We start from the raw sequence: 142,852 nt of genomic DNA, 5'->3' as shown, positions 1-142,852 counted from the left end.
CCCACCCCATCCTCCTGGCCCTGGCAACCACTCATGAACTCCTGGTCTCTATGGATTTGCCTGTTCTGGACATTTTGCATACATGAGATCACGCAGCATAGAAGCTTTCGTGTCTGACTTAAACTTAGCCCGGTGTTTTCGAGGGCCCACCCGTGTGTCATGTGCTGCTCCTTCATTCTTTGTTACGGCTGATGAGATTCCATTGTGTGAATAGACCACATTCTGTTTGTCCGGTTATCTGTTGATGGACATCTGAGCTGTTTCCACTGTTTGACTATCATGAATAATGCTCCTAGGAACCTGAGGGCACAAGTTCTTATTTGAACATATGCTCTCAGTTCTCTTTATACACCTAGGAGTGGAATTGCTGGGTCATAAGGTAACTCTCTGCTTGACCTTTTGAGGATCTGCCAAGCTGTTGTCCAAAGTGCCTGCTTAATTGTATGATTACACCAGCCTTGTAGGAGGATTCCATGATTTTTCATTGCAGCTACCATGACAGTCTCTAAGAGCTGGGCAGTCATAGGCCAACTGGCCCAATGGCTCCCCAGTTCACAGCCCCACAGTGCCGAGGACGTTCTCAATCAGCTGTGATCCCCTTATCTTTCTGCAAGACAAGCGGACAGGTATATTGGGTCTTCATGTCTCATGTTTGCATATGTTGTTTAGACAGTCGTTCCTAGTGACTCATGGTTTTCCTACTGATACCTGACTTCAGCGTGGAGGCTCTGTCACACTTTTACCTAGAATCCCATGCTTAGGACCAAAAACCACACTCTCTTTGTACGGTTCTTTGCAGTTTACAAAGCACCGCACTCCTCCCCTTTCCTTTGCGACCTTGTGCTCTGCTTTTAAAGGTGTCGGCCTTATGAGAGCAAAGTAATCCCTGCTAAGGTGTGTTCAGGCAATGAGGTGTTGGCCTTTCATGAGGGAACTCGCTGCGTCCCAGTATTTGCCTAGCGTGAACACGTCTGTGATGTGTCTGTAGTTATAGACCCACAGCCGAGTAGACTAGTTTTTGAGGCCCTCTCAAATCTGGCCCTAGGGGATCCCTCTCTCTGCACAGGCCATAATCTCGGCACTGTTGTAGGAACACAGTGCCATGTTCAAGCCACAAGATTTTTCTAGATCTTTGATCTTATACAAAAATCATTTATGAAAAAGCTAAGATGGGTGGCAGGATTTCAAGGGATTTTTCTTTTTACTTCTTTTCATTTTCCTAAACATTGAAGATGTCATCACTGAAGATGTTCAAAAGAAGCAAAAGAGTGGTCCAAAGCCCGGAATCCAGAAACCTCCAGGATTTAGAGTTCTTCTCCAACAGCAGCTCTTGGTCACGAGTATTCCTTCCTGCCTGCCCCTTTGCCAGTTCTCTGTGCCTGAGAGAACATTCCTCACAACCATGGCTTCTTTAAAAAGACACCCTTTGCCAAAGACTCTTGTCAAATGTTTTTTCATCATCTGTAATTTAGATACAACTGCTTTCCCCCAACATTAGCGTCAGTGTATGTGCTGATTTCCTCTGAAAATGGTCATTCCTCAGAGAAGCTATGTTCCTCTCTGTCTGTCTCACCAAAGTTTAGTATTCCCAAGCATTCTTTGCATGAGCTTTTTATTATATCAACTCGCCCTGGGGAAAAAGATACCAGATTCTGTAGATAAACCCCCTTTAAAACCCAGCTCCTAGGGGTGATGTGTGTTTCCCAAGCCTGAGCAGTCCAGAATCCTAGTGAGAAGGCCCTGTGGCCAATCCAAGGGCTGGATATTCCTTGTTTAAATTCAGATTTATTTTCTAGCTCTAATGCAAATACGATTTGCAGTACTACCCTACACCTCTTACTGGTATAGCCCATCTGTACATTTCCAGTCGTTCGGAGATAGTTCTAATATTCCAATAAGCTACCCCCCTGGAAATAAAGCAATTCAAATTCCCAGCAACAGTGAGCTGTCCTATTTCCATAGCCCTGTGTCCCTGTGATACTTACGCATCAGAGACACACCGATTCTTCGTGATTTCAGAGCCATCTCACTCGGTTCCTGCTTCTAGACAGGACGGTCTAGAGTAACCATCACATTCTGTCTGCCCATTGTAGTCTTCGGATTGCATGGGTGTGGGAAATGACACTTCAGCAAATGCTGACTTCCAGTGCCCCATTTGTAGGAATTTAGGAAGTTGTATTTGAGCACGAGCTGCATATTTCTTCGCCGCATCGCAGGCCATCGTCTCAGAGTGGATCTGGTAACTGCAAACAGGAACCGTGATGCGTTGAGTACATATTACACGCCTCACAGTTACTATTACAGTGCTTTACAAATGGTACCTCGTTTGATTCCTCGAATAGCCCTGGGAGGCATGTATTATCGGCAGTGCTTTCCAGAGAAGGGAGAAGAGGCCTCGGGACACGAAGTAACTCAGCGAGATGTCAGATTTCTGGTGAAGTGGCAGGTTGAACTCACTCACTTATCACTGCTCCTTCTTGGAACCCAACTAAAATAGCACTCAGCTCCTTTAAGGCCATAAAACAACAACAGTAAAAGAGAAGAGGACAGTAAGCAACAGCAATAAAATCGGGGAAACTGAAAAGAGATGGACAAGTGTCACTTTGATAGACCAGAGAATGGTGGAACCCAGGGCAGAATGTGGATAGAGAGTGAGGGGAGCTTGAAGTGTGCTGTATCCTCTGAAAATGGGAGGCGGGTGGGACTACAAGTAGCATTTGTGCATGATGCAGTCCTAGATCCTTTCCCCAACCTCGCAGAAGACTAGACATTGGTCTCCTGAGCTGCGGGCTTTGGGCAGTAGCACGGCTGAGGACGGGGCATTGTGCGACCCTGGGGACCAAATGGTAGTTGGTACCCTGACCAGTGAGACCACTGACCACTCCCCTACCCAGCTCCAGGAGCACTGGCAGCCAGCTTGCTGTCTGCCAGACGGGAGCCTGGAGGATTCCTTCCTGGCGAAGATGGCTGGCTCAGGGCATAGAACGTAATGCTGAGGACTGGACGTCCCCCAGGGAAAGTGGTCAGTCATGGACGCTGGTGAAGCCCACGGTGCATGGATCTGTCCGCACCCAGACGGCTGCCATCCGGTACTCAGTACTCAACGTTCAAAAAGGAGTCATCAGGCATTTGAGAGAAAGCACTAATATCAAAGAGACAAACAAAGAAAGAACTAAGAGGAACTTGGGAATTAACAGGCAGTTTAGGCGGAGGAAGGGAACGGCCAACATAGCATCGGCAAGGTCTTGTGATTGATCCCCAGGGGCTTTATACTCAAGCACAGGAGACTGTCATAAGAGAACAGAGAACAGAAATAGCCTTTGGAACTTCAAAGTTGGAGAGTAGAAGGAAAAATTAAGTAAAACAGAAAGCAAAGCTAAGGAAATCATTCAGAACGTAGAATAGTAACATAAATGAGATGGAAAATAAGAGAGAAAACATAATAAAATTACGAGATCTGTCCAGGTGGCCTAATATTCAAATAGCAGGAGTTCCGTAGAGGTAGAGAATATGGAAGGAAGAAGAGTATCAAAGACACAATTCTAGAAATGTCCCCATATCTGAAGGACATGGATGTATACATGGAGAAGGTCCACAGAGCGCCAAGCACAATGCATGAAAATAGATCCACAACAAAGAATGTAATCACGACACTTCAAACCATTGGGGGTGAAGAGGAGACCCTAAAAGCTTCTTCTGGGAGAAAGAAGGGGCTCTCAGGAGTCAGCATGGCATCAGACTTCCCCCCACAAAAAAAACAACACTAAATGCTAGAAAATCATGGAGCAAGTCTTCAAATCCTGAGAAGGATGATTTCTCTGTACCAGAATTCTGCTGACACCCAAATCATCAATCAAGGCAGTTTCAAAACCGCAAAGTCTTGAAACCTTCAATTCCTCGGTATCTTTAGGTGTATTCCTCCCAAATGAGGGCATTCTCCAAAAAAGAGGAAGACACAAGAAAAAGCCCTGTGATCCATCCCAGGAGATACATTCTAAGAATCCCCAGGATGGAAAGGGACACCCCGGGGCGGGGGGGCTGTGGCTGGCCTGGAGGGCAACCAGTCCCGGCTGGAGCAGGAGAGTTTGGAGGGCTCTGCCAGGACGTGGGGCTGGGTCTGTCTCCAGAAAAAGATGCCGAAGGACCCAATGTGTTTTGTTGTACTGAGAGATTGCTACTTTTGCAGGAAAGTTAGCGATGAGTTAGGAATAAGTATATAGTAGTTATGTAAATGAAGAAAAAGCAATAATTGTTAAGTCCAGGAAAATGAAAGTATTTTGTAAGACAGAAAATATTACTATATAGTGCACTTCATGGCCTAAGAATCACACGGCACTGAAGATTGATTTAACCAGAATTATGACGTATTTCTATCTGGAGAATGGAAGAGTGGAGGTGGGCAGGGAGATTTAAGAGAGCAAAACCTCAGCTTCCATGTGGGAAGTCGATAGATTAGAACTAAAACCCAAATAAAATCTAGGTATAGCCATATAAATGAGTTGTTTGAATATATATAGAGAAATACCGTGGAAGAAATAGCTGAAAGAGTTCAAAGTGGTTGTGTCTAGAAAGTGGGAATCAGGAGGTAGAGAACGGAGCAGGAGAAGGCTCATTTCTGTATAAAGCTGGGAGAAACTTTGGACTTTCAAAATCATAAAATGTGAAACTTTGATTTCTTTTCAATAAAGCCAATAGCTAGTAGTTGCAGAATCAGTATTTGAACTCGATTCGCTCTGAAGTCAAACCTCTGTTATCTCAATTTTGTCTCTCAAAATAAATGCTAATAGTTACTTGCCCTAAGACTTGGATTTTCTTTCGAGTCTGGTTCATGCAATTCACCCAACAATCTTCAGATAACACAAGCCTACGGTCTGTGCTTGTTTCGCGGCCCACCTGGCATCACTAGGCTCTCACAAAACACCATCTGGGCCTTACATCTAGTCCCCCATCTCTACGAAGTCTGCATCCCTCTTTAAGGCTGTTTCTGTCCTGCCTACAGACATGAGCATCGCAGTAAGATGGGTGTGCAGAAAAGAATTGGAATTGCATGACCCCCCAGGAAACCCGGGGTCTGAAGGAGGGGCCTCGCTGCTCAAATACCCATGGCTTTCCGGGAAAAGACGCCATTCCTGCCTCACCTTGGCCGGGGAGGTCCTGCTGGAGCCAAGTCTGGCCCAGAATTTAATGGGATGAGATCTCACCTTGTACTTGAAAGGACTGGCTAACAGATGCTTCTTGTCCCTGCCCTTCCCTTTCTTGGTCCTGTCCCTCCTGCCCTCGGTGAATGTGTATGGAAGCACCTAGTACTCACTGGGCACAGGGAGGGAGGTGGGCGGGGAGAAATCGGAGAAGATGGGAGTAAAACATGAATGCTGTCCTCATCATCAAAGAGCTCACAACCAAGTGAGGGTGTTGGGCGTGCGGCCAGCTTCCCAAGTAGAGCGACGCAGAAGGCAGCTAAGAGCTAAGCTCGGACCCGTGAGGGGTGTGGCAATGCAGAGCAAGGAGCATCCGACACCAGCCGGGGATCCGGGGACGCTTGGAGGGCAGCGTGGGGCTTGCAGGAGACACAAGGCTCCGGGTGGACAGGACACAGGCCCGCAGAGGCCTCAAGTCAGCGCAGAGGAGAGAGAGCACAGAGCCCAGCGTGTCCCACAGACCATCCAGAGGGGGCTCCAGCTCTCTGCCCTTCAGCTTCCTGGCCTGTGGCTTCTAGCAGCCCAGCCAGCAAGGGTGGTGGTCTCAGCGGCTCAGAAGCTCTAACTGGCAACTGTAAATCTTTCTGGTTAAGGGAAACGTTGAAAACGAATTACTCATGAAGGTGTGATCGGATAGTCAAAGTCTTTCCAGATGTGCTGTTCTTAGAGGATATTCCTGAAAGCTGCCCTTGGTGATGGCGGGTCTGGGGGCCACTGGCAAAGGGGACTGGATCCTTCAGGGTCCTGGGCCTCGCATGTTTGGTCTCCACATTTGGCTGGTAAGTGACAGAGTTCCCCTCAACTTTCCCCCAGGGATATGTCCTTGGTATGTACACCCCTCGAAAATTTATAGAATTTCAAGATTTGGAAAACTTCAGTCATTTCACCATCTGGGATGGTGAGCAGCCTGTCATCACCGTCCAGGCCCCACGACCAGTCCCCACGCTCTCTGCTCAGCCTCACGGACTCCGCGCCTGGGAATGTGGCAAGCTTTACGCTATGCCGTCTCCAAGAGCTAAGTCAGAGCTGTAACCACAACTTCCTAAGTTTATGCTGCAGCCCTGCACGCCACTGTCGCACTCACAGCACCGGTTCTAATCCCTTGTGGAGACCACAGGCACCTGGGCCCTCCCAGTGCGCTGCCGTCCCACTGTCCTTGACCTCCACCGGCGCCTCCGGCCCTCACCCTGCGGGAAGGCCGCCTCCACCAGAGTTAAGGGCATGTGCTCAGGGGCCGGCTGCCTGGGCCCCGTCCCCCCGCCTTCCCTGCTGCGGCCTGCGAGAACGTAGGCAGGTTACTTCCTCTTTCTGGAATGCAATTTCCTTATCTGTAAACTGGGCTTTATGAGAGCACCTACCTCACAGGGAAGGACGGGATGAATAATTATGTATGTGTGTACGTACCTGTAATGAGATAATGTGGGTAAAGCTTTCTATGGCGCCTGGGTCGTAGATGCTGTCCGCAAGTGCTAGCTATCCTTAGTCGTTGCTGTCTTTCCGCCTGCTTTCTTCCCCCAGCCGTTGCGGCTGCTCAGAGAAAGCTGGAGAATCAGACTGCTTGTCTCTGTTGCAGTCACCATACTCCCACACTGGACCTGCCCACGGCCCGGCCCTCGGTGTGTGTGTGTGTGTGTGTGTGTGTGTGTGTGTGCGTACACGTGCGTGTGTGTAAACATTTTATCCATAAATATGTGGTCAGTGTGTCTTTTTTTTAAGATTTTATTTCTTTATTTGAGAGAGAGTATAAGCAGGGGGAGGGGCAGAGGGAGTGGGAGAAGCAGACTCCCCGCTGAGCAGGGAGCCCAGGCAGGGCTTGATCCCAGGACCCTGGGATCCTGACCTGAGCCAAAGGCAGATGCTTAACTGACTGAGGCACCCAGGCGCCCTGATGTGTCTTTTCTTGGTAACGGTTTTATTAAAATGTATTTCACATGCCATACAGTTCACTCATTTAAAGTGTACAACTCAGCGGATTTCAGTATATTCAGAGTTTTACAACCACAACCACAACCAACTTTAGAACATTTTCATGACTCTCAGAACAAAGCCCATACCTTTTGCGGTCTATCTCCATTTTTCCCCAAGCCCCTCCAGCCCCAGGCCACCACTAATATGCTTTTTTTCTCTTTAGATCTGCCTATTCCAGACATTTCACGTAAATGGGACCATGAAATATGTGGTCTTTCGTGACTGTTCTGTTTCACTTAGCGTAATATTTTCAAGGTTCACCCATGGTGTAGCATGGATTAGCACGTCGTTCCTGTTTATGGCCAAACAATATTTCATCGTATGTCTCTTGGGTTCTGCACTCAGCTCTGATGTAGGGGGACAATTTCCCCCACACCAACAAGCAATGCTTTGACACGAGCCAGATATCCTACAGCTCAACTCCGTTCTGACAGTGTTTACCTGGAGACAACATCAGATCCCACAGATTAAGGGTTTAGTCTGAAAGAGGACTTTAACTACTTCCATTTTGACCTCAGTCTGTACTTTCTAATTGATTAAGTTTTTTCCAGCTTATCTCAACTCAGACAAAAAAACTCTGTGGGCAAAGCATCCCTGTGAGGGGACCTGAAACCATCCCCTTGAGCAATAAGGAGTGCTCTGAGCCAGCCTGCGATGGACCCCAAGACAATTATCGACCTGACCTTCTCTGCCCACCTGCAAGTACCCACTGACATTTAACCTTTGTCCCCATTTTCTTTTTATTTATTTATTTATTTATTTATTTATTAAGAATTTATTTATTTATTTGTCAGAGAGAGCAGGGATAGGGGCAGAGGCAGAGGGAAAAGCAGACTTCCCACTGAGCAAGGAGCCTGACTCAGGGGCTGGATCCCAGGACCTGGAGGTCAAGACTTGAGCTTAAGGCAGGTGCTTAACCTACTGAGCCACCCAGGCGCCCCTGTATTTCTTATTATAAGTCACAATATCGCGGTATGAATATAATACATGTTGTGTATTCGTTTATCAGCTGATGGACATTTGCGTGGTTTCTCCTTTTTGGCTATTATGAATAATGCTGCTATGAGCATTTGTACCTAAATTCGTGAGTGGACACGTGTTTTCATTTCTATTGGGTGGAGTGGAAACGCTGGGTCCAAGATTAAGTCTAACCTTTTGAGGACCTGCCAAACCCTTTGCCAAAGTGGCTGAGCCATTTTACATTCCCACCAGCGCTGCAGGAGGGTTCCCGCTTCTCCGTGTCCTTGCCAACCCTTGGTATCCGTCGTCTGTTTCATTATAGCCGTTCCAGTGTATTCGAAGTGGTATCTTGTTACGGTTTTGATGTGCATTTCCCCGATGGCTAATGATGTCCAACCTCCCGGCCATCGTTTTAGCCATCATTTGCTTATTAACTCCTGGATTCCCACGATGGTACTCTAGACATGTTCCAAACCTCCTGGGGTCCCAGTTCCTGTCATCTCCAGAGATCCCATCTCTTCTGCTGTTGTGAAACCTCTCCATGCACTCATTCATTCTTTGACAAATAGCTATCGCGCCTCTTTTGTGTGGCATGGGCTGGTCGCTAGGGATACGTGACTCTACGCCCTGCGCTTTGCCTTCAGCCCCCATTTGTTCCCAGTCGCTCTGTGCCCCTTGCAGGCGGCTGGAAACATGGCACCATGAGACACCTCTGCTTAAAATGTTTCAGTGGCTCTGCAGTGCCTTTGGGACAAAATTTAGTGGCAAACTTCATGGCCACACAAGGGTCTGTGTACGACCACCCTCCCGGCCGTTCTCCCTGCCATACGTACTTCGCTACCATCTTAGGCTGCAAAAGAATAATTCTTTCATGCAGCCCAGCCCTTGTGCTCCACAGCCCACCTCTCTTCTGAGAGCTTCTCCAGGGCTGGGGGTGATTCCTGCACGTCCTCGCCTTTCCTACAGCCCTAAGACAATCCTCAACACATAGAAAGGACTGGGTGCCATACAGCCCACGCGGTACATTTACTGTTCAATTCGTAGATGAATGGAGGCGAAATATGTGAACACAGATACACCATTCTGCCAAGCAGACAGATTTACTTTGGGTTTTAGTTGGCTGAAGGTGGCCTGTATTCTGATCCTCGTTTCACACGGTCCAGCCAGTGATATGCCAGGCCACCTGAACTTACGAAGCTTTCTTTTACTTTTTTTTTTTTTATGATTTTATTTATTTATTTGAGAGTGAGAGAGAGAGGCACAAGAAGGGTGGAGGGGCTGAGGAAGAGGGAGGACAGGTTCCCCACTGAGCAGGGAGCCCGATGTGGGGCTCCATCCCAGGACCCTGAGATCATGACCTGAGCCAAAGGCAGATGCTTAACTGACTGAGCCACCCAGGCGTCCCTTGAGGCTTTCTTTTATTCAAGTGTTTGTAACGGATAGTGATGCCTAAGGGGTCTTAAGGGTTAAGAACCCAAGTTCAGATTTGTTTGTACGCCGTGGGGTTTTCAGCAAAATGAAATAGAATGATAGCACCTAAAACCCCTATAATCTGAATGTAAGCACGTTGAACAGAGCCAGCTGGGGTGGCTGTGCACACGTGTGGAAGGAACACTGGAGGGTTGCTGTACTTTCCCCTTTCGTCCTCATCTAGGCGGGACAAAGGTCTCTCTCCACCCAAGATGGGGGGGGGAAATGTTTTCCTCCTGGATGGTTTTGTTGAGGGAGGGGATGGTGAGGACGGAAGTGGGCTTCTCGTGGAGTATCCGGCTGGGCCCGGCCCCGTGGGAGACAGGATGCAGGCGAGCCGGTCCCCCCAGCCCCCTCGCATCAGGCTGTTTCCTATTTTCAGAGGTATATGTGGCGGCCGGTGTGATGCAACAGTCATAAATGCATTGTCCTCAAATCTAAACTGGGGTGGGAGGAAACGCCTGGAATTTATGATATGTCTGTCTTCTTATTCGCTGAGACTGTTGTTTGGGGGAGATAAAAAAACACGGTGGAGATGACTGACAGTCTCAACTTGCCCCTGGCTCTTCCCCTCTGCTTCCCTCCTTTCCTCTCAAGGTCCTCCCAGTTGTCCATGGCTCCCTGGGGTTGCCCTTGACTCTCCCCAGGGGACTGATCAATAGGTGGGGGCAAAGGCCCCCCAGCCTTGTCTCAGTGGGCACGGCTCTGAAGGGCCATCGCAGCTCTAGGGCGCCCCAGGGGACCAGCCAGAGCCTCTGGTGTGCCTGCCCCACAAGGCCGCCCCTCCTCTTGTCTGCCCTGCTTCCCCCACTTCAGGACATGTAGGTCCCTTCAGGGCACCTCTGAAACCGCCCTGCACACATGCCTGCCTCAGAGTGTGGGTCCCCGGGAGCCCAAGACACGTGGAGGCACGGAGGGGTAAAGGTACAGAACGTGTTCCAGAACTCTGAGACACAAACTGAGGGTTTCAGAGGGGAGGGGGGTGGGGGAATGGGATAGACCGGTGATGGGTAGTAAGGAGGGTACGTATTGCATGGAGCCCTGGGTGTTATACGCAACTAATGAATCATCAAACTTTACATCGGAAACCGGGGATGTACTGTATGGTGACTAACATAATACAATTAAAAAATATTATAAAAAATAAAAATTAAAAAAAAAAACAAACGTGTTCCAGAAAGTCAAAGTAGTCCCAGGCTGGCAGGCTGGCGGATACGGGGCTGCAGGACACACTGCGCGGGCAGCTCCTCCAGCAGTTGGAACTGAAAGTCCAGAGAAGGACCTGTGCCTGGTTTTCTGCAGAACCTAGCCTGCAGGGCCGCCCCCCGGGCCTCAGGGGCCTCGCCTATTATAAGGATAAACTGCTTATGACTTAGAGAAAATGGCCGTTTGTAACCTGAGTAAATAACAACCTGGAAACGTTGGGGAATCATTCTGTTTATCAAGGCTTTGGAATGTCAAAGCTACAAAGCAGCCCGAGAGCACACCCCGTCCAAAGGCCCTCAGTTACCACGTGGAGGTGTGAAGCCCCCGAGAGGAAACATGACTTCAGGTCAACACGGGTGGTGTCAGAGCCGCCACGGGAAGCCAGTGCATTAGTCTGCCCACCACTCCTCGGGTCAGTCTATACCTCATAGCCAGTGAGAACCTGGACATCAGCCCTTTGTCCCCAACTTCGTACTGTGACAGTGACTTGTCCAAAGGAGTGCAAAATGCCCTTGGAGAAGACTGCCCTCCAGCTTCCCCCAAGGCCATGGTCAGGACAAATATGGAAGCCAAGAAACCAGAACTGGGGGGACCTCTACCTACGTGCTTTTCTTTAGAAGGGACCTCACGTGCTATAGTCACTACATTTATATTCCTTACTCTCATTCAAGCCTCACAAAGACTCTAAGAGGTGGTAGGGTGACTTCCCATTTCACAGGTGAGAAGACTGAAGTGTTTAGTGCCAGCTCTGGCTATGGGATAGTGGCTTCTCTTCACCACACTCCTCAGGTTGGACCCCTCTTCTGGGGGAAAGGGTTATCAGGAAGCTGACCTTTAGCAGGGGCACGTGTCATGACCAATAATTATACCCAGCTGCAGCAGCTCAACCTCTGATAAATGGACGACTCCAGACTCGCCAGTGTGGGAAACAGCGGTGCTCAGTTTTGGGTGTCCTTTCTAGAACTGAGGCTTGGTCTCTTGATCGGCCTCTTTGAGCTGGACAATACTTAACCCACACAACCAGGTTCTTGTGAACTTCTCTTCTCAGACTAGGCACAGTCCCCAGCTGTCTGTTCTGCTAGCTTCTTAGGAGCCAATGTATTACTTATTCCGTGGATGGGGAGGGTTCTGTGGTTGGTAAAGTTGGAGAAACACTGCATAGCTATACATCTTTGGAAGATGTTCCATCTACTTTAAGGCAGTAAGTCGTATTTTAAATTTGCCTACTTGTTTCACTTAGAGTTTTCTAATTTTTTTGACTATGGATACTTTTTTTTTTTTTAAATGGGACACCTTTTAACCTTCTTGGAGGGCCTTTCCTCACCTTTCTGATCCAAATTTCTCTCATCTGCCCTGGTTCTTACAACAGGGCTTTCTGTCTCGGTCACTCTTTTGGAGTCACTGTTTTGTGTCTTCCCTGTGTCCCCTCTACATGCCAGTGTCTGGCCTTGCTCTTGGGGTTTTGCTGCCTGCTTCCAGTCTTGGTTCGCCTGGGACTGATGGAGTTTCCTAGGACAAGGGACTTCCAGTGCCAAAGCCGAGAGAGTCCAAGGCAAACCAGGACATGTTGGTCATCTATGCCGAGCCTTGCTCCATGCCTGCAGCTCCCTGGTGGCCGTCCTGGTGCCTCCCTGGCCACTCCAGGGATTCTTGTTGCTGGTTTCAACCTACCTGGTAGAACGGGCAGCTGTTTAACCTTCAACTCCCTGCTCCTGGTCTGGGGCCATGACTGCAGGTTGCTCGCTGTCTGTGAGCTAAGCTCAACGTCCTCAGCCCCCTGCAGCAGGGCAGACTTGAAGTTCCCTTGCTACCCCTGTGAGCGGAGCCCGTTCCGGTCCCATCCCATCCATCTCAAGTGGACTCAAGGAACCCCACCCCCTGCTGCCAGCTCTGACAGGCACAAGGGGGGCTAAGCGGCTCTCACTGATGTGACCTTGGCTGAGAGGGAGCTGATGGGACACGGGCTGCCCCGACATGTTTGTGTGGAGGCAGAGAGAGAGCCAGTGTGCCCAGAGAGCAGAAGCTGCGGCCTCCCAGACCCTTCCCCACATCTGTCCTGTCACCACCGTTAAGCAGGGCTTGGAGGATTGGCACCTGGGCCTGGTGGCTGTGTCTGTGTCTGGGCCGCACAGATGTCTGCTCATGAAGGCCTAGTCTCTCACGTCAAAGGCCCGCTCACAGTTGAGGAGGGTGATGGAGATGTGGGGAGGAATGAGCTCAGTCAAGTGCACAACTGATGGAGTGATCAATTGGCCCCTCGTTTTTGCTGCTGTGGATACCTTTCCTTGCCCCCCTGACTTTCCTAAGCCTTTCTACTTCGTCGCCTCATGGCTCTGTGTGTAGGTTCAGATCACGAGTTCCTTTTGTTCTCTAAAGCTCTGACATTGAGAGATCCGTGACATTTGTTCCCGAAGGGGAGGGCTTGAGCTGACATGCTGCAGGGCAGGAGGCCGACACAGCCAGATCAGAGGGAGCTTTGGACCAGAAGTAGATGTTTCTCCAGATCCAGGGAGGACTGGAGTCCGACACCACTCCCATCCAGAGGTGCTGGGACCTCGCATGGACTGTGGACCGTGGAAAGACCTCATGCTCATTCAAGAACGCTCTACTGGGTGCCTACGTGGTACCAGGCGCTGTTGCAGACTCTGGGTTGGAGGAATGAACAAAACAGACTAAAACCCGTGCCCTTATAGACCCTGGATCTTAGTTAGGGGGTCAGACATAAACCAAAGGCACAGGACTCGGGGCTTTGTCTGAGGGGCTGTGAAGCCATGGCAAGGGTCTGCCCAGAGGACTGTGGGTTTACAAGGACCACGGCGGCCTCTGGGGTGCAGGGGCAGAAGCAGAAAGGCCAGCTAGGAGGCTATATTTCAAGGATCCACGGGAGAGGTGATGGTGTTGTAAAAGGCTTCAGATGTTGGACCTGTTTTGAAGGTAAAGCTAGATAGATAAAAGGTAAGGTATGAGGTTAAAGGGAGAAGTCAAGGGTGACTCCAGGATTGTGGAATGAGTCTCCAGCAGCTGAACTGTGGAAGGCTATGGCAGGAATGGTTTTTTGGTGGGGAGGGGATCTGGACAACGATAGCTGGGTCCGCGCGTCTCCCATTCTAGGCAGGGCCACACTAGCCCATATGGCCGTGTGTGGATTAGAAATGGCATCCTTTCCTCTAGTGGGCACAGCCCCACGCGGGGGGCACAGCTTACCGAGAGGAACGTTAGCTCATCCAACCCGAAGCCCTGCCGCTGTGAACAACCTTCACAACCACATACAAAGGCCCTGCCTCACGGGACTATGGGCATAAGAGAAAGACCCCCCTGCAGGCAGGATGGGGCCAGATGTGTACTGGGAGTGGAGCCAACTGAATTTAGAGAATTGTTCATGTCCCCATGTCATGTTCTATAGTAAACTTGATACTTGCCTCAGCAGCCGTAGTGGAAGCCTGCTTGCACGGATTCATTAGAGGTATAAAGGCAGAAAAATAATGTTAGTGAGTATTGTTGGTCTTCTTAGGATTGAAAACTAACGAATGCTGTTTTGTTTTGAAGTTCTAGGATCCTCTTTCATAACACGCTAAGAGCAGGTCAGTTCTCCATATTAACGCTTCTTATTAGAGCAAACCAAATATAGGGAAATTACAGCATATATTCTTTTCTAAATGTCTTACATCAGCACTGGGATGGAACATTCCATATCCTCGCTTTGAAGAATTTGTTCCAAATCTAAGGAGTGTTCCATTCTCTTTCACACTCATCATTACTCCAAAAATGACCAGGCGATTCCTGCTTTTCTTTAGAAGGGACCTCACGTGCTATAGTCACAAAGACTCTAAGCGGTGGTAGGTGATCTCCCATTTCACAGGTGAGAAGACTGAGGTTTGGAAAGTAGAAATGACTTGCCCAGGACCTCCCAGCTAATACATGGCAGAGCCTGAATGTAAACTCAGGCTCGTTTTGCTCCAAAGCCTGTGTTTTCTATTAAATAGTGTTCCTCAGACTGACTTCTCTGATGTAAACCCTAGTATCCCACAGTCCCAGGGCCACAGATGTCTAGGATTTGAAGGGAATACATACATCTTCTCTGTGCCTCTTTTCCCCAGGATACCTGGGCTCCTTCTAGTCATCCTTAATGAGATGTATCCATCAGGAGTCCCAGACCCTGGTCCTAGCACCAATGCTGGGAAAAGTTTGGAAAGCTTATTAGAATATGCATTTCCGGTTGTCATCCCAGAAAGGTATTATTAGAAAGTCCCCACGTAGCTTCAGTGCAGAGTGGGCCTGAGGACGGTTCATGGAGCCCCACGCCCATGATGGGGAATGCGCCGCTTACCTCTGGAGTGGGCCTTATCCATCGCCCCCCCCCCCGTTCTGCCCTGTATTCTCTCTCCTCAGCTAGCTCTGGCCCTTGGAATATCCCTTAGATTACATTGAACCCCAACTCCCTGTTGCTTTTACCTACTGGGCCCCATTCTACAATTGGGTCACACAGAACACATCAACTGCTCTGTCGCAGGGACAGAATTCAAGGCACCCAACATGTCTCCGGGTCTTTCCTTCTCTACAGGCAACATTCCCAGTTTTGGAGCCTGCATCTCCCATGATTCGATACCAAGTTCATAGACCATCAGTGTCATGTTTTTCTGAAATCCTTTGGGTGGTCCACGTTCTTTAAATTGTGGCACCCAGAAACAAAGGCCACGCTCCAGGCGTGGTGGGGCTCGCGCCACCCAGCAGGGCCTCTTGCCTCTCTGGTCCAGACCCCGCCTTCCTGTGAATGCACCGGATGTTCTGGGTCATGGAAAGGTTGGCTTCTGTGGAGTTATTGGTCAAACTGAGTTCCACAGGTATCTTTAGTGAGTGACGCTGCCGAGTGGGGGTCCAGTACCGCTACAGGTGCCATTGTTGGCTTTGGGCCCAAGGTGAGGACCATAGATTTATTCCTATCACATTCCCTCTTGTCAGATTCTCCAGCCTCTTGGTTGTTTGGACCCCGCCTGTTCCCTCAGTAGATTGAATGTTCCTTTCTCTGAACCTTTCAGACTGTCTGTGTTCACACTGGTTCATACCAGACTCCCCAGGCCCCACAGTGGTTTGTGGTTACTGCTGTACCGGAGATCGTTACTCTGAGCCGTGCCATATTCCATGCCCATTGGTGTCTGTACGTACACCCAGATTGTATAGCAACACGACACATGGATGTCGTGGACGCAGCTGGTGCCCACCTCAGTCTCCTTGGCCCTCTTTTGCCAGCTCCGCGTGTCTCTTTCCCAGCTGTCTAACATGTGCTTTGATGCCAATAGTTTGTACCTGTGACCTTCAGAGGATTTCCTGTGGACATGGAGGTTCTTGCCCCTACAGAGCCCACGGTGCTTGGGAGTCACATACCTCCCCTCCCCTCCCGTCCCACACCAGGGGATGACTGGCCCGTGTAGGAGTATGAACGCCCTTTTGTCTTAGAGCACAAATGCCTCTGAGGTGCTCTTTATACTCCATAGCTGTCTGTGGAATCAGGCTGGTTCTGGAACTTTCCCTAAAATGGTGCCCTTGCTTGCTTCTTCCTCTTCCTGTGTCTCCATTCCTTCCTGGTCTCCCCTCAGAGTACCTCCTCAGTAATTGTATGGATCCTTGGCTCAGAGTCTGTTTCTGGGAGGAGATGGTGGTCATGGCATAAATAGATGGATCCGATATTCTGGCTGAATGCACATTGATAAACATCTCAAGGCTTGTTTATTTATTTACTAATTTTTAAAAAGATTTTATTTATTTATTTGACAGAGAGACAGCCAGTGAGAGAGGGAACACAAGCAGGGGGAGTGGGAGAGGAAGAAGCAGGCTCCCAGCAGAGGAGCCCGATGTGGGGCTCGATTCCAGAACTCTGGGATCACGCCCTGAGCCAAAGGCAGACACTTAACGACTGAGCCACCCAGGCGCCGCAAGGCTTTTTTATTTTTTAAAAAGCAAAAAAAATCACTTCCCATTTTATTTTATTTTATTTTATTTTATTTTAAAGATTTTATTTATTTATTCGACAGAGATAGAGACAGCCAGCGAGAGAGGGAACACAAGCAGGGGGAGTGGGAGAGGAAGAAGCAGGCTCATAGCGGAGGAGCCTGATGTGGGGGCTCGATCCCAGAACGCCGGGATCACGCCCTGAGCTGAAGGCAGACGCTTAACTGCTGTGCCACCCAGGTGCCCTGTGCCACCCAGGAGCCCCACACTTCCCATTTTAAATGAGCTATTTCATTTTTGGTATAGATGCAAATCCAGCTATTACTCATATTTTGATCAGCCCAAATGGGATTTACTGAGAAGTCACCAATCCCGAAGCTTTCGGGCAAATCTAAATTACTCACGGAAGGAAGCGCTTGGTTACAAAAGGGGATGTTCCTCGTGCCCTCTACTCTGGAAGCCCCCTAATTCCTTTAACATTTCTCATCGGACTTACTCCTTTCCTTCTGTGAAGATTTTTTTTTGACGTTGGGTGGAGCCTGCTTCCTCTTAAAGACAGTCACCAGGATGTCTTCCTGAAAAAATACACACATAAGATTTCCACCTTTGCACCTGCAACTTTTCTACTACAAGCCCATTTAGCTCTTTGGAAAAGTCAGAAGGCCACCTGTTTTTAGATTTGCCCTCTGGTGTTTAATGCAACGCCCCAGGGCCTGAGAAAGGAACCACCTGTCCTTTACTGATGACCCTTCCCTCAGGATCTGTACAAGGTTGGCTGACTTCTCAGTAGGGTGACCTACGGTTCACAAAAGTCCTCCAGCTTGTGCTTGGTCACTCAGTTCTGTTGATGGTCTGTTGGTTGAGTTCCTCCCCTCCTTTCCTTTCCTGGCCCTAGTACAGAGCCTCTTTGTCTCGCATCCATCCCATTTCAGCAGACGCCAAAACACTGGCTCTGCAGTCTCTGCCTTCCATCCAGAGCCTGGTCTCTGCTGCCTGAGCACATCACTACCCTGCTCACAAACCTTTTATAGCTCCCTATCACCTCTAGACTGATTCTCAACCTTATTCGAGGCCCGTGGCAACCTGGCCTCTACTGGCCAGTCCCTTCCGCTCTGAAGTTGAAGCTAAACTGGCTGACGTGTGTTTCCCAGACTCTCTGACCCCATGGTTTCCTCTGACCTCTAAGCCCTGAATGCCTTGACCTTTCCTTCTCATCCTTCAGGCCCAGGCCCGGGCTGCCTTCCTGGGGAAGCCTTTTTGCTCTCTGCCGCCACAGCAGCTTGGCCCCCCTCTCCTCTGCCCACCACAGTGCTTCGGACCTGCTTCGCGTCTGCTCCCACCCCAGTATCGGAGGTAAGCTGGCAAGTGTCAGGACTCTGGAGCCACGTTGCGTGGACCGAAGCTTACTTAGCCCCACCCCTTACTAGCACTGGCACCCTGGACAAGTCACATCAGCTCCCTGTGCTGTGATTTCCTCCTCTGCAAAATAGGAGACAGAATGGCACCTTCCTCGCTGAGATGCCAGAAGGTAAATGAGTCGATGTATCTGACAACTTTTGAATGCGGTGTGTGCCGTCGAAGTGGTGGATATCATTTTACTTTACTAATACCCGTCTCTCTTCCCAAATTGATTGTAAACTCCTAGAAAACGGAGCGGTCTTCTTCATGTCTGTGTCCCCAGCCCCTGACACACAGTAGGCACCTGCTCCCTATTCGTTCAATGACTGGCTTTATTATTACTCTGCCAGTGGTTCCTCTGTTCACGGGTTAACTGGTGAGTGCAGGATTATTTTCAATGAGCTTGTGTTCCCCAGAGGGGGCCAGCAGCGCCTTCCAGCCCCGTGTCTAGACAGGTTTATAAATGGGGTGTGTCTGGGTGGCTTGGCCAGGGTGTTGGGATCCTCTCAGTCTGCTTATCTCTGGAGCCTGCTCTCTTCTTCTCCGACGCCCCGTGAATATAGGGTGTTTCCTGTTCTACTTCATCCAAGAGGACTCTATAATTCAACACCCTTGTCCTTGGGTTGGAATTGTGTCCGTCTTTTATTGCGAAAGTTTACTCTCTGTTTAGCACTCAGAACAGGACTGGGACGGCTGAATGGCAGAGGGAGAAAAGGGAAGCTCAGAGACGTAAGAGTGAAGAGGGCACAAAGTATCAGGAAGCCTGGCTTTGCTTGGGCTCACCTACACTGTGTCCTTGTCCAGCGATTCAATTTCTCATTGTCCCGGCCAAGAAATAACAACAGTCTCTGCGGCTCAGGGCTTTGCTGGAGAAATGGGTCCTCTCATAAGCCCCTCAACTACAGATGCCAATAGGGAGTTTCGGGAGGGTTCAGCGGAGAGCAACAAGGACAATTCTGAAAGCAGAGGCTGGGAAGGTAGGAGAGAATTCTAGAAGTAGGGTGAAAGAAGGAAGTTCAGTTCAGTGATTGATTTCAAGAGAACAGAGTGTCTATACAGATATCTGGAATTTTCAGCAGGGAAACTCAGGACAGCTCTTAGGAATACGTGACTACTACTGTGATGGGCAGGATGGCCACTAAAGCAGTCCTGTCATAGCTCCTGTTCCCTTCAGCAGGAACAGCTGTGGTCCTCGGTCACCGAAGCTCATGGTGGGGCTGGAGTAGACCAAAGCAATGTTGAGAGGGAATCAGGTGACCTTCCACCCCAGAACCCTACCCCTGTCCCTCTCCCATCTGCCCATCCAACCCTTCAGTTCTGTAGGCTGTGGAGGACATCTGGCTGGAGCAGAAGTGCTCACCTTTGATTCCCCTTTTGAAAGGAGTCCATCTTTCCATCTTCTCCTCCCAGAACAGTTCATGGAAACTTGTGACTATGACTTCGTTTTTGACTTCTTCCTTCCACTTTAGATCCACTTTCCATATATTTCTCAGTCCCAAATTGCCTTTCCGCTCCCTGTCCTTCTCCTTTCCCACATCCTGGGGGCTCCCCACTCTCCTCTCTGTTGCAGTTGGCCTGTCGGGAGGGGCTGTGGCACCTGTCCAATCGCAGCCCTTAGTGCCAGCCAGTGTGGGGAACTTTCCCAGCTGGGATAATCCTGGGGCTCTGACTGCTTCAGCTGGCCAACTGCTTGGAGACCTTAGCCCGCCCTAGAAGCTGGCTTGGCAAGGGTCTTGGTTTCTGTTTTGCTTGCCCTTGAGTGAGTTGCAGTATTGCTCTCTAACATCATTTCTTCATCCGTTCAACATTTAACGTGCACTTGCAACATGCCGGTTACTGTTCTAGGCAGAGAGGTAAACACGATCCAGTCACAACAAAGAGCTCACAAGCTGCTGTGCAGTCTGCTGCTTTTGTAATAAACTGTAATACAGCGTGAAAAGTATTGTATTAACGATATGAAAAAGACTTGGGTGGACGGAGGGAAAATTAATCTGTGGACCTCACCTCCTCTCAGATGCTGACTCCATCTTGGGTGGTCACTTGCGTGGTTGCCATAATGTAAATAAACATCGATGATGCCAGGCTATTTGACTCTGTCTGAATGGCAGCCCATTTCCTTTCTCCTCAGGGCAACATAACAAAACAACAATAATCATTAGCTTCTTTCTACTGAGATAAACCTGCAGCTATTTCTAACCCATGTTGGCTTGCCACGGCCACATTTTGACCACTATCACTATTCATTGAAAGGCAGACCCAGCTTTTAGTTTTTCAAAACCCTCTGAAAAAGAGTGGGCTGCATGGAAGTAGGATATGACCAGACCCCTTGTGAAGGGTGGGGGGATGGGAGGGGGGTACAAAGGCAGTCGTACACCTGAAGGTAGAACACTGCAGGTCTAGTTCCTGTCTATTCACCAATTAACCTAATGTCCCTGCGTCTCATTTGCAAAATGGGGACAATAACAGTATCCACCTTTTGGGGTCCTGGTGAGAACTGGAGGAGAAAATCCATACAAAGCATGTAGAACGCAGGCACAGCGGTGGCGGTGGTGATGACGACAGGCGGGGTGACTTTGGGACAGTCACTTAGAACCTCTGGCCTGTTTCCTCATCTACAGAATGACTGAGACCCACAGGAGCCTTCGGAATTCTGCGCAGCCACAATTTTTGAGCATCTTTCATGTTGCTGCCACACTGGGGATTCAGAGAAGGGCAAGGCCGGCCCTCACCCTCCAGAAGCTCACCACTGGGGAAGGGGACCCACACACGACTGTAACGGAATACAAGAGCTGCTGGGTTCATGAGTGTGAGTGCTCGGGCCAAGAGGGTCCTGGAGAGCTTGATGGGGAGGCGGATTGGATGGGCTTTGAAGCGTGAGTAGAAAGAGATTGTCTTTCCCTGCTGAAAGACACTTCATATTCAGGAGAAGAGCCAAACCCTTTAGCTAAGTACACCGGGCTCTTCAAGGTCAGGCTCGCCGCCCTTCAGCGGCTTCTCTACGTGTCCCACCAGCGCCCCTCGCACTGCGATAGTTTCAGTACCTAAAAAGCACACCACTTCTGATTACCCTCCCTTTCTTTATCCCTTTCTTCCTGAGAGACTATGGACTATGAGAAACAAACTGAGGGCTACAGAGGGGAGGGGGGTAGGGGAATGGGATAGACCGGTGATGGGTAGTAAGGAGGGCACATATTGCATGGTGCACTGGGTGTTATACACAACTAATGAATCATCGAGCCTTACATCGAAAACCGGGGATGTACTGTATGGTGACTAACATAATATAATAAAAAATCATTATTAAAAAAAAATAAAAAAAAAATAAAAAGCACACCACGCCTTCTCTTGCCTTGTGCCCATCTTCGCACAGGCCGGTTCTTTGAGTCTGTAAGTCGCCCCTCCCTCTGCTGGGGGAGGGGAACAGCAGAGCGGACAAGCAAGGCGCTGGGGACAGACGGTGGGGTCCAGCCCAGCTTTGCCCCTGCCAGCTGGTGGGGCTTCTGCTGTGTTACTCAATCTCTGGGTGGGTCAGTGTCCTCATCCGCGAAATGGGGACACAGGATAATCACAGTGCCAGCCTCAAAGGGTGGTTGCGGGGACTCAGTGAGGTAATACATGCGAAGTGCTTGCCAGCTGGGCCCACGGTAATCACCGAATAAGTAGGAGCGGTTGTGATAAACGCTGTACGCCTGCCCGGCTCCCGCTTGTGTTTCAGGTGCTCGCTTCGTCATCTCCTCCCCTCGAGGCTTTTCCGGCACGGGCTAGCTCCTAGGGCTCTGTCGTGTGCTCCCGGTTGGTATCTCCTCTTCTACCAAAGCACCGACACCTGTCACCTCTAGGTATCCCGACCAGATTGCAAACATAACGAGGACAGCGCCAGTAGATTGCGTTGGCTGCTGGGAGGGGCACATGTAGGCACTCAATACATAATCAATGCCAAGGGTGATGGGGAGGGAAGCCTCCTGGGGGGCTGGCGGGTTGGCGGTGGGCCGCTGAGTACGGTGAGGATGACCTTGACGCCGCAGGCAGGAGAGAGAGCCTGGGCGGCCAGGGGGTCTAAAGTTCCCGCCCGCCCCCGGAGGCACCCCTGGGCGGGCGCTGCGCCGCGGGCCTTAGACGGCGCGACACTGGGCCGGGTCTGCGCCCTGGGGAGAAAATGCAGCCGGACGGGTCTGGCGAGCGCGCTGGGGCCCCGCCCCCGCCCCCGGCCCCGCCCCCGGTCCGCACCGCCCCCTCGCGCCCGCCCCCTCGCGCCCGCCTCGCCTCAGCTGGAGCAGCCACCCGCCGCGCCGCCCCCGCGCAGGGCGGGCTCCGCGCGCTTATTCGGCCGGGAGCCGCGCTACTGCGGACCAGCCGCCGGCCGCCGCTGCGGGATGCTGCGCTCCACGTCCACCATCACCCTGCTCTCGGGCGGCGGCGCCCGGGCGCCCGGGGCGCCCAGCAGGAGGGTGAGTAGCCGGGGGCGGGAGCCTTCGCCCTCCCGCCTCCCCGTGCGGTCCGCCTGGCCGTAGCGGGGTCTGGCGTTGGCGACGCGCGGGAGCCGGTTTCCCGGCCTTGAACCCCCCCTCCTCCGCCCCCCAGGCTCAACTCTCCCGTCCCGCCCCAGCTCCGGCCGTGATACTTCTCGACGCCCCTCCACCGGCTCCTAGGGCTTAGGGGACTTTCTGGAATTCCCAGAAATTTCCTCTCCTTCCTGCCTCTGTCAGGCCACGTTTATTGGTGGCAGGAGTTTAAAAAGCAGGGGGGAAACGTTCCTGCAGTGTCCCTATTGAGATTCAAAGGCCATGCATGTCTTTAACACCCAAACTTGCCTCCTTTCAGCGGTGAAAAGAAAAGGTCACTTGTCCGCCCTGGTGACAGAATAACACTGATTCTGGAGTGAGCTTAGCCAAGGTAGAGGCTTCACCTTACAACAGCGAGATCAGCAGCTCTTTCCCCAGGAGCCCAGTGGTATGGGACTTGGGTTTCTGCAAACCACTTTCTTCGTTCTGGTTTAAATACCAGCACAGTGGCAGCAGGCGTAGCCCTGGGAGCCCTGGGCACCATCTCCAGGGCGGCTGCCCTTCAGAAGCGCTCTGTTTCTCTGTCACCTTAGTTCCACTTTCCCTCCCCTCTCCAGATGCTCTGTGCAAGATGCTGGGCGCCGGCAGGCTGCATCTGTCCAGTTCTTATCTCTTCGGAGATCGGCGCCCCAGAGCCCATTGCCAGGGGCTGGCCCCGTGGCTGTTTAGTTCAGCCACTCCTCGGAGTATTTATGATATTTATCATTTGGTGCCTCTTTTCTGTGGTTGAGAATTCTCTAATCACCTTCCCCAAGTTTTAGCTAAACAGATGCTTAAGTCCAAGTCAGGACCCCCGTTGGCGCTCCGACTTCCAGTCTTGTGCACAGGTCTGTTTGCGTTTCCATACCTCAAACAGGTGACTGGCGGCCACCTTCTGTGCTTTCTCTAGCTAGGAGAAAGGCATTGTGTGACTCCTGGGTGTGGGCCAAGTGATGGCTTCTGGGGGGTGGGTGCCGGTGTGTGCGTCTGCGCAAGCATCCGCGTGTGCGTGTCTGTACACCAGCCACGGAGGGTGCGCAGAACTCGGGTGGTCCGGTTATTAGTTCGTAAAGCAAATGGATGGATCCCCGTCAGGTCCAAGTGGGTTTCCAACCCCAGTCCCAGCCTTACTCTAAACAGACATTGGCCTTTTTTCTATGGAAAGCCTGCTCAGTTGGAACACAGTTGTGATTGAGAAAGAATGAAGTCACTGAGAGGCCAGCCCGAACCTGGACCGAGTCCTACGTGGGACCAGATTGCATGGAAGTGTCAAGTGCCCCTCGAGAGATGGGCGGCTGGAGTGGGTGGGTGCAGATGTGACCAGTACACAGATAAGCTTTCTGAAGATGGTTTTTCTCAAATGTTTACTTTCAACTCTTTCTTCAGTTGTAAGTGGCACAGTGGACAGACTATGGAGAAGGCTTTGCCTTTTGAATAAGACAACCAAAATGCTTTGGGCTGGAAGGGTCAGGGACCCGAGTCAGACCATGTAGGCTGTTCTGAGCACACGGGAAAGAAGATATCTAAAGGTTCTAGGGTTCCCTTTATGTTTTCTTCTGCTCATGATTTGCAAATGCCCCAGGTCCTGTCTATGTGTATGTGTGTGGTGGGGGACATGGTGGGAAGATGTGATCCATTGATTTTTTTATTTATTTATATTTATTTATTTTAAAGATTTTATTTATTTGACAGAGAGAGACAACCAGTGAGAGAGGGAACACAAACAGGGGAAGTGGGAGAGGAAGAAGCAGGCTTCCAGTGGAACATGGAGCCTGATGCGGGCGGGGCTCGATCCCAGGGAGCTGGGATCACGCCCTGAGCCGAAGGCAGACGCTTAATGACTGAGCCACCCAGGCGCCCCTGATTTTTTTTCTTTTTAAACAACATTTATAGATATCCTTTCTGGATGATACAGGGCTAGGCATTGGGGTCCACTCTACCCGTGGAGGAAGTCCTTGTCACAAACTATCATCGTGAGGGTCGTACAGTGTCAACAAAGTTGGGTGAAGCTAAAAGGAGGGGTTCTTTCCAAAGCAAATGAGGAAGACCCCCCTCTTCAGGAGACATTTGAGTTTGGTCTTGCAGGGCGAGTAGGAGTTTGTGGGGCGATTGACATTGGGATACGGAAGGGAGGAACTGCTACTCATTTTAACGTAAGTCTTGGCATATACTGTATATCATAAGGGCATATTGAATTTGCAAACGCTTATTTTTTTGGAAAAACAAGAATGGGATGTCTTGAAAATAAAGTTGTAGACCAAGTAATCATGAAGAGGGTTCCTGAAGTCAAAAGTAGTTTGTCAGCAAACTCTGTTTCATCCTCTCTTTCCTCTTGAGTGTTAGACAAGGGATTGTCTTGAACAAGAACGTGCTAGCCATCAAGATAGCGTTTCTGCTTTATCCAAAGAGCTTACCAAATTAGGGGCTGCGGGAGAACTAGGCTGTGTTGGTCCAGATATTCAAGCCGACTAGAAATGGTGGTGACAGCTGACACTGAGCAGGGAGTGTTCTGAGTCAGCCATCCAGGGTGGTGTAGCCAGACCGGACTGTCACCGGTTATCCCCTGTCCCGTGGCTGCCACCTACCATTTGTACTTCCTTCTTATCTGAAATCATCTCTCAAAGGAAGAAAAAAAAAACAAACTGTGGGAAAGTAATTTCTGTCAGCTGATAAGCAAAGAGGCATTTATGGATGCCAAGCAGCAGGGGTTGTGAAATTAAAAAAAAAAAAATCTACCTTCAAACCAGTTGCGCACTAAAAATAGTTTTATCTATGGCAACAACAGGAAGATAGATTGGCTGGAGAATAACCACAGACAGCACGATGCCCTTAGAGAGTAAGGGAAAACATTTACAAAAATACTGACCTTGCCTCACGATTGTGAAGGCAGTTTTGCAAGTGAAGTTAATCCCACTAAATGAGCCTTTGAAATGGAAGGTCAGCTGTGTGGCCAGGTTGTGTGCATGGAGGGGGAAGGCACGTGTTGCTTCGTGCAGCCAAATACTTTTGGTGAGGCTGTTCTGCTGGGGCGGTGAGAGACCGAGATCTGTCAAGGGTTTCCTCCAGCACCGCGCTGTCTTGATAATAAGATTATTGGCTGGTGTTGCTGGTGTCATGGCCCCTCAGTGGCTCATAAAAAGAAAAACAAAACAGAAGCAAACCCAAAAAGGCCACAGGATAGGACTGTTTCCTACCCTGCTCTTGCTGATATTTCGATTTGGCAAAGGCTTCCTGTCGAAACCCAATTGGCCTGCCAGTCCTCACTCCCTAGCTAACGCAAACTCTCCTAGGTCCCATTTCTGTCTGATTGGCTCAAAATAAAGAATTTTCTTTAGCTGGCCAGTGAAGGGGTCAGACAGGTATTTACTTCCTTTTCACAGAAACATCTGAGTGCGTAACTTCTGTATCTGGGGGCTCCGAGGAAGGGACCTGGCGTTGTGGGACCTCCGTGTCTGGTAGAAGGAAGCTAGCAGTGGCATCCGCCAGGGATGGGTGGGCAGGGGGCCCACTGCACCCAGAAAAGAGGCTGGCTCCTCACCAGGGCTCCCTGGACCTGGCCCTTGACTGGCCAAGTTGCAAAGTTTTGGAACCCTGGCATCCTCAGGCCTTAGCCAAAAAGCCTCTGTCACTAAAGTGTGACAGTTGTAGGTTCGGAAAAAATGTCCCAGCCTCTGTGCTTTGGTTCACCCAATTTGCTGTGTCAGAGGTAGGACGAACAGACCTGAGTCTTGGGGACTCTTACGGAAACTTGACTTCCTCAAGATGGCGAGCCCGTGGTAGTTCTGCAGAGGGTGTGGAGTGGGATTCTGGACCTTTCCGTGTCTTCAGTGTCCTGTGAGAGGGCTGCATACGTGGTCTGCGTCACAGTTCATCTGTGCTGAGCACCCATACCCGAACGAGAAACCTGGACGCCCGAGCTTCTGATCACTTGGAAAACCCTTTCAAGTCAGTCAGCCTCAAAACTGGTCTAGTTGTGCTCATGGAGCTGTGCATCCAGGGCTCACTAACCAGAGACCATGTTGAAAAGCTTCCATCTGAAATACTTTCAGCTGTTAACTGCGTCATGGTCTTAGAGCTTCCTGTGGCCGGCTGGCCCAGCCTAAAACAGTTCCAGTGTTTTCCAGCACACAGAAGAGGGACACAGGGGTATTTCCCTCTGTCCCGCTTTAGGTGAGTGATTAGTTCCTAAATTTCAGTCCTACTGCTGACTCTTTAAGGCCAGAGTGCCCTTTCTAAAATACAAAACCCAGTGAGCTGGTGACCCTGCTGCGGGAGCCCCCTTGGAAGTACCAGCACCAAGTACAAATTCTATACTTTAGCATCTAGGCCTTTCTGATCTGGCCTTTGCCTTCCTTGTCTCCCTCCCACACTTTTTCCAGATATTCCAAATTACTCGCCATTCCCCAGGAATTCCATGCTGTTCCTCCCCTCTTCCCTGCTTCTTTGAGGAAGGGTCTGCTCCTCCAGGGAGCCTGTCTGAACTCGCCTTTCTGCGTTTCCCTAGAGGCCTGTGCCCCCGGTCATTGCTTGCGTCATCTATGATTAACTGCTTGAGGAGAGGGTTTAGGGACCCTCTCTCTCCAGGCCTGGTGTAATGGGTGCTTGAAAAGAGGAGGGGGTCACTGGGGTCCCAAAGGGGCCACACTTTACACTGAACTGGCAAACAGGAAACGAGGAAGAGAAGCTTGGGGTAAAGCCAGCCCATCACCTCTGGCCCACCTGGGCAGGAAGCAGGTGACACAGATGGGAGTGCTGGTCCCAGTGAAGAGTTTGACAGTCCTGGGAAGGCCTCCAAACAGTCCAGTTGCCTCCTCCTGTTGCACAAGTTGGAGTTTCATTTCTTTGGTGAAGTCAGTGGTTCTCAACCCTAGTTGTATGTACAATCACTGAGAAGCTTAAAATATCTATGCCCAGGCCCCACCCCAGACCGTGTAAACGTGAACCTCTGAAAGTGGGATAAAAACACCAGTGTTGCTCCGGAAGCTCCCCCCCCAGGTGATTCTCCCAGAATGGAAGCTACTTCTTTTATCCTTGCTGTCTTCTTACAGCTTCCTTGGGAATGCAGACCCTCCTGGGACAGTGCCCTGGAAGGTCCCATTGGCTTCGTGAAAGGTCAGGGTGGTGGTGGGGGCAGGGTGGGGAGGGGAGTTCCCAACACTCCAGCTCACACTGGTATTTGGGTGCGTTCATTGACCTGCGTTTTCTCTGCGTGTTGGCATTCCGGGGCACGTTGTGTCCTTGTACAGGAGTGAGGCAGTGAGGACAGGCAGGAGCGGTCACTGTCCTTATATTTATGAGTTTTGTCTGGAGTCCGTCCTGACACAGAAAAGAGGGGCTCGAGAACACTTTCCACCACCTACAAAGAGTCCGGGTGTGCAGGTCAGCTCCTGCCCCCTCGGCCACATTTGGCCCTCTTGGCTTGTTTCGTATGCGTCTGAAATGAGAATGGATCTTATAGTGGCCTGCAGAACCTCTGTATTTACTATTTGGCCCTTTACTTCTGAAAAGGTTCGCCCCACTCTGATGTAGAAAACCAGGCCTGTAAGTTCAGGGCCACAGCAGAGCTAAGAGGCCAACTCCAGGCGGGGCATGCCTTGTTCCACGCAGCCTGACCCACATATTTATGTCCTCCGAGCCACAACACAGGACCCACACCTCCTGTTGTTAGGTGGAACTGGGCAGGAACCCACAGTCACAAAGTTGACCAGGCCTTAGAGAACTGGAAATGCGTTTGGCTAATTTCCTTAGGGAAATGCGTCTTTGTAAACTGACAAGCAGCCCCGCCCCCTCCCTGGGTCATCTTCTCCACCCCTTTTTATTTGATGATAGTTTTTTCTTGGGTGAGCCCATGTGCTGAAGCTGAGAGCGTGATGGTATGTGGATCCCCAGTTTCCCCCGTGGGTGGAGACCCAGCCTTCTGCCTCCACATGAGGGGGTCAGACCCAAGGACCCAGAGGACCTGCCTGGCTCCCAGGTGCCCTGAGTTGCAGACAAGGGCTTGGCTGTGTGTTTTCTTGTGGAGGAGGCTTGAATACTATCTGCCGCTCCCTTGATGTCCCTCCCAGGGGGGTTGGTTTGAAAAAAGTGGAAGGCTCTCTGGGGAGTTTCACGTGTATTTGCCCAACTGTGTTTTAGTTCAATCTAAAAAGAAACTCCTGCTGACATTTAATTTACTGAACAAGCGCCTATTATGTGTTGATACTATGCTAAGCCCTGTAAGGGCAACAAAAGCAGTTAAAGCACAAAGCTTGCTTGATATCTCCCTCTATTCCCCCCCCCTCCATCCGTGTTGTAATGCATAGAATATAATAGAAGGTACTCAATAATTGCCGTTGAATCACTGAACTCAGATCTGAGTGTTCGTCCCTTCCTCCAAAGAGGTGAATGACTCCCAGTTGCCTTCCACTAGGGATCTTGCTTCTCCATCAGGCCTTTGTGGCTTGCTAGAGTTTGGGCCCCACCTGTCTGTGTTCCTCTCCCACTCTAGTGTAGGCTGCAGGCCCACTTAATGTTCTCAGAACATTCTCACATCCGTGCCTTTGGCCATCCTGGAGCAAATGCCTTGCCTGATGGTTGTTTGTGGTTATTGTGACGTTGGATTCTCCAAACCTCAGTGAACCACAAAGTGCTTTCTGTCTTTCTATACCCAGCTCACATGTCATCTCTAGGAGCCTTGGATATATTCCCACCTCCAGATGAGACTGTTGTTCCTTTTATATCCCTTCTCCTTTATAAGGAAGTGCAATCCCACCGCGCCTTAACCACCAAGATACCCTGCCTCTCGGGACCTTGTCCCGGTTATGCTAAGTGTTCTTATTCGCCTTGTTCGGGTGTGTTTTTGGATGCTGAGCTCTTGGGAACATGGCTGTTTCTTTTTCATCTTGGTACCCTCGTCGCCCTTAAAAGTATTTTGTAAGTAGCAGGTGCTCTGTAACCTAATGATGAAATACACCGAGTCCACCTTCCTGCTTTTGATCCACTGGAAGGGACCCTTGCATGTAAGGACCGCTAATCCAATAGCTGTGGTGTTCAGGGGACGTAGATTGAGTTCTTCTCAACGTTCAGAGCATAAGGCTGAGCCAGCTACTGCGGAAGTCCCTGGGAATAACGTGCCCTGCCTTCCTCAGGGACTGCCTAACCTGGGCTGCTCTGGGTATCATGTATCGGAGTTTAAGGAAACCATGGAGCTCAGCATCATAAAATGCTCAGAGAGATAAGCAATCCTGTCTTGATGATACTCCGTGGGAAGTTTTCCCGCAGGGGTGTTTCCTGAAAGTGAATGAATTCAAGGAGGTAAACTATACCAGGTCAACCTAGTAGGACCTTCAGGGCTTACTCAGTGCTTCTGTTGAGGAATTCAGGGTATTTTCTAGCCCTCTGGTTCTCTTTGCTGCTCTTGGGGCTGTCCTAAGGGACTAGGAAAGCTTGATCTGTCGTTCTCTTGGATACATTCTTTCTCAATCTTTATTATTGCTATTACTGCTATTATTTTTAATTAAAAAAACGTATACCTACTTGGAACAGCTGGAAACCTGGTGGGAATCGTGCTTTACGGAGATAACCATCACAACCATCAGCTGGTTGTGTTTCCTTCCAGACCTTTTTCCCATAAATCTATAAGAATTATTAGAGTGTTTTTAAAAGCCAAAAATGGGGGGTGCCTGGGTGGCACAGCGGTTAAGCGTCTGCCTTCGGCTCAGGGCGTGATCCCAGCGTTATGGGATCGAGCCCCACATCAGGCTCCTCTGCTGTGAGCCTGCTTCTTCCTCTCCCACTCCCCCTGCTTGTGTTCCCTCTCTCGCTGGGTGTCTCTATCTCTGTCAAATAAATAAATAAAATCTTAAAAAAAAAAAGCCAAAAATGGGATTATTCGCATTTTTTCCTGCCATTTTCTCTTTTTCACGTGACCACACATTTGGTCATCTTATCAGGAAGGCGTCTGATCCTCTTCCAAGCTGGGTTGACACTGTCCGCAGTTGGTCAGCGGGTCAGCACTGATGAGAGAATGCTGGCCCCATGTGTAGCCCAGGCCTTCAAGCACCTCTAAGGCCAAGACTCAGCATTTCACGTAGGGGCCTGGGTGGGGCCTCAAGAACCTGCTGCGTTGCCAGATAGCTCTGAAGACAAATGTGTCATCTTACAGGTTCATCTTGTGTTAACTCATTCTCTAGCACCAGGGAAAACCGATAGTTTAGGGGAGATACATTCTTTATCCTGGGGCTTTGTCCTAGCCCCGGTCCACTCGAGTGCTGCAGGAAGTATGCTGAGGAGCGTCAAAGCTCTGGGTGGACAGATCAAGAAGTGTCTCAAGCAGGGGAAGAGAACAGTGCACTTTTGGGCGACTGGACTGGTGGGGTCCCTTCTGGGCCTCACGTCCTCTTCAGTCTTTAGTTTATTCTGAAAATTACTGCCGTTGGGGACCAATCGCCCTACCCGAAGATATCACCTAGAGTAGATGCGTTGACCAAATTGTTGTTAGCATGGAAAGCAGAACCATAAAGCCAAGTGGGCCTGTTTCATTTTGGAGCTTGTGGAATGATGATCGCATCTAGATAATAACACAAATATCTCCTGCTGATAGAGGCTTACTGTGTGCCAAACTTCCTTTTATCTGCATTTACACTTGAGATTCAGAGAGATTGAATAGCTTGCCCATAGTCAACACAGCCAGTAGGCGTTGATACCTGTATGTGTGTGCACTTGTGCAAGTGTGTGCGCCCACGTGTATATGTGGTACAGGGATGGGGGGCAGGACAAAAGCACTTCCTTTTCTCTGCAAAATGATGCTGTGGATTAGATCAGCCCATCACAGAAGATTATGGACCATCACAGACTTGGGTTGCCTATCTGGTGTGAGTTACACTTTGATGTTTGTGCAAATGCCCGCTGGTTTCGATCAGTCCAGGTGGTCCCAAGTCAGAGGTTTGCCTTTCTCTGGAGGAACTGGGATGCGCATCCGTGCTCTTGCCTCTCAGCTAAGAGCGCTACCTCCGAGCTGGAATGGGTGGTTTGTCTTTGGCCAGCATGACTAGCAGCGAGCTTTGAAGCTTTGGTGCAAAGTTGGCCACATCAGGGCCAGTGAGAGCCCTGGAGTCCCCGGGGGATGATGCTTGTCCACAGGAGAGTGAGGATGGAGAATGACTGTGACACCAACTCATTTAGCTGAAAGAGCTGGGGTTGTTAAATCCAGAGGAGAAGAGGTTCAGAGGGAAGGAGGCCAGTGTAGAGAACGGGGAATTCTGTTGCCGTCCCTGAGGGCAACCTCGGGTCCCTTAGGTAGGCGTTCTGAGGGAACACGTAAGTTCATCATCAGGAAGGTGGAGGTATCAGGGAGCAAAATGGGGTGTCTCGAAGGGAGGTGACAGTGTATATGGTGGTGCTAACACAGGTCCCAGTGGGCTCTCTTACGTGTGCGTGGAAAATGCTGTCCTCATTCTGAGCGGCCACCTGCCAGGTACACGGGTGCGTGTGGGAGTTCCTTCCTAGACCGGCAGGTTGGACTTCAAAGGTCTTTATAATCCCGTCGCATTCCGGGTGTCGAGGCTGCAGGGCAGTTTTGCTCAGAGGCTGCTCTGTGGACCAGTGCAGACCCGTGACCCTTCAGACGAGGTTGGCGATATATTAATTTGCTAGGGCTGCTGTAAAAAGTACCACCAGCCAGGTAACTTAAACAACAGACGTCTATGATCCCATAGTCTGGGAGCAAGAAGTCCAAAATCAAGGTGTTGGCAGGGTCGGTTTCGTCTGAGGGCCGTGTGGGAGCGAGTAGGCCTCTCTCTCTAGCGTGTTCACGTGGTGGTCTCGCTATGTGTGTGTCTGTCTTCCAGTCCCCTATCCTGTAAGGATATCAGTCATTTTGGATTAGGCCCACCCTAATGACCTCATTTCAACTTAATAACCTCTGTAAAGACCTGTGTCCAAATAGGGTCCCATTCTGAGGTCCTGGGGGTTAAGACTCCAACATAGGAATTTTCGGGGGACACAGTGCAGTCCATAAGAGGGACAAGCAGCACTCCCATGAGTCACGCCCACATGGCTGTGGGCTGGGTACTCTGCATGCTGCTGGGACCCTCTTTGGGCTTTTCCAGTGGCCCGATCACTTCTCCCTGGGAAGTCACAGCAGGACCAGGCTGTGACATTAGGGTGAAATAGACATCATGTGGCATGAAGTATATTCTCGTTGTTGTGCAAGCTTCACCACCATTCATCTGTAGAATGTTTTTATCTTTTCAGACTGAAACTCCATACCTACTTAACAATAACTCTGCATTCCTCTGTCCTCAGTCCCTAGCAATTACCGTTCTGCTCTCTGTCCCCATGCGTTTGACTCTTCTAGGGACCTCGTATAAGTGGAGTCATACGGTATTTGTCTTTGTGGGATTGGCTTCTTTCACTAGCCATAATGTCCTCAAGGTTCAACCATGTCGCAGCACGTGTCAGAATTTCCTTCCTTGGTAAGGCCGGGTAGTATTCCCTTCCTCATAGACACCGCATTTCATTTATCCGCTCTGCCATCGATGGCCAGTGGTGTTGCTCCCGCCTTGACTGTTGTGCATAGTGCTGCTGTGAACACGAGGGTATGGACTTGTAAAAAACTTTGTGCTTATGCACGTCTGTCGGAGAAAGATTCGACATACAGTCCCAGAGAAAGCCCCTTCACAGCACAGACCTCATGGTGTGTGTTTGGACCTATGCGTGTGAGCGACGATCATTCCGCACGTGCTGTTACGGAAGCTGAGCCATTAAAAAAAAAAAATGTTCGAATGCTGTGCAATTACTTGGTAATGTCCTTGTTTCGAGCAGGAAGGTGGCGAGTGCCTGTTCTGGGCTGGCGAAGGCTGGTCTTATCCTCGGGGTCCCCTCTGCTGTTGGTACGATCACCTCATTGCTCAGTGGGGGAAACAGGCTCTGAGAAGCCCAAGGTCACCCAGCTCTTTCTGCGTCAAAGGCGGCTTCATAACTGGCTTCTCCTCTCCGTCTCTCCTAGGCAAATGTCTGCAGACTGCGGCTGACCGTACCCCCCGAGAGTCCAGCCTCAGAGCCAGGTGAAAAGAAGGTCGAAGGAAAAGAACAAGTAAGCCGTCTCTGAGGCAAAGCTCTGACAAGTTCTCATCTTTTCACTCTTTTATTTTAACCCCATGCCCCGCCCGCCCTCTATCCAGGCCATTCACAGAGTCTGAATGGCAGTGACTCTGCTGATGAAAAGGCCCTCTCGACCTTGCCACCCCATCTTCCATCTTCCCAGAAGTCAGACCGTCCTGCCTGGCTGGCTCTGTCGGCCTCCTGCCCCTGCTCTTGTTTCTTGGTGAACACTGGCTCTGTGTGGCCTCAAAGCTGTAGGGACGCTGGCCTTAGTGACAGGTGCTGTGGCAGGGAACGAGTTTTTCCTGAAAGAGCCCAGTCCTGTGGACTCAAAGGGCCCATTGTGAGTTGCCCGCGGCCGAGCCTTTCTCAGCAGCTGGAGGCAGAAGCCCAGCTCACAGTGAAGGCCGCCTGGAGAGGCCGAGCCCAGCGGGCAGCCTGGGCGCAGGGCAAGGGCGCTTGGCTGGAGGGCCGAGGAGGTCAGCAGAGATTTCTGTGCCAGCTTCTGTGCTAGGTGCTGGGCCGCGAAGATAAGTCTGACCTTGTCCTTGTCTTAGAGGAGCTTGGAGTTTTTCAGGTGAGACAGACCTGTGAGCAATGTCGGTGTGTGGTTTTAGTGTTAGGATCTGGAAGGGCGAGAAGGGCTATGGGAGCACGGGGAAGGGAATGACTGCTGGGGGTGACCTTGAAGCAGAGGCCGGGAGATGCATAGGCGGGGCCGCTCACCTCTAGGCCTCTTGTCCCGGGCAAGCCATTTTTCTGGCTCACAAATAGTTCAGGGACACGTCCCGTGTCCTGGGCACCGTGCACGCGGCTGTAGTGTACTACAGTGGACGACACCCTGAGTCCAGCGGTGAACAAAGCAGTGAGGACGACGTGCCTGTTGTTCACACAACTTACCTCCTAGTCGGGGGAGAAGGAGAATGAAAAATCAAGCCTTCTGAATTTAGAAGGTGATAAGTGCCGATGGAGACAAAGCAAGAGAAGGGGACAGGAGTGCCGGGGGCGGGGCAGGTAGCAATCTTTCTCATGAATATCTTTCCTGTAAGCATAGAATAAAGCAGTAAAATGATAGGATACGTGATCATAGAAGTTTTGTAAATGGAATCATGAGACAATGAGAAGACTTGCTCTGGAGTTGACCACTGACGCGGCCACCTGTAAAAAGAGGAAGCTCCTGTTTGAGTGGTACATGGTTGATAATGTCCTTAAATTTACTGTGTTGGTCTTTGTCTCTCCTCCCCTTACGCCCTCCTTCTCCCCGCTTTCTAGCAAGGGCAGAGCTGTCTGTGCCAATTCAAATGATGAGTGACAGGGAAAGGAGGACGGGGGGAGGGAAAATGATATGATGAGAACAAGGTTGAGAGAAGGTACAGTTGCTTATCTGCTTAAGGAGTGAGGATGGGTCCCACCAAAGGATCCAGAAAAATGGCTGGTTCCAGGGTGAACCTGGGACGTCTCGAGCCGGAGAGCGAGGTGGGCACTTCCACGGGCGGGGGGAGGTGGTCATAGCAAAGGACCCAGAAGCCGGTTCAAAGGGGGTCTCACTGCACTGGCCAGATTGGAACAACGTGAACATCAAAAAGTAAAGACAGTAATATGTTTTGACGTGTTGAATAATAATAAAAAAACAGACTCATGAGTTTACAGTAATATCAGAGCTTTAAAAAGGGAAAACTATTCTATGGAACTTCAGCTGATAACTTCAGAAGATCTCTATTTTGTAACTGTCCAGGTCGGTCCATCAGTGGATGCAGAGGCTAGCTGGTGGAAGGTTATTGTGGAATGGTTCTTTCGCATGCTCCCCGAGTACCCCCTCGCTGGTTACTTCCTGGCTCTGAAGGCGCAGTGTGCAGTCTGGCAGCCAGCATTTCACCCAAAGCTTCCATCTAGCTTTCGCGGTGGGGGGCCGCCCGGTCTGTGGGCTTCCTGTGTCATACTCCTGCCAAACTTGCTCAGCTACATCGAATCATCAGAAAACAAAGAAACCCCACATGTGGGACACTCTGCAAAAACAGGTGGCCGAAAGGAGACTAAGGAGAGTTAACATCAAATATAATGAGAGAGCCTTGGTTAGATCCGGGCTCAAAAAAAAGAAAAAAAATCTGTAAATTCCTATTGGGATAATTGTACAGTTTTGGATATGAACCACGTCTTAGATATTCTTGAATAACTGTTCCTTCTCTTCCTTGTGATGGCACTTTGAACTCTTTTCTCAGCCTGTGTGTTGCTTTGAATGTTCTCCGAAGAAAAAGTTTGGGGGTAAGCCCTCATCACCAGACCATCCCGCCAGACACGTGTTGTTGACTCGATGGAGTGGGGTGCTGTGCTGCTGGGGGCGGGGGTGTCCCTTCTGCCCTCTCTGTCCCTTTGAGGGGACTGGACCTGAGCTGTGTCCAGGGGCTCACGGGCTGCTTACCACAGGAGCAATTAGAAGGAGCACTTTTTGAGGAAGCGGCGCAAGCTGGAGGGAGGGACAGGACAAAGGCCACAGTGACTGTCCCCGGGTGCGCGGCAGGGGAAGTGGGGAGTCTGGTCTGTTGGAGTTAGACCCACGCCGCGTGTCTGGGCAGACGTTTATGAAGGGCTTCTGCGGCAGTGAGGCCCCGGGGGGCACGTCACCGCTAGGAGGGATCCGGTATTCCCGAGGAAACACGGCAGCTCTTCTATATCGAGCGGCCGTTGGTAACCCAGTTGTATACTTTGATTTGCCCATTTGTCTTAAACGGTGCTTTTCAAACTTTTCAAAGCCATAGGACCCCCCCCCTTTTTTTTTAATCAAATCTTATCATGAGCCCTTGTGTATGAACTGGGTAAAAGTGGTAGTGGGGGCCAGAGTCCCCCCGTTTTCCCGGCCCCCTCCTGTGGGTGCGGGGAACCCCAGGGCTGTGAGGAGCCCCGGGCAGGAGCCGTGGGGGCAGAGCGCGCGCCAGGAGGCCTCTACGCTGCCGGGCGGACCAGGTGTGCAGCCAGCGCCCATCCGTGCTGCGTGGGTGACTCACTGCGGAAGCACTGGGGTAGAGGCGAGGAGGGTGGGGCCGGCTGTTTCCCCGGGACTGAAGTCCTCGGGTGGTGCTTGCACTAGAAGGTACTGGTGGTAGCCGTGGGGCTGTCCGGAGTGATTTTGCCACCGTGTCCTGGCCATCTTCCCGCGTTTGAGTCACTGGGGTCAGTGGTCAGGCATGGGCACGGAGGCCCTGAAGGTGCCACGTGATGTGCCTTCACCGCTGTTGTCCCTCCCTGGGACGTGGTAGCCTACAAAACTGCAGGGCGCCAAGAACTCCGGACGACCCTCCCTGTGGAGGGGACTTGGGTTTCTGGGAGGGGCCGGGGGTGGGCAAAGGCGGGGGGGTGGGGGGCGCATCACAGCTGGCGCGGATGGGGAAGTGGGAAGATGTGAAAGGCCTGATTGGCGTCCGAGGAGGCGGAGCTTGTGGGACATTACCCAGCAGCCTGTTCGAGCTGCAGCGGACGGAGGGCAGGCCTGGGCCTGATTCTTCGACTCCGCTGCTGCGGCTGATCCTTAGTGTGTTTCGAGCACCTGGGATTCCGTGGGGCAGCTGGCCACACATGCATGCCACTGCCAGTTGGGCCGTTCTCCTGTGCGCTCTTCCCAAAATCACCGTGCAGGAACCCCTTACAGGGGAGGGGGTGGCTCCCCCTCTATTTTGCCCAGCTTCATGACGGCGTGTTGGGAGACTTCTGGAGGCAGTCACAGCAGAGGCGTCTTTTTCTGGAGTCCTGGGCTCCAGGGTGTACGGGGGAGGCTTCCTGCCCTTATGGCAGGCCATTCCTGCCTGCTGCTTTTAGTCCTTCTCTTCTAGAAGGTACCGACTGACCCGAGACTGCTTTTTGCAGGCCACAGGTAAGCTCCCAAACACTTCGTTTCTCTGCTACTCAGTTTCCTTATCTTTAAAGGCAGCACAGTAGTGCCTGGTTGCAAAGAGTAAGTGAGCTCATATATGAAAAGAACCCCCAAAGTGACCTGTAATATTGATTAGAGAGGCAGTGACTCAGGGCCAATCTCAGCCCTTCCAGTGCCAAGCACAGTGGCCCTTCTTTGCTTCTCTCCCTTAGGCCTTCTGGGAGTTACTCCCCCTCCTGAAACGGCCTGTCTCACATCTTCCTCCTGGGCTGTGCCCATGGCATCTTGTTTGATGTCCTTATGTCCTTCTCCGTAAACCTGAGCATCTCTCTGCCCGGGTCCTCAGGCCTTGCTTCCTCGCTCTGCAGACTTCACCTCCGAGAGCTCCTGGCTCGGAGCCAGCTTCTCCGGGGAGGTGCTCACCCGGCACGTCGGCTCTGCCCTCCTGAGTCCTGTCCTGCTGGTGGCCAGGCCAGTTTTCCGTGTTCTTGACGTGTGGTATTTTTAGAATACAGGTGTCTCAATAGCACATTACCATTATTTTGGTATTTAAAAATATGAATCTGGATCATTTATATGAATAGACATCCCCAGAAAGGTCTAGGGGCATGACAGTTTGGAATGGAACCTGGGTGTTCACCTTTAGGTGTTCTGACCGCACCCTCTCTGCGTGAGAGCCTCGTGAGGCACCTCGCATTCCCATCGCCCGATGACCAGCGAGAAGGGCTGTGTTTTCTTGCATTTGTTCCTCATAAGTATTTCCCTCAGGGCCGTTTGCAATGGGTGATGTCTTTTTATTTTGTCTCCCAGAGCCCAGTTCTCTGCCTTGCTCATAGTAGGTGCTTCAAGAATGACTTATGATTTTTTTTTTTGTTTTTATTTTTGTTTTTTTAGTTCTTAGGGCTGCCATAGCAGAGTACCATGAACTGCATGGTTTAACCAACAGAAATTATTGGCTTACAGTTTTGGAAGTTAGAAGTCTGGGATCAAGGTGTCGGTCAGCAAGGCCATGCTCTCTCTGCCGTCTCTAGAAGAACCCTTCCTTGCTTCTTAACACCTGCCGGTGGCTCTGGCAGTCCTTGGTGTGTGGGTGCCTAACCCTAGTCTTCATGTGGTGTTCTCCTGCTGTGTGTGTGTGTGTGTGTGTGTGTGTGTATCCAAATTTTCTCCTTTTTATGAGGATACCCATTATACTGGATTAGGGCTCACTCTAATGACCTCATTTTAATTTGCCCTCTCTCCAAATACGGTCAAATTAGAAGGTACCGGGGGTTGGGACTCCAACATAACTTTTTTTTGCAGGACACAATTCAGCCCAAAACTAGTTTCTTTGAGAATGCTATCTGAAATTATATTAATTCAGATAAATTAACTGTGGGCTTTTGTTTATATATTAAAAATCATTAAAAATATGGGAGAGGAAGTGCTCTCAGTTTGTGGTTACACATTTCATACTGAGGAAGAGATAAATATGGAATAGAATGTTTATAAAATTGTTGAACATTAAAATTCAAATTGGTGTAGATAATGTTGAAATTAACCCCCATCATTTCCAAAGAATTTTGTGAACGTATTTACCCATTCACTGTATTCTTAGACACACACACACACACACACACACACACACACAGCAGTAAGAGAATTAACACCAGCTATTACATATTTATCAGCTAAATCAGGGTATCACTGCATACGTGAGTTTTAGTGAGCACGACTTGAGCCCTGCTATTCTGAGTCATGTGATCGTGAAGTCTTTTGCAAAGCGACAAAGTAAATTGAGGCAAATGATATATATATATTTTTAAGATTTTATTTATTTATTGGTCAGGGAGAGAGCACAAGCAGGGGGAGCAGCAGACAGAGGCAGAGGGAGAAGCAGGCTCCCCACTGAGCAGGGAGCCTGACGTGGGCCTCGATCCCAGGACCCTGGGATCATGACCTGAGTCAAAGGCAGACACTTAACTGACTGAGCCACCCAGGTGTCCCGAAGCAGATGATATTTTCAGTAGCTGTTAACATCCCACCAGCGTGGGTGTCCTTTAGTGACCTGTGGTTTACAGAAGCGGTCTCTCTTTAGATCTTTAAGAACTCCAGTGAAGGAAAGCAGATACGTGTGCATGTATGCAAAGTTGGGAACTTTCATAGCCCAGTATAATGTTTCAAAGGAGCAAACCCTTGCCATTCAGCTTTATAGTCCCCTTTCCCTTAAAAGCCCTGGATGAGTAAGCGTGCTGAGTCCTTGTCCTTGGCGTGACTGTTTATACAACAGCACGGGCTGTTGCCAGGTGAGGGAGTGTGCTGCCAGGATTCGGATCGGCGCTGGGACTGCCCTGATGGCGTGCAGGACTCCGTGTGCTCTCTGAGATAGCAGCCCCAAGAGGATGGGAAGAGGCCTGGGTCCTGGTGCTGGTTCCCTCACCCACCACCATGGAGGTCGGGCCAGGCAGGTCATCTCTGGGCCTCAGTTTTCTCTTCTAGCAAATGTAGGTTATTGCATGGAGTCAGTGTTTTTCCAAGGTTCTTTAGCTGTGGAACTCCTTCTTCAACTGAACATATATGGAAGTCTGTCAGTAAAGGAGGGAAAGCCTAGTGGCTTTCAGACACTAGGGCGGCTGGGGTACCGTTTGCAAACCCACAGGACTACACAGTTCTTCTCCATTTTTTGACCTCCTGAGATTGTGATTGTCACCCTAGGAAGAGCAACAAGGCCAGTCGAGGGGTGAACATCTCACTGTCACGGCCGATCTGATGGCTGTGACACCACAAACAGCAAAAAGACCCAAGAAGAGAGAGGCAGACAGACAGAAACATCCAGACAGACGCATAGANNTCAGCAGGATCCCAGATACTCAGAAACGGGAAGACGCTACCACGAATAATAGAATCTGTCAGTAGCTCCTGGGATGCCTGGCAGCCTCCGCGGGGTTTTAAGTATCCTCTTCTCTGTATTTCTAGAGTGACCCTCTGAAGTGGGGGGTGGTATCCCCCTTGTCCTGTTTGGGACGCTGAAGCTCGGGGCAGTAGCTTTCCCAAGGCCACGCAGCTAGTGGATTCGCCCTTCCAGCTTGGGTCTGCGCCATGGCCGCGTTGCCATGGGAACGTCAACTCTCCCACTTTCTCTTATCAGGGAAGGTCTCTGGAGGATATTTGTGTTTTATCAGTCAAGGTTACCTGACGTGTGTACTATGTGACTGGGTTCCAGCCAAGAAGTTCTTGATTTTGCTCTCCAGATAATCTTCTCTTTTCTCCCTGGGCTCGTTGGGCCTAACCAGCTGTTGTCTGCATAGCAGCTAGAGGGTAACGGCTTTAAGAAGTTACCTCCTATCAGGATACCATTATTAGAACTCTCTTTGGGATTTCTGCTTGGCTAGTTTTTCTTTTCCTTCTCTTTAAGCGTTAAAAATGACTGATCTTTGTGCAAGCAGGAGTGTATTATTTTATTTAAAATGGTGCCTTTGGTCTGTGAGATTCTCAGAAATAACAAATACCTTAATAAGCCAAAGATACCTATTTCTTTGAGGAGACTGGTCTGCCTATCCCCTCCCTTTTTGTCTCCCAGGCTGTGGGAAGGCCTCTCAGGCTGGCTGTAGTGTTCATTTTCGTCACAAGGAGACGAAACAGTGTCAAGTATGAGTCATGACCCGGGACTCCCGATTTGCTGGGATGGACACACGGGTCAGACAGGTCAGAGCACATTCCTGACAGTGCGGTCCTCTGCCTGCAAGGTGGGTGGGACGCTCCTGGCTCCGTGCTCAGCTCTCCCTGGGTCAGCTGCTGCCCTCTGGCTGGAAGAAGAGGTTCAAAGCAAGAAGTTTGGGAAATGACTTGGCTTCTAGTTTGCACGTCATTTAGTTCACGTGATGGTCCGTCTAAGGCGTATTGGCAGACCGGACAGGTGACCGGCTGCCCGTCCTGGCGTCTGGGGCCGGGGGCTGGCTGTGGCAGTCTCCCGCCATCAGTTTGGATTTATGTTAAGCTGTGTGTGTCTGCTGGGATTTCTTCGCTGAGAACCCTTCTTGGCCAAAGGATTTTCTTCCTTTGCACAGATCAGGGTTTTGGATGACCGGTGCTCCACATCTTCTGACATCGACCCGATTCCAAATATTCTGTTTTCCCTCCTTCCTTCGGAACATGTTTATTGAACATCTCTTTATGCTGAGTTTGGGGATAAAACGGTGACTACGGCAGATCCCGTCCCTGCGTTACGGAGCTTATCTCGTGTAAGATCATACATTCTGAGTTGGGGTTTGGAAAGTACGGTCTGGCTCTCCAGCAGCCGTAAGGCCCTTGCGGCAGGAATTTAGGTGGAGTTACTTTTCTGTAGTTTCTCCTTCTTTCCAAGGCACTTTCCACTACATGAGTACATCCCAGGGGACAGTTTAACGGAGAGAGTCTCTGTTTCTCTGATTAGCCTGTTGTTAATTACGCCGCATGTCACGCGGGGGTTACAGGATGCGTTGCAGTTGGCTGGTACTTTCTCCCTTCTGTGGCGCCGACTTTCTTTTCATTTCGGGCATTTGTTAGGACTTTGGTTTTCGAGGCAGTTTGGCCTCGTCTTGTTTCCTGCCCAGGAGGCTTTTCATAGGCCTAGTACATTTTTAAGAATTTGATATTTTAATACCAAGCAGCATTAGAAAGAAGTTTAAAAAAAAAAACAACCAACCAACTTTTAATTACAGAGAATTTCAAACATATACAAAAGGAGGCTGACTGGTGTGATGAGTCACTGACCCTTCACCCAGCCGCAGAGCCCTCAGCCCAGGCTCAGTCCTGCCCTTTCTGTGCTCTCGTCCGCTTCCTCCGCCCTGGATCCCAGATATCATAAATATTTAAGCATGTTTCTCTGAAAGATAAAGGCTATCTCTTAATGCAATCACAATGCTGTTATCATGCCTAAAAAACTAATATTTATCTTATAGGGAGATACTTTGAAGGACCTGAGAGGAAAAATATGCCGCCACAGACACTGTGCTAAACATGTCAGCTCTTTCCATTTTTTTCTGTGTTCTCCAGTTTTTCACCAAAACCATTGACATTTTGTCAGAATGATAGCAGTGTCGGGCTCCTTTGCAACTCCTCTGGAGAGAGATTTTATGACCAGGGCAGACATCAGCTCCCTGCCCCTCCATCTAAGAAGAGCAGAGGATGTCCCTTCTGCTGGACCATATTTACATAATCTGGAAAAGTCCCCAGAATTTCTTCCAACTTGTAAAGCTCCCTTTCCAGCAAATACTTCTTGAGAAATTCATTAAGTGTCAGTCGCTGTTGGCTGTCAGGGATGATGATGGAAAAGAAGACCAACAAGGCCCAGTGGATAGGCGAGCCTTACGTACGGGGTGGTAACAACAGTCACTCTGTCATGGTTGTGGTGAAGGTGTGGAGACCTAAGCAGTCGGAAGGGTGAGTGAAGACGTCCTTGAGGGAGAGACATTTCAGCCCAGCAGTGGGCACTACACGCAGAGGGAATGGCCCGTGTAATGGCCTGTGACAAGGGAGAGGTTGACTGGATAAAGGAACAGAAAGGGGGTGTGGGGGGGAGATGGAGCCCAGGAGGTTGGACAGGAGCCTCTCCATGCTGAGCCTGCATCTTCCCAGGGGTCCCGACCGGACTGGGGCCCCGGCTCTTGGCTTCCCTGCCCCTGAGGTCTGGGCTGCCACAGGGAGACGTGAGATGCAGTTTCACTCCTGACTCTTAAGTATTTTGAAGACTCTGTGGTCGGAGGGAAGAGCTTAGATTTGGGAAGATGGACTCGGGCACTCGAGTGTCGCCACCTTGAAGAACTGATGATGTTGACGTGGTAGGGTTCCTGGGAGGGTGCTGCGTAATAAAACAGACAACAAAAACGGGCCCCCTGCTCTTTGTTCCTACACATTCCTTCCGTTTCCCTATGGCCATGCAGCTGCTACTTGCTCTGCCTCGGGGACCCGCTCCGCGTGGAACGGCCCGTGCGGGTGGCCCTGTGCCGGGCCCTTCTCTGGGCTCATTTAGTCCCTGGCTTTGTGATGGTTTAGTTTTAGTTTTTTGAAAAGTGAAATGAAAGTTAGTCAAAAATGCCCTTTTTTTCTGGCTAAAAATCAGACAGCCTAAAGGAAAAAATGAAACCCTGTTTTAACTGAGGCCACTGGCATTAAAAGTCTGGATTCCATCCTTCTAGATGTTTTATACACACAAACATACCTTTTAAAAACAAAACCCAAGAGTACGGAAATGACTGTTCTTCACTTCATGGGTCTTCGATCTCTTTCCACGTGTGTCCCTGTTAGAGCCACCACCCCTGGAGCCGTGTTTCACAGACTCGTGTTGTCCGTGACATTGTGTGTGTTTTCCACTGTGTGCTGGTCCTCGTCCTGCCCCTGGGCAGGGAGGCAGGGTCCTCTATGCGGCCACCTGAGCGTTTTCCTGAAAGCCAGCCCATCTGGGAAAGCCCTTGCTTTGCAGAAATGCCTTTCACCGAAGCCTCCTGTCCTCATCATCTTGTTTTTCAGGAACTGGGTGGAGTCTGACTGAAGGAGCAAGCTTTTGTTGCCTGGTAGGCGGGGAGTTTCATTAGAGCTTTTCCTCTTCCTAATTACACGTCTGGGAAAGCCGGGGTCTGGAATCCCAGCTTGTCACCCCACCAAGAGCCATCGAACAGCCTCTTCACCTAAACGGATGCACAGATTTCAAGAGTTGCATTGGTGCCTGTGGGGACCCAAGTGCCAAGGCCTCAAATGGAATCATTTTCTGGAAGCAAAAACAGAGTGTCACAACCCCCTCATATCCCACCTCTTGCCAAATATGTACAGAAGGGTGGGAAGCAATGAGTGTTTTGTTTTCTAGTTTTTTTGTTTTTTAAAGCTCCCATCCTAGACAGACAAGGAATACAAAGGGGTATAAAGAAAGAATTGAAAGATGTTCTGATACCCAGTACCCCTCCCCCACCACATTGTCCCCTTGTTGGAGTTCATTACTGTTAATAATTTGTCATGTATATTTTTAGACTGACAAACTTTAAATGAATGGGATTATAAACTTTTTATTCTGCCACAAATGAATGATTTTAAAATGCAAATTACAGTTTTGTATGCCAAAAATATTTTGCAAGTGCATGGAAGGAATTTATGCAAAGGTGGTTTAAAAATTAGTGGGAGGGGTGCCTGGGTGGCTCAGTTGGTTAAGCATCTGACCCTTGATTTTGGCTCAGGTCGTAATCTCATGGTCGTGGGATCAAGCCCCACGTCGGGCTCTGCACTTAGAGCAGAGTCTATTTGAGAATCTCTCTCTCCATCTGCCCTCCACCGCCCCATTCGTGTTCTCTCTCCCTCTCTCTGTGTCTGTAAATAAATAAATGAAATCTTTAAAAAAAAGATTAGTGGGAGAGCAGAGCTGCCATTATGGAATTCAGGCTTCTGTACTGTGATCGTCAAGGTACCAGGGTCAGCCCCAGGGAAGACTGGGTGTAGGCTGGTTTGTCTATGAAGTCTCAGCCCCTGGTTTTGTCCTGCCCTTCCTTCTCCCTCATGGGGGCTCTTACTCTGTCCTCCTGCACCTAACAAACCCTGCTGTGCGGGGAGGTTTACTTCGTGTCAGACAGAATTGGTCTTGAACCCAGATGTGTGGCTGGAAGCAAGCTATTGAACCTCCCTGAACTTTGGTTTTCTCAGCTATCAAGTGGAGAAGACCATCTCTGTGTCACAGAGTGGTTGTAAAAACTAAATGTGCAGGGGCGCCTGGGTGGCACAGCGGTTAAGCGTCTGCCTTCGGCTCAGGGCGTGATCCCGGCGTTATGGGATCGAGCCCCACATCAGGCTCCTCCGCTATGAGCCTGCTTCTTCCTCTCCCACTCCCCCTGCTTGTGTTCCCTCCCTCGCTGGCTGTCCCTATCTCTGTCAAATAAATAAATAAAATCTTAAAAAAAAAAAACAAAACTAAATGTACTAAGTAGCATATCTGGCTTATGGATAAATCTTCTTAATTTCCCTTTCTCTGGCTTCTTGAGCCTTCTTTCTGTAAAGGTGTGTTAGGACTTGGACATGTTACCCCTTCCCAAGGGTGTTTGCATTTCAACACTGGTCAGTGCTTTAGGTGAAGGAATTAAGGTGCTGGAAGATTGTTCTGGAGTGAAGTCATGCTGCCTCTGCCTGGCTTTTCAGAAACCTTTCAGGAATGGTCACAAGAGGTTGTGTACTCACCACTCCCCCCTCCTTTGCTCAGAGCTGGCTCCAGGTTGGTCCTAACCCTCAGGGGACAATCTGGCTGCCAGAGGGCAGCCAACATTCTTCCTCCAATATCTCAACCTCGTGCATTTCAAGGGACGTATTTAGCGATGAGGTTGAAGGCACCCGGAGGAACTGCTGTGGGGGGTGGAGGGGCAGCAGTGTTACCAGGATACCAGGACTGTGAGAGTGCCGACACTTGCTCTTGTCATGAGGGACAACACAGGTCCATCTGGCACCTTCCTGAGAATGAGAAGGGTGCCTGTCCAGGACAGTGGGGCCCTGCAGATGCACTCTTATTAGGTGGGTGGATAGGGCTTCAGTAGGAATTTGAGAAAGATGCCCTTCCTCTAGGGCAAAGGCTGGCTTGGCCCAAGCCAGATACAAGTGTGAAAAGGGTGAGGGGGCTGGGTCTTCGCCGGCCTCTCCTTGCCACCGGGCTCCTCAGTGCCGACGCAGCCTGCATGGCCATACGCAGTGCACCTCTTATCACAGCTGCTCCCATGAGGCCTAAACAGTCATTTTTCTTTCCTCTTTTCTCCCTTCTTGAAGCACCCTGACCTAAGCAATGGGGAGCCAACCAGGAAACTTCCTCAGGGTGTTGTCTACGGCGTGGTGCGGAGATCAGACCCAAACGAGCAGAAAGAAATGGTGGTGTACGGGTGGTCCACCAACCAGCTGAAAGAAGAGATGAACTACATCAGAGACGTGAGTCATTTAAGCATGTTTATTGTTTTGTGTATACTCCTTTTGTAGCGTGCTAGACGGTGGTGTTGGAAGCATTGACGTGAATGTGTTAAGGCCTTTCGGAAGAATTCCCAGCCTGACCCTCTTGGATGGAAATGTTTCTACGTATCTTCACGGTGATGTTAAAGGTGGAGATGTAATTCTGCAGCGAGGTCTAGAGTGAACTGCTGGAGGTGACTGAGTAGGGATGCCCGGGAGACCAAATGACCCCCTTCTTCCATGCCTTTTAAGTGATTTTTGATTATTGTGTTGGATACTCCAGGCCCAGTACACGAGTTTCAAAAAGTGTGTACATTTGGTTGCAAGGAACAGAGATGGCAACTCGAAAAGGAAATTTGTCTCATGTGAGGATTAAGCGTAGGGGTAGGTGGGCTCTCGCCAGGACATGTCCAGGCACAGTCCGACTTGTCTGAGTTTCCCTTGGTTCTGTCCTTCAGCCTCAGGCTCATGGCATCATCTGAAAATATCATGGTGTCTGGAGGAAGAAAAGAGGCCACTCGTGTCTGGTTTCCTCTTAGAGGCCCTTTATCAGGCTGCTTCTTATGTCTCATTGGCCAGGATTGGGTCACATGCCCCTTCCCAGTTCCATCCCTGGATGGATCCCCTGGCGAGGGGAATGGGATTGATTATGGCTGGTTCAGACCAATTCGTTGTCGAAACAGATGCTGAGAAGTCGACCACTGTAGACACTGTCCATCTCAGGCCAATCGATGTCATTTCTTTGTGTTTAGTATTACATTTCTTTTTAATTACACACTGTCAAGAAAATTTGGAAACCACAAAAATGTATAATAAGAAAACAAAACCATCCGTAATTCTACAATTTAACCGGAACAGTTGTTAAGGAACATTTCCTTCGAAATTTTTTCTTTTCATCCGTCTCCATCCATCCATCCATCTCTCCATTTATCTCCATTTCTTTTTGGTTCTTTGGCTTCCCAATGCCCTTGTTGACCAAATCAGTGTGATTAGATAGAGAGGAAATGAGTTACTCTGACACCGTTGGGGCCTGAGCACCGGCCTATGGACTAGAAAGTGCTCGTGAGAAGCAGAGCAGCGTGGGGCAAGTGGGCTACCCCCCGGACATCAGTTCAGCGTCCACCTCTGTGCTTGGCCCAGTCAAGCTTTTGTTCTCTGTGGACTTCCATTTTTTCCTGTATGGATTGTGGAGGTTGGGAAGGGACCCCTAAAGTCGAAACTGCCAGCTTTTTTTTGGTGTGTTTGCAGAGAAGACGCAAAGTGATGCTGTCAGCCTTTGTATGGAGTTTTTAAAAGAACATCTCATATCGAGTATTAAAAATAATAACTGTTTCGGGCATCTTCTTTCATGTGTCCTGAAAGATTTGGATACTTACATAATTAAAATATTAAAAATGATAATAAATGCTTAACAGAGAAAATGAAGAAAAGGCAAAACTACACACGCAAAAGCACAGGACGAGTGTGACAACCCCCAGCCTCAAATCCCCAGTCATCCTACTCCCCAAATATAATTTTTAATCGTTCAGAGTGTCTCATTCCTGATTTTCCTAAATAGAAGCAACTTGAACAGTCCTAGCCGCCAGTATTTTTCTCATGGAAATAGTCCCTTCTCCTCTGCCTCAGAGAGGCAGGCCTCGGAAGCAGAGCTGAGAGTCGCCAGTTGCCCAAGACAAAAGCAGCAGGTGGAGGCTGGTTGTGAGCCAGCGATGACGTGTGCCTAGGGCACAGGGGTGGTTCTGACCTGAATTCCCAGCCTCCACGGGGACCTGCAACTTAAAATTAATTTCCAGGTCCCACCTTCTCTAGCCGACTTCAGATCCATCCCTGGCCTGCTTGTCCCTAAGCATGTTTATGGGATTGTTGGTCCTCTTGCCATGAGTGACTCTGCCTGGTTGGCTTCCTGCAGTATTTGCCACCCTGCATGAGAGCCAGTGCACTCCCCGCTGGTGAGCAGCGTGAGCGTAAACTCAGGGCCACCGTGAAAGACGGTCTGTCTGCCCAGAGTGAAGAGTTGTGTTTTGGGCCCCATTTTCCCCAAAATGATTGTAGATAACAGCAAGAAAGTAGACTCTGTTATCAGGGTTCGTTTAGGGAGGGCTTGGCACCTTGACTTGTGCCCTGCTGCCGAAATTGTCACCAGCATGCAGTCACCCCCAATAAACATGCAGTCTGATATAAAACCATGCGCTAACTGTGCAAACACAGCTTCAAGGTGACATTCCCCCGTGCTGTCCCCTACACACCCCTCATTCCAACCAACTGCTGCCTTCCAGGCCTTCCTGCGATGAAGTCCTGGAGCTCTCTGCATCTGGCTCCCTTGAGACCTCTTTTCTATTTGAGGACCCCTGAGCTCTCCATCAATCAGAGGGGCAGCAGAAGAAGGGAGGAGATGGGGTCAAGGTTTTGTGTTTTTATTTATAAAATTTTTAAGGACCTGGCTACTCCTTTGGAAGTGCTAGTATAGAGAAACTTCAGTGGTTGTGTGAACGGGTGTTCAGGGGATCACCCTGACCTTTGTTATATTTTGTGCCTTGTGTATTATTGGTGATGATTGAGGAACTAATGTTCAAATTTATGGTCTCTCTAGACACGTATTTCACTACTGTATATTCCAGACATTTAATTGCTCTTCGGTGGTCAGAGCAGACACAGGGGATATTAGAGTTTGCTTTTTGGTTTTGGTTTTTTGGTTCTCCTAGCCACCTGTTTATAGAGTCGACTTGTTAGAAGTTTCCTACTTACAAAAACGCATGATAGGAAAAAGGGTATATCCTGCCTGAATGTGTTTTGATATGTGATAGGAAATTTCAACAAACTCTTTTTTCTTTGGAGCTTGTTATTTGGGTAATTAACCTTTATTAATAATTGTAATCATATATAATCATAATGTGTATTTATTAATTGGTATCATTTGGATAATTCCCTTGCCTTTTTAACTAGATATTAAGAGTGATTTTATCTCTTCATCTCCTAAGCTGTCATGTTCTTAAAATTGTTTTTGTTTGTTTTTTTTGTGGGGCCCTCCTGTCATTAGGGTTTCAGCAGATTTCACATGAAAATGTTAAGCTTGATCTCAAACTCCTCTCATCTGCAGGTGAGAGCCACTTTGGAAAAAGTAAGGAAGCGAATGTATGGAGACTATGACGAAATGAGACAGAAGATTCGACAGCTCACCCAGGAATTGTCAGTAAGTGCATATCTCAGTGACTTGGAAATATGGAGGGTGGTGGGGTCTAGCACTCCAAGTGGCTGGTGCCTGAACATATTTGAGTTTATGATGTTCTTTGCGAATGGAATCATATTTTAAATGAACTGAGGGAATTTCATCACAGAATTAAGTTTATTATTTAAAGGGATATTTTTGTGGCAAGAATAATCTCTACATTCAAAGCATTCCCTCCACAGTCAGGGGTAAGATGAGGAAGCCAGCTGCCATTATTACTATTTAACATTGTAGCTGAGAGACTAGCCACTGGAATTAAACAAGAGACATGAATTTAGAGACATAAAAATTGGACAGGTAAATGTAGAACTGTCACTGTTTACAAACTGTATGATTATATACCCAGAAAACACAAGTGAACCTGTGAAAAAAAACCTATAAAAAACAATTTTGTAAGGTAGGGTAAAAAAAAATTAATAGATACAAACAAATAGATTTCAATATACAAAAAAAAAAAAAAAAAAAAAAAACAACAACTGGTAAGAAGAAATAAGAGCAACAGAAAACTACCAAATATCTAGGAGTAATCTGTACCAAGAGGAAAGACCTACCATGTGCTTAGACAGGAAGTGCTAACATTGTCAGATGTCAGTACTGTTCAGGTTAATGTATGAATGTAATGTAACCCAATAAAAATACCAACAGATTTTTATTTTATGTTGTTTTTACAACTGGACTAGATGATTCCAAAGTATACAGAAAATAAACATGGAGAGTTGAGGAAGTTCTGGAAAAAAATGCAATGAGGAAGACTAGCTCTGTTAATATTACAAGAAACTGAGAGAGCCTCAAAGATTAGGACAGTATCATATTGACAAATAAATAAGCATCCATGAAGAAAGCCCAGAAATGTATGCCGATATGTGATAAATGTAGCAACTCAAATAAAAGGAGGAAAGTGGACCAGTCAATATATGCTGTGGGAACAGCTTATATGCCATCATGACAGACTTCTATCTGGTTGAATTCCAAAGAGATCAAAGACTTAACTGCTGAAGATGAGACTTAAAAGTGCCAGAAGAAAACATGTGTGAGTTCTTTTATACTCTTGGGATGGAGAAGGCTTTTTGTTACTCTGACGTGAAATCCCAAGAACCACAAAAGAAAAGTTTGGTAACTTTGACTACAGTGAAATGAAAGACGTGTGCTGGCAAAAGCACCAAAGTCCAGTGACAAACCTAGCAAAAATGGTCTGCCCTTCCTATCCTAGACAACAGGCTAATTTCCTGAGTGTTTAAAGAGTGCACAGACATCAAGAAGAAAAGGCCACAACTCCTAAAAATAGGCAAAGTATTTGTTATAGATAACTTCGAGTAAAAGAAGGATGAAGAGTTCTGACATGTCTGACGGCAGGCTCTGCCTCCTTCTCAATAAGAGAAATTCCGATTAAAACCATCCTGAGATGTGATTGTTACCTATGAGACTGGCCTCCCCGTAGGAGTGGACAGGACACTGCCTTAGCAGTGCTGTGCAGGAACTGGCAGATTGCTGCATAGGATGTAATTTTGAATCGCCCTGCGAGAGAGCGCGATTGGCAGCATCTACAAAATGACTCTATCCTGTGACTTCGCGGTTCTCTTCTGAAGAACGTATTCTGTAAACTCTCACATGTGAGACGACCTACGTACGAGTTTAGTTATCAAGCGTCGTTTGCAGTGGTAACAAGACTGGAAACCTAAATGTCCATCAAGAAGGGGAAAGTAAAATAAATTACCACTCTACAATAGAGTACGCGGAATTTAAAAGAGAAGAAGGGGGTGCCTGGGCAGCTCCGTTAGCTGAGTATCGGACTCTTGATTTTGGCTCAGGTCGTGATCTCAGAGTTGTGGGATCGAGCCCTGCGTTGGGCTCCGCGCTGGGTGTGGAGTCTGCTTAAGGTTTAAGTCTCCCCGCCGCCCCCACCGCGGTGATTCTTGGTTGAGGGGCAGAGCGGGCAAGGTGCTATCTGAGCGGATGGGACAGGAGTGATTGATTTATTTGTGTCTACCTTTTATATTTTGTAAATGTTTGAACTGTGTGAAGGTATTACTTTCCAATTTAAGAAAAAATAACATTCATCCGGTTTAAACAAGCTAATGCCCGTGAGAAAAAAAAATTTTTTTCTACTTGTGATTCATAACGTTGAAGAAAAACAAGCCCATGTATATATGACACACTTTCCATCGAGGTAAATATCTGCCGGAAGGAAGCACAGTTGCAACAGTCGTGCCTTCGAGTTCAGCGTGGCTGGGCTGGGCGGTGCGCGGCTTGGTCTGCGTAGGTCACAGCCAGCGCCTTGGTGACAGGGCTGCGCGCGTGTGAACGAGCCGCCTAGCCCAGCCTGTTCCCGCCGGCCCGCGGGAGAGGTCTGCGAAGTCCTCACCCGCTTGAGCAGGTTTACTCTGCCGGACACGGACACACGAACGGCTGTAATTAAAGCCGAAGGATTGCAGTTGCAGGCGACGCACGTCTGCCCCTGGCTTTCCAGCACCTTCCCGTGCACACCCTCCTTCCCCCGAGCGGGAATGGTGGCGGAAGCGTCTGCACAGTCTGCTCCGGCTCCAGGCCCGCCCGCGATGCCCACGGCTCTCCTGTGCTCGGGGAGCCTGCGCTGCTCCGGCCTGGCCTGTTTCCACCGGCCCCGCGCACGGGGCACCGCCCGCTCCAGCACCGTCGCTGCCGGCTGCTTCGGTGGGCCCGCGGACCCCGCAGGCGTCCCCCCTTGAGCCGACCCCAGCCCTTACCGCTGCGGTATAGCCAGCGCTTCCCGAAGGGCTGGCTTGAGACTGCGGGAACGCTGTCTGAGGAAACCGTCTCAAACGTGCCAACCACACACGCCCAACAAAGACCACCCCGCAGCAGCGGGAGCCCCGTAACCGCGCTTGAGAAGTGCGTGCGCCCCACGTGTGCTCTCTCTGTGGAGGGTAGAAAGAGCAAGATGGCAGGAGAAGGTGTTCCAGCCGGGTTCTAGGTCCAGCTCTGCCTCTTCCCAGCGGCTGGTGTGCAGATCCCTGGACTCCTCGGATTCGGTTTCCTCCATAGAAAGGGGGTGTGTCGGCTGCCGCACCTGTTGCGAGGGCCCAGCGAGGCCCTGCGGGGGAACGCATGAAGGAACAGTGTTCTTTTCTTTTCCCCCTCTGGGTCGTGCAGATGTCGACTCTGTAATCTTAAGCTCTACTTGAAATACCAGGAGAAGGTTCTAGCCTAACCGAGGCTCGTTGTGTGTGTATATGGTTTCGTGTAACTACCTCATCATCTGTCTAGGCTTCCCAGGCTCAGCAGGAGTATCTCGAGAATCACATCCAGACACAGGCGTCCGCCCTGGACAGTTTCAACGCCACGAACTCAGCCTTAACGTCGGACTCCATCGGCCTGCAGGTACTCCTCGCTCGCTGCCAGCCTGGGTGCCCTCTGTTACGGGGCAGGCACGCCTAACCAGGGGTGGGCCCCGTGCCTCTATAGAAAAGTAAGTCATGGGATGTCTTCAGATCATGATGCAGGATCCTCCAAGCATGGCCACAGTAAAGACCCCGCCAGGACACAGGTGAGGGAAGTGAAAGGAAGTGCTTCCAAGCGGAGGCTCTGAACCTTCGAGTTGAGTCTGTGTTTGCCTCCGTTAAAACAGAAGTTTAGATCCTGAGCTCCATGCTAGCGGTGTCCCTTTCTCCAGCAGGCGCCCAAGTGGTTTCAGGTGTCAGTGCCTAACACGGCACATCAGCCCCTGCTCCTTGCAGCCCTAGTTGCGGGAAGTTCCACCCAGGCACGGAAAAGGCAGACTCAGTCCCAGACACCCTGTAGTCATGCATGGCGGGGAACTCCCAAAGGCTGCTAAACACGTTTGCCTAATTTAGAAATTGTCTCACAAGAGAAGAAATCCTATGCAAGCCAAAGAATGTCCCATAGTCCCAGACAGGGAAGCAGGAAGACTCAGGACCCTCCAGATGTGTGTTGTCAGCCCGCTTCTGGAGGATTGCTCTCGGGAGGAATCTGATTTGCTGGGAGCTCACCAGGCCAGTGCCACCCGCTCTTACCCTGTCCTGCAACGGAGTCCTGCATCTCCTATGCAAATTAACCTGAGCGTGTTCAGAACAGAGTGTTACATTCACCAGAAACAGTGTCCCTTGGCTTTAGTTTCCAGATATGCAAACAATAGTTTCTGCCTCTCCTCCAAGTTCATTTGGCTCTTATCTTTTTACACTCCTCTTAAAGGTCCTATGGCTGTTACTGTCCTTCCCGGTTCTGTGTAAATAACTTATCAGATAAACAGATTGTCGTGTTGGGATCATCCACTTCCCCATGAACCGAATATTGTCTGGTAACAGCTGTTACGGCAATAGTGCCAACCACGGGGTTGGGCGCAACAGTGGGCCCAGGTGGGCGTCATCTTTGGATTTGTCTGGGAGGCCATTTCTGGGGGGGTCTCGGAGCCCCACCCTTTTCCTTGTCCTTCTTAGTGCATGCCCGTTTTCCCCTGGCTTCAGGCCTGGCCCTGCTCTGGGTAGCCTGGGCTTTCCCTTCCTTCTGCCATCAAGGGGGATTGGCAGAGCTCCCTTTCCTTCTCTCACCTGGGAGGTGCCGCGCCTCACCTGAGTTCAGACCTGGTTGGCGCGGGTACTGACTTTCTGGTTTTTCTTCCCTGCCGTACTTCTGATCTGCCATCCTGCTGGCTCCCCAGGCCGTGAGGTCAGCTGTTAGAACAGGGTCAGCCGTGACCCAGGTACCCTGTCTGGTTCCTAGTTATGGTCCAGCCTCTTGGCCCGGGGCGGACCAAGGAGCTTTATCATGAAATGATTAAAAATTATTGTTAAAAAGAAGGAGGAGAAGGAGAAAAAGGAGGAAGGAAAGGCACCATATCACAGACAGGAAATTCAAGTGCGTCTGAAGATAGTTGGCTTCTTATTTCTGCAAGGCCCTGACCTCTCCCATTGCCCAGACTGGCCCATTTTCATTAGTATTGACCATGAGACCAGACTCTTGGTTTGATGTCACAGAATGTCAGAACGGAAAGGAAGTGCTGAGATGATCTCCAGTCCTCTTGTTTTATGGATAAACAAGCCGAGGTCGGCCGAGAGAAATGCCTTGAACAAGGTCTAGCTAGTAGCAGAGCCAGGACCAGAACCCTGGTCTCTGGGTCCAGATGTAGGCTCATGAGCACAAGCGTTGGACCTGTAAAGCCCGTGGGCCTTGGAGAGTGGGTGGTGGGGCCAGGTGGTTTTAAAGCCCCTTGCAGCTCAAATTATTTTCTCATTCTCTGCTTCCATGTGGCTTCTGTAGTTTCTTTCATATCGATGTGCCTCCATCAAAAATCCTTTCTCCTGATTCAAGGAGGTTTAGGAGCGAGAGGCTTTTTATCCAGAGGGGTGGCTAAGGACTCAGGTAAGCTTCAGGGACTTATCACCCACAAAGAGGACAAAGGTGTTAGACAATGGGTCCAACACCAGAGTTTCCACATCTGACCGAAAGCTGAACACAGCCTGGGGAGCGGGTAGATGGTGGCCATGACCCAGTCCCCGGCGGTGAGAATCCCAGGTTGTGGAGGCCGTTCTCTGTACGGGGGTTAGCCAAGTGGAACCAGAGCTTTAATGACACCAGCATCCAATCGTTCTTGTTCCGGTGGGTGGCCTGGAGCAGTAGTCAACAGGCTTTTGACGCTTGTCGGGCACTTGTCTGAGTCCCCACACTCCGCTCCCTGGTGTCCCCTCATCGCCACCCTTCTCTGCCTGAGAGGGGACGGTGACGCACTTGGGGGCGCCCCCAGCGCCTCGCTGTGCTGTGCCCGTGCTCGCCGGCAGTTCACAGGGACCGCGGCGGCAGCCCTGTAGGGAGACAGGGCAATATCCCCGTTCTTCAAAACACGTTCTGTTCTCTGATTTTGTTGTGGGAGCGTGAAGGATACAGAAAACAGAGAAGGAAATAAATACCCTCCCTAAGCCTACCGCCTGGAGACCCCCTAGTATTTGGGATTTGGGTGAGATTCATCCTAGGCTTCAAAACAATTTTCTCTGCATAAACGCATTTGAACAGCTGCTTGTACATCTGTCTTCTCAAAATGGGATTTGTTCTATCCTTACTATTGTCAAAACCCATTTTTCTCCATGTGAAATGATGCATCGTGAACACTTTTCCTTGGAAAGACTCCATATTCGTCTGTTTCCGTCCATCATAAGCAGTGGCAGCCGGGGGTGGGCAGAGGCTGGGGGGTGCTCGAGGGGAGGCTCGCTGGCCACCCCGCCGCAGAGCCGCAGACCTCTTGACCGCGGTGGTGGGGGACCCTCAGCCCCTCGAACAGCAGCGTCGCGGCCTGCAGCTGCCGGGGCCTGACCTCCGTCTCAGTGGTTAATGGCAAAGGGATGTCCCTGTGCACGGCTCTGGCCGTGTGTACTCACATCGCCGGATCTGGTTTTGATTTCTTTTTGTGTCCGTAGAAAACCCTGGTGGATGTCACTTTGGAAAACAGCCACATTAAGGACCGGATGAAGGACCTGCGGCGGAGCTACGAGGCATCCGTGGGCCAGCTGCGCGAGAGGCAGAGGCAGCTGGAGGTGGCGCAGGTTGAAAACCAGCTGCTGAAAATGAAGGTGAAGTGTGGGGGCGCGGATTCCCCCCGACCCTTCTCTTCTTTCCCTTTTCTCCTCTCTCCTCCCATCTTCAGTAATTCTTCTCCTTTCCTCTGTTTTCCTAGTTGGCGTCGCCCACATTTTTCTGGCCAGCTCTGCAGGGCCTGGCTTGAGGGCACCGAGGGGGTTTCTGTGTTTACTGCTGTCAGTCCAGATTGGGGGGCCCCATGAATGCCCCCAGCGGGCCCTCCTGCCCCGGCCCCAGTGGCCTCAAGGGCTGCCGAGGCCGTCGTCATGGCGCTGCTGTCACATACTGAGAGGGCACTGTGGGGCCCACAGGTCTGGGACGTCAGAAGCTTCACTGTTCAGATTTTCTCTGACGTCTCAAGGTCTTTGTGTGCGGGGTGAGAATAAAGAGCTTGGGAGCACGCGGGAAGAAGATCCGTGGGTGACCAAGGACCTGGGCAGTGTCCCTCTGGTCCTCCAGGCTGTGCCTGTTCCTCAGCGGGGCTTCTCGTGCCTTGGAGGTGTTAGGGCCCCTCCCAGAATGTGAGGCGCGCATTGATCTCCCACCCGCCGGTGGGAGCAGACCCAGGGGTGGCTCAGAGAAAGGCGCTCAATAAATTATTTCCTGGAGGAATTTCATGCTGAGGTCTGTGGTTTTCAGACTGAGTTCAGCACAGCATTAGGCAGTCCTAGAGGAGAGGGCCTCGGAGGTAATGTCCCCACCAGTCTGTTGCTCAGACCAGAATACCTTTGGGACTGGAGGGTGGTGCTATGGAGAACGGAGTTGGGGCGGGGCGCCTGGGTGGCTGAGTCAGTTGTGCGTCTGGCTCTTGGTTTTAGCTCGGGTCACGATCTCAGGGTCGTGGGTTCAAGCCCTGCATCGGCTCCATGCTCACCGGGGAGTCTGCTTGACGATTCTCTCTCTGTCCCTCTGCCCTTCCCCCTGCTCGCATGTCCCCCCTCTCTCTCTCTCTCTCTCACGTAAATAAAGCTTTTTTAAAAAAAGAACTGGGTTAGGGAGACAAACAGGATGTGTGGTCCCCCCCTCCCTGTGGGGCTGCCTCACGGGGGGAGGGGTTGCCATGTTACACCGTGTCGTCACTGTGATGGCCCCATGGGTTTGTGCCTGCACAGTCCGCTGGCCAGACACAACCACCCCGACCAGATCGCTCGAGAGTAGATCAGCTCCTCCTTGTTTCACTTCAGACAGGGCTCCTCTCTTTATGATTTCATATACTGTATGTCTGAAGAAGAGTTTGGAAAAAAGGGGTGTGTTGCTGGAAAAGCCAGAAAGTACTGCTGACTTTTTCTCCTCTCCTGAGCTGGGCCCGCACAGGCACTAGGAGTGCCCGGATGAGCGTTCCCCAGCCCAGGCGGGAATGTTTCTAGATGCAGTGTTTAGGAAGGCACAAATGTATGGAAAGGCTGGCTCCAGATTTCTTACGTGAGCGGAACTTCAGTGTCTCCTGCGTGCGGCTGGCCAGTGTAATTAACGGGACAGCTTCAGCTCCTCGTGGGCAGCTTGCCTTCAGAGGCCTCCCCGCTTCCCTGACATAACAAAATTTTAATATATGCACGTGGTGGGGGGAAAGAAAGCCAGACAGTAGGAAGGTAGTCTAGAAATACGCCTGCACCATTTTACATTCCCACCAGCGGTGTGAGGTTTCTGATTTCCGCACGTCCTCACCAGCGCTTGTGGCTGCCTCATGGCTGGTGGTCGTCCTGGGCGCGTGAAGTGTGTCTCTGGTTTCGTGTCCCCCATAACGGATGATGTCGCCCATATTTCTTGTGCTTCTAGGTCATTTGTATGTCTTCCCAAAGAAGATCTCTGTCAGAGCTTCACCCATTTTAAAATTGGGTATTTTATTTTTGAGTTGTAAAAATTCTTCATATATTCCGGATACAGGTTACCAGATATGTGATTTGCAGATCTTTTCTCCCACTCGCTGGGTTTTTTCACTTTCTTGATGGTATCCTTTGAAGCACAGAAGTTTGAATATTGAACACCAACGACATCTTTCTATGTATCTTTTGTCACGTGCGCTTTTGGTACCCTATCTGAGAAGCCATTGCCTCACCAGAGGTCATAAAGATTTACCTTATGTTTTGTTGGAAGAGTTTTATAGTTCTGGCTTTTACATTTAAATCTTTGATCCACTTTGGCTTAATTTTTGGATATGGTGTGTTAGGTGTCTGACATCATTCTTTCACATGGGGCTATCCATTTGTCCCAGCACCATTTGTTGGAAAGACTATTCTTTACCCATTGAATAGTCTTAGTAGGTAATTTCTTGAAATTTAATTTTTTTTTAAAGATTTTATTTATTTATTCAACAGAGATAGATACAGCCAGCGAGAGAGGGAACACAAGCAGGGGGAGTGGGAGAGGAAGAAGCAGGCTCATAGCGGAGGAGCCTGATGTGGGGCTCGATCCCATAACGCCGGGATCACACCCTGAGCCGAAGGCAGACGCTCAACCGCTGTGCCACCCAGGCGCCCCTAAATTTAATTTTTTTTATAACAGGTAAACGATTTACTTAACTCAGTCAAATGTACAAAACAGTATATTCAGAAATAGACGACACCTGTAATACCCCCTTTTGTCTCTTACTCCTTCCTTCAACAGGTAACCTTTTTAAATTTTTAAATTGTATTGCTTATCCTACTCGTAGTGATCTTTTTTTCAGCCCACAACAGAATACTCAAGAATTTAAAAAGCACATCTTTTGAGGTTAATTAGGGTGTGGAAATCTTATCCAGAGGAAAAGGGTTTGTTAAAATTGATAGAATAAAAGATAATAAAATTTCAGGATCAAAAGACATTAGACAGGAAAAGCCCTTAAAGAAAGGGATTAAGAAGATAGTGAAACGTGGACACATTTTAGAGAGAATTCATATTTTTTTTTTTTTAGAGATGGTGGGAGGGTTGGGGGAGGAGGAGACAGAGAGAGAGAGAGAGAGAGAGAGGAAGAAAATCTTAAGCAGGCTCCACGCCCAGGGTGGAGCCTGACATGGGGCTCGATCTCATGACCTTGAGATCATGACCTGAGCCGAAACTGAGTCAGAAGCTTAACCCACTGAGACAGCCGGGCGTGCCCTAAGAAAATTCAGTTTAAAAGTGGCTGAACTGGGGGACAGGGCTAATATGTACGTACGTTTCTGTCTTTTGAAAAATTCACTCACATGGAGGGTCTTCGTCCTGAGAACACAGGGTGAAGTACCACTTTGTCTTTTTCTACCCATCCGCGCACCCACCCCCCTTCCCGCTGTCCCCCTCCCGATGGCTCCTGCTGCTTCGGTCCCCCGCAGCAGAATCCGGGGTTCGCCGCTGCGTGCCCACCTGCCCCACACCCGCGGTGAGAGGGGCTGGTTCCCCGGAGCTCTGACATGCGTGTCTTTGTAGGTGGAGTCCTCCCAGGAGGCCAACGCCGAGGTGATGAGGGAGATGACCCGGAAGTTGTACAGCCAGTACGAAGAGAAGCTGCAGGAAGAGCAGCGGAAGCACAGCGCCGAGAAGGAGGCTCTCTTGGTGTGTATGTCGCAGCTGCGGAAGAAGTGCCAGAGAACATTCGTCCGTTGTTGTGGGGGAGGCTGAGGCAGCAGGGGTTCTGCTTGGAGGGGAGGCAGCAGACTCTAACGGGGGTGGGGGTCAAGGTGTTGATTCATTGACTCACTCACTGCCCCACTTCTCCCTCCCTGTATTCATCCCCCTCCTTGCCTTGAAGAGCCCCTAGTCTCTGCCTCTGAATGCACCCCTTTCTCTGGCTAGACTCGCCACTTGCCAGTCTCCCGGCTGGCCCCGGGCTTGCGTGCCGCTGTGCCCCCTTCTCCCTCCATTTGCTCCTGTTTCCCTGAAATGCCCTCCTGCCCTTGCTCTTCCCTAAGCTCCTGCAAAGCCTTGACAGTGCCGCGCTCGCCATGCATGAAGTCTTGGCCCTTCATGAGGAGTGGTCCCTGGGTTTGGGAAGCCCACACCCTCTGCTCTCAGCTGTGGCGTTCTGTTCCTGTTACTAGAGCGGGACTGCACACCTCGCTCACATCCTGGCTTCTCCAGGAGCGAGTGTAAGTTCCTTGAAGACGGGGAGTCCGTGGCTGCCTTATCGTGTGCTCTTAAGGCTCTGTCAGTGTGCTAAATGGTTGACCGAGTTGGGGCTTTGCATTACGCGAGAAGGGTCTAGGCATTCTGCATTCAATTCCAGATATGGCCCTCCTTCCCTTTGTATTGTTGGCAAATACACTGACACTTTGAGCATCCAGCCAAGGAAGAAATAACATTCGCAGGCTTGTTTTCTTGACATAAGAAGTCAGGGGGGAAAAAGAGAAAAAAGAACCAGGTGCATTAAAAATCCACACGATGTTTCCTCCTTTCCAGGTGAGCCAGAATCATGGGAGTTCATGATCCGAGTTCATGACGCTCCTAGGCCCCAGGGGTGTGCTTTTAGAGAGACATCATGGTTTAGCAAGGCTGGCGCTGTTTGGACCCGAGTTAGCAGCCTCGGGACTCCAAGGCTGTGCCGAGAACAGTGTGTTTCTTTTGCAGGAAGAAACCAAGAGTTTTCTGAAAGCGATTGAAGAAGCCAATAAAAAGATGGAAGCAGCGGAAATCAGCCTGGAGGAGAAGGACCAGAGGATCGGGGAGCTGGACAGGCTGATTGAGCGCATGGAAAAGGTAACAGACACTGCTCTGGGCCCAGCGCCCACGGCCCAGACCCCCCGCCTCTCCGCGGCCCCTGCAGGCCTGTCTGAAGGTGTGAGGTGCCTTCAGCACTCATCCCGCCCATCCCTCCAATTTGTGATTTAAACAGGAAAGACCAAGCTGCAACATAAAGTAGGAGGAGGTCAAAGTTCTGATTTTTCCTATGGTAACTATTTTGATGCTTTAAAAAGCATTCCATATATAATTATTTATAAACGTTAGTGTTTTCGCACGCTGCTTTGCTGGGGTCCCAAGCACGAACTTCCATCTGCTGAGTAAGCCGTGTTTAAATGTTCCAGCCGTACCCTGAGTGTGCTGTTTCTTGGGCATGCGTCTGAACGGTTGGCTTTTCTCGGACACCCCACATCTGCCAGCCGAGTGGAGGACACCACGTTTTCTGTGGGCGTGGGTGGGGTGGGGGTGGGCTGGGGAAGGCAGGAGCTCGGCTGAGATGATGAAGCCAGTGGAGAGCAAGGGAGGAAGCAGGACATGAGGCAGAACGTGGAAAACGGGAAGAAGGGGTGGGAGAGAGGAAAGAGAAAAAAAACAGGAAGAAACAGGCAGGGTGACCTTCAGCACGTGACGGCTGACTTCTGGGGGAGGAGTGGTAGTTTGGGGGCAAAGCCGTGGCTGGTTTCTGGAGAAGGGCTCTCAGCAGCAGGTGGGTCTGCAGGACAGTGGCCACCTGTCAAGACTGTGACGTCAGAGACCCCGGCTGGGGGCGAGCCAGGGGGAATGACAATGTGCGCGAGGTCGACACCTGGGCTTCCAGTGATTCTGAGGGAGGTCTCCTTACCTCTGGCGTCTGCAGCGTAGGCCCCTTTCAGTCCCCTGATGCGGCGAGGTGTAAGCAGGCCGGGAATGGCATGAAATTCTGTGCTCTGGAGCTTTGGGCCTTGTGGGGCTGCCACTTTAGTTAATCTCTTTGTTTGGGAGGGACTTGAGCGAAGTGAAGAGTCTGTTACAATGTCACCGTTCCTCTTGGGGAAACAGAATCGTATCTTTTATTGAAGAGAAGAGGGTAAAGCGGCATGCCTAAGACTAACATCAGGATCGGTTGGTGGTGGTAGTAGTGAGGATTGGGCAATGATGGCATTTTCTAGAACTCAGGTGAGCTTTCTCCCACATTCCCTCGCCCCGGCAACAGCAGAAGATACTGCCTTTGTAAATGCTCCCCGTGGGTGACCGATTTTCCTGCCACATGCAGGTGCCAAGGGGCGGGCAGCCTGGTTTGAGCAGGAAGTTGGCTAAAATACGGGTTTTAGAATCAGATAGATCTAGGGTTTGAATCTCGCCTCTCTTTCTCTAGCTGTGGGCAGTTATTGACTCTTCCAAACTGAGTTTCCTCTTCTGTAACATGCTGATAGTAATCATTCTTCTGCTTAAGGCTTTGTGAGCAGTGAACGAGAGAAGTCCACACACGGTGCCCAGCACAGCGCCTGGCATACAGTTGTGGCTCAAAAATGTGGGGCTCTGATTTTTATTTTGTTACAGACTTGTGTACATGTCTGCCCCCAGAGCCAGCTTTTTTTTTAGCTGGACTTTTTTCCCCCTAGCTTATCTTCTTTGTACCCTTGGGATCCTGAAAGTAGGGTTTTCCCCCACTGATTTCCACGTGGAGCCTGTGTGAGAGGCGATGGGCGGGAGGCCGGGGAGGTGGGAAGGCCGGCCCTCCCTGCCAGCATTTATGGGACACGGGATGTTCCCCAAGTCCTGTTGGCTTTTTCTGTAGTGAATGAAAATGGGTTGTCCTTTCTCCAAATCCTCTTTTCCATTTAGGCGAGAGATAGGCTTGCTTTATTCCACTAGGATTAGGTATTCCAGCTGACTGCCCCTTCTCCCCCGGAGATCCCTCTTTCAGAGCAGGAGAGACCAGATGTCGCTCACATGCCATGTAAACAGCGTGTCCTCAGGCATGAACTGTGTTCATGAACAGTGCGTATCCTGCTTGTGCCTATTTTTGGATTTTCAAAACACCTTTTTTCTTTCTTTCTTTCTTTTTTTTTTTTCCTGATTAGTAAAAATCTTTCAAGGAGTGTGATCTCCCAGGGACCCTGCTGTAGAAAAGGTGATGGTCTCTGCTTGGGTGATGGTTTGACAGGCATATACAGATGTAAGAAATCATCGCGTAGTGTACGTTTGAGATTCGTCGTACTTCAATTTAGGGGGAAAAAGCGAACTTTTAAAGTGTGCTGTGAGTGAGAGCTTGCCCTACTCTATGATGGCTTCTTTTCTGGGCGTCTGCCATGGGGGTGCTTGCTTGTGAAAAGTCCGTCACTATCATTTCAGGGCTGTTGTGGACTTCCAGCCAGCAGCGAGCCTTGCGAGGACAGGGGAGCATCCTGCCCTGGTGGGCCCTGGACTGTGTTTTTGCTGGAGAGATTTAAGAACAAAAACAGATCCCCACTAAAAGTTGTCTCCCTTTAGGATGCTAAATCCATCAATGTAATATGTACTCTTTCTGCGAGGGCGGACCGTTCCCCCATCTCTTTGGTCTGTTCCTTGGGATACCACAGCCAGTAGCTTCAGAAGTTATGGGAGTTAGAGTTTCAAAGATTGGCTTTTAATAATTTGGCAGTACGAGTTTGTTGGGAGAATTTCTGAGAATAATGATGAGGCACAGGTGTACTTAGGGTCTAACGTAAAATAATCTCCCAATATGGTGAACAGGATTTGATAAATTTCATCAGAAGGAAATCTACAATACCAACGTCTGTAATGTGTTTCTAGAGCAATTTTGGTTACGATGGGTGCTACGCTTTTATCAATATTTTGCACTTTGTCCAAGGAAATAATGGTCCATATTCTTATATTACCTTTTCTGGGTAAACTTCTAAATTTGCATATATACAGCAAAGGGTACATATCATTATGCACAGCTTGATCTATGTGCTAGTTTCCTACGGCTGCTCTAATAACCCCCTGTTCGTGGCTTAAAACAACCCCAGTTTATTATCTTATCGTCCTGGAGATCAGAAGTGCTAAAGTCAAGGTGTCGGCAGGGCTGGGTTCCTTCTGGAAGGTCTAGAGGAGAGTCCGTTTGCTAGGCTTTTCTAACTTCCAGAGGCTGCCTGCATTCCTTGACTCAGGGCTCCAGCCGGCAGCTTCAAAGCCAGCCCTGTAGCATTTTCCAGTCTCTCTCTCTCTCTCTCTCTGGCTCCAGCCCTTCTTCCTCCTGCCAGTAAGGGCCCAGCTGGATAATCCAGGGTCATCCCCCCATTTTAAGACCCTTACCTTAATCCCCTCTGCAAAGTTCCTTTTTCTGGGTAAGGCAGCCCATCCCTGGGGGGTCACCCATTATTCTGACAGTCACAATACATTTTTACAAGTGAACCTCCCCGTGTAAACACCATCTGGGTTAGTATATAGGATATTACCCAAATTCCAGAGATCCTTTTCTTGACGATGCAGCAAATAATGGAGAATTTTGCACTATTGACTTAAGGGTATGGTTTTTCATTTTTTATTTATTTTTTATTTTTTTTTTAAAGATTTTATTTATTTATTCGACAGGATAGAGACAGCCAGCGAGAGAGGGAACACAAGCAGGGGGAGTGGGAGAGGAAGAAGCAGGCTCATAGAGGAAGAGCCTGATGTGGGGCTCGATCCCAGATCGCCGGGATCACGCCCTGAGCCGAAGGCAGATGCTTAACCGCTGTGCCACCCAGGCGCCCCTGGTTTTTCATTTTTTAGAGCTATAAATTCCCACAAGATATCTGAACCTAAGTTGATGGAATACTTATTTATTTATTAAAGATCTATTTATTTTTATTAGAAAGAGTGTGCACAAGCAGGGGGAGGGGCAGAGGCAGAGAGCGAGTCCTCAAGCAGACTCCCCACGGAGCGTGGACCCCTTACATGGGGCTCAGTGTCATGACCCTGTGATCGTGACCTGAGCCGAAACCAAGAGTTGGACACTTAACAGACTGAGCCACCCAGGCGCCCCGTAAAAGGAAACCTTGAATGGCTTTATCCAGGGTATTTGTCTCTAAATCATAAATACGTCTGTAAATGCACACCAAGAGATGTGGCATTTTTGAACTTTGGTTGGACTGTGGTGGGGGACTGCATAGACCCTGCTGGGTACAGACTTGACCCCACTAGGGCAGGAATTGCTCGGTATACATTCTCTGTCCAGCTTGGGACTCTCTGATTCGAATACCGGTGTCTGTTTCAGGAACGTCATCAGCTGCAACTCCAGCTCCTGGAGCACGAAACAGAGATGTCAGGGGAAATAATGGACTCTGACAAGGAAAGGTAAGACGAACGCCCTTGACCATGTAATGGACTTGGACGGTGGACATGCTGTGTTTTTGTGGCCTCGCCAGGTCCTTGCATTTTCCTTCATTTAATCATCCCTATTGCAGACTCACACGTGTAAAATAGCGGGCCGAGAGCCTCCACTACGGGGCCGGTTTCCTTAGGAGTCAGAGCCACGTCTTGCAGCCCACGGCTGGTTCTTAGTGCAGAGACACACACGGCAGGCTGTCTCGGGTGCAAAAGTTCAGTCTATGAATGTTCTCCATGACCTTCAACTGCACAGGACGCACCTTGTTGATGAGAAGACTCATTAGCTGTGACTAATACCATTGCGGTGGAAACTAATTTTAAAATGCCTTTTTTGGTTTCCAAACGTTGTTTACTCAAACCTGGCCTTGTGCCCTGGCTACGGGCATGTAAAGCCCTGCATCGAAAATGAGGGCGCCGTACGTGGTCTCCTCTAGAAATCGGAGGGCAGAGAGGCTATGCATGGCCCTCTGGTGAAGGAAAACAAGGTTGGGATGATTCGAGCAATTTGAGCCAGTTACTTAACCTCGATGACATTCCTTGCTTATCTGCAAACTGAGAATTCTTTTTAAAGGGGGAAAGGGGTTCGGGTGACGAGGGCAGTGCCCGTCGCACTGGGTCATTAACTGAGAGGGAGCTGGGGGGCGTGCTGCCTGCCACGTGGTATGCGCTGGAAAACGTCCGTTTTCCTTCCTCTCTGCAACTTCGGACTTTGCAGTCTTGTGTAGACGTGAACGTAGCCTGACAGAGAGGGGAGGGGTAAGCAGACCACCAGACCCTATGTCCACGGCTCCATGCCGTGGCCCCAAAGCCCTGAAGAGGTCGTCTGCTGTTACTTTAGTTTCACCGAACCGAGCAAAGTCAGAGGATAGTTTGTGCTGTTTTAAGACAAAACTAAGATGTGTCTTAGGAAGTGACCCCATCTGTTTTGATGCAGAGAAGGCCTTTCAGCATATTTCCCAGTTTCCCAAAGTAAATGATGTGTAGACAACTACAGCTGCAGACTTCCCAGGCCTCGGCCCCTTGATTTCAGACAGCACGTTGTGGTACCAGACTCCCCTCCTCTGTTTTCCGATTCGAGGCATTTGGCTTGTATAATGTATAGTGTATAGTATTGTATTAACTCCAGAACAGAGAGCCCCTCATTCTGTAAGTGGTGCCCCCCACAATTCTGTTTCAGTCCCTGGAAAGTAGAGTTGCTGTCCTTAGAGAAGGTAAACCTTGCCAGTGGGAGCTGGGAAGCGCGCTGTGTCCCTCCTGCAGGGGGTGGTGGACGGGTAGTGACTCCCCCGGGAGACTCAGGAGGAGGAGGAATGCCCGGCCGAGTTGCCCTTCCTGTTCTGGGCAGTGCTCCCTCCAGCCGTGGCTCTCGGGGCCACTGTCGCTGCTCTGGCTGAGGACCTCACGGCTCCCTCTGCTCTGTGTTAGGTATCAGCGGCTGGAGGAGGCGTCTGCCAGCCTCCGGGAACGCATCCGGCACCTCGACGACATGGTGCATTGCCAACAGAAGAAAGTCAAGCAGATGGTTGAGGAGGTAAGCCCCTGTGGGAGGCTGCGGGCCAGGAGGGCTGCCTGTCCTGGGGACACGTCAGCCCGAGAGCCAGCTCTGACCCTCAGCTCAGTTTTCTGTGGCTCACGAGTGAACGTACTCAGCCCACTGTCTTCATGGCCCAGAGGGAAATTTCCTCACCTGCCCCCCCCACCCCTGCCCCGGGACCGGTGATTATCCCTCTAATCACATCAGAGGGTTACAGTTACAAAGGCTGGGAAGCACAGTTCCTAAGCTCGCTGGCTTTCAGAGGGCAGGGATTCCCCAAGGGGCTGCCTACAGCTCAGGGGACCCGAGGGTGGGACAAGAAAAGTCCCCTTTAGCTCAGGTCTCCGCACTCCCTTGCATCTAGCGGCCTCTCTCCCAGGGACCACTCCATCTTTTCTTCCTCGCTGGATAGGTGTCTCTTTTCTCCCCCACTCCCTATTTCCTCCCTCCTCCTCTCCCTTTTTCCCCTCATTCTCTTCTCCATCCTTTCTCTCTCCGTCTGTGGGATGTCAGACCAAGTTATAGGTTTACTATATGCTGGACATAGCTTACTTGTCTGTTTTTCTAAATGGAAAAAACAGGTAAGTTGAACATTTCTATTTCTGCTGGAGGAAAAAAAAATTCTTTCGTGTCACTGTAACCCATCTTTCTCGTGGTGCTCGGTAGAAGAAAGCCCGAGCGGTGGTGCAGCGAATCACAGGTTCTTGAATCGTTCTTGCTCAATTAATAAATCAGATAGAAAAAAAGGAACAGTCTGTCCTAACAGGGATATAAATTCCCTACGGTCTAATTCTCTATCTTGCATCGAAAGGGCTTTAATTTAATTAAACATTTGGTTGGCAGTGGGAAAACTGAAAAAAATTTTTTTCCTTCTATGAAGCACTGCTCTGAAAAGTTATCTGTTAATGAATTACTGAAATTAAAAGCATGTCTAGTAATAAATCACACACATCACAGACAGAGAAGACTGAAAGTATGTCTATTAATCTCTAAAATGTTGGCGGGATTCGTGGAGTGAGGTTAAAGTCAGGGGTTGTGAGGTTGGGGAAGGGTATTTTCTTCTCTCGTCGGATAAACGTATACATTAGGTGAGATCCGTTGCCTTCGACAAGAGATGCAGTCAGACCGCGTTGGCTCCCGTGAGTCCTACGTTGGCTCGTCTGCGAGTGTCCGGGAGCAGGACAGAAGAACGAGGAGCCCCTCTGCACTCCCACTGCACAGGCAGGCAGGAGCGGCAGTGATGGGTCGATCCTGCCCGGTCATCCACACCAGCTGGGTGTCCGGAGCGGTTTCCCCAGGAAAAGCATCGCTTCGTCGTGCTTAGTTAGCATCTCCGGGAATTATGACGGTCAGGTCATAGCTTTTCTGCGTCTGAACTTCGCACTCAGGAAGTCTGGGGCAAGGGTCTCCCTGTCTCCCCATGTGGCTCTTTGACTGTGGAGCGCTACCTTTCTCCCAACACACCACAGGGAGCTGGTGTGCGTTCTTAGATTTTATCTATGAACCAGGGAACAAAGCCTCATACCAGTTGGCTTCTGTTTCGGTTCCAATGGGTCAGGGTTTAAGATTGGTACCCAAATCAGAGATCCTTCTTCAAAAGATACTTTCAAGTGGTTTAGGATTCTCTGTTTTCTGATTTCTGGAATAAAACAGACGTACCAATTTGAAGGGAGCAGGGGAAAATCGATATATGAAAATGGGGAAGCATATAAAGAACACTGTCCATGCCTTGCTTTCCTACCTGTGACTTAATATCTCCCGGAGAAGCTTCTCTAAGTCCGGACGATGTGGTCTAGAAGACACAGTCATCAGGGGGAAATCGCAGGCTGAAATGTAGGGCGTCGTCGTCAGAGTGAGCGCCACCTAGGGGCCAACTGGGTTTCAACAGTGCGTGGAGACTGGAAAGAAAAGAGAAGACTTTTTATTCTAAATTTAAGCAGCTACCTAAATCAGGTAGCAAGAATTCACGTGTCTGCCCAGCTACCATGTTAACTCATACCACAAAAGGATGGTTTAAAATCTCAATTGCTGCAGCCCTTGACTGTGAATAGATTTGTTTTTCTTGAGCTAGAAACATGTAAAAGGAACATGGGCAGATGAGCGTGTTTAGAAGAGCAGAGTCAGGTTGGAAAGGAGTTGAGAGCTCAACTCTCAACTCAGGGGACCCGAGTTGATTCAGGGAGCGGCTGAAGGACTTGGGGAAGAGACAGGCAAAGGAGAGGCTTGAGAGCTGAATTCACGGCTCAGAATGCATTCTTGTTTACTGTTGCAATGCAAGACCGCGCCCGAAGCCCTGGGAGGCACTTGCAGAGAGGCAAATTTCAGCTTTGCATTTCACGTCAAGAAAACATTTCTTTTTTTTTTTTAATAAAGATTTTATTTATTTATTTGACAGAGATAGAGACAGCCAGCGAGAGAGGGAACACAAGCAGGGGGAGTGGGAGAGGAAGAAGAACGCCGGGATCACGCCCTGAGCTGAAGGCAGACGCTTAACAACGCTGCCACCCAGGCGCCCCAAGAAAACATTTCTAATATTGGCTGCCCTGGGAAGGTAGTTAGCCCTTCCTGCCGGGTGCAGTTCTCACGGTCCAGGACTTGGGCTCGAAGCTCTTCATGTAGTGTGCTTTATTGTTCACTAGGCTATACGATCTCAGCAGCATCATTACTTCGCATAAGCAGCACAGTCAGCAAATTCATAACCTCTGACTTTAGAAGTTTATTTTTATCTGTGAACTCCAGCTATCCAGATAGTGAGACAAACTTGACCTAGAAATAGAGGCCGACTTCATGTGCAGCAGATGTTAGGGACAGTTTTGCTTCCCTCGCGTGAAGTCTGAAAGCTTGTCCGTGTGCTAGCTTCACATTTCCCAAGGGTGGGGGTCCAGGCTGCACCCACTGCTGGTCTCATTTTAGCCAGAATGTCTACGAAGAAACTTAGTTTACTGAAACGATGGGCTGCTTTTTCCAGCTCAAGAATGAAAAAAGTGTTACTGAGGTTCTTGGAATCCTTAAAAGTGAAGTCATGTATTTCCTTCCACCTTTAGTAGGATATAATTTCATAATAATAACAACAACAATAATATAAGGAATAAAAACGAGCTGGCCTGCATTTTGCAGTCATTGACCTGATAAGGACTTGATTTTCACTGTGTGGGGTGGGCTAACCGCAGGTCAGGGCAGGGTGGGCCCTTCTGAATGAAGGATTGGTATATGTCTTAAGGGGTCAAGTTCGATGCACAGTGAGTGTCTTGTGTGACGTGGGGGACCAAATACCCTTACCGGGCTATATCTTTCTAGCAAATTACATCTCCTTTTGTGGTGGATGTCAGGGATTGGTTACCCCCCTCCTGTCACTAATTCTTCCAACTGGTTGTGACTCTGACAAAATAAATAAATAAATAAAAACGAAGCGAGCCCATATTTGATGCTTTTAGACTTCTAAGGGTGTGCCAGAAAATATAGAGGGACTGAACTTGTGGGGAGATTCCCGGGCCTGTGGATTCACTAGGTAAGTAAGCACCAGCACGTTCTCTGTGCCCGGGGCAGGGCTGGTCCTACCCTCCGGGATCTTACCATCTGGTGTAACCTACCTTCCAGAGTCATTCTTGCGCATGGGCTTCTTTCTTCTGTTGAAAGTCTTGTTGGGATGGGCGGTCCTCGGTGCGGGGTGCGGCTGCGTTCTTCGGCTTGCCTTTCAGGGACGGAGATGGGGCGGAGCAAGAGCCTGGGCGGAGCCTGACGCGGGAGCCACGCCCCCTGCCGCTCGCGCGCTCCGCTTCTCCCGCTCTCCCCACGGCCAGTCCCCCGCCAGCCAAAGCGGCTTTGCTGCCAAGGGGAAGATTACCTGGAGGAAAGGACAAATGCTTATTTGCCCTCGAAAAGGGGCATCTTCTCTTACGTTTTTGTCAATAGGCAGTGATACTCTGGAGCTGCCTCCATAGTAATTTCGCAGAGCGCTCCTCGACCTCCTCGCTTCCCATTGCCGTCTCGGTGGGCGAAGTGGTTCTTCCGACAGGGTGGGTCTCGCGGCAGAGGAGACGGTTCTGGCTTTGGACTTTTCTTACGCAGATAGCCGTTCTGCTCCCGCTTGTCCCGCTCTGTGATTTAGATGTTTCACGAGCGGGAAGGTGGGGGGATTGATTCTCTTATTCGCGCTTCTCCGCCCAGGCTGCGCATTAGAATCACTTGGGGAGCTTTAAAACATGCCAGGCCTGGCAGACGGCCGTGGGAGGAAGCTGCTGGTTAGGGAAGGGGTTTTGGTGCGGTTTTTTTTTTAAAGCTGCGCAAGATTCCAGTATGCAGCCAGGGTGGAGAACCAGTGCTCTGAATTTCTAGAGCGATGGTTTTGGTCTCCGTGCAGGGTTTCCATGTGTTCCTGTGTTCAGCCAGCCTCCCTCACAAGCTGCTGTCCCTGAGGGGAAGGCTGGTGGTGAACTTGGATTGGAGTGGGAACAGCTCCAGGGAAGAGGGCCAGGGAGACCACTGAGCAAGGACCATGAGCATGGACGCGGGAGAACTGGTCCCAGCGTGTGACTGTCGGTCTTGTCAGGGGACCGGGCGCTTGTTGCCAGCCCCATCGGGAGAGGGTGCTTTGACAGCTCACTCTTAATGCCATACTGGCCTGGTGGTATCCAGATGAAAAAACTTCCCAGAGGCTCGCCAGATGCATCTAGAGAGAAGATCTCACCGAGTGGTAGATGGCGCACACTTGTGAAATAGATACTAGGCTCAAAGGGACAGAAGCCAGTCCTCCTGCCATCCTTGGAAGCTGAGAACCTGCCACTAACAGACCCGAAGTGGTTCTCATGGATCTCCTTCCTCCTGTGCTTGTGGGTGCGGGTGTCTGGCTTCGCCCTGCTTTACGTTCCTTCTGTCCACACACAAGACGTTACATTTGGCCCCACTGTACCTCTCTGGAAAGAGAACACAGTTCTTTGTTGAAACAGTAGTATTCACAGCGGCTGCTTCTCAAGCGCAAACCGAAGCAGAGCAGCTTTGCAATCCTAAGAAATCAATCTGGAAGTATTTAATTATCATCTCTTTGGTTTTTTTAATTTATTTTTTGAGAGTGATGGTCATAATGCTATAGTTTTTTGGGGGGGACACAACCTGGATTAGAGACAACAGAGGAGGAGCTACTCTCCTGAGAGTTGAGGTTTGGGTTTCTGGTTTCTGGCTCTTCTTGAGCCAGTCAGCAAAGCAGGGCTTCCCTTCTCTTTTTTCAAGTCCCTAGAACTTACCCCCTCGGCCCTGAATTTGCAGGCACCCCCTGCATTAGAGACCTAGGAGACATGCGGTTAGAGACCTCGACGGGTACAGAGGCTGCAGAGACAACGGGATAAGCAAGGACTTGAGAGTCAGACCTGCGTTTACTAGCTGTGGAAACTTCAAGAAGTTTTCTTGTTTGTAAGATGGGGTGAATAACTAAGAGGATTTTTGTTTTGGTAAGAGCTAAATGAGATGATGTACATAAAATACTTAGAGCATATTAATCAGAACATAGGAAATACCCAATAAATACAAGTTGCTGTTATTATTATTGGTGGATGGGTTCCTGCTGTGTTTACCCAGAGTCCAGTGAAATGAATTAAAAGCAAAAGTAGCTGAGTTGACTTCTTGACAGATACACAGAGCTGCCCTTCTCTCCTTCGGGAGTCTTATGAGCCAAGTGGAATCTTTGGGTATGCTTCTCTCCTCTCTTCCGTGCTCCATGCTGTGTTCCATCTCAGCCACCGGTCCCTTGAGTAGAATATTTACACACAAGACCATTAAAACCTTTTAACGTTCTCGCCATCCCAAGAATCTTCCATTTTAAATGGATCAGCTGTTTGTTAGCACTGAAGTCATTGTAAAACTACCATGTGGTGTGCTGAAATGTACAGCACAAAGGTACATTTCTGCCGAATGCCCTGTGTTTAGGCACTTGAGAGTCCCTTCCGTCGCTGATAATCTAGCCGAGCGGGGGTAGGGAATGGAGTCATAGCACTGAGCCCACAACCCTAATCCACTCAATTCACCTGTTTCCAGATCATGTCACATGAGCTCTTCTCCAGACTTAGTCTCCGGTTCTTTGGAAGATGATAAAACGGTAGCCTGGGTTGGAAGCAATTCCTTTTATTGTTCGTGATTAGAAGAATACTTGTGCTCTGCTGGGAAGAGGTGGCATGTCTGTGTGAGGAGCCGAGAAACAAAACAAGAAGGACATGGTGTGGAGAGGAAAACCTGACCACGCAGGGCTCTCATTTGTGAAAACACCACACACTCTCACCTCAACTTCTCCAGCCTCACGCTGCAGAGCCAAGAGACCTCAAAGGATATTTTTAGAAACTTGGGTTCCTAGACATCAAATTCTTGAAGAGCTACGCTGAAAAATAATACTAAAAAATAACTCAGGAAGTGCCAGGTGAAGGCTGGTTCTAAGATCTTGGGAAAGGAAGCCTCACTTCCGGAAAAGCTGCCAAAGACAACTGCTAAGGCTGGGACGCGGGCTTGAAGAACTTGAGTGCTCCGGGAAGGAAGTGCTCCCCACCGCTCACACCCCACATAAGACGGAAGCAGCCACGTGTCCGAGTAGTTTGGTTATATTTGCACATGGGAGGGGGCCCTGAGGATGTCCTCTCGGAATGGAGATCAAAAGCACTAGTCAATGTAGCATTCTCTTTGTTGAAGCAGGGTTTGGTTTGCTTTTTATCCCCATGGGCATTCTGCCCAAATAGACAGTTTGGCTAACTTCATGGAAAGGAAAAGTCTGAGGCAAAGAGAAATATATTTGATTGAAATAGATCAAAGTGAAATATACTCCATACCTGCTTTCTTGTTACAGAGATCTTCTTGAGAAAGCCACAGGGGCTGGTAGGTCACCAGAACTCAACAGTTACTGGAGACTGGTGGTGGTAGCAGCAGCGGCAGTGGTAGTAATAGTCAGTGGGTGGGTTAGCCTAATAAGCTAGTAGACTGGGCTGACTTCGTTAAGGGGCGGGGTGTCACTTAGGCATTGGGTGGTTCTCTACTCCCACTCCTCCATGGCAGAGTGGGTGGGTAAATGGTCTCCTGTCAGTATTTGTCTTTGGTCTTTCATTCAGATGCTTCTACCCCACGTTAGCAAGTCGGTAGTGGGTGGGGAAAGAAGCCTTGGATTCTTAGGGCTACAGTTCGTCCCGTGGCCACTCACATCCCCACCCAAAGGAGGTGTTACTGAGAAGTTTGAAGCAGAATTTATTTAGAGTAAATAAAAATGTTACAGTTTCAAATTCTCATGTTCAACATATTATTCACTTCTTTGTTTTAAAATCTTAGATACTTTAAAATGTGAAGTTTTTAGAAGGTATCAGAAAGCTCACCATGTGTGCGAACCTTTTTTTTCCCCTATACATTATGGAAATATTGCAGGTTTATTTTATGACACCTGCTGATTAATATATTCAGGATACAAACTGTCCGTTTAAGGGAGCAGGTCTTTTCTTTGTAAATGTCGCTGAATCCACTTTCTCTTTGTTGAGATTGTTTGCAATTGGCTGTAAAATATTTCTCAGAGACCTGGGTGCCCACGTTCTGCCTGTAGCGTTTGTGAGGCTGCACCTGTGTGCCCAGTAATTATCAGCCACTGAATGTTTCTCATGCTTCTCGCCCATGCGTCTAGACCCAGCATTCCCGCGTTCATCCTCTATGGGGCGTATTATTAGCACAATGTTTTTTTGGCACAGGAAACTGAAACTTCGAGTCTTAAAAAATAAGTAGCTGGCAGTCTCTCAGCAAATGATGATGGTGCTGGGGCCACAACAAAACCTTTGTCTCCAAAGCCAGTGTTCATTCTTTGCTTCTCATTTTTGCGTATTTTTTTAATTGGAAAAAAAATTTTAATGTGGAAAATTAGAGAGAATGGTAAAAACAAAGACCCAGCTACTCTCCTCTAGAAGTGACAAAATGTTAACATTTTGGCATATTTCAGATTTCTTTCCCAAGTAAAAGAAAACAGTAGAAAGAAGAGGTTCTTTTTAGTCCTCTGATCTTTTTCCTTCTTCCCCACTCCCTCCCTCTTCAGAAGCCATTTGGTCTCCATCCAGGCCATGTTTTAATGCTTTTACTACATACATATGTATCTATTATCAGTATTTAGCCTAATGTATGTGTTTAAAAATGTAAGTCCATCTTTATTTATAATATACAAGTAAGTAGATTTTAGTGTATATAGTATTCAACTTTCCCCCCCAATTTTGCTTTGGTTTTTGGTGTTGCTCTCTATGGAGCTGCAGTGTTTATTTTAATGGATCGCTGATGTTTCATTGTATTAATGTAGCGTCATGTGTCCCATTGATAGATATCTAGCTTGTTTCCGAATTTTTCTTCTTTTACAAACGATGCCCAGCCGTCCCTTTGCTTCTGCAGTCAGGGACCGTGGCTGGTGGAGGAACTGTTAGGGCCTGGCGCTGGCACAGGTTCCCCTTCGCTAGGTGCGGCCCAGCGGGTCTCTGGAGTGCGCTCCCACTCCCACCCGCCGGGCGGTGGATTTCCCCACACCCTCACCACCCCTTGGCGCTGTTGGGCTATAATTTTAGCGGTTGTGAAATGGTATCTCTTTGCCTTAATCGTAATTGGCTTCAGCCTGACCGCTGCTCATCGCTGCGGGGGCCACTGAACATCTTTTCATCCGCGTGGCAACCATCCGGGCTTCCGCCTTTGCGAACTGGCCGTTCCTGTCTTTCGTTCACGTTCCCGTGTAGTTATCACCCCTCCTGCTGATTTGTCGGAACTCTGGATACTACGGATATTGATCATGTGTCACAGAGTGCTTGGGTGCGGTTATCCTCTGCCAGCCAGGGTGTGTGTGTGTGTGTGTGTGTGTGTGTTTACGGTACCTTGTACAAGTGCACACATTTTACATGTTGCTATGAACTTGTCAGTCCTTTGGTGCTGTGTTGTGTGTCTTGTCTGTTTGCCACCAGGATATTTTCGCGATAGTTTTAGAGTTTCGTTTTTCATCTTTATGGCTTTAGTTAGAACCCCCACCGCGCTCATACCCTTTGTCTTCTCTTACTTTGTTTCTCCGTAGCACTTAGGTCCTCTAATATATATACTACACTTCTCCGTTTTGCTCACTTATTGTTGTCTGTTTGTCCCACTAGAATGTAAGCCCCACGAGGGCAGTGGCTTCTCTCTGTTTTGCCCTCGGCTATGCTCCTAACGTCTGGAGCAGTCGCGGGCATATAGTAGGTGCTCAATAAACATTTGCTGAATAAATAAAGAACAATCCATGTGGAATTTATTTTTGTGTATATAGTGCGAACAGGGTTGCATTTTTCATTTTGTGGTTTTTTGGGTTTTTTTGTTTTGTTTTGTTTTTTTCTCACAGAAAGCTTGTTTCTCTAACAGTGTTGAACCGAATATTCCATCCTGGCTCCTTTATCTAGCTGGAGTCGCTTCCCTTGTGCCGCTGTTTTTCGATACTCCTGTTCTCCTACCCTGATGGGTCCATCAAAAACACATTTAAGAGCGCCTTTTATGAACCCAATGCAAACATGGACGGGCGTTCTTGCCCTCAGAGGACTTTCTGGTTGGTACTAAAACTTGTTGGAACTCAAGGCAAACTGTGACGAGTATTAAGCGGGGGTGTGAGCTGCGTGCTGGGGACAGAGACGCTGGAGACAGGACTGAGATCGTAGGCTTCCAGTACATTGAATCTGGCTTTGCATCCCGCCCCTCTCCTGACTGGGCTTTGTATCTTGAGCGAGTTACTTGTTCTCCAGCATTCGGTTTCCTTATCAACCAAGTGAGGAGGGTCAGGATCGGACCTGCTTCTGAGGCTGATGTCGCGCGTGCTGGGGGCTTGGCGCAGAGTTCCTAAGTGCTCACTAATGATGTGGGTCCAGAGGCCTTGGGGAGGAGGTGACATTTGACCACGTCTTGCAGGATGGATTGGATTTTTCTAGGCAGGGATTGAATGGGTGGAAAAGGACATGCTAGACAATTATAGAATAACAACAACAAAAAACAAAAACATGGAGACCAGAAGGTATAGGGTGAGTTCAGGGAGCGATCCGTCGAGTTTGACTGGGTCGTGGTGGGCAGGGATAATGCGGAGGCTGGAAATGAGGTGGAGACAAGTCGCAGGTTCGCACGCACTTGGCGCCAAGCTGAGAAAATGTCCAGTGTTACCCTGCTCCACATTCCTCAGTGGGGCCTTTGCCTGCTCAGGTCTGACCCCAGAGTGATGCCTCTGGCAGGGGGTAGCCGCCCGAATAGGAGTGGAGAGAAGTCGGAAGGGGCAGCTTGGAGGCTCCCGGGAGAAGCCTGGCCGGTGTGGGTGAGGAGCCACGTTCCAGGACGGTTGAACTTAGGGACATTAGAAAAACCACCACTGTTTAGGGACCAGCTGTGTCCCACGTGTGGAGCTGGGGCTGTCACGTGCCTCGTCTTCCGTTCGTCGGAAAGCGTCCTCTCCCTGGCCGTTCCTGTCCCTGCTACTGCAGCTATCGAGGAAAGCGTGGGGCTGGGGACACTGCGAGGGCCTCTTTCCCACTTCTTCTTTCCACTTTCCTCCTCTCAAGTCAGAGGGAGAAAGAACAGCCTCAAGCCCCAGGGCCACCGCGGATGCTCTGTAGGGGGGATCCGAGCCAGCGTGCTTCCCAGGCTCGCCTGTTCCCCGCGGCGTTGCGGTGATAGCTGTCCTCACCCGGGAGGGTGGAGGCAAATCTCCGAGCGTCGTGTGGCGAGAGAAAAAGCCAGGGCCTTGACATCAGGGAGATGGAGGCTAAGATCTCAGCCCTGCCGGCATCCGGCTCTCGGGTGACCGGCTCTCCCGGTTTGCCTGCGAACAAGAAAGCTCCCGGCACACGAGATCCCAGTGCCGAAGCCTGGGCAGCACTGGGCAAGCGGGGGTGGGCCGGTCACTGTCTTCAGCCCCCGGGTCTGACCCCTTCCCTCACCCCATCGGCAGGTGCGTCCTGCCTCGGGGGCACGGGACATCCCCGTGCCTCTCCCCTTACCGCACTTCGTCGGGCGTCTCTCCGCTTACTGCCTGCCTTCCTCAGGGGGACGTGTGGTTCGTGCAGCGGACATCAGGTCTTCCTAGCGGGCTGCCGTCGCCCAGCGCCTGACACTGGGCCTGACGCACAGGGCATCACAGGTGACCGCTGAGGGAGTGCGGATGATGGAGCTCGAGGAAGCTCAGGGTCCTCCTGGGTGGGGATGACCGCCCCTAGGGTTGTTTCTGAGAATAATGAGCAAACCCAGCCACAGCCCCGGCCCCCAGGACACCCCTCTATCTTCCTTCCCCGTGGTACACGATTCCCCCTCGGATCGGAAAGCCGGTTCATCCTTCCCTGCTGTTTATACGGCCCCGTCGTGTTTAGGCGCCCGGGAGAAGCAGGCGCTATTCCTCTCCTCGGAGAGAAGTTGGGTTATCTCTAATAGAAGACAGAACTCAAACCAAATTAGATTATTTTACCTCAGAAGCCAGTTTCAACTGATCCTTTTGAATGGTATCGTTCTATTATTATATATTACTTCAAACTTAATAGAAAAAAATTGATTAAAATATGTGCCCCGTTCATATCTAGCCTGGCTGAATGCCACAAGACACATTAATTGGAAATGAATTTCTACAAACCCAATCAAGCATCATGAAGATGAAAAATGTACCTTTTTCCCTCCGTTCCTTCATTGATTTTTCATTTTCCCCACTCAGAGCTTCATTTAGCAATTTTTCAGTTTCGTTTTGTTGTGGCCTTAATTCATTCCCTTCACTCCCCCCCAGAATGAGATAATGTACCATTTTCCTTGTCCTTTTTAAACTGTTCTTTCGTGTTGCATTAGTGCAGGGCAGATTCTGATCTTGTCATATTTCCCTGTGCTTTATTATTTTTCAGGAAAAGAGGGTAACTTTATTATTTTTTAAATTCTTACTGCGGTGGTTTTTGTCAAGGAGAATGCACTTTAAAAATACAGTAACTATGAAATTACAGTGTTACAAGACTTCTGAGATAGAATTAAGAGCCGCTGTCGCAAACATGAGAAACCTTTTCAGTGCAAGAGTGGAGCGTATCCATTCTTCTCATTTCTCGTGGTGGGGTACGTGAAGATGGAGCATGATTCCGATTTTGTTAAGGGAAATGAGGACAGTTATTTTCTAGATCACACAGGGGAACAAGAGTATGGGTGGCAAACAAGGCCCTGTGAGGACGGGGGAAGGCAAAAGGAGAAAGTGACTACGTGCCTGAGTGAGTTCTAGAAGGTTCTTGGTTGTCCTGTTCCATGCCTGCTCTGGTCACGTCACTGATTCACTGGGCCTCTAGAGGGTTGAAAACAATAACGGGAATCTTCAAACCGTTTTTCTTGTGAACTTTTCAAATACTCTAACAGCATAAATTTCCCTGGAGAGGTCAACAGGGGCTCATAATAAAGTATCCCGTTGCTTTACTTTTACCTAGAATTCATAACCTTGGTTATCTCGTTTTTGATTAGAAGTTTTAATTGGCAATTATTCAGTGGGAAAAAATTATTTCTTCATAAACGTGGTTTAAAGCAGAAAGCGTTTTGAAATGCGAGTCTCTGGGAAAGAGAACAAATCAGAGGTGTTGGTGATAGAGGCTGGGAGCTTTATTAACGTGTGGTCAAGTTTCACGGTATACACGCATGTGTGTACACACGCACGCACGCGGCCCTCACACTCTGATTTTGAATACATGTGGGGCTTAATTGGTTATTCCTAAACTTTGAAAATTAAACAAGTTTCAAAGAATATAAACAATTAGATCATGGACTGAGTTTGCATTGAACAAATCCAATTCCCTTTACCTTGCCAGGTTTTAACGCGATTTGACATCGTCAGTTTTAACATACCTTCTAGTATTGTGCTCCATTTCAGTGTGTTCGCTGTTTTATTTAAGGCATTTTCCAGATATATGTATATCGTCATTTGCCAGTTTCTTAAAAAAAACATATCAAGTGCAGTCTAGTATTTAATACTTATTTGCTGCCGCATTTCTTACATTCATTAGTTTCTGTTCACATCCCCAACCTCGATCGTTATGTTTCGCGAGTTTTGCACAATCAGGTACTATTCACATAATTCTGATCACAGAGCTGTATCTTCTTCTGACATTGACCTGAAATGACCTGCGGCCTGTATGTCTGTCACTAACAGGAAACAAATGCCAGGAAGCCGAGAAGCCTCGCGACTTCTAGGGTTGCTCCGAATCTGTAACAGGCCCTTCCCAAAATTTGGTACAGTTTCACTTTGTTCTGGTTGACATACAAGCTGTTCTTGAAAGAAATCGGGAGGAGTCCTTTCACTGTAGCATTTCCCCCCCCCCAAAATCAGGTTATAAAAATGTGTGGATTGACAAGGGCGATTACATCTTCTACGAGACCAGTTCTTTTATATAGGACCACTGATACAGTAAACACGTGTCCCGTGTGGGGGTGCTGTCTAGTGCAAGAGAAAGATGTCAACACAGGATAGTAGGAGCAGTCGGGGCCCTAACAGGGGTTTGTTCGAAGGGCCGAGGTAGAACGGAAGAGGGAGACATGAAGCCAGCCCGGAAGCCTTGGGAATTGCTGGTCTGGGAGGTGACTCGTGAGCATGTTGTGACAGCAGGAGATTTCCTGGTGGAGAGTGGGGTGGAAGGTGGGAAGGCGTGCGTGATGGAAGCACCAGCCTGTGCAAAGGCCCAGAGGCAGGACCCCTGGATGTCTGCGGAGTGCTGAGAAGGTGGACTGGCTTAAATGTAGCGGACAGGACAGGCCTGGAATGACAGTGGGGAGAGAGTGGGACCATAGCAGGAGGGCCTCACATCCATGCTAGGGAGTTTAATTAAATTTTACAAGCTTGGGAGGGTTCTTAAGGAGGAGAGTGATATATTCAGCATCTCTGGGGGGAGGCCTAGAAGTCACTATTTTGTAAAAGCTCCCCCTGGGTGATTCCATTGTGTGGCCGTAGCCTCAGAGGGATTGCTTAGCTCAGATCACCTAGGGAGGTAACCCCACGGTGGCTAGTGTGAAGAAAAGCCATTAACGAGAGGCTACACTTCTGCCCCCACCCCCCACCACACAACTGTAAATATCAAACTGGCTGTAGTCTTAAGGGATCTAGCATCCCACAGGAACATTAGGCTGCAAGACATACTCAGTTGAGTTACAAAGAAACATGCTTATCGAAACAAAAATAGGAAAGAATTCTATTAACGTTAGTTAAGAGGTTCCAGATTTTACCAAGATGGGTTTCTGCCTTTGTTCTATAAGGGGGGGGGGTGTCTACTATTTGATATTGAAATTTAACTGTTGTGACAAGATTATGTTCCTGTTAAGTAAAATGGATGGGGTCTGGAAAATAAATGCTTCTCATTTCTCATTTCTTAATGCCCTGATTTGAGCCTGGGAGCCTGGGTCATTTACCACCTCCTGGTGACAGCTGGACCTAAATGCAGCTTCATGAAGACGACACAAAGCTCTTCAAGGTCAAATTTACAAACTTCAGTGTATGGCAAAGAGCAGAGGGTGCATGCCAGCTGCGTGGTACCCTGGATTTTGGAGTGGCCCCTGATTTTGGGGGTGCTTTGGGGGCCACATCCACCTTGGTTCATCGGGGCCTCCAAGAGTCTGTTCAGTTTTGCCCCCAGAGTCTAAGGGATAGATTGTGGAGAGATGGATGGAGTCACTCATTCACTCGCTCGTTATCTGAGAGTAGAAAGATGACCACGGTCTTTACTCTCAAGAAGCTCACAGTATTGGGGGCGGGGGAGGAAAGCCAGTAATCACATGGTAGTAGCTCGATTTCGAGTGTTTTTTTCTGCGCGGGGCTCTGTGGGAGACAACCTGTGAAGGCGCTTGGAAGTTGGCGGTCAGAAATACCACCACTCAAATGCGTGGTTTAGAGCTTGCAGCCCACGATGGGGGTCTCACGGGAGGATATGTGGGTTGTGCTCCAGGGGCAGACCCTGGTGGGGACTGAGTTGAGATTCCAAGTTGGCACCCGTTGCCGGGCAGGAGGGCCAAGGCATGTATTGCCTGCCACCCTCGGTGTCCCTTTTTCTCTAAGCTGAACAAGTCAGCCCCTGGTCACAGAATATCCTGTACCGGATGTTTCTGTGAGGAACCCTCAAGCGTGCAGGCAAACGCGAGGGCAGAGCATTCACTGAGCGCGAGAGCACGGTCGCTCCTTGAAGCTTCAGTTGCTGAAAGACGACACTTGTTGGCAGAAGCTTCAGCACCCCCAAATCCTTCCCACAGCTGTTCTGTCTCCCCAGAAGGCGGGGCCCGTTTGCTCCAGCATCAGCCCTCTGCCCTCTTAGCACCCCCAGAATTCCCCTCCTTCCGCACCCTCCGGGTGACCTCTCTCCTTGTGTCTACTCCTTTTTTAAATGAAAATCCTCAGTATCTTCATGTGAACTGCTCATTAGGGTGCCCTCCAACCCCATCTCTTGCTGAGATTCCACTCCGATTCCTTCAGAGGTAGTGAAGCAAGTGTACTCGAAGTCCCTTTTTATGTTACTGGATGAAATTTACCTGACCTCCTTGAAACATGGTAGCTAATTTCAGCTAATTTCTTGCCTCTCATTTAAAGAATTCAAGTCCATTTTTAAAAAAACCTTAATGCTATAGGAAGGAACGAAAGGGGAACACTGTAAGGATGATTTTTGAAAACTATTCCTACAAATATTGAAGGAAATTTGAAGAAAAAGAAACTTCCCTTTTGCCCATAATCCTACTCCAAACTCAGTACGATTTCATTCCTCTAACTTCCAGCTTTTAGCTTCGATCATCGCAAGCTTTGGTTTTTGTTTTCTTTTGATCCCTTGAGGCTTTTCTTAAACACTTTTACATTCTGCAGTATATTTGCACTGTCTGTCATATATTCCATTAAGTTGATATTCCATAATGTACTACCCAGTGCTTTAGTGCTGGCCGTTAAGGTTATTTCCAGTTTCTATTATAAATAATAGGAGCAAGAACATCTTTGTATATATAGCTTTTTTCCTATGTCTGAATTATATCCTTAGGATAGATTCCCAGGAGTGGGATTAGTGGGTCAAAGGGTAGGAACAGCTTTATGGCTCTTAATATTTATTGCTAAATTGCCCAAAGGGTCATTCTAATTTACAATGCCACCTGCAACACACGAGAGAGGCCGCCCCTCCCAGCTCTTTCAACACTGATTTCTTCAGCCGGTAGTTTTGGGCACATTTAATCATTATTAAAGGGTAACTTGTTACTGTTTTTAATTATAATTTCTTTAATTATTATCAACATTGGACAGTTTTTCTTAAACGTGTTTCTCATTATATTCTGTTTTATATGGCTTACTTTTTATGTGGGAGGATTATATTTTTTGGCACTGGGTGGAATTTAAAATATTTTATCGTGAAAATGTGAGATGCATTCAGGACACAGAGACTAATCAATGAAGCCCCCTAGACTCATGACCAGAATCAACAAACAGCAAAACTTGGCTCTATTTGCCCCTTCTTTTCCTCTTTTTTCCCCCTCGTGTAGTAATTTTAAAGCAAATCCCAGACCTGCTACTTGTGTTTCTTACACACTTCACTATCCATCTCGAGAACATACGGACTTTTTATCTAGTCATAATGCCATTGTCGCACCTAACAAAATTAATGATAAATCCTTGGTATCATGTAATACCTGTCCTAAAATTTTCTGAAATGTCTTTTAAATGGCCTTTTTACTGAAGCTTTGTTTCAGTCAGTATATAGAGAAGGTCCGTTTGTTTGGTGGTTATGTTTCTCGAGTCTTTTAATCTAGAACACACTTCTCCCTGATGACCCTCCTCCCCTGCCAAGTTTCCTGCACCCAGTGACATTGCAGGACCGGAGTCAGTTGTCCTGTAAACGTTCCCACATTTGGAATTTGACTTTTTATTAGCTCTGGCAGCTTGGTGGGATTCAGTTTTACCTTTCCGTCGGGGGAAGCAAGAATACTTGTGCTGTGTGATTTCCTCGGTCTTCAGTGGCGCGTCAGGTCTGATTGTCCCCCTCTGGGTGATGCTGAGACCGATCACAGATTCAGATGGGGACAGCCCAAAACACAGTTGTAAAGTTCCGCCTCAGCTTTGCCCCTGACTGGTTCATCTGTTAATTCACTTAATATAATGAGCCAGTTATGTCCTAGGGATTGCACACTGGTGATTTTCTAAATTGATCATCCTTTCCCCATTTATTCACTGGAACTCTTCTGAAAAATAAAACTTTCCCCCTCATTAACTAGGACTTCTTAGTAATCTCCAAATGCAGTTTGTACAAGAAGGACAGGCTACATGCTTTATTCTGCCTCTAAGTTGCCAAGTTTCTAAGTAAGGAGTTGGTTCCCTAGTCACTCCCAATGGTGTTGCTGTTGGTTTTCGTTTTTGAAGAATCGTAACATATTCGGGGTTTTAAAAACACATTTATTCCATGTGTTTTACTCAGTTACATTTGTTATTCTTTTTGATGCTAAGATTGTCCCAATCCTTGGCCCAAGAGGGACCCCTCCCCCCGTGTATTTGTTTTCAGGCACCACAAGGTGTCTTGGTTTCATCTAGTATATTTTTACCCCTTGAAATGAGCTGTTCCTCCAAGATGACCCATGTTTTGTTGGTGAGGTATTTAGATGCCACAATCTGGATATGTTATGTACTTATTTCTAAGTTTCCTCAGCAGACAGAGTTAGGAAATGCATACTTAACAAATGAAAATAAAATATTAATTCTGAGTTCATACTGATATTTTCATTTCAAATTTAACAAAACTTTTATTTCTTTGATTTCACAGTTGTATTTCTTTCTCTTACACTAATAACCTTGGTTCCAAACATTATTATACTGCAGTATCTCAAAGTAGTTTCAAAACAATACTGTTACCAACAATTTTCCTAGTGAATAAGAGATTTCTTTGCAGTTCTGTTTATCTTTAGAATACATTCTGCTAAAAACAGAGTCAAATTAGCTTGTTCTAACAAACTTGAGTTCTTTTCACCAATTGGATATACAGTTAAGTTCCTTTATTTCAATTTGTTTTCAAGTTTTCATTTTTTTTCTTTTTAGTTTAGTTTTATTTTTTGAATCCGTAAAGTGTGCTTTCAAAATTAAATGTAGGTAACAAAGTATTATCAAAAAAGTCTTTCTTCTGCCTGCTGTAATTTCCTTCTTTCCCTCTTGGCAACTATTTCTTAATAATTAAGGTTTCTTTTATCTTTGCAGAATTTCTTTTTGCAAATATAGATGCATTCAGATGGCCTCATCTGTTTTACACTAAAGCTCGTATACCATATATTCCTTACCGTACACCGTGTCTGTTCTAGAGATCTTCATAGGCATCCATTGTCATGATGAACCACGGTTTATTGAACCAGCCATTTATTGATTGATGGAGTTCTGTTTTCTTTCTGTCTTCTAAAAACCAAAAATCCTTTGTCCAAGTCATTTTATACTTTAGCCGATGTGTCTTTGGGGATCTATTTCTAGGAATGGGATTGCTGGGTCAAAGGGCAATGCGATGTACTTTTGTCTTTTCCTAGCTCCTGCTAGATTCACTTCTAAAGGGATTGTGTGTCGTTCTGCAGTGAGAAAGATTTTTAAAAAGATTTTGCAAATGCACAAATTCGATATACCAGATCGCTGAAAAATTAGTGTGTGCTTCACAGTCACCAGTTATTGATTGAACCCGCACACTGTTCCCACGGTTGTCTATTGCCTACAACACAGCCTGGAAGAGAGCACCCTGGTTCTTGCTTTTAGGGCATCTATGGGTTTGTTTTTGTTTTTTTTTTAAAGATTTTATTTATTCATTTGACAGACAGACAGCGAGAGAGGGAACACAGGAAGGGGGAGTGGGAGAGGAAGAAGCAGGCTCCCAGCGGAGGAGCCCAATGTGGGGCTCGATCCCAGGACCCTGGGATCACGCCCTGAGCCGAAGGCAGACGCTTAACGACTGAGCCACCCAGGCGCCCCTAGGGATCTATGGTTTGTCTGCGGAACATGACAGGAATGAAAAGCAAAGCTAGAGGGGCGCCTGGGTGGCACAGCGGTTAAGCGTCTGCCTTCGGCTCAGGGCATGATCCCGGCGTTCTGGGATAGAGCCCCACATCAGGCTCCTCCACTATGAGCCTGCTTCTTCCTCTCCCACTCCCCCTGCTTGTGTTCCCTCTCTCGCTGGCTGTCTCTATCTCTGTCAAATAAATAAATAAAAAATCTTAAAAAAAAAAAAAAAAAAAGAAAAGCAAAGCTAGAGTGGCTGAAGATAGACCATGTTGTAAAAACAACGGTGAACGCCCAGCTCAAGTCTCTCTCTTTATCCCAGGCCGCAAGAGTCCTGGATCCTCTCAATTCCATTTGCACTTTCAGTGACAGCCACCCTTTTCCCAGACCAAAACTTCGGACACCTGGTTGAACAAATATGAATCTGCTCACAGGAATAACAGCACTAAACGTTCGAAATGCGGGCTGCCTCACAAGTTTAAGCTGAATAATTACTTTACGTAGAGTCGCGTCTGCATCTCCCAAAGCCACGCTCTCTGGCACACGTATGGGGTGTTAATAAGGGTTACACAGCAAAATCAGTGTGGAAACCTTAGGTTACACAAACGGAGATGTGACTCCAACATCGTGTGGCCGCAGAACCCTCTATTCCAGGGAGCGTTTCGTGTAAACACTGTTCCGTGAGACTCAGAGACCCGAAGCACAGTGGGTTCTATCAGACGACAACCAGAGGCGTCTCTTCAAGTTGACTAACTTGTGCTTCTACAATTCTGTACGGTTTTTATTAATAATTCTTCATTCGTTTTTTTTTCTAGATTGAATCACTGAAGAAAAAGGTGCAGCAGAAACAGCTCTTAATATTGCAGCTTTTAGAAAAGATCTCTTTCTTAGAAGGAGAGGTAAGAAACTGTGTTAAGTTGGTGTCTTCTCTACCATTAAATTTTATGTTGCTGAGCCTACCGCCTACACTTAATTAAAAATATGGCTATTTCCTGGCCTTATGAAATTGACTGAAGGTTAACTGCCAACACTGAAAATGAGATTCTGACAGCTAGTCTTTCTTTACCACCTGACTCTCCTCATCCCAGCCTGCTGCCCACATCTGCTTTTTGGCTCTCGTTTTTCTTGCTCAGGAATTTTCTTAGCAAGTCTGATAAGCTGTTGAACAACGCTGATGATTTCCCACACGTATGTGGGGCTTTATAACTTGTGAGGTATTTTCACAGACATTCCTCACATGGTTCTCTCAGCAGTTTTAAGAAAGGCAAGACAAGGATCATTATCTTTATATTAACAAATGTTTCAAAAGGAGGCACAGGAAAAAAAATAAAAATAAAAGAAGGCCCAGAGAAGGCAGGTGGCTTTGCTCACGATCGCCCAGCTTGGATGACGGCGGAGCCAGGGTGAGAGATGGGTTCCGAATCCACCTCTCTTCTGCGACACTGAGTCAACAGGTTCAGAGGTGACTTAATTTCACCTGAAACTTTGAAGATATTTAGTCTTCTTGACCTTCTGGCTTTTTTGAAAGTCATTCTGAAGATTTGGTAGGTTCCAGAAAAGGAAATTATGGAGTTGGAAGAACTTTAAGAACTTAGGTATAAATAGAAGGAGAAGCCAAAATGTATTCGCTCTGAAGGCTCTTTATTAAGAACTTGGCATTGAGCCTCTTCCTTTTGAGCCTCACGAATCTCTCCTTGTCTGTGCCCCTCAGCGTGGTTCTTCCCCGAGGGAGACAGCCCAGGAGACAGTGATGAAGGATGGAGACGGGACAGATGACATTGTTGTAGCACCTGGTGTCGCTGGGCGCCCTTGTTTTCCTCATCCTTTGTATAACGTGGAGGCTAAGAGCAGAATCAGACTTCCCCGAGTTTGAGCTCTAGAGCTGCCTCTGATGAGCTGGGTGACGCTGGGGGGCTTCCTTAGACTTACAAAACGAGGACGGAAGCCGCAGCTACACGTGTGTGACCGTGCAGTGAGAGAGCAGAGAAGGCGCCTGGCAGGTTTCTTAAGAGGGATGCCCTAGGAATTAGGTTGTATTTCTCCCATTTTAGAGATGGGGAGACTGAGGTTCAGGGGCATGAAGGAGCCCGCCCAAGCTGACAGTAGAAATGGGTAAGCGTGAATTCAAAGCCTGAGCTCCTAACTGCCATGTCTGTGCGTTTTCATTTGCTCTGTTTGGGGAGCCGCCTATAAAAGTCACGGTAGCGGATTCAAACTCCAGAGCCTCGGTGTCCGGACAGCGGAGTAAATGGGCGCTTGCCCTGTCCCACTCCTGCCCTCCCCTCTGCAGTCCCTGGGTGCGGCTCCAGCCTTGCAATGGATGTTTCTAAGAACCTCCTCCCAAACCACAGCTCCCAGTGGGAGGGAACACACCTTCTTCCCCAGTGAGAGCAGACTGAGTGTCCTGGTGGGAGCCTGTGGGTCCAGAGAGAGGAAGGAGATGCTGACAGGAGAGGCCGTGCCCGCCAGCCCTCTCCCTCCCCCCAGCTGTGCCCCTCAGGCCAGCTCTGCTGCTGGTGGATGTGAAAGTGCAAGGGGCTCCTGTGCACAGCAAACAGCATTACACACGTGGCTGCCTTGTTTAATGCCCGCGTTCTCACACCTCTCTCTTGCCCAGACCCTGAGATGTGGCTCTTAGTCCACATGGTGGATTTGGTGGGTGATCCCAGGAAGCCCCAGCTGGGGGGAGGGGAGAAGTCAGGGAGAGGATGAGGCCTTGCTGAGGAGGCTGCCACGGTGGGCAGCCGCAGCTCTCACGTCCGGGAGATGCTACGCTCTTACCTGAAGTCAGAGAGCAGGGCACTGATGAACTAACTCCCGTCAGCCGTGGGTTGAGGCCTGCTCCTGGGGGACGCGGCAGCTGCGGCCTGCCCTCGGGTGGTTAGACGACGCTCCCAGGTAGAGTCACAAGTGTCATGTCAGGAAATGGTGAGTGTCTGAAGAGCGCGGGTGGGGGCAGCAGCATCTGCTAATGTATATCCAATAAGCAAGACTTCGAGAACCAGTTTCCCTTGAGCATTTAAACTCTGATTATGAATTTGTTCGATTACATTCCCATAAGCTATTTAAATCCCACTATAATGTCGTAGGGCTAGTTCGTCTTGATCACTTCCTGCAGCCACTTAAACAGCAGATAAAACACATACAAAATAAGGTACATAATGACAAGATTTAATAATACATTTAACACTTTAACTTAGTCTAACATATTAAATATCTGGGGCTTAATTTATTTCTTCATTGTTTCTGTTCTTTTTTTTTTTTTTTTTTTTTTGTATCTTCCCAAGGCTATTGTTTTATTTATTTCAAAGTGTTCTAAGAGTTGACATCATTGTAACACTTTCCAGACAGGTGCAGGGATCTTTCAGATCCAAAGGAAACAGAATAACTTCTCTGAGTAGCTGAGGTCAGGGTGTGGGGGGGGGGGGTTGGGGGGGGGGGGGGGGGGGGGGATGCACTCGGAATGAGGTGGCTTCAGGGTGATTCAAAGTCAGGACCCCTTATCATCGTGATACACTGACCTAGTTTTTGACTCTTAAAATTTTATGCATTCCTTATTAATATTTTACCCTACTTTCTTGGGCCAGGTAGAGATTTCACCTCCTAGGAGATGAGAGACTGAGTTTGAGTACTTGGTTTTCCTCTTTAGGCTGCCTGACTGGTTTATCACGTTACGAACACACTGCTGACTGTTGGTTCCTTGTTAACTGTATGTGACCACTAATGGCAGTGGATCTCTGCCCCTTTTCCACCCGGTTGTTGTAGGGTTACCAACACCACGCAGTCCTCCCGTGGGCCCTAAAGTCCTGATGTGATCTGACTTATAATTCCTTTTGTTATTCTTTATATTCAGAAACTTTATATACAAACATATATTTAATACTCTATAAACTGTATCACCTTATATCTAAATGCCTTCTAGTTTTAAAAATGAGTATAAATTGTGACATAGCTTATTATGGTCACCCTTCTTTCCTATTATTTTTTAAGATTTTATTTATTTGTCAGAGAGAGAGAGTGAAAGAGCACAAGCAGGGGGAGTGGCAGGCAGGGGAGAAGCAGGCTCCCCGCTGAGCAAGGAGCCTGCCGCAGACTCAATCCCAGGACCGCGGGATCATGACCGAGCTAAAGGCAGAGACTTAACGACTGAGCCACCCAGGCGCCCCCTTCTTTTCTATCAAAACTATCTTTGTGTACACTTTCTATTAACTTTCCCTTTGAGAGACACTGTTGAACACAAGGCATCTCTCAGACTTACCTTATTTCCATGATAATTATTTTCTTCTCCTCCTTTGTCGATGCCCCAATTGTTGCAACTCAGCCGGGGAGACTTCTCTTCCATCGGCTTCTTCGCCTGTATATCAGGGTTCCTGATGCTTTTGGGCTCATTCTTGCCATCCTTGATTTTGTCCTGTTTCAAGATATGATATTGGCTTGTCTCCAAGGAGCCCTGGTTCATTTTAGTGGCGAACTATATTGAAAACTGCCTCGGCACGGGAATTGGTCGTGGCTAAAGCACTGTGCCTACTGTTAGGCCAATTTTAGTCATGACAGAATTGGGGGCCATGTGTGTCTTTTTAAGACTATGAAATAACACTGACACTTTCCAAATTTAATTGTATTTATTGCTTTACAATACAGGGTTCTGTTAGCCACTAAAAATTCCTATGCTCTTGGCCTGTTCTAACATCAGTCATTTTTATACCACAGCTTCCAATCGCCTGCTTTAAACTATAATGATGCCAAAAGTGGTATTTCAAATATCTTTGTGAAGTTTTGATAGACATATCTGGTAACCTCTTATATTCCATCTTATTAATAAAGTAGCTACCTTTTATTAAGGGCCTAATTGCAGACTCTGGAGTGAGGCTGCCCGAGTTCAAATCTCAGCTCTGCCACTTACTAGTTACGGGATCTTGAGCAAGTTACTGAACTGCTCTGGGCCTCAGTTTGCTCATCTGTAAAAGGGAGTTTTCTTTAAAATGGTGTCTTCTCCATAGAGTTGTTACGAGGATTAAATTAGTTCATATTTAGTGATTTGAAAAGTACATGGCTCACTGTAAATGCCATATATGTTTACTGTTTTTCCAATTGTCTGGGCCCCAGGGTCTCCTTTCATTGTCCCTGATACATATTTCTTCCTCCTCCTTCTCCTCTCCACCTTCCTTTTTAAAGTAGCAAATGTGGATCATTTTGGTCTCAATCCATCATTGGTACTTACTGATGCTTACTCAGATTTTGAGCCCCCCATTCCCACCAGATCCCTAGAAGTTTGCGCTAGCCTAGCCCCATCAGACCTCATTTTCATCAAACAATTCAAAATCTTCCTGATACAAAAATATGGCCATTCTTTTTTTTCTCCCAACAACTTATATTTGCCCACCTCCTGAAGAAGGAATATCCCATTCCGTTTCCGATCTAGAAACTGCTACTGAAATAAAATCCTAAGAATGCACCTCCATAAGGTTGATCAGCTTTCTGAAACTCTGAACTGAACTCATTCCATTTTTCTCTGCTGAAAATCCTGAACTTACAGCAAAATTCAAAGGTCAGAGGAAAGAAGTCCCACGTCTTGGTTTTGTTCATCCTGCATTTAATGTGTGTTGTCTGATACGTAAAGCTCTCCACGTGTCCGTTGTGCATTCCTGGGACTTTTATTAATTTTCCAGGGTACTAGTGGGGCAGCAGCACCAGGCACCAGGGCTCCACGTCCGCGTTTTATTGGACATACATTCTTGTTTAGCGCATGTGCTATGGCTCCAGCCATTCCCTCCCCTGGGCCCGAGGGAGTTGGGGGAGGACGTGGCTGCTGTACATTTGTGACATAATTTCCCAAAAATGCCAAAAGGTGCAGTACCAGGTCCTTCGTTGCTGGAAGGCACGCAGCCTCCTGAACTGCATTTCACATCTGAACACAAGGGGGCGGTGTTTGAAAGCAGGACGACCCTGGAACTGGAAGCGCTGTCAGGGAAGCTATGGGCTACAGAGCACAAGCCAGGCAGTAGTTAGTGAGGCTGCACTTTGTGGGTTCACTTTAGGTCCAGTCTGTGGGACAGGGTGCAGAGTCTCTGTTTTCCTGGATGGAGTCCCAGCATTTTCTGGTTTAACTGTTTCTTAGTCCGTCCCTCCTCCTCTAACTTGTCTCCTACTGCCCATCTTCAGGCTCTCACCTCCTTTTGCTTGTCAACCTTGTTGTGTATCATTTACATAAACAAACCTCATCTGTGCGAAGTGTATAGTGACAGATGGGAACTAGAAGTATTATGGTGGACATTCCACAGTGTATATATATATGAATAGCGAATCATGTCGTACACCTGAAACTACAATGTGATCTGTCAATTACAGCTTAAAAAACAAACATCTAGTTCAGTGACTTTTGACAGTTGTACGTACCTGTGAAACCACCACCACAATCTAGATGTGGAACATTTCCACCACTTCCCAAAGACTCCCTGTTTCTCTGTTCAACTCCGGGCAGCTAGTGATCTGTTTTTTTTTTCGGTGGTAGGGGTCACTTTATCACTTTTTGTCACTGCAGACTTGTTTGCATTGTCTGGTAAATGAAATCCTACAGTATGGACGCTCTTGTATCTAGCGTCTTCCTCAGAGCATAATGATTCTAGCTGCATCTATGTTGTAGACCTCCCTTTCTGTCGCAGAGTGGCAATCCGCCATATCTATCCATCCACACATTTGTTCATCTACATTTGAGTTTCCAGTTTGGGGCTCTTGTGAATGAAGCTGCGGTAAGCATTACTGTGCAAGTCATTATGTGAACATAGGTCTTTACTCCCCTTGGGTAAATTCCTAGTAGTGGAATAGCTGGGTTGAATGATAGATGCAGGTTTAACTTTCTAAGAGGCTGCCGACAGCTTGTCAAAGGGACTGTAGTATTTTACATTCCCACCAGCAGTTCGAATATTCCAGTTTCTCCACATCTTCACCCTTAGTATCATCAGTCTGTTCAATTTAGCCATCCTAGAGGGCGTATAGGTGGTCTCTCATTGTGGTTTTATTTGCATTTCCATGGTCATTAGTGATGTCGGGTGTCTTCATAAATGCATACTGGCCATTTATGTATTTTGTGTTGTGAAGTGTCCGTTCAAATCTTTTGCCCATTTTATCAAGTTTTTAGTTTTCTTACCGAGTTGTAAGAGTTCTTTTTATATTCTGGATATCAGTTCTTTTTTAGATACATGTATTGTGAATATTTTCTCCCATTTCATGACTTGCTTTTTCATTTTTTTTTTTAATTAAGTAAACTCTACACCCAACGTGGGGCTCAAACTCATGACCCCAAGATCAAGAGTCACATGCTTCACTGACTGAGGCAGCCAGGTGCTCTTTTTCATTTTCTTGAACATACGGTTTTTAGTTTTTATTTTTGATGAAGTTCAGTTTCTCAACTTTTTCTTTTACAGTTTATGCTTTTTGTGTGCTAGGAAATCTTTGCCTACTAACAAGGTCACAGAGATTTTCTCCTAGGGTTTTCCCTAAACATTTTATAGTTTTTGCTTTGTAATTGAGATCTGTAATCCACTTGGAGGTAATTTTTGTGTTTGGTGTGAAGGAATATTTTTTTCCACATACATATCCAGTTGTTTCAGCATCTCTTTGATCCCTGTTATTTGTACAACCCCCCCCTTCTTTGATCAGGCTAGCTGGGAGATTATCAATTTTGTTGATGTTTTAAAAAGTTAGAATAGCTTTTGGTTTTGTTGATATTCTCCATTGTCTGTTTTCTATTGTATTGAGTTTTGCTCTGATAGTCATTATTCCCTTCCTTCTAATTAGTTTGCTCTTCTTTCTCTAGCTCCTTGAGGTGGACATTAGGCCATTGATTTTAGAGCTCTATCAGCAGCTATAAATGTCCCTGAACCCTCTGCTTCAGTGGCACCCCTCAAGCTATGATACGTTGTATTTTCAGTATCATCCAGTTTGAAATATTTTCTAATTTCCTTTGAGAGTCGTCTTTGACTTATATTCAGAAGTGTGTTGTTTAACCTCCAAATATTTGAGGTTTTCTTAGCTATTGTATTGTTTTTGATTTCTGTTATGGTCGGAGAACATACTTTGTATGGTTTTAATTCTTTTAAATTTATTGAGACTTGTCTTATGGCTCAGCACATGGTTTCTCTTGGTTAGTGTAAAAAAAAAGGTATTCTGCTGTTTTTGTGTTCTGTAAGTATCAATTAGACGTAGGTGGTTGAGGGACGCCTGGGTGGCACAGCGGTTAAGCGCCTGTCTTCGGCTCAGGGCGTGATCCCGGCGTTCTGGGATCGAGCCCCACGTCAGGCTCCTCCGCTATGAGCCTGCTTCTTCCTCTCCCACTCCCCCTGCTTGTGTTCCCTCTCTCGCTGGCTGTCTGTCAAATAAATAAATAAAATCTTAAAAAAAAAAAAAAAAGATGTAGGTGGTTGATAGTTTATCTGATTTATCAGTTGCTGACAGAGGGGTGTTAAAATCCATTACTATGGTTTTAGACCATCTATTTTAACTTCATATATTTTGAAGCCCTGTTATTAGATACATATACATTTTTTATTATGTCCTGGTGATGAATTGATGTTTACATTATTATGAAATGTCGATCACTGCCGTGTTCATATTGTCTTGAAGTCTCTCTTATCTGGCATTAATATAGCTCTTCCTGCCGTCTTAAGTTTACCGTCTGTTGTATATCTTTTTCCACCCACTTATTTTCAACTGATCGATGTTTCTGTATTTAATGTGCATCTCGTATAGACCATATATAGTTAAGTCTTGCTTTTTAAAATATATTCTTATAGTCTTTTATTGGAGTGTATAGTCCATTGACATTTAATAATTGGTATGACTGGATTTAGGTCTGTCATTTTACTATTTGTTTTCTGTTTATTCCCTCTGGTTTTGTTTTGTTCCCTCTTTCTTGTATTCTTTTGGATTATTTTTTAGAATTCCATTTTAATGTATCTATTGGCATTTTGCTGTGTCCCTTTTCTCTAATAAACTGTTCATAGCGCGCTTAAAGGTAGTATTGTACTCCTTTGTGTAAAACGTAGAAATCCTGCAATGATATAGGTCTATTTACCCCTCCCCTTGCTGTCAGTCATTATAATTTTTGCTTTAATAGTCATATGTACTTTAGAGAAATTGAGAAAATAGTCTTTCATATTTACTCATACAGTGTATTTCTGATGTTCTTTCATTCCTGAAAATCTCAGGCCTTTTATGTAGCATTTTGTGTAGTGTAGCAATGTGGGGACAAATTCACTTAGTTTTTCTTGATCTGAAAGCGAGCTCTTTTACCTTCATTATTGAATCATAGAGCATTCAGTTTCTTTCTCTTAGTGCTGTCTTCTGACTTCCATGGTTTCTGACGAGAAATCTGTGGTGATTCAAATTATTGTTCCCCCATATATAATAAGATTGCCTTCAAGATTTTTTTCTCTGTGGTTTTCAGTAGTTTGACTGGGATGTGCCGAGGTATAGTTCTCTTTGAATTTATTCTGTTTGGGGTTTGCTGAGATTCTTGGATTTGCAAATTTATGTTTCACCAAATTTGGGAAATGTTTAGCCATTATTTGACTACTTTTCCTGCTCTAGTTTCTTTATCCTTTCCTTCTATGAGTCTAGTATCCCTATGTTAGGCATTAGAAATTGTCCCATAGTTCCAGGAAGCTCCATGTATTATTTTCAGTCTTTTCTTTCTTCATTTTATTGTGATCAAATTATTTTTTAAAAGATTTATTTAGAGTGTGGCAGGGGAGGGGCAGAGGGAGAGTGAGTCTTAAGCACACTGTGCTGAGCGTGGAGCCAAATGTGGGGCTCCATCTCACAACCCTACGATTATGATCTGAACTGAAACCAAGAGCCAGATGCTTAACTGACTGTGCTATCCAGGCGCCCCTGATTTCTATTAATAGGTCTTCAAGTTCACGGACTCCTTCCTTTGTCATCTCCATTCTTTTCTTCAGTCTAGTGAGTTTTTAACATTTCAGGCAATGTATTTTCCAGTTCTAAAGTTTCCATTTGGTTCTTTTTATATATATATATATATATATAAATTTTTTTTTACTACATCAATTAGTAGCATCTCTGACCTTACTGAGCATAGCTGCTTGAAAGGCCTTGTCTGAAAATTCCAACAAACATCAAGATTGGCATCTGTTGCTTCTCTTTCTCCTTGGAAATGGGTCACATTTTCCTGACTCTTGACAAATTCAGTAATTTTGGCCTATAATCTGGACATTGTAAAGGTTCTGTTGTGGAGACTTTGGATTGTTTTATCTGAACAGTGTTGAGGTTTTTGTTTCAGGTAATGAATTTGGTTATACTGACTCCCACCCTGCCGTGCTGTAGTGGGTGATGGCTCAGATCTCGAGTTCAGTTCTTTTCAGTTAGCCCAGCACATGCATGGTTTGGGGGTCTGCCAGAGATCTGAGTCTACAGGCAGAATTTAAAGTTTCTGCCTTCTCTTGACTCTCTTTTTGGCTTTCCCTTTACTCTTGGCAGTCCTGGTTATGCTGGGCTCCTTCTACTGTTTTTTTCGTACTAGAAAGATGATTCTTCTGTTGAATTTCTAAAGTGTGCTGCTGCCACAATGATTGTACTGCTCTTGGGCAAAGCTGCAAACAAAAACAAACTGATGAGTCACAGAGAACCCACTCCAAGCTTGTCACTCCCCCTCACAGCTTGCCTGTCCTTATTCAGTCTCCAAAGACCTTAATAGATTTTTGTCTTCTGTCCAGAGTTTATTCTTTGCAGGAGGATCCACTGGTTAAGTGCCTACTCCTCAACGCCATAAATGCAGCTCTCGCTCCTTGAACTAGGAAATTGCAGTGGCCTCCTTGACTAATCAAGTTTTATTTCCTTTCGCCCAGAGTTTTATTTCCCTGCAAGACAGTTTCCATCTGGAAGCCCAGTGATTGCAATAACATCTAGCGTTGACTCTGGGCTTACAGAATTTGGGGTATAAAATCCTTGTAAAGGCAGATGTAGCCGTTCGTAACTAACTCTTGCTACCTGTATACTGCATAAGGTGCTTGTTCTCAACCTGGTATGTTCTGAAATCCTGGAATACTCAGCCCTTTGTTTCTCTTACTCTCTTTCCCTTGCATAACTCCAGCAAATCTTCATGCAGTTCACTCATTTTCCGTCTTGAGTTCGGCGTCCCGAGTTCCCCCTTAATATTCTTCTGTGGGTCCCTCCGGCATGGGACTTATGACTGTTATTTTCTGCTTGGTTGTCTCTACCCCCAAAAGACCAAACTCAGGGGTTGCAAATCTTGCCATAGTTCTTTAACTGCTAACTAGCTCCCTTCACCTAACCTGATACATAGTTGGTACTCCTTTTTTTTTTGCATTGAAATTTAAGAGTACAGGTTTTTCATTTCAGCTTTCAGTGGGTATCTGCTGTGCACACATAGAGTTCGCCTGAAATAGAACAAAGGATTTGTGGCTACTTGTCTACTATTGACTATATTCGGTGTATCAATAGGGCATATTTACTAGCCTTGTTTTTCTTTCATGCCCCCTAACTGCAGGTAGTTAGCTCAGAATTATGTGAAATCGTCATTACTAAACTCTACCCTGAGAAAAGACAAGGCGGTGGGATTCCTGGAGCTTGTTAATTGGCAAGCCTCTTCTGCCTTTGTTTCTTTCCTTATGAATGGGAGAATCCATATATTGCTGGGGAAGCTGTGTGCATGTGTGTGCACGTGTGTGCGTGTGTGTAAATGCTGTGCCTCGGGCAGTAAGCCAGCAACATTCTCCCATCCTGAGCACTAGGTGATAGATTTGGAGCCCATCCATCTGTCACGGCTTGTCAGCTGCTGGGCTATCTGGAATGCATTCTCTCCCTATCCACCGTTGCCCATTTTTTCTGAAGGGATCCACAGACCTTTACAGAACAGGAGTTTGTACCAGAGCCACTGCTTTGCTCTTTGGTATCACCAGTTCAGAGCAGGAACTGCTGAGCTGTACCCCACGTTCTTTCTTTTGAAACAAAGGAGTTTCTTTTTCAAAGAACTTCTCAACTTTCATGCGTTAATCTAGCCTTAGAAGAGTGCTTTAGCTTCAGGTCCAACCTAAAAGAAAAGACAAATGCTTTAATTTTTTTTCTAATCATGCAAATAACATGCTCCTTATAAAAGTATTTATACATTTATTTATTCAATAAATATTTATCTTGTCTCTCTGACCTGCCATGCACTGAGAATATAGCTAAGAAGATAGATATGGTATTGCCTCATGAAAATTTAGTCTAACAACAAGTGTTGGTGAGGATGGGAAGAAAAAGAAATCCTCTTGCACTGTTGGTGGGAATGCAAACTGGTGCAGCCATGGTGGAAAACAGTATGGAGGGGGTCCTCAGAAAATTAAAAATAGAGCTATCCTACAATCTAGTGATTGCACTACTGGGCATTCACTCGAAGAATATAAAAATACTAATTTAACTTTTAACTAAAGGGATATATGTACCTCTATGTTTATAGTAGCATTTTTACAAAAGCCAAATTATGGAAGCAGTCCAAGTGCCAACTGATAGATGAATGGATAAAGAAGAGGTGCTATATATTTATACAATGGAATATTATTCAGCCATAAAAAATGAAATCTTGCTATTTGCAATGACATGGATGGAGCTAGAGAGTATAATGCTAAACGAAATAAGTCAGAGAAAGACAAATGCCATATGCTTTCACTCATATGTGGAATTTAAGAAACAACACAAATGAACAAAGGGAAAAAAAGACAAACCAAGAAATTAACTCTTACCTCTATAGAACAAACTGATGGTTACCAGCGGGAGGTGGGCTGGGAGATGGGTGACATAGGTGATGGGGACTAAAGAGTACACTTACCAAAGAATTAAACTAGTAATATACAAAAAGAGAAAATTTAACATTACAGAAAAATAAAGAACTTAAAAAAAAATTAAAAACTCAATACTCAGAGATAACCACTGTTAACCTCCTTCTGGAATTTGTGTATGTTTGCCCTTTAGGTGTCAGGCACCATCCTGATTCTTGTGTTTTCATTCCAACAGCCTCAACCCTCTTGCTCTTTGTCCTTCATTTCCCCCATGGGGCAAATTTCCAATTCCTGAGCATCTAATCATCAACCTATGTAATGTTTGGCTCTGGCCTGAAAAAAACTATTTAGAACGCTAATTTTAATCCCAAGGAGCTTGTTCTACTTTATATGTTTGAGATTCTGAATTTTCCAAACCTATGAAATACTAATTATTAAGTTATAGAGGTATTTCCCACTAAATTAAATTAATAGACTTACTCATTTTATAGTTTAATAAGGGAGTATTAAAACATGAGCTGTACCTTATTTATAATTGCAAGAGAAGTGATAAATATCTAAATGCCATCAATGAGACTAAATAATGTACCTCCACACAATGGAATGCTATGAATCCATTAAAATAGCTTGTTGACATAAAAAGAAAATAAACATGGCAAGATATTCACAACAAATTGTTGAGTGAAAAAACCCCACATTTAGCATGGAACGGGGTATTTTGTTTCCACTGATGTAAAATTGGATACGTGTATGTGCATGCACAGAAAACTGTAAGGAGGCAATCTATTTCTTTAACTCCTACTGTGTAAGACGTGCTCACTAAATACATTATGACAGATGTCCATGTCCTAGCGCAAAATCGGATAATGCATATAAATTGTATCATGCGTGTTTGTGGGGGAACCCATTTGCTTGACTAAAAGTACTGTTTTCCTCCTCTCTAGAATAATGAACTACAAAGCAGGCTGGACTATTTAATAGAAACCCAGGCCAAGCCTGAGGTGGAGACCAGAGAGATTGGAGTGGGCTGTGATCTTCTCCCCAGGTATTTGGGAATTTCCTATTTTTCTGACTCAGATTCCTCTTTGACTTAAGAAAATACTTTATGGGGCTGTGATTACCAGAATTGCATTCTTTCTATCAAAAATATTTCTGCAAAGATAAATGGTAACTGCCGAGGGGTCTGGCTCATTTCTCTAGGAGAGGGAGCATTGTGCAGGGCAGGGGTAGTGAAGAGAAGCGTGGGGAAGCCACGGCCGAGAGAGACTGGCCCTGTCAGGCAGTGCATGCATTTGTTCCCCCGTCCGTTCGTTCATTCACTCAGCAAACATCTGTTGGGCACCTTCCCTGTGCGAGATGCTTATGGAGAGTAATGAGATTTGGTTCCTGCCCCACATGCAGACTGGAAGGGGAGACAGACATGGAGGCAGATATTTACAACAGTGCAAGAGGGACTGCGAGGTGCTTTGGTAACACAGAGGAGGGAGGATCTAAAGCTTGAACAAACTCATCTCATCCCTGGTGCCACGACACAGTCTAGTTAAGCACTGGCTCAGCATCACAAATAAATTGATCTGTTTCAGTCACGACAGATGAATAATAACCACAACTTAGTTTGTTCAGTTGCATTTCTGAGCTCGACGACTGACCTGTTTGTCCTGAAGCTGCTCCACACACCCAGGCCTGGGTCTCTCCCCAGTAAGATTAGAGTCTGTGACCCAGTAACTAACCCATCATCTCTAGGTGCTCAAAACTGTGCTCGGACCAAACAGTTACCTAAAGGTAACCAAAGTCACAAAGTACCTCGTGTACTGTGTGTAGGATGGTGAATTCCTGTGTGATCAGGGGCATTTGTGTGTGTTGTGTTAGATATTAGGCCAGAAAAATGTAGAATCCTAGAGCCTTGAATGGTTAGATCTGGTGGGAAATGGTGGTGAGCCCACCACCAAGCTGGGATGTTGAATACCTGGGTCTAGTCCTCCTCGCCAGCAGCAGGATGTGTTCAGGCCAGACTGCCTTTGCTGGGGCCTCTGCTTCCCAGTTTGTAAAGTCAGTGGTTTAGAGTAGGTGATTTCACAGGTTTAACTCAACAGGGAAAAAGCTACGTAAGTAGACTCGAGGTCTCATCAAGATGGGGGACAACGTCCCTGATAAAAATATAGCCAAAAAAGAATGGTCATGTCCAGGGACTCCTTCTGAAATATAAATAGTTTGGCCATTTCTCTCCTTTTTTATTTTTCAGGAACCAAGTGGTTTAGTCCACTTTAATTGCCCACATAATAAATCTTGTTTGGCTTAAGACGGGTACAAAACTATGTCTGAAACCAATAAATTGTTTGTTTTCTAATTCCCACATTTTGGCTTAAAACAAGGTTTTCAATTTGTATGCCGAAGGATAGCCCGAAGCAAACTTTTATGGCTAAGTTATGAAACCACAGAATGGTTTTCATAATGGAAGTGCTGACAGACCCTTAACTTATGGCCATGGTGAACTTGGAAGCCTCTTCAGCATCTAAAAGCAGCTTTTCCATAAATGTAACATTTGGTTTCCCCCAGGATCCATCTTAGCGCTTTCACTGCGTAGGTCAATCAGCAGAGGAAATGAAAGCTACATATCCGCATTTCCGAAAAGGCAGGGTAAGATTCAATTCGTTTCCTCTCCGATATTTATTAAGTGCCTACTACGTGAAAGGTGCCATGCGGGTGTGAGTGGCAAGGAGCACGGGGTCTTTAGAGAGAATTCAGAGCAGTAGTTTCCCACCTGTGCTTCTCAGAGCTGCCTCGCTGCACGCTGGGCTCTCTGCTGGGGCTCAGGGAGAGGCCTCCGGATGCCTCTGGGGGCGGGAGGTGAGCAAGGAGCTGGCCTGCAGGGACCCTCCCCATCCTGAAAAACAAAATAACACAAAACTTAGAAACTCAGCTTTTAGTGTGTTTTAGATGTTGGACCCCAAGTAAGATTTTGTTTGAATGAAACTGGAACCCCCCCCCCCCGTTGAGTTTAATCCCCATGTTTGATAGACTGCAGAATCGAGGCTCAGAGAGGTGAGTGATTCACTGGAAGCCGCACAGCCAGGATTGGAACGAGGCCTTTGGCGTCCTGGTGCGGTACATGTGTCGTTTTAAAATACTAATAGAGTTCCTAAATTGTGTATGTTCTAACAAAATTCCTGGTTCTTATGTGGACTTTGAACTTGCATCTAACTAATACAAGATCCCATGGTGTTTTCCAGAATATTTTGAAAATGGCCCCCTCCAAAATGTTTTAGATCAATAAAAGTATTGCATTAAGCCTTAATTCTGCACATGAGTTTTGTTCTCACTACCTGTTCTTGCACAAAGAATCTGGCAGTGTGGTCCAGTTAGGGCACCTCGGGCCATGGGGCTTTGCTGCCCACCAGCTGCCCGCTGAGCACAGCCTTGGGCAAGCTACTTAATCACTCTGAAGCCTCCGTTATTTCATCCTTAAGATGGGAATGAAGAGGACAATATCAAATCTCATAGGGTTTCTATGAGGATTAAGTGAAAGCATTAAGCATGGTAACTAGTTAAGCACTTACTTAATAAAGAATAGCTATTATTACTATTAACTACACCAAAACTCTGATTTTTCATGTAAGACACTAGATCAAATATAAGTGAATTTGGGGGTGCTAAGACAATTTCATTAATTTTTACTGGTGGTTATGATTGATAGTGCTTCAGCATGCATTAAGCTCTCCAATTAAACTCTCCGTGGTTTGAAACCCTCTACACAGTGCATAAAACCCCGGAAGGCCCCATGATGGAGGCGGCCTCTGTCAGCTGAAATGTCAGAGTGGTCCCGGTGTATTCCAGGCACTGGGCATGCAGCCTCACGGGAGAGGAACGGGCCACCTCGGATTCATTTCTCCCTCTAACTGGCAGGCTTTCATGCTGTGCTCCTGCTAACAGCGTCTGACTTACAATTAGAGCTGCTTGATTTTTATGCTGGAAAAATTCGACATCAGCCTTTTCTTTACTTACAGAGCCCGCAGGCCCCTTTTGTGACCTCCTCCCCACACCCCCACCACTTCTCCATTGTTGCCAGCACTGCGGACTCCGGTGGACAGGGACCCTGGGCTCTCCTCTCCAGCCTAGTACTTTCTTAACGCTCCATAAACATGGGTTGGCTGATCTGCCTCTCCCTGTATCTACAGCTTTGAGCAAATCCCTAATCTCCTTGGGTCTCAGTTTCTCAACCAGAACCAAAAGATGCTGACAGTAATTCCCTTGGGAGCCTGCTGGGCTGGTGAAATGGGATACAGGCATAAAGTGCCTAGCAGGGTAGGCACATTTTCCTATTTCCCTCGATGCTGCCACCACCTTCCCGGGCCCTGAGGTCAGTTCACTGCAGACACCTGTGTCCCAGGCCCGCCTCAGTGCCCATATAGGGCTGTCTCCTCCCTCCTGTCCCACTGCCACCAGCCTGCTGGAGACCTGGGTTCTCTAGGACTAGTCGACTGAATATCACCTTCTGTCTCCAGTTTCTCCTCCTCAGTTCCTTCCCCTCTTCATCTAACCCTTGCATTCCATACATTTCTGGAGAGCACGGATCTTACAACAGAGCCAAGAAGGGAGGAAAGAGGGGAGAAGGCACTCACTGTGATTTCAGAGGCTTTTAAACACCTATTTTTTTAGAAAAGACTCAAGAGTTTGATTTAAAGGTCTGATACATGTTACTGAAAGCCACTGAGAGCAATTTCCAGTTGGCTAGCCTTCCTTCAAAGAGAAAGATGAAAAACAAAAAAGAAACTTTTCTACTTGCCCCTTAGTGACACGTGGTCTCCAGCAAGCTCATAAATTATGTCTTAATAGGTGTGATGTAATGAAAATATTCCCCATGGTCATAAGCGCCAGGCACATAGTAAGTGCTTTAAAATGCCAACATTTTCATACTTCTGTTGTAGAGACCAGAACACAAAGCAGCTTTTTGTCAAAGCTTTATATGCTGACTCTGCTGTTGTTTCCCCCAGGGGACCTGCCCCTTTATGGAATAATAAAAGGTTACCAATAGCATTAATGTGTTAAAGAAAATGGTTGAATTTCAGTTCTGTGGTTGAAATCATTTGTGTTGTTGAAATCCTGTTGTTTCCTAGTGATCAACCAAATAAAATACCTCACTTCTTTTTGAAAGGTTGGGATATCAGAGCCTGTTTTTGAAACCTGGAAAGCCCACCTTTATAAATATTTCTACACTTTACGGGCTTTTAGGATATTACCACCAGAGACCATTTCTGCTACATGGAATTTTCACAGTGGTTGGCACAAATCACCATCCGGCTTCTGCCCTGGCACTCCACTAAACTGCCCGGTCAGGTCACTGAGGACCCCTCAATTGCCAGATCTGTGGCAGGTGACACTCTGACCACTCACTCCTGGAAATCCCTTGTCCTCTGGTTTCCTTACTCATCCATACATTTCGTGATAGCTCAGTGCCTGGCCTGAGTGAGCTGCTGGAGTCATGAAGATGAGCGTGGTTTTCAGCCTTCAGGACACTGTAGCAGAGGATGTGTAGATCAGAGGGGACAATGGGGTGCTACCAGTGGTGTGTCAGAAGCCTAGGGGCACCTGGGTGACTCAGTTGGTTAAGTGTCTGCCTTTGTCTCAAGTCATGCTCTCCGGATCCTGGGATCGAGCCCCACATCAGGCTCCCTGCTCAGTGGGGAGTCTTCTTCTCCCTCTGCCTCTCCCCCGGCTCATGCTCTCTCTCGCACTCTCTCTCTCTCTCACACACGTGTGCTCGCTCTCAAATAAAATCTTAAAAAAAAAAAAAAAGCCTATATGGCAGTCCTTTTCAAGGCTTATGTGGAGAGGGTAGTTTGGAGAGCATGGAAGAGACATACTGAATCTCTTGGGGGGGGGAGACATGTGAAGTTTAAAATTCCCCCCAAGCTTCTAATACACCCCATTAAGAAGCTGTAAGCCAACTACCGTTGAAAATCACCGCAGGGTAGTGGGAAGTGTTAACTGTTAGGAAAGTTTAGCAAAAGTGGACCTTGTGGAAGCAGAAAATTGAGCACCACTGCTCAAGGAAACAGACAAAAAGCACAAAAAGAAAGGTGGAGACTGCAGGACATGGCCATATAGAAGGTGACGTTTGGTTCGAGTCTTGGAATACAGGCAGGGATTCATCAGATCCATTGCATTAGGGAAGCATTCAAGGCAGAGGGGACGACATGAGATTGACAGTGTGGCAACGGTGACAGCTTGGTTTCTTAGCAAGGCCAGACGGGAGATAGGACAGGAGATGGCGGAGGGCCTTTAAGACCATGCACAGCAGCTCAGACTTCATCGCACAAGCGATGGGGAGACTTTGCAAAAGAACGGTATTACGCTTCGATCACTGGAAGATGTCTCTGACAGCGAACTGTCAAAGGGATTTGAGGAGGAGGAAGACTCTGCTAACACCGGAGGCAGGGAGACCATTTAGAATGCTACTCCAGGACTCAGAGAGCGTGAACTAGGCCAATGGCTGAGGGAATAGAGAAGACACATGACTAGTTAACTTTGTGAATCACAGGTTATGGGCCGTTCAGGGAAGGGAGCTGGCTCCTGTCTCATACACGCAACTGGTCACTGCATTAGTGGGGAGAAGGAAGGTAGCTTCTGTTAACAAAAAGCCCACAGACCTCAGCTTAGCAAAATCGAGACTGATTTCTCATGTGACAGTACAAGGCTACCTGGCATGGGGGCCTCACTACACACAGTCACTCAGGAGCCCGGATTCTTCCAGCAAGTCACCTGCCTGGGCTGCCACTATATCCGCAGCATGAAAGGGAAGAGACTGGGCATGAAGGATTATGTAGGAGGATTTTACAGGCTAAACCTATGAGTAATATACATCATTTCTGTCCATTTAGCCACATGGCCCATCAAATTACAAAGGACGCTAGGAAAGGTAGTTATATGTCCAGGAGAAATGGGAGACTTTCTCCATCTCAGCCACCAAATCCTGGTTAATTCTACCTCCCCAGTGTCTCCCTACCCTTTCCTTGCTACTTCGCCTCCAGTGCTACAGTTAGAATTCAAGTTCTCTTGATCTCTTTCTCACCAACTAAATAGCAAAAAAAATCTCCTAACCTTCTGCCTCCAGACTAACCCCTCTGCAGCCAACCCTCAGTGGTGCCAAGGAATCTTCCTAGAATAAAAAGATGAGCATATCCTGCCCCTCCTTACAAATCTTCAGTGACTCTGTGTCCCCTTCTGAACTCCTTAGCAGGACACACAGGGCCCTTCTCCACCAGGCCTCGTCTTCTGCCACTTTGCACCATGAACTCTTTGCTCCAGTCCTACCCAACAGGTCTCCTGCCCACGGCCCTTGTGCTCACCCTTTTTTGCCTTTGCACAGCCTATCCCTTCTGCCTGAATTCCCTTCTCCTTGACCACCTGAGGAGTGCCTCGGCACCCTGCAAGATTCCCCCTCTCTCTGCACGTTTCCAGGTGCCCTCCTAAGTGCTGCTAATTCCTTCTGCCCTCAGCGTGCCCATAATATGTTAATTCTTGTATTGCTCAGGGTCCTGACAGGACAGGAAGACTGAAGATACTTAGATGAAGGGACTATTTATGAAGGTTTGGGCAGTTCTGAGAGAAGTGAACAAGGGACAATGGTGTACTCTGGAGCTAGCCCACTGGAAGCTGTTACCAGCCTGGAACTGAAGAGGCAGAGGGAGGAAGCCAGGAGGACAGACAAAGGGGGGAGCTGTAAGCTGTGGCCTTTGCTAGGGGAATGCTGCCAACTACCAAGCTGCAGCCTGGCCAGGAAGGAACGAAGGTCCTGACCTCTTTGTTCTTCCAGTCTCTCATCCCCTACTACCAGTGCCCAACTGGTCAGAACCGACTGGAAGCTAAGGGGTAAGGAGCCCGTGGATGCTGACCGTCAGCTTCCCAAGGGCACAGAGTGAGGTGGAGACAGAGGAGAGTAATCTAAACGGGCAAATGGAGACTATCCAGCACAGCTCATTACGCATCTCTTATAGTACCTAACACATTCTATTACAGTTATTCATGTATATCTCTTTCCACCAAATTAGGAGTTCCCTAAATACACGGTTTTTTATTTTTCTGAATTATCGATGCTTAGCACAACCTTTGAAAGTTGCTAAAGGGTAGCTTGGGTGGCTCAATCAGTTAAGCATCTGATTCTTAATTTCAGCTCAGGTCATGATCCCAGGGTCCTGGCATCGAGCCCCGCATCGGGCTCTGTGTTCAGCAGGGAGCCTGCTAAAGATTCTCTCTCTCCCTCTCTCTCTGCCCCTCCCTCTGCTCAGCTCTTTCTCTCTCTCAAATAAATAAATCTTAAAAAAAAAAAGTTGCTAAAAATGAAGGCTGCTCTTATAATATTTAAATGCAAGATTCAACTGACTTTATATAAACTTGTAGGCTACAGTGGCGGCAAAACCGTTTCCTAGAGCCGTCTTATATAGAGCACAGAGTTCTGTTCCATCTTTCTAACCCGCCTTTTCTCATTTCTCAGCCCAACAGGTAGGACTCGTGAAATCTCGATGCCTTCCAGGAACTATACCCCTTACACACGGGTCTTGGAGTTAACCATGAAGAAAACTCTGACTTAGGCACGTGGAGACACACACTTTGTACAGATGGACAAAGGCCCTAGAACCATGCGGCTCGACGTCTGGGAAGGGTGGCTGCTGCTTCCCCCTATACAAGTCTCAGCTAGAAAGGAGACTGAGGTTCTGATTTACTTCTAAAACATGAAGGAAAAGTGAGGTGAAAGGGGAGGGCAGGAGAGAGAGCTTCTGAGGTCATATTTCAAACACCCAACCATGCTTTACTGGGCCATCATTAGCTTTCCGAGTAGACACTGAAATTCTGTCAGGAGAATTCCCTCACAGTTTATTTTCTGGTTTACTAGCCTTCGGTTGGGAGGAAAAAGGGCATTAATTTGAAATTTCATGTTATTCACGCCAGGATCATTTGTTACAGCATGAAGGTTTTATTCGCCCATAAAAGTATTAGAGGCAATGTTTCTCTGGTGCCCAGAAGCCCATCTACAGGCGCAGGGGCACCTGGGGAGACCTGACCCTGCCAGGGAAGGGTGTTCTCTCCTCTTGGTGCCCAGGATCTCTGTGAGGCTGTGGGAGCCACGGGTGGAGCCTGGCCTCCTGCGGGCACAAGTGCCTCATTCTGATGTGCTAATCCCTTGGTTTAATTTGTGCCTTATGCCTTCATGGGTCTCACTAAAATCAGTGTATTTATTGCACCTGTGCTTTTTTTTTTCTTTCTCACTTTAACTGAAAGAGAATTTATGTATGTTATGGACATGTAATCATTTAATGTTTTCAGTATCAATTGGTGTTTTTGTTAAATGAATAATTTGTTCATGCATGCTCTACTTTGATATTATAACCTATGTCACATGTTGAATAAATGCCATATATTTTGTTCTACCTACGTTGTCTCTATTTCATCCATGACCAGGTAGAAGGGGTAGACAGCAGAATGGGGCTTGGGAATGTCCAAGTCCGGGCACAGTGATCTTTCCATCGGTACAGTCCATAGAAGCATTTATAAACCATAAGATAGTGTGTGTGTGTGTGTGTGTGTGTGTGGGTGTTTAAACCCTGAAATTTATCTAGTTAACTCTAGTATTACATAGTAATTTTATCTTCCTGAAATGAGTTTTGTATGCAAGGTTTTGTGCTAAATAAAAAAAATAACATCCTATAATAATGCCTCTATCAATATTTTCATTTCAATCCTTCTTAGCTTTCTTAAAACACACATACTATTTATTTTGTTTTGTTTTTAAAACACATATGGCACTATACTGAAAAGCAGAATCGTGATATTTAGGCATGTGGGCTCTGGAGACTGAGCTCAGTCACTAGTGCGTGCTTTGGGCAAGTTATAGAACCTCTTCAAGCCCCTATTAGATGGGATCTTAGCTGGAGTTGGTGGGAAAATTTAAATGAGTTAATAACCATGAATTCTAAAATAGTGCTTGGCACACAGTAGGCACTTAATCGATGCTATCTCATTACATACTTTGTAACCCCTTTTCACTTACTATATTGTGATCACTCAGTACAGATATGGATATGCAGATCTAGGCCACTGTTTCTTAGTTAACTGGATTCCGTATTACCGATGTACGATAATTGACTCGACCTATCCACTCATGTTGGAATTTTGGAGCTTGTCTTTACTTTTTTAAGCAGTCCTCTGATGAATCATCTTGTACATACACCTTTGTACACTTGCCTAATATTACTTTCTCAGGATAAATTCCTAGAAGAGGAATCGCTGTGTCGGGTCAAAAATTATGCAAACTTAAGTCTTTCGGTGCATGTGGTCCAACTGGTCCTATTGAAATTGGTGTCCATGTAAATTCTTACAACAAGATGAGAATGGGGTTTCCTGACCCCTTTGCCAACACTGGGAATGAGAAATGAAAGAGTGAATAAAGTTGCTTGCTTTAGGCAGACCTGTCCCCCAAACAGGCAGTGAAAAAAGTTCCTTCAGGATATTGCCTTTGGATCCCTGAGCTGAGGGACTGTGCAGGTGTGAGCTGCAGGCCTGTAGGCATCCCCAGGGCCCAGAGAGAACATGGGCAGCAAACAGGAAACAGGCCTGGGCTTTGAGGGAGTGGGCTTTCCCCCAGGATCCTGGAATCAGAGAAGGCCTGCTGCTTAGTCAGAGGCAAAGAGCCAGCCATGGAGACAGAAAAAAATTCAGGCCATGTGACTGAGTTTGAGTCTGGGTGGGACCTGTCCCAGAGGGCAGATTTCAGGCCTGGCAGGGCAAGAGGGACACTGGGGAACTGCTTGGAGTTGCATGATACGACATGCCCTCCTCCCACTAGAGGGTGTACCAACCAAGGCTGGCCCCTGAGCTGGTGTTGAGTCTACCCTGGGAACCCTCTTCCTCCCCAGTAAATGCTATCTTCCTGCTCCAGGAGCTCTAGGGTGGTCCCCCAAGGACAAGAGGTGGGGTGGGGGCGTGTGACAGGAAGGGCAGGATTCCTTCCTGTCTTGGCTCAGGCCACATCAGACCATAGCACTCTTCTTGATAATCCAGACTCAGAGGCCCAATTCATTTCAACCAGCGCATGCCCGGTGCTGCCTGCCAGATGCGGGGAAGACAGGTATGTGCACCTTGAGACCCTCTCCTCTCCAAAACTATTGCCAGGGAGTCTGTTTCCTCCTGACCTCTACTGTCTCTGAATCCCAGGGGGACTTTTTACCGAGGCTTCTCTTGTCCTCTTATATCTAATGACTGATCATCATGTCCATTTCCTGTCTCTCCCATGATGTGAGCTCCTTGGGGGTAATTTCCCATAAAGGAGGAGACTCATTCCAAACGTCGATAATCATGAAGAAATCTACAAAGGGAAAGTCTTCCAGAAAAAGGCCTGGCTGGGGAAATACAGGAGACCAAGAGTTACTGAGTTAGGCCCAGCATATATCCACTAAATCCTTGCAACCACTCATTCTGTGTGGGAGATGTTACTAGTGCTATTTTGTGGACAAGGAAACTGAAATTCAAAGAGATGAAAATTGTCTGAAACCACGCGGGCCTGATTCCAGAACACAGGTGGAAAGCCTGGAGTCGGTCTCAATCCTGCCACTAAGTCACAATACCCGTTTGGTCAGGCCTGCTTCAGGCTCAGTGCTCCCATAAGCAGTTTTGCCTAGAAATGAAATTACATTCCCCTCATAGGCTGGCTGTGCAGATCACGTGAGAGAGCGTGGAAAACCTTTCCAGCACTGCCCCAGAGACATGCCCGCAGCTGATACCTGCCATTATTACTACAATTACTGGGAAGGAGGTCTAAGGATTGCAAATCTAAGGATTTCCTCCTATTGGACACAGACTAGAGACTCAATGAATACTAGTGAGGGGGATTGTGCAGGAAGGAAACAGGGAAAAAAATGTGCCTGGATAAACAGATTAAATAAACTGCAGTCTCCTTTTCCTCATATGCGAATTTGAGGATAACCCATTTGAATCTGTCAGAGAAGGGAAAACCCCAAAGGGAGGCTGGAGATGCGTTTCTGGAAAGTGAGGCCAGAGGCAAAAAGACCAGAGAGAGACTAGCCACCAAATTTTCGGGTAATTTGTTGGACAGGATTAGATTACTAATACATGGTGTAGATTATATTTAGCACCATTTTTTGAAAAGACTACCCATTTTCCCCTGAATCACTTTGGTACCATTGCTGCAAATCAACTGACCATATTTGCATCAGTCTATTTCTGTACTCACTACTTTGTCATATTGATCTACTTGCCCATCTTATTCTAAATAAGGCTTGAAGTCACGGGGCATAGGCTCTCTGACTTTGTTCTTCTTTTTCAAAGTGGTTTTGACTATTCTAGAGCCTTTGCATTTCCATGAGCTTTACAGTCTGTCCATTTCTACCAAAAGCTCTGGGACTTTGACTGGCATTGCAATGAATGGACAGATCACCAAGGACAACACCAAGACTTCACTGCTGAGTGGGAAGCCTGGGTGGCTCAGTCGGCTGAGCATCTGACTCTTGGTTACAGTTCAGGTCTTGATTTCATGGGCCCTGGGATGGAGCCTCCATGGAGCGCCTGGATGGGCTCCTTGCTCAGCATGGAGCCTGCTTAAGATTCTCCTCCCCGGGGCGCCTGGGTGGCTCAGTTGTTAAACATCTGCCTTCGGCTCAGGGCGTGATCCTAGAGTTCTGGGATCGAGCCCCACGTCAGGCTCTTCCGCTGGGAGCCTGCTTCTTCCTCTCCCACTCCCCCTGCTTGTGTTCCCTCTCTCGCTGGCTGTCTCTCTCTCTGTCGAATAAATAAACAAAATCTTTAAAAAAAAAAAAAAAAGATCTCCTCCCCCTCTCCATCTGCCCCTCCTCCCACTTGCACTCTCTCTCAAATAAATAAATCTTAAAAAAAAAAAAAAAAGAGCTCTCTGCTGAGTGTCAGGCCAACTTGGAGCAATATCACAGCCTAGCTAGTAGTACTAGGTCAGATCCTGAATGTTGGGGCTGCTTCTCCCTTCTTCAATTGGAAAGGTACCAGGTAAAAATTTCCATAATGTATTTTGATAAAGGTATAGTATAATCTTTGTGGAATTCCGAACAAAATATTCTAAGAAACATTAATTTGTGCCCAAGGGCCATAAAACTCATGTAATTTGAATGCAATAAAATATAAATAAATAGCAAACAGTTCTTAGGGGTTTTCTCTTAATTTTTCAACACATACTTTCGAGTTTTAACATACAGCATTTACAGCATTCACCTTCCTGAATTAGGGCTGGGAGGGGGTTCAGAAATAATTAGTAGGCAATTTTTTGGCCCTGGGACTTTTCTTGTAAATGTTTTCTTTGGCAGCCATACTCTTGAGAACAGGAAGTTACTCTCTTGTTACAGATTTAAGACTTTTCTGAGCCAAATAACAGAAAGCTGGATTAGTTCTGAAATGAAGAGGGGAAAAAAAAACAACTCTAGGCTCTTGCTGGAGATTAATGACATCTTGCAAATATTTTAATTCTCTCCTTTCCTCTTAACTTGCCACCTCCTAAACAAAACACATTCAGCCTGAAAAAACTTAACTGGTCACTTTGTGGCCCAACCCTAAAATAAAATATCTTTATGGTACCCACGAATTTATTTAAACATTTGGGGGGGTGGGGAAGGAAATTAGGGCTGTCTCAAGTTAACCTTTTTTTGTCCCCAAATCCCCAAAATGGAACTGAAAATAGAAAATATAGTCATAAAGACGCTGATGTTTCCACGGTGATCATATTCATCATTTTCTTTGACTTTTTAAAATGGTTTTTTTTAATAGATAAAAGTATAATGTAAAAAAGTATCATAATGTAAATGTAAAAAAGTATTATAATGTAAAAAATGACTTTGTCTGAAATGCTTACAAATAATTCTTTAGGAAATGTTCAAAATAACAGAATTATAACCTTTGGCTACAGCACTTAATAGTCTGACTATAAAACAAGGCAACTGGTTTCCTCCCAGAAAAGGCTGAGTCTTTTTGAGTTAAAATTCACCATTTACATTGAATTCTACAGGAAAAAAAAAAAGTTGTTATCTCAAATTAATAATCTAGGGGAACATTAATTTTATAAATTATCTGAGAATCATTTGTGGGATTCTTTTTTTATTTGTTTAACGATTTTATTTATTTGAGAGACAGTATGCAGGAGGGGCAGAGGGTGAAAAGAGAGAGAGATTATGACCTGAGCCAAAATCAAGAGTTGGACGCTTAACTGACTGAGCCACCCAGGCACCCCATTTGTGAGGATTTGTAAAACACAGAAGACCTTACGAAACTTGACATCTGGAGGTAAAGAACACTCTCCTATAACAAGTGTATATCTTGTACTAGCGAGCTAGGAAGTTTCCGTGGGATTAATTATAGCCTTGCAGAAAAGAAAAATGTTGGGCAAACTTCTTCATTTACACTTGCATGACACACCCAAACTCAAATGCTCTTGTGCCCAGGGTCTGCACAGAGGTGCAAAGGGTCTGGTGTAGGATAACGGGTGAATGGTTGTTGGGGGAATGTTCACCCAGATGATAAGTACATGCCCATCTTAAAGTCATTCAAATTCATGATTTTGAGACTCGGTCCTGCCAAAAAAAAAAAAAAAAATCCATCTGTAGACTGGATGTGGCCACAGACCCACAATTTGCAACCCTTTATTTAAATTATGTAATTTTTTTCCTATGCATTATAAAAAAAAATACTTATTCCTTCAAAGCACCTTTTTCTCTCGTCTGCTTGAAATGATGTTCCTCCCACATCATTCATTATACTATGCTTGTCTTCTATTTTGACAACTTCAGGGTTTTTTTTAAACCTCATAAACAATCTTAAATTACTCAGAACTGTCATCCACTAGATATAAAAATTAAATTAAGCCCAAGAATTCTAGGTGATGGAAGACACTATCCAGTTCCAGAAGATACGGGCAAGTATGGGAGTACAGCAAGGGTTGATAAAACCTGAAACGTCATCAATGTTGGATGAGTATTTATTTAAAGGGAGCTACCTGCTTCCTGGTTTACTGCATACCAAATATTTCTTCTCAACATTTATGGGCTTAAATAGATGCAGATGTTGCCAAAGAATGTATCATAACATTAATCATCCTAGAATCATATAATTTAAGCGTTGAAAGCCATCTTGGAGTTTGTCTGGTTCAATACCCTCATTTAAAACCGGAGAAAATGGAGACCCAGAGAAATTAATGGACTGGCCACAAAGTTAGCGGTACGTAAACCCTCTCCCTGCAAAAACACAGTTGGGGATTGACAACCACCCCTTCAGTTCTCGAATCTGGATCACCCTCACTGTCCTATATACTAGGCTTAACTATTTTCGCCTCCAAATTTTTAGGAAGAAAATCAAGGGCTTTTTCTTTTTCTGAATAATTCTCCCGACTATATATTCCATGGGCGTCCCTTGCGCCTCTCCCCTAACATCCCCTAGCTGAAGCTTTTCAGAGTTGTGTTCTTTTTTGTGCAAGACAGTACATTAAAGGTGACCAGACACTTGATTCTGGCCAGGTCTCGTGAGAGGAGACACGTAGTCAGCTTTCTCTAACTCCAGCCTCCCGCTGGCCACCAGTGTCTTTATTTCATAGCCTCTGACAGACATCAGACTCCAAAGAGTGAGATACATGGTGTGCTGTCGTTGTGGTAGAGGCCTGGTTCTTCTTTCCCTCCATGGAAGGCACAACTCTGAACTCCCTCCCCTGTAACACTTGAAAGGAAAGGAAATTATACCATCTCACCCTTTTGTGACTTTGCAAATTACCTCCCTTACTCTCCTTTTCTATTTTCTGGTAAATATATGTGCAAACCATCTTTCCTCGAGCACAAGTGTAAACACACCTATCTGAGTCTATTTTTTAATGAAGTAATTTTATAGCCATCTTTTGGGACACAGTGTACTCCCAAGTCTTATGAAAGATCTTTGACAAGGTCCATGCACATACAGGAGGTCTGCCCTCCAGCATGGAATTTGAACCAATTCCAAGCGAAGTTTGGTTCTGACATTCTTCCTTTTTGCCTGCTCTCCGTATCTTCCCAATCCTGGATAGGAGGTCCTCTGGGGTCTTCCTGCTATGTAAACCCTGTTGTAATACTCTCTGTGGTCTACTCTTCCTCTCCGATTGCTCGAAATTCTATTTCCTCCCTTGCTCTATCAAATTCCACTCTTTTAGTGTAGGTTATCACCTTCGCTGGCCTTTTGTCAGACAGCTGTTTGGAACCAATTCGTACTCAGGTGTAAATGGCTGATAGGCCACAACCCTTTTAGAAATCTCTATGGTCTCAAAGGAAGATCCTTGTTAACCTAGTAATCTTATTGCTGGAATTTCAGTCCGTGTGTCAAAGGGAAGTGAAATAAGTCAAGGGGAGGGGAAGATATTTTAAATCAAGAGCCTGTCTTGATTCTGACAAGATTCTTTCTCCTAAACTGAGAGGAGGGGCCTCAGCTACAATGTCTATATAGTCTGTACCACAGATCAGTGTATGTGATCTTACAAGAACATTATTTTCTGGTTCTTGAGTTTGTTCATATGAAAAAAATCACAGAAAGATGTTATTCAATCATAATCACATATCTAACCAATAATCCTCATTAAATTTGTTAAAGGTAAAATTACTTGAAATTTTTGAGAATCAACATTTAATTATTTTTCCCCTAAAATATCTCTTCCCACACTATCTCAAACATCATAAAACACTGTGGTGGCCAGAAATGGGAGATTTGTCACCAAATAACACTCAGCCATGTGTAAGTCTGAAGAGAAAAGAATTCTTTCTCTTCAACTTGAACCTTATTTGGCTGGGATTTTCTCACCAGAATCTTCCTATTTTTTTTCCATGGGCAACTGCCCCCTTGATTAATCCCATTTCCCTCAGTCTTAGTTTTTCCAAGCAGCTGAGCAAACAAAGATGCAGGCGTCCATTTTAACGCGCTTCCTCCCTCAAGCCCTCTGGGATGGGCCGTCTGTTCATCCTGTTCATAAACCAACGGCCTGAATGTGCTTGGAGAAAGCAGCAAGGATCTTCTGTCGGGATTAATTTTAATAGGCCACAGTCTGTTACCCGGGAACCACAGCCCTGGTAAATGGCTTTAAATTACTATTTGCTGATAAAGAGGGAGATAGGAGTTGAAAATTTGGTTCCTCATTTCAAACAGTTTGGATAACTAATGCAAGAATTTACTTTTAGTGTGGAGTACATGCACTTTACAGCCTAAGCCCCTGGGTAGCTGAGGAAAATCTTTTGTTGCAGTGGGATCACAGTAAAATACAAAGAGGGAAAATGTGACATTTTGTAGAACAGAATTTTAGAGCTGGAAGGGAAATGAAGAATTTATCTGGGAATTTCTCAGCATAAGGCTTCCGATGAAGCTTTTGTTTCTGATTTCTGTGCAGAGAAACTTTATCCCTACTGTCCCTTCCACTGTTCTGTCTCCCTCCCTACCAGTTCCTTTCTTTTCCTTTTTTTCACTCTGCTTTTTTCATGCCTGATTCCACTTCCCTTTGCCTTCTGTATTTCTCTCCCCTAACTGGCCAGGCTCCTGCCAGTTATTTGCGAAGTTCTGTGCTAAGGGACAGACAGATGAGGCTGCAGGACGAGTGGCAGGAGGTCCCAGCACTCGTGCCTCCCTCTGCAAAGTGGGGCTAGTCTCCAGTGCTCTACTCACCCGAGAAAGCAGTGTGGGGACTGACCGGAGGAGCAGGTTTGATGAACGGTACACAGATGTCAGCCATTACTGTTCAATGAAGTCTAAGGTTTACCATTCTTTATTAATTTTTCATCAGCTGTGGCTGCTATGGTTTAAAGTTCAGCATGTGCCATTCCCAAATGAATGCTTAAAAAAAAAAACACACGAAAGAAAATAAAATTTGCTTCAAACTTGTTTATGACTCTTGGTTCCCATGTCTTCCTCACATGCCCAGTACATAGCAAGTGGCACAGCAAAGGCCAGCCTTCCCTCTCCTCAGTCAGCCCTCTTCCCCTGAAGTCATGACGGACCCTTGATGTTCCTAACAGTCTGATGCTCTCGGGCTCTGTACCAGTCAGGGTTCGTCAGAGAGACAGATGCAGTAGCACATGTGTGTAGATAATCATGGGAGCCAATTCCTTAAAATGAATCTCAGAAAAAGGGATTGGGCTCACGTGACAATCCCTGCAGGTAGGCAGCAGGCTGGAGAGCCAGAGGAAAACTGATGTGGGAAACAAAGGCAGAAGAAAAATGATTAAATTTCCTTACTCTCTACAGCCCATTGACAGACAAGCCCTTGAAACAGGCAGAGTGACATTCCTCTAGGGACTCAACCACCTCAACGTTCATACTTTACTAAGTGCAAAAGGCAATCCTAGCCTGACCTCCCCCACCCCCACCCCACCAACTAGGATCCTGTAAATCTACTTTAATGTATAACAATTCCTTCGGAAGCTTCCTTTATCTCGAACCCCCCCCCCCAAGATACATGTTGGCAATCATCCCCCAAGCATATGGCCCACCGATATACATCTGAAGGGTCTCATGACTAAGGTTTCATTAGACAGTAATAAATGACCTTTTCCCAACAATAGCTAGCCCCCTCAAAGTCCTGGAAACCTTGCTTCCAAAATTCCTTAGAGACTTACGCTATCCCTAACCCTCTCCCAACTTGAGGGTATATAATGGGCCACTCCTCATGACCCCGGTGCAGCTCTTTCTGCCCACGGGTCCTGTCCTCGTGCTTTAATAAAATCACCTTTTTGCACCAAAGACATCTCAAGAATTCTTTCTTAGCCGTCAGCTTTGAACCCTAACATCTTTCCTACATCACATGGCACCCGAACGTGGGGCTTTGAGTCCAGAAGCTCATCTGGACTCTGAGCCGCAGTGCAAACTTGGTGAGTACTTTCTCTCCTCTCCCATTATTCTCATTCCAGGGGCTCTTCAAGGAGTACGGTCTTACTGGAACACCTTCCTGCCGACTCCTCAGGCTGCAATCCTCTAGCCCCATGGTTACTCTGCGGGGAGGAGAAAGACTCCCTTTTGGTGGGAAGTGAGTACCCTCGCCAGAAAGATAATAAGACCTAGAAACCTGACATCCTCTTTTTATTCCTGTCCTTATACAAAGTTGTCTGTCTTGGGCATGGGACAGCCACCTAAGTGACTAGCACAGCTGCCAATCTTAAGACTCCCATGCAAGGTTTCCTCCTGATTGATCTAATGTGATCCCCTTCACATCCCTGGTCTAGCTGCTTCCGGCCACGGGGACTCCACTGGGAGCTGGCCAAAACCAGTACCCGACTGAATTAAAACCCAACAGGGACCATTTCCTAGGGAAGTTGGCTGTAAAGACCACGGGTATTGGGATATCACTTAGATCATGATGGATTTCCATCTTTACTGTTTTCTGTCAATGTCCTCTACTAACTATTAAAGATACAAAATTGGGTAATTTTCCCTTGTAAAAGTTTTCTAGTATCTCCCATGGGTTAAAATGGCAGGGCAATATGCAACCTTCAGAGCATATGATGGCACAGCATGGGTATTTCAGTCCATTCACCAGGCACCTATCGGCAGCCTAGGATGCGATGGGGTTGGGGAGAGACGCTGGCATCCCTCCTATGGGCCTTTTATGGCAGGAATGCCTTCACGGGAAGGCAGGATTGTGATCAATAGCGATGTCTTGCTTAAGGGACGCCTCCAGTCGCTTTTGACACACGGGAACCTCTGACATATCCTTCGTGGGACGCCACCCAGGAGTCAGGGGGATGCTGTAATGGACATTCTTTACTTTTCTGGGAGCATGGCCTCAGTAGGCTTCTTTGGTCCCCAAGGATTCTCTCTTGGGGTGCCTTTTAACCCACTGGAAACAATTCAGATTGCAAAATTTAGGCAAGGACTGAGCTCCTTTAACACTGCATGGCCTCAGAGTAGGATCTGTCACTTAGATCTCCTCTGCAGGAAACAGGGCAGAATTTGTTTGTCTGAATGTGTCTGGTTAGCAAACCCCCTCCTGACATACTGGATGATAATGATCTAAATAGGACTCCTCTGAATAAACCCAGGTTGCTGGAAGAAACACAGACCATCCCCAGCAAAGGGGACTCTGACATACACACTCTCTCTCTCTCTCTCACTGTTCTTACTAATAGATGCGGGGTCTTCTGACTCATTTCCCGGGTTAATGGCTATAACTGGAGCCAACTGTGGTTAGTCTCCCTCGGGACGGGGACTTTAAGGAATATTCCCAAGCAGCTGCCGAAACTGCCTTTGTTTCTGGGAAATTCCCTGTCTTCTCCAGCCTGACTTGGACGGCCTATTCCCCCTTGTTGGTGGGAAAACATGGCGTCTGCTCCTCTGTTGGAGCTGATGAGCTCTAGAACCGGGAACCCTTTCTCTGCCTTCAGGCTGCACTTTGTCTGTCTTCCCCTCTTCCTTTCCACACCACCTTGGGTGTGGCCTGCATAACTGGCTTCTAGACCATCTTCAGTGCCTCAGGCATCATGGCTTCTTCTCCCTTTACTGTCAGGGAGCAAGAAAAGCACCCCCTGGACCTAACACCACCTACTCCAGATTTCCCCACCAGTGTCTCAGGTAAAAACTGACAATGGGGAGGATTCAAATGGACCATAATTCAATATTTAAAGCGAGTTAAGTTTGTTGGTTTAATTAAGATAGACATGTCTTTCAAGTTATCAACAGTAAAAGTGAAACTTTTATTCTATCGAGGTTTGCTGAAGGTCAAACAAGCTCGTGTCATCTCTGCTGCAATTTGTTAGCAAAAAGATGATTTGAAATGACGGGTAATTGTCTGTGTCAAAGTTTTCATGGGTACTTTTTTTTTTTTTTTTTTAAAAGATTTTATTTATTTATTCGACAGAGATAGAGACAGCCAGCGAGAGAGGGAACACAAGCAGGGGGAGTGGGAGAGGAAGAAGCAGGCTCATAGCGGAGGAGCCTGATGTGGGGCTCGATCCCGGAACGCCAGGATCACGCCCTGAGCCGAAGGCAGGCGCTTAACCGCTGTGCCACCCAGGCGCCCCTTCATGGGTACTTGTTAAGATAGTCTTTGGTAACCTGACACTTTAAAGTTTTGCTTGGATGATAAATGGGATTAGATTCGTTGGACATCTACGTCTTTTCCAAGTGGGATAAAGTGCTAAGTCACTGATTACTAGATGTAGGTTTGTGCTTTTGACTTATTGCAAAGAAACTAAGGGTATTTAAATCTGTTGGTAAACATGTTTTGTGCTTAACTGATTCATAAATTTGCCCTCTAAACAATTCTAGTTACTACTTAGTCTTCACTGGAGACTAAGGTTTCTAAGAGTGCAAAATTCTGCTAAATGTAATTAAGACCGATGGAAATAAGGGAAACAACTCTGTATGTAGAAAAGTAGAAGATATGTAAGAAAGATATACGGAATGGGAATGCATTTTTGTTGAAGGTAAAAGAAAACTTGTCCTGAGACTGGTTGTTTGGAAAGAAATGGCCTGGGACAAAATCTGAATGCAAAGGATAGTTGCAGAAGGTTTATGAAGGGAAAACTTTGGAACAGAATTTTAGGTGTGGTCAGGATGGACGAAGATCAAAATGAATGGATTTTAAAGTACACTGGTATAAAACTGAAAGTCTGCTTTCTCTCTGTTCAGAAAGACAAGTTTTCTTGAATTGTTGGTCTGCTCTTGATAAGAAAATGTAAATAACTGTTTTCTCTTTGCGTGTCCAGATAAACCAGTTTGTATGTTTTGCCTTTATCAGGTCTTTGACATCCCTAATCCTATTTAGGCATGTGCTTTAAAACTTTCTAAGGTTTTAACAAACTTCCCCAAGATCTAATCATGAACAAAATCTCACTGACTAGTTAGGCTTGTTTGTTTGGTATGTCACGTTCTGGTATAAGGTCATCATCACTTGATATTCTGGCCACTGAAGTTAGGGGTTAGAGAAATAACGGAGTTTCCTTGTCAACCGCATCACAATGAACTCTCATATCAGATCATTAACAATGTCCATTTCTGAATTTCTGTCATTTATAATTGTTCTTATTATCTCGCAAAATCAGTTTCATCTTCAAGGAAGTTCATATAAAGGACTTTTAGGACAAATACAGGTATTCGATATCTTTAAAATCCTAAAACTGAAATGGGTAAGAATTTACAGGACTAACTAAAAAGCTGCATTCAAACTGAACAAGAATTAGTAACATGGGGTTAAATGAACTAAAAAAGATGATTATAAGTTTTGTGGCTCTTGTCTGAAACATTGCTGGTTCTCTAATGTTTACTCCTCCAGATTAAGGAAACTTTCTCTTAAGGTCTCTATGACTTACAAAAACGTGATAAAGTATTCATTTGTGAACAAACTGAAGCATTTAACTTTTCCCTCTACCTGAACCCTCCAAACTTCAAAAGGTCTCAGTAAGTATTCTTTCTTCCATGGCAATCATAGTCATTTGCATAAGTTCAATAAGAGTCTGTTCTCCTTGTAACAGGACACCATTGGAAACATTGGTTTTTTTTTTTTTTTTTTACCAAGGCTTTGACTAGAATGTCATATTTGAGAAAGACATGCATAGACTCAGATATGACCAAACAGCTTTCAGGAACTAAGGTTGACTTTATGAAACCTGGAGCCATAAAGCCCCCTGGAAATGTTGGCCTGATACCTTGCTTACAGAGTTCCCAGCAGCCTCACCAGGTGAGTAAAGAACGTCACTTCCTGGCAGGTGCAGGAACCTCAGGATATACTGGGGACCTCGTGAAGAGGAATCTGCCCAAATCTAAAGGTATTGCAAGCATGTCTGATGGCAAGTACTTGGCTTGGCTTCTGGCCTGGAGAAGCTACTAAAAATTCAAGCTAGAGATTCTTATAAAAAGTTCCAGCAAAGCAGATTCTAAAAGAGCTGTGTGTTCAATCATTATTCTTGCTGAGTTTATGCAAATGATTAGGCCAATTTTGTTAAAACTGAACTTTGTTTTTTCAAATAAATTAGTCCTGATTTGGCTCTGATAAAACTGAGGGTTATTTTAGAGAGAAAAATTACATTTCAATAACACACCTTTGTGGATGTTAAATCCTAGTTCTGATTGTCTTTAAATGTTTGTTGTTTACTTAAGCTAGACAACTTGAGGTAAACTTCAGAGAAACTGCATTTTAGCTCATGTAGACAATCTTCGTGCTTTTTATTCTGTGGGGCTAATAACAGGACCCCATGGGCACATGATTATTTGAACTGGAAAATGGGATTGATTCCCCAACAACTGCACAACTCAACTATCACCTTGACCAATTCTATGTGGAAAGCCAGAGCATACGCCACTCTGTAGCATTAACTATTGGCTTGTGGAGATAATGGATGACCCCACTTTATTATTGGATTGGATGATGAATTTGGGGATGCCCTTATCTCTTGACAAGTCTTCACCCACTTTTCAGTGATTCCTTATAATTAGGATATTGTTAATGCTGGACCTCAAACAAAAAGGGCTTCTTGATGGTTTCATTCCTCATAGTCATATTTATCCCAGTAGCCACCTCTATTGATGTACAACTGCAAAGGCTTTATTTAGCCAAGCATATAGCAGCCCTACTGGTAAAAGGAGCCTCAAAGCTCACTACAGGATAGTCCCTGACTGTGATGACTTCACATCAGATCCAGAATGTCTTAGAGACCAAAGGCCACCAATAGATGATAGGAGGCCGACTTATTAAGTACCAGGTTATGCTTATAGATATGCCTGAAATAACACTTAAAACCTGTCAGCCTTTAAACCCAGCTACCCTTATGCCTGGACCTGACCAACGTACTTCTATAAAGCATAACTGTTCAGAGGTTATTGATCTCGTTTATTCTAGTCAACCAGATTTAGAAGATGCCCCTATTGAAAATACAAATGACAGTTGGTATATTAATGACAATAGCTTCATGGAAAAAATTATAAGAAAAGCTGGGTATGGTATAGTGCTCACTCGTGCTCTGCAATTGCCAAAGCCTTAACAATTAATATTTATACTGACTCCAAATATGCTTTCCTAGTCCTATATGCTCATGGAGCAATTTGGAAAAAAGGGGATTATTATCAAGCCATAACTCCCCAATCAAATATGGACCTGAAATTACTCTTCTTAAGGCTATATACACCTACCTAAGGAGGTAGCTGCAATTTACCTCAAAGGACATCAAAGGCTATGACCTTAGGATCTAGAGGAAACAATTTGGTAAACTGTGCAGCCAAGCACGCAGCACAAAATAAACAAATATTAAGTCTTTTATCAGTCTAAACAATAAAGTCCATAAGTCTAGTCTATTCAGACCAAGAAATGCACAGGACTGGCTTGTTAATAACGAAGGAAAAAAATCTTTACACCCAAAAATAACCAATGGAAGGTGATACCGGATTCACACCAGGCTACTGATTTGGGTAAAAAGGCCACAGAGGTGACAACAACTTTGCTAAGAAAAACTGTCCCTAGATCTGGACTCCCTTGGTCCCTACAAGGTAACAACAGACTGTCTTTTATTTCACATTCAAAAGATGGCCCTCGAAAACTGAATAGCCCTTGATATCTTGACTGCAGTTAAAGGAGGCCCAGAATTAGATGACTATCTCTTAACAGGACCCAATGGCTATACAGCTCTAACTTGTGGCCATGGCTTCCCTCAGGCTGGATAGGCCACTGTGTTCCCAATGACTTTGTCAGGTTCAAATATCTGCCTATTCTCTCCTTTACATTTTCTTGTGGGATTAACCATCATTCTGCTGCCCAAGTTCCTGCCATCTGACAGGAGTTGGGTTACATTTTTCATTTATGCTTTCATCACCTACCACTGCCACTGTGGACACACACCGCTGTCAATCCTAGGCAGAGAGACTGGGCATGCTTCTGCGTGTGCCCCTGCAGCGCTCCCCATCTAGACTCTCCAGTGATCCCAACATGGGCAGGACCATCTCCGTGAGCTAAGAGGCCCAACAAGTATGGAACTGAACACTTCCAGTTTTTGCTACATTGATACTGGTATTTCCCACATCAGTATTCCAAGTGAAGGAAAGAAAATTATTTTTTTTTTTAAGGAAGAAAGCTATCCAGTAGCAGTTAGAAGGAAAGGACAGATCAGGCCAGGACAAGGAGACTTTTTAGGAGCTGTTACAGTAGTTCACTCAAGGATTTGAACAGAGGCAATGAAGGCAATGCTGGGTGTGTGGGGAGGTGCTAAAAGGGGTGGAAAGAGGGAGAAGTATCCAAAGAAGGTATTTTTTAGGCTGTTGTGTTGAGGAAAAAGAACAGCTGAGTATGAATACTTAGTTTCTGGCTTGGACAACTAGGTGGATGGTGATGCCATTAGACAGTGGGAATTTTAAAAAGGAACAGTGGGTTAGGGAAGGGAACATAAGTTCAGCTTTGGATGAGTTGAACCTGAGGAACCTTTGGGACATCCAGGTAGTAAGGTCCTAACACTGGCTCTAATTCTAGACCGAGAGCAAAAAACACCAGAGCTGAAAATCCTGGAGAGATTGGTAGCATGGAATTTATGTTAGGAGAGAGTTGTAAGAAGGAGGAAGTGGTCAACAGGTCAGAGGCAGCAAGGAGTAGAGAGACTAAACCCTGCTCCTTGGGTTTGACCCCCGCCCCCCATGAAAGGGTTCGTGGCACTGGTGAGAGTGGAGAAGGTGGAGTCAGAGGGTACAGACAAGTCTTTTAGGCAGCTTACCCTTGAAAACAGAGAAGAGGGTGGAAGACAGAGGGGTAATTTTAACAACTTCACTGGGGGTATAACAGAGCTGCCATGCACCAGACATTATTTAAGCGTACGATGGGATAAGGTGCAACTTATCAAATGAATACACTCATATAACCATTGCTACAATCAAGATAATGAACATATCCATCACCCCCAAAAGCTTTTTACCACCTTTTCATAATCCTTCCCTGCAGCCTCTGTCACCCCACATCATTAGGCAATCACTGATCTACTTCCAGTTACTAAAGATTAGTTTGCATCTTTCAGAATTTTATATAAATGGAATTCTACAGTACGGACTCTTCCTGGCTTCACTCAGTATAACTGGGATTCACTGAAGTTGTTGCATGTAGGACAGTATTCAACTGTATGGACATACTAAGATTTGTTTATCCATTCACCTAGTGATGGATGTTGGGTTGTTTCCAGTTTTCTATTACAAATAAAACCACTATCAACATTTACATACAGGTCTTCAGACAGACACATGCTTTTGTTTCTCTTGGGTAAATACCTAGCAGAGTAATGGCTGGGTTATGTGGTAGGTTTTCAGAACCTACCCAATTGTTTTCCAAAGCAGTTGTATTATCTTATGTTCCCATTAGTAGTGTAGTTCCAGTTGTCCCACATCCTTTCCAACACTTGGTATGGTCAGTCTTTCTCATTTCTGAGATTCTAATAATTGTGTTGTAGTATCCCATATTTTTGTTTTTAAATTTTTATTTATTTGAGAGAGAGAGGGAGAGAGAGCACAAGTGGGGGGAGCAGCAGAGGGAGTGGGAGAAGCAGGTGCCCCACTGAGCAGGGAGCCTGATGTGGGGCTCGATACCAGGACCCCAGGATCATGACCTGAGCCAAAAGCAGATGCTTAACTGACTGAGCCACCCAGGCTCCCTTGTGGTGTTTTTAATTTGCATTTTCTTCATGGCTAATTAAGAAATAACTTTCACATTATTTTTTCTTTGTACACCTTTGGTAAAATGTGTTCAAATCTTTTACCACCTAACCTTAGAAGTGACACCCTGTCACTTTCACCATTTGTATTACTTTTTACTGTGTTCTACTTGTTAGAAGTAAGTCCATTCCACATTTAATGGAAAGGGATTAAAATAGGGCAGGACCATTGGGAGCCCATCCTAGAGGCTGCCTACAACAGATGGCTTCCCATTTCTCTCAGAGCAAAATTCAAACTCCATATCCTGGTCTAAGCCCTGCAAGATCCAGTCCTGGCCCTTTGTTTGTCTGTTATTTGGACATGCTGAGCTCCCTCTCCTTTTAGAGCCTTAGCATTTATTCTTTCCTCTACTTGGGATGCCTTACTGTCAGACTTTCCCATGGCTTGTCATTCAGGTCTCAGCTTGTGAAGTGCCTCCTCAGAAAAACCAACCTCAGTCACCCTCAGTCACCTCAATCAAGGTAGCCAGCCAATCACTCCTTATCATTCCACCTGTATTAATTCTCCAGGTGCTACTTACTACTATCTAATAGAATATACGTTTCAGCATGGCAGGAGACATGTCTGTCTCACTCACCATTACATCTCCAAAGTCTAGAATAGTGTTTCACACATGATAAATAATTATTTATTGAATGAACAAATTAATGTGATCTCCAAGGAGATGAAATAGATTGGATCCAGATCATAGTTGGCAGAATTAATCTTGATAAATGCTCCCGTTACTACTGCTATTCAACAAACCACCTTAAATCTTAAAGGTATAAAACAACCACCATTTTATTATGCCCCCGAATTCTGTAAGTCAGGAATACAGGAAGAGCCTAGTGGGGATGTCTCTACTCCACAATGTCTGAAGCCTCAGTTTGGGAGCTTGGAAGACTATTTCAGTTGGGGGCGGGAATCAAAGGTTTGTTCACTTATATATCTGGTGGTTAATGCTGCCTTTTGGCCGAAACCCCAGTTTAAGATGACAAACACCAAATACCCACACAAACTCAGGTTTCTGCATAGCTGGCTTATTGGCTGGGTTCCAACAGCAAGTACACCAAGAAAATCAGACAGAAGCTGCATCACCTTTTAGTATGAAGACTAGAAAAATCACTTTTGCTCCAGTCATAAGCATGCCCAGATTCAAGGATAGGGAGACCAACCCCATTTCTTGAGAGGAGGAGGAGATAAATTCACATAGTAAGAAGAACATGTGGGATGGGAAATAGTTTTGTTGCCATTCTGGTGGACCCCAGGCATACCACGGCCAGTTCTGTGGCCCGACAACCAGTGGGAGAAAACAGAGAAGAGCAGCCTGGAGATTCTGAGGATCAATGCTACCAATTTTACAAATGATCTCTGATTTTTATCTTCAACTCTAAGGACAAATGGAGATCCTTCCCAAGTGTTTTTGTCTTTTTGAGAGAGCACGCATGCCCGTGAATGGGGGTGGGGTGGGGAAAGGAACAGAAGGAGAGGGAGAGAGATTCTTAAGCACACTCCATGCCCTGCCCTCCCCCCACCCCCTCCAGGACACACTGCCACATAGGGCTTGAGCTCAGGACCCTGAGATCATGACCTGGGCCAAAATCAAGAGTCTGACACTTAACCAACTGAGACACCCAGGCGCCCGTTTTTGTCCTTCTAAACTGCATTCAAACCACACCTTTAACAGCTTGATGGCAATGGGATGGCTAAGTCATCCTGGCAGCACCTGACATAATTAAATTGTCCTCTCCTTGAATTTTTCATTTTGAATTTTTCTTGCTAATAATCAAATTCATTAGCTTATTCTGAGGGTAATTAATACTCTGGAGATTAGTCCAGGTACCATTGGGAAAGTGATTTAGACTTTTTTAAAGGGCACTGAAACCAAAAAACAAAAACTAAAAATGCTTGTCTAGATTCAATTTTTAACAGAGGGGCTCTTGATATGCAATTGGAACTTCAGCAGAGATTAGCTGCCTGTGGTTTGTGGGCTCCATTTCTTTTCAAGTATTTGCCTGGTTCTGGCTGGAGACAGTTAAAACCTATGGCACTCATTGTTCCTTTGTTAAATTTCTCCACTTTATATAATTTCCCCCAGACACTGCTGTTAAAATCTGTGTTCTAAAACTTTTCTCTCCTTTGTTTGATGGATTATAAAAGAATATTTTCCCTCTTTTCATCCTGAAGTGCAAATAGTCGGTTTTGGTTTTAGGGTGAGGTTTCCTCACTTGCCAAACCTCTTGGTTAGTGACAAAACTAGTCAGTTTGTGTAGGTCTTGTTAGAAATTCAGATTTGTAATAGGACATCTTGACATCCTAAGCTAGGTTGTATAAAAGATTCTATCCCATACCACTGAAAATATCCTCACAATCATTATGGTTGATATTTATATAAAATGCTTAAGATTTGTATACAGGAAAGGGACATTTCATTAAGAGGAAGAGGGACATGAAAGGCTGTGAGAAAAATTAAGAGAGTGGGAGATTCCATCAACTAATATCTGCTGTATGCATTAGGAGAGACAGAAAAGTACAAACATAACTCCCTGACAGAATTCCCTGACTTCACAACTTTGTTAGAAAGGAAAAAGAAATTACCATGCATAACACATAATATGCTTCATATACTGAGGTTTGAGCTCGAAGGGGTATAGTTACGCTCAGAAGAAAGAGCAATTGGTGTTGGAATAATCTAGGAAAGTTCAGGGAGAAGATGAGGCTTGAATTAGAATTATAATGGGCTAACGGAGAAGGGACAGCTTTCCACAAAAGGAAAACAGTCGGGAGCAAAATTCTGAGTCTTGAGGGAAAGGCATCCTTGCTTCCAGAACACCTGTAGCCCAGGACAAGAAGAAGGGGTTCACTACTACCACCGTGGGGTGAATAAAGGCCTCTAGCTGTGGCCCAAGGACAGGATGAGGGAGGTTTTGGGGGAGCTTGCCAGGGGACAACTACCTGACTCAGGCCTTACTCGAGTGTCTCTTATTTAGCTGCCTGGAGCCAGTTCTTGACGTCTTTGAAAGCAGGGCTTATGCTGAGAATTTTGATACTTGAATTAATCTGATCAGAATAGACTAGATTGGGACTATACAGAAATGGCTTCAACTGTACTCCCTGGAGTAGTTTCAGATTTTATCTAGAGCTTCTGTCTGACCGGGAGGGAACTGCTCTGTTTATTACAGCACTTTACATAGGATCGTGAAAATTAAAATTTTCCATATCAAAGAATGGCGAGGTGGTGTTGGAGGTTACGGGCGTGTCCAAACTTCCCAACTGGTATCTGTCGTGACTGTTGTATGCTTCCTATTCTTTCCTATGGGACACAACTCTGGTAGTTGAACTGTAAAGCGAAGGTGAAAGCTGTTTGGGATGCTTACGACACTGCTGTACTCTTCTTAACAGCCTGACAAAACCTTTTTAACAATTTTACACATTTGGGAACAGCAATAAGCGAAGAAGATTTTCAAACTGGTGTAGAAAGCGCAGCTGGGCACTGGAGTGAACTCTGATGCTGTCACTTACTAGTTTTGTGCCCTAGGAATACATAAATCATTTTGTGCCTCTGTTTTTCTATAGCCTAAACAGGGAATGACGAAGGAGAAGTTCTCAGCTGCTTCTCCAGCACCTCCCACCACCATCTCTTGTGGGCCTTTGGAAATGCGTGTGTACTGGCAGGCCGAGGGGGAGGTAAAGGCGTTCTAGATTGTTCCGAGTCGGGAGTGCCACGGAACTAGTGGGCGCAAGCCGAACACCAAAAGTCTTGCAATGCCTGAGGGAGCGCCGCCAATGAAGAAAAGTCCTGCTCCAAATGCCAGAGGCCCACTAAGAAATGCTGATAGTCCCTAAGGCTCCCTCCAACTTTGAGGGCTTCCTAAGCCTTGGGCTACGAGGCAGCACCACAGACCAAAGTCTCTCGGGCCCCGTCCGGCACATTCCCCCAACTTCACCAACGGCTAACCAACTCTTCACTCAGGTTTCGACTTCGAGGTCACTTCTCGGAGGCAACTGCCCTGGTGACCACACCAAATCTTACTAATATATTGTTTCATCATTACCTGATTAATGTCTGCCTGCCTCCACCCCTCGGTAAACTCCACAACGGCAGGAGTCGTGGATATTTGTCGGGGTCACAGTGGCGCTAGCAAACACTTTCTGAATACACCTGAAGAGCTGACGAACCGAGAAAACACAAGCGGCGCAAACGCGCGCCCAGCCGGGGCGGGACGCCACCCTCCGTGACTTCCGCCCCTTCGCTCTCCTCCCAGCGCCCCTTTCTCTTTGCCTGTGTTTGTTTCCGGTGTTTCAATAAAGCTCGATTCGGCTCGAAGAAGACCTGTTCTTCCGGGAAAATGGCGACTCCCGCTCGTACCTCGGAGTCCACGCCGGCAGCGGATCCGGCGCCGGCAGCGAGGGCTGCCGAGGAAGCTGACTGCCCGCCGCATCGCCCCGCGGCTTCGAGCCCCAAGTTCCCGAGGACTTGGCGCGGCGGAGTTTGGCGGAGCTGCGGGAGATGTTGAAGCGCCAGGAGAGACTTTTGCGCAACGAGTAAGCTTGGGTCCCGCCGAGTCACCGCCAGGCTTCTTCGGTTCGGTTTCCCTGGGACGCGTGCCTTCCCCTCCCCCACATCGGGTTCCCTTCCCTGGAAGGTGACCTTGCCTCAGTCAGATCCGTTCCAGTCCCGCAGGCCGAGTGGACGGCCTCCAGCCATAAAGCCGACCGCGTCCTGCGTTGGCACGTACCGGTGGGGCTGGTTAGCGTGCTTAAAAAGGCTGCTTAAGAGTTTCAGCTGTTCCCTTAGTTCCTTGTTGGTTTTAATTACCCAGCTAATGTGACGGTTACCTGCAGGGAGGGTCTGTATTCTAAATCCCTGTGTACCCCCGCCTCCCTTGCCGCCCCTGTTGTGCCCAAAACATCTTGTCAATTTCATCTCTAGATCCTATTTTTACGGGACCTGTAGGGAAGGGAAAGAATGGGACATAGAGTGCTATATTAGGCAGAAAAAGTTTCTCATTCAGCTGGCTGACTTAACGACTATTAGCAGGGAACAATATCATGAAAGTGATTTTTAAAGAAGCTTAATTTAGCAGCTTGGTGCAAGAAGGTTTGAAGGAATGAGAGACCGAAGACAGCTGGAGGATATTTTCAGAGAAGTTTCCAGCAAGGGGGTTATAGAAGGGTAGTTGTGGGACTGGGAAAACTAGATCAGGCATGGAATAATTTGGATATGTAGTTGAAAGAGATGGCTGAAGTTTCCAGCTTATATAGAGAGCCACTAATGAGAGAAAAGTTGGGAAATAGCTCTGAGGTTGATTATTTAACTTAGGGGGTGCAGAGTTGAGGGGAGAGTTAATTATATGCACTTAAAAGCTGGAGTAGTGGTCTTGAGGATCTGGAGAGAGAAGGCTGAGAACATACAGGAATCTCAGGTGGAGAGGGATGTTAATGTTGAAACTGTGGGAAGGAATGTAGTGTGAAAGAATAGAGAGCCAGAGGTGTAATCTTCCTTCCATTTGTTATATGGATAAAGAAAAGAGAATCTGAAAAGGAACTTATGTCACTCAGCAAAAGGGACAAATAACCATTTGGGAGCTTTCTAGTGGGGACAAGTACTTTAACTTTGTGAGAATGGGTTTTTAATCTGTAGCAGCAAATTAACTTTTTGGTCTTAGGACCCCTTTATACTGTTAAGGCTTAATGAGTCTCCCAAGGACCTCTTGTTTTATGTGTGTTACATCTACTGATGTTTATTGGTGTGTTAGGTGAGAGGGGCACCTGGGTGGCATAGTCGACTAAGCGTTCCACTCTGGTTTCCACTAAGGTCATGATCTCAGGGTCATGAGATGGAGCCCCGAATTGGGCTCCACACTCAGCGTGGAGTCTGCTTGGGATTCTCTCTCCCTCTCCCTCTGCCTCTTCCACTTATGCTCCCCCACCCCTCTTTCTCTCATAATAAATAAATCTTAAAAAAAAAGAAAAAGGAATTATAGGTCAGCGATCTTTATTTTTTTATTTTTTATTTTATTTTTTTTAAAGATTTTATTTATTTATTTGACAGAGAGAGACAGCCAGCGAGAGAGGGAACACAAGCAGGGGGAGTGGGAGAGGAAGAAGCAAGCTTCCAGCGGAGAAGTCTGATGTGGGGCTCAATCCCAGAATGCTGGGATCACACCCTGAGCCGAAGGCAGACACTTAATGCCTGGGCCACCCAGGCGCCCCTGAGCAATCTTTAAAACACAAGAATACACAATGATTAGCCATCAGAACAATGAAATCACATACCATGTGGCCTCTGGAAAACTCCACTGTACCCATATAAGAAAAGGAGCGTGGAAATGGCAAATAATGGCTTAGTATTATTATGAAAATAATTTTGACCTTAAGACCCATCCACCTCCCCTCCCCAGGAAGGTCTTGGACGTCACACTTGAAAAACTGCGAGTTTTGGAGTGTATTATAGAGTATTATATGCTTAAAATACTTTAGCTTAAATTCTAATTAGACAAATGAGGGATATTCCTTACTCTTCCTACATCCCCTTGTTTTTTTTAGGGTATTGAGATAATGACTGTTACTTCATTCCTGTTTTGAGGCAGTTGGAAATTAGATTTTTTACTTAAAGATAAGTTTTTGTCCCTTCGAGGATAATGCTTTGTCTTTATATCTCAAGTTTAAAAACACGGCTCTAACAGATACGTGGTTTTGTTTTTGTTTTTTTCCATTTAACAGAAAATTCATTTGCAAATTGCCCGACAAAGGTAAAAAGATCTTAGACTCTTTTGCCAAACTGAAAGCTGCCATTGCAGAATGTGAAGAAGTTAGAGGAAAACGTGGACCGTTTCATCCTGTTAGTTTAGACTGTAAGCTAAGGCAAAAAGCAATTGCGGTTGTTAATGTGGACACAGAAAAGGCCCAGAATTCTGACCAGATACTTGATACTTCGTCATTAGTTTGTGGCTCTTCCTCTGTAAGTAACATCAAGTCATCTGAAATGACCCAACGACAGCGGGGACTTGTACACCCTCCTCAGGAAAGCGACGAAGAGGCTCCAGAGGTTGCGTACGCCACGAGCATGTGCCCAGCTTCCAGCAGCAGAGCCAGTGTGCCTTCCTCTTCTGAAGCTAGTGAGCGTCTCCCCCAGCATCGTATTGCAAGTCGAGCAGGAGAGAATTCGAGCAGCTCTGACAACCTGTTTATTGATAGGTTACGAAGGATCACAATTGTGGACTCAGGTGAAGAGCACTCAGAAGAGAGCAGGAGTGCTGAGAACTTGGCAAGGCTTGGTAGTGGGGCACAGAAGAAGCCGCATTTCATGGAAGTGCTAGAAGTTCGAGCCAAAAACCCAGTGCCTGCACCACATAAATTTAAAACTAATGTGTAAGTACTATCAGAAACAGGCCTGTCGCAGGAACATACGGAAGAGTGCTTTCAGTTCCGTGGACTTTGTGTGGGATCCACTTGCAGTTAGCAAAGAGCATATTGTGGAGACAGCCTGGCTGGAATGGAGGATACATGTTGAAAAATATGTTAGGTTTTTAGCCAAATAATCGAACAGGTTTCAAATAGCAGGTGAAGTATTAAATTTCAGGTTGCTTAGCCAACATTTGATATTAAACCCAGAGGTAGAGAATTTATTAAGACTACTTTCCAGAACAATTTTTTGGTATGCAGCTCCCCCTTTGATTAGACTGTAAGCTAAGGGAAAAGCAGCTTTAGAAGCTGATGGACTTATCAGCAAAAAATAGTTGTGTGCTCACTATAGGTAAGCAGCTGGTGCTGGGGTGACACAGAAGTAAAGGTCCTGCTCCTCAGAGAGTTCAGGATCTGGACGAAAACCCAAGGCCTACACACTTGGAAGAACATTGAACTATAGCATAACGGCTTGAGGGGGAAGGGAGCCAAGAAGGGTTAAAGAAACTGAAGAACAGATGGAGGCAGGAGGGGTAAACTCACCTTGCTTCTGAGTTCCTTGTCATAGTTTTGTTTCTGAGATCTCCAGAAAAAGAAAAGCTCTTAGAGGAGAAAAGAATTTTATTTACTTGTATGCAGACGTAACATTCACATCAGGGAGTAGCCGCTGGTACCCTACCTGTCTGTATTTCCCGGGATGTAATATCATATACGAAGTGGAATCACTGTTACTGTTCCTCGAAAAGCCGAGAACCTCTAGTTAGAAAGACCTAAAACTTTCAGGGAATTATTATAAAGAGTCTTTAAAGTTAAACCCTGCCATTTTTTTAAACTTGAAAACATTTTATTTCTTCTCGTTAGAAACACCAGGATTATATTACATTAATTTTTAGTTAGCAATAAAAAGTAATCTTTGTACTCTTGACGTACCAAGTGAGTAATCTCTCATCTTGTGTGCAGTGATGTGTATTTCCTCACTTCCGGGAAGACAGAAAACCAGAAGCATCATGTAGTCGGTCAGAGGATACGCGGATCCTCGTTCTTTACTGTGGTCATTTAGCTGGAAGTGGGAGTGGGGAGAGCCAGATGCCTGCTGTGCAGTTAGAGGAGATTGGGAAAAGCTGGGCCCGCAAGTGTGGATCGAGGGATTCCATGTATGTGCAGCCTTTGACTCTTTTTCTGCTCTTCCTTTGGCCTCCTCCATGCCCTTCTGGCTCCATGTACTACCTGGATGCTGGTGGCTGTCCTTCATCTCCCTCTAGCTTAGGTCTTTCCAGAACTTCAGATTTGCATGGCCAGTTACCTATGAAACCTATGAGGGTGTTCTACAGAATAGAACTCTTCTTCCCATGCTGACTTTCTCCCATATTTCCTAAATTCATAACGCCACCACTTTGTTTTCCCCCCAAGGTGTCTTTTGCTTCATCTCCGTATCTGCCAGCTATAAAGACCAACATTATATTTTTCGTTGACTTTCAGCTCTAATTATTCTTATATTCATCCTTCTGTCAAAGTGAAAGCTCTCATCCCTCTCTTGGGCTATCACAGGCCTGTTCTGGACTCTCGTCTTAACTCTTCTAGTCCATCTTCTCCACTGCTGTCGGAGTGAAATTCGTCCAATGCAAATCTGAACCCATTACCTAGAACACAACTCTTCGCTGAGGACTGGGCCCGGTCTACTTGCCAGCCTTATCTCTCGGCCTTTCCTCTACTACCCACTCCCTGAACTTCTTTGTGCTGCATCATGTTACCCCTCACTCCCTGCTGGGATGCCCTCCTCCCCTCATTTACGTGGTGAGCATTTATTATTCCAAGACTCCTCAAAATTCACTCTTAAAGTTTTTCTAACAACCTCCCTGTCTCCCGTTAGAACTGGTGGTTACCTCTATGTTCCAGTGTACCAGTATGCCTCGTATGTGTACCACCTCTGTTTAGTGTTACTGGTGTGGTATTCCGTTGCACGGAAACTGTTGACAAGTTTATTTCTTTTACTGGACAGCAAGCCCATTTGCGCATGTTTTTTGAATGGAAAGATGGCTCCAGGTCAAGTGTAAGTTTGGAGGAGTGAAGGATAATGCAAAGAGTCTGTCAGTCTACCTGTTTGTTTGTTTGTTTGTTTTTTAAAGATTTTATTTATTCGACAGAGATAGAGACAGCCAGCGAGAGAGGGAACATAAGCAGGGGGAGTGGGAGAGGAAGAAGCAGGCTCATAGTGGAAGAGCCTGATGTGGGGCTCGATCCCATAACGCCGGGATCACGCCCTGAGCCGAAGGCAGACGCCTAACCGCTGTGCCACCCAGGCGCCCCTACCTGTTTGTTAAAAGAGTGGATTGTCCTATTACTCTCCAAAAAGGTGCCAATTTAAATACTCCTGTTTCTGAGGTAAATATGTTTGAAAACAGGAAGGATTTTTCTCTATGAATATAAATATTAGTAAACTCCTTACTGTTATCTTTGTAGAAAAATTAACTGCCAAGGTTAAAGGCCGCTTCTGTGTGGGAATGTTGTAAATGTGTCTATAAAAAGAAAATAGTCTGATGGTACAACACATTTTCCCTCCTTCAGATTACCTTCACAACAAAGTGATTCATCTAGTCATTGGCAGAGAAGAGGGTCTCCCATTTCCTCGGAAGAAAGGCGGCTCAGGGATAAGAAGCATCTGGATGACATCACGGCAGCCCGGCTTCTGCCACTTCACCATATGCCCGCACAGCTGCTCTCCATGGAAGAATCTTTGGCACTTCAGAAACAGCAGAAACAGAGTTATGAGGTATTTAGGGTTTTAAATGATTCTTATCTGTGTATTAGGTGCTGCTAAGACAGAATGTACTCCAGGAAGTTCAGAGAGGACAGGGCTTAATAGAAGGGGTGCTTGAGGAATGGTCGGCTCGTGCCGTTAGCTCGCAGATGAGAGCCTCTAGTTTTCTGAGAGTCTGGAAGTTGCTAGAACCACAGGACACAGCTGGAGATGATCACAGCTACGTGCGACAGCCGAGAGGTTTTTGCCAGGAAATGTGGGGGAGACCACTGCAAAATTCCCCAGTCTCTTAAAGCCCGTGCTATCAGGCTGTAAGAAGCCTTGCTTCTCTGTCTTCCACCTTGTAAACCCCAGGCGAGAGGCTCTCAGTGGTAGAATCTAACCAAGAACCAGGGAAATGTTTCCAGGTCTCTGTCTCCTGCCGGACAGCGAAGAGCCTAACAACTGGGGGAGGAGTGTGGTGTTACCAACAGACATTTGGATACTGAGCTTAAAAGCGTGATCTGCGGGCCCTTGGGAACACAGAAGAATAGTCTACTTTGAGTGACTTAATTTCGTACAGCACTTCAAAGACCTGGGAGTTCTGCCCAGAACCTTAAGCATGTATATGGACAGTTTGTGTACAGAATAACGAGATGGGAGAAAATAGGTGTGAAGACTGGAGGGAGAAAAGAAAGCATCCGATGTACTTCGATAGTAAGAGTTTGAACCCCAAGAACAGCAGCTCAGCCTCCTAGTGCTGCTTAGCTAGACTTTAATCAGGTGCTAGACACCGGTCAGGACAAAAGTAGGCTGTTATTCAGTTTGGCCTCTCACGAAAGTTCGTTCGGCATGGCTTGGCCTTTTCAAGGCACTCCTTTTCAAAAGCCGTTTTTCTTCCTCGAGTATTAAAGTATTACTGCCTGGTTATGACTGCACCCGTGGGGAATTGGTTTTTAAATCGTTTACATGATCTTAAGTGCCTGTCCTAAGATATCTTTAGGTTGAGGTCAACTCCTTTGAAATCAGTTTCCTTAGCAGAGTGCTATTAGCTCCCGCTTCAGTCCTACCTCCGCAGGATGTTCATGGCCTGAGGGGAAGGACACAAAGGTTCAAGTTGTAGGGGCAAAAGCATGAGAAAAGCGAAGAGCCAGATTAAAAACGGGCATTGCCACCTGCCCTCAGTCTGTAGTCCTGTCCTTCAGTATCCGTGAGCGCATTGCCGGTGTCTAAAATCTACTTGGACTTTCTGTCATGTAGTACTTTTCATGGGAACTTAATTTGGAGAGGAATAGCCAGCTTTTTAAAAGTATTGGTTTCTTGATTTCATTCAGACATTGAAATGTAACTCTCAAGCCTAAAAGCCATATTTCATCTAGGAAAGAAGATTCTTTTTTGGAGAATCAACACAGCATTAGTGATTTTTGATATTTGATAGTTGAAACTGCTCCGTGAGTGTGTGTGTGCACGAGCATGTGTCCGCATACTTAAAAAATCTGTCCATGTTTATAACTGTCGCATTGCTCAGCGGGTTACTCCGTTTCCCACGGAGAGCTGGGGTATTTCAGTGCACTGTTGTCTCTGAATGGAAGTCTGACCACGACTGCGGCCGGCTAGTAGCCCTCACCAGCATTGCCCTCCCCCCCCCATCTGTGGTAGGCACAACCTCAGACTTGCACGCTGCTGGAGAGAGCACTGAGGGGAGCCGTATGCCCCTTGATTTCCACTTCTCTTTGATGACTCTTTAAATGACTTCCTATTGGATGTGAATGTGTAATGTCTTGCTTTGATTTTGTTTTAAAGGAGATGCAAGCCAAACTCGCAGCACAAAAGTTAGCTGAAAGACTGAACGTTAAGATGCTGAGCTATAATCCAGAAGGGGAGACCTCGAGGAGGTACCGAGAAGTGAGGGATGAAGACGACGATCAGTCCTCTGGAGATGAATTCTGAAGATGGGCATATCTTTCGGGATCGTCACCGAAATCTCTGGCTGTTGAGTTGTTCTGATCTTACATCAGACTTTCAAATGAGTATCAAGATCGGTGTCAGACATTGTCGAGGGAAGGAATTTTTTAAAGTTACACAAAGGTAGCTGTAAAAATAGCCCAGTTTGTCTTTCAGAAGATGGCTTTCATGTGCTTAAAAAGTTTAATATTTGAATATTGTGTTTTAACCATATCGTATTAAAGTTTTGCAGTTTGTTGTGTGGTGTTCTGACATTTCAGTACGTAGTAAGCACAGTATGTTTTCCTCTAAGCCAAACGAAGCAGGTAACTGCTCTTGTCCTGATTTTTACCTCTGTGGAGTAGCATTTATTACATGTCTTTCAGTGAAATATTTGGTTGGCCCAGGCATCGCCTAACATGAATGAGGAACGTAAAGCTCCCTCCTTTGTCGAGTAGTGAAGGGAGCGGTCTAGAGAATTGTGTGCATGTTTGCATGGGGTTAACGCAGTGTTGGATGTGAAATACCTGGGAAGACACTCAGTTCTGAAATGTTTGTTTTCCTCTTCTGTCTTCCCGTAGGAAAAATGTTATCTTCTGATTAGGAATAGGAGTACTCTTAGTTGGTGCTGGAGGGTGGACGGTCTTTCTGGATGATCAGATTTGCCCAGAGCCACATGACGTATAGGAAAAGTCTAGGGTGACTGTAGGTGAAGGGAGGAGCTGTTCTTAGGCTTGACCTGACTTGAATTCATTGCTCTAAGAGGTGACAGGTTCAGTTTGGTAAGAGAACCAATTTGTTTTTTTAAGCTACAATTGAATTGTCAATGTATTGCCCCCCCCCCAGAGGCATATTTAGGCTACAGAAATCTCAATCTCATATGTATACACACTTATGTAATTTTAAAGGATTACATGGTTATTCTCAGAGATTTCTTTAATATGTTGGAGATTTTAAACAGTGTTGAAAGGAAGAATAAAATATTAGAGCAACTTTACAATGTTAATGGTGATGTTTTATGGGTGCTTAATTAAGTTTAACTTGCTCTAAAAGAGACTCATATATGACATTTTCCTGCACACACATTTAGGAGTGCTAGGAAGGGCTCCGTTCTCTAGCATGGACTTCCAGGTGTGGCTACGGCTTTCCATCCCCCTCCCATCCTCTCCCTCTGAAAATGTAAAAATACACTGAGCTAACAAATTCATTATTTCTCTTTTTAAAAACTAATAGTAAATGGATTTCACAACATAAAAGTATTCTTTAGAAAATAAAATAATAGATTTCTGGAAAGCCAAGTAATGTGGAAGGGCTGCCACGCGTGGACACACAGTCCCCCGTAGTCCGATCACCCAGAGAGTGCCTCTGTGAAGGTTTGGGTTTGTGGACCTTACATTCTCTTCTATACGTTTCAATTTTCCGTAATGCAATCATACTGTACATTGTTTCACAGTCTGTGCCATGTATGGTAAACATTTTCCCCTAACAGATATTTTGCATTGTAGATAGCCACAGAATATTCAATTTTATGGGTGTGCCGTAACTTTTAAAATCAACTTATTAACAGTTTGATTGTTACCATGTAAACTGTAAACAACAACGTGATCAACATCTTAAAAGATAATCACATTTGTACAAAAATGATTTCTTTCCAGAAGATACCTTTCTAGAAGTGAAATTGCTAGTTGGGAGTATAGGTTAAGTTTTCAAGATTCCTGACCTGTATCGCTCACCGCAAAGGTTGTGTCCCTTTATATTCCTCTGAGCAATATCAAATTCCCAGAACTGCAAAGTGCTGCTTAAAGTGTTTGCAAACCGAATAATTACAGGAAAGGATGATTTTTAAAATTTGTTTCTTTGCTTAATGATGGTGAGCGTTTTTTCATGTTTATTGCCCATTTATGGTCATTCTTTGGCGCACTGCTTATTCATATCTTAACTGTATTTTCTTGAAGAGTGTGCTGTTTCTATTGGTCTATAAATTCTTGATGAACTAAGACGTCCAGCTTTTGTCATATGTTCTTGTTTTAGTGTGTTATTTTCTTTTAACACAGTTCTGCTGTAGACGTTTTCTTTAGGAGTCCACCTTCGCGGTTATGCCTGAGTGTGCCTTCCCTGGCCCGAGGATGGATATGGATCCATCTTTATTTTCTTCTAGGACTTTTTAAAAATTTCACTTTTATACTTATATTTAATTGAAAAGGAAATTTTTAATCCATCTCAAATTTATCTGGGGATGTTGTATAAGGTAAGACTTAATTTCAATTTTTGCAGATAGCTGACCAATTGGTACAATATTATAAACCACCATTTCCCCACTGATTTGTAATGCTGTCGTTATAGAATATTAAATTCCCATGTGTCTTGTGCTGTGGGCCTGTTTCTGGGCCTTGTAGTTTTTTCTGCACTATTTTGATAATTATGAATTTAATTGCCGTTAATATTTAGTATATAATTTCTCCCTCATTCTTTCAAATTCTGTCAAATATAACCTCCAGAGAAGTATACAAAACAGGTGTGCAGTTTAATGGGCAAAGCTAACAGCTATGTAATCACAAACCAGATGCAGAAAAGCGGCCACTAGTACTCTGGAATCTCCCGTTGTCCCCCGTGGATACCCTATTTATCCCCCAGAGTTACCGACTATCCTGACTTTAGAGAAATACTTCCCCCCCTTTAAAAAAAATGGTTTTACCAGTTATGTATGCAATAGTATGGTTTGTTTTGCCTACTTTTGCCTTATAAAAAATGGAATCATTGTGTGTGTTTGGTGTCTGACTCAACGTTGCTTTTAAAGTTCATACTGCTTCGGTGTGGTTTATTCAGCCCGCTGCTGTATAATGTGCCATTCCATCAGTCCCGCTTTAATCTAGTGTGGCGAGCACGTCTGTGGTATTTTCAGTTTGGGGCTATTACAAGCAATGCTGCAATGAGATCTTTGTGCCCCTAAACATTTCTGTCGGGTATTTACCTAGGAGTTCAATTGGTGGCTTATAAGCTATGCATATCTTTACCATCTAATAGTCCCGCCATCCTGTGTCCAGCGTGCATGAGATTTCCAGTTCAGTAACACTTGATATCACCAGACATTATGTTAGCCGGTGTGATGTTTTGATAGTAGGCCTTCATTTTTTTTTTTTAAGATTTTATTTATTTATTTGACAGAGATAGAGACAGCCAGCGAGAGAGGGAACACAAGCAGGGGGAGTGGGAGAGGAAGAAGCAGGCTCACAGCAGAGGAGCCTGATGTGGGGCTCGATCCCATAACGCCAGGATCACGCCCTGAGCCGAAGGCAGACGCTTAACCGCTGTGCCACCCAGGCGCCCCTGTAGGATGTATTCTTGATACTAATCATTATTTAGTTATATTTGTTGTAAATAACCTCTTCCTCTCCGGAAAACTTTTCATTCTCTTCATGGAGTTTTTGTTGGACAGAAATTCTTAACGGCAAACTTACCAATCTTCTATGTTTAGTGCCTTTTTTAAAAAGAATCCTTCCCTATCCTGAAGTCATGAAAATATTATCTTTTAGAATTGTTTCGGTTAAAAAGTGCTCTATGGTTTTTGCCTTTCCACTGTGACGTGGATGCTACCCAGAAATTATCTGTGATGGTACGAGGAAGGATCCTTCCATGTTGCCAGCCTTTGTCCTGCACCGTATAGTGTATTTCTGGGACACCTCAAGCATCGGTGTGTGTCTGTGTCCTTTGCGGGGGTCCTCTCTTTGGTTCTGTTCATCTATTTGTGTTAATATTACTCCATGTTATTGATGGTAGCTTTATGATAAGGCTGGAGTAAAGCCTGCCGTTCTATTCTTTAAAGAGTGGTTTGGATATTTTTGGCTCTTTGTTTTTCACAGAAATTTTAGAATTGGCTTACTTTGTTTCGCAAGAAACAAAACAAACCAAAAACCCTTGGTAGTGTGAATCTCCATTCATTTAAAAAAGTGTTTGATATTCCGTCGTTAACTTTTTACTCCTAACAAAATGTACTTTGAGACTTAGGAGATAGGGGATTTGGAACCTTGCCGTTTATCAAGGATAGTTATTATTTCAACTAGGATGACTACTTTTGGGCTATACAAGTTAAATAGAAAATTCAGAATACCCGTTCTATTGAGAATAAAGTATTATGTAGTTTTGATTGAGAAGAGTTAGCAAGTAAGGGGTTTTGTTTTTGTAATGTGACATGGTTAGATTTTTATTTTTCGAAAGTACTATTTTTTCCCACTTACAAAAGGGGAAACTGAGGCACAAGGACTTGAAATAACTTGTCCAAGTTCAATGACTAGTAAGTGTTGGGGATAAGGTTTGAACCCAAGCTGTATATGCTCTTAGCTCATAATCCATGTTGCCTGTTCAAGTCAAATCAAAAGGGTACAGACATAGCAGACATGTTGTCATCTGAATTGCAGGTGAACAGAAGTTAACTTTTTAAAATAAAGTTTTCAGTAAGGAAGATTTTTTAATATTAAAATCAGGTTTAAAGTAGGAAAACAGAGTGAATCTGCAGTCATGAACTCTTACCTTCAATTTTCAAGTGATGATACTAAGGAAGTGCTGAAGTTTGGGGCTTAACCTGAACCATGGGAGATGTTGGAGGGTTAGTCCCATTCTATAGCAGTCACCTCTAAGATAATTTCACGGGACCTGTGTCCAGTCCACATCACATTCTCTGGGGACCCAGGAGGCGTGTGAGTCAAGGTGGAAGGCAGATAGCTTGTGGAATTATCTCTCCTGTAATTGGGATGTTGAGGTGATTTGCTCAAGGTCACTCAGAGGCAGCTGAGCAAAGAACCCAGCCCTCAAGACTTCCGGGCACCGGACTGCATGGCCTCGTGCACACAGCCCCACAGCCAAGTTGCATGTGGGCTTCAGAAAGCGCTAATGCTAGATGAGAGCTCAGATTACTCTGGGGGCGTTTGTCCTGTCTCTGTGACTTATGCCACAAAAGAGCTTTTGTTCTGATCATTTTTGTATTTGGAGCGTTTTGTTTTTAATCATCGTATGACCGCTTTGATCACTGCTGGGATCTTCACTCTTCTTCCCTCCTCACTCGACACTTGGCTGCGTAAAACTTTCTGGGAGAAGAGATGCGAGGCAAAGTGACCTCAGGTCTCCTAGGCTTTATTCAGATGAGCAGGTAAAATCTGGTAGTCCGCCCTTTGCGGGCTTCAGGACAGTTTGTAATGCTAAAAGAAAGTAAAGTCGTCAGGAAAGAAAGGTTCCGTCTTTCGCCTCTGCGAAATAAAGAAAAGGATTATATATCCCGCTCTAATGGAGAGCATATAGAGTCATCTACAGAAGATGGCAAATTGCATTATTGACTAGGTCCTTGACAGGGAGGAGAAACTGAAAGCTATTATTTTAATTTCTGGCTGGAGCGAGGCAGCTTTGATAGCGGGCGGGTGAGACAAACCTAGGGCCCGCTCTTGCTGAACCGGAGCCAGACCACAAATCAGAAGTGATTCTGAAGGCGCAGCATA

The 142,852-nt window shown here is 46.7% G+C and overlaps 2 protein-coding genes and 1 long non-coding RNA gene across 3 annotated transcripts; 2 read left to right on the top strand and 1 right to left on the bottom strand.

Moving 5' to 3' along the window:
- The first annotated feature begins 22,443 nt into the window (after positions 1-22,443).
- Positions 22,444-108,030, top strand: LOC103676852 (myocardial zonula adherens protein). The gene is made up of 13 exons (XM_040620596.1): positions 22,444-22,594; positions 33,675-33,761; positions 46,383-46,538; positions 49,654-49,746; positions 53,026-53,139; positions 56,187-56,339; positions 59,728-59,853; positions 60,865-60,993; positions 65,198-65,277; positions 66,736-66,841; positions 86,624-86,707; positions 99,550-99,650; positions 107,097-108,030. The coding sequence occupies exons 1-13, from the start codon at positions 22,520-22,522 to the stop codon at positions 107,191-107,193; spliced, it is 1,401 nt and encodes a 466-aa protein (XP_040476530.1). The 5' UTR covers positions 22,444-22,519; the 3' UTR covers positions 107,194-108,030.
- Positions 67,809-71,859, bottom strand: LOC103676789. The gene is made up of 3 exons (XR_572220.1): positions 70,435-71,859; positions 68,586-68,742; positions 67,809-68,483 (listed from the first exon to the last, which is right to left on the bottom strand). It is a non-coding gene; the product is annotated as an uncharacterized LOC103676789 (long non-coding RNA).
- Positions 108,031-129,714: 21,684 nt separating the features above from the next.
- On the top strand, positions 129,715-139,363 carry POLR2M (RNA polymerase II subunit M). Its single transcript, XM_008706070.2, has 4 exons — positions 129,715-129,823; positions 132,005-132,652; positions 135,251-135,455; positions 137,226-139,363. The coding sequence occupies exons 1-4, from the start codon at positions 129,789-129,791 to the stop codon at positions 137,370-137,372; spliced, it is 1,035 nt and encodes a 344-aa protein (XP_008704292.2). The 5' UTR covers positions 129,715-129,788; the 3' UTR covers positions 137,373-139,363.
- Positions 139,364-142,852: the final 3,489 nt, after the last annotated feature.

The sequence above is a fragment of the Ursus maritimus genome, unplaced genomic scaffold, assembly GCF_017311325.1.
Source record: "Ursus maritimus isolate PB19 unplaced genomic scaffold, ASM1731132v1 scaffold_35, whole genome shotgun sequence".
Classification (NCBI taxonomy): domain Eukaryota; kingdom Metazoa; phylum Chordata; class Mammalia; order Carnivora; family Ursidae; genus Ursus; species Ursus maritimus.
Note: the sequence above shows the minus strand (reverse complement) of the source record. Positions and strands in the feature narration are given on the sequence as shown.

Coding starts and splice junctions, on each gene's coding strand:
- LOC103676852 (XM_040620596.1), top strand. CDS start 22,520: ATGCTGCGCTCCACGTCCACCATCACCCTGCTCTCGGGCGGCGGCGCC. Junction 22,595..33,674: donor CCGGGGCGCCCAGCAGGAGG/GTGAGTAGCCGG, acceptor CGTCTCTCCTAG/GCAAATGTCTGCAGACTGCG. Junction 49,747..53,025: donor AGCTCACCCAGGAATTGTCA/GTAAGTGCATAT, acceptor TCATCTGTCTAG/GCTTCCCAGGCTCAGCAGGA.
- POLR2M (XM_008706070.2), top strand. CDS start 129,789: ATGTTGAAGCGCCAGGAGAGACTTTTGCGCAACGA. Junction 129,824..132,004: donor GAGAGACTTTTGCGCAACGA/GTAAGCTTGGGT, acceptor TCCATTTAACAG/AAAATTCATTTGCAAATTGC. Junction 132,653..135,250: donor CATAAATTTAAAACTAATGT/GTAAGTACTATC, acceptor TCCCTCCTTCAG/ATTACCTTCACAACAAAGTG.